This window comes from Prionailurus bengalensis, chromosome B4 (assembly GCF_016509475.1).
Source record: "Prionailurus bengalensis isolate Pbe53 chromosome B4, Fcat_Pben_1.1_paternal_pri, whole genome shotgun sequence".
Classification (NCBI taxonomy): domain Eukaryota; kingdom Metazoa; phylum Chordata; class Mammalia; order Carnivora; family Felidae; genus Prionailurus; species Prionailurus bengalensis.
Window position 1 is genome coordinate 131243898 of NC_057358.1, and position 125038 is coordinate 131368935.

General features: G+C 59.7%; 1 protein-coding gene and 1 long non-coding RNA gene across 3 annotated transcripts; both read right to left on the reverse strand.

Annotated features, from left to right (window-relative positions):
- Positions 1-40325: 40325 nt before the first annotated feature.
- On the reverse strand, positions 40326-86572 carry ELFN2 (extracellular leucine rich repeat and fibronectin type III domain containing 2). 2 transcript variants are annotated; one of them, XM_043562503.1, is made up of 3 exons: positions 85992-86572; positions 45403-48387; positions 40326-43232 (listed from the first exon to the last, which is right to left on the reverse strand). In XM_043562503.1, the coding sequence occupies exon 2, from the start codon at positions 47907-47909 to the stop codon at positions 45417-45419; it is 2493 nt and encodes an 830-aa protein (XP_043418438.1). In that variant the 5' UTR covers positions 47910-48387; positions 85992-86572; the 3' UTR covers positions 40326-43232; positions 45403-45416. The 2 variants fall into 2 exon arrangements, with proteins under 2 accessions (XP_043418438.1, XP_043418439.1); XM_043562504.1 differs by lacking the exon at positions 85992-86572 and adding an exon at positions 56107-58203.
- A 33838-nt stretch (positions 86573-120410) lies between these two features.
- Positions 120411-121524, reverse strand: LOC122472713. The gene is made up of 2 exons (XR_006294507.1): positions 121230-121524; positions 120411-120860 (listed from the first exon to the last, which is right to left on the reverse strand). It is a non-coding gene; the product is annotated as an uncharacterized LOC122472713 (long non-coding RNA).
- Positions 121525-125038: the final 3514 nt, after the last annotated feature.

Genomic DNA, 125038 nt, shown 5'->3' on the forward strand with positions numbered 1-125038 from the left:
AACCGTGTATGTGCTTTCATGGTACAAAATGGGCTGGGGCCACTGGAGGAGGAAAGATTGATTCATGAGGGCAAGAGGGTTGAAGATCTGGAAGGCTTCTTGGAAGAGGTGCCCATGAAAGATAAGCCAAGTGGAGGCCTGGCTCTTCCAGCCAATGGAGCCAGGAGGAGCCAGGACAAGGATGCGTGACCCGGCCTGGTACTTCCGGGACCCCCTTGGGCGCCAAACACAAGCCCCAGCGGGCCAAGGTGGATACGAGGTTGAGGGAGGCTGGGCCCCGACAGGGGCTGAGCTGGGGGGGGACAAGTGCTGTAATCCCTCGAGTCTCTGAGCCCACAGTGCCCCTTGTCATGAAGCTCGGACTGGGGATCCAGCGTCATGGCTGCTGAACAGAGGCCATCACAGATCGAGGGAGGGCAGGCTTAGCACAGGATGCCCTGGGATGGCATAGGAAAGAGCTGGGGAGCTCTGGGAAGCAAGGGGGGGGGGGGCTGCCCTGCGCCTGAGAAGTGGGGGCACTTCTCGCCTGGTGGCCCGGAGCTGGCACTGGGGCGCTGCCCGCCGATGCCAGGAGGCAGGAGATGGGGGGCGGGCAGCCAGGAGTCCAGCGGTAGGTGTGAGAGACCTGGAGAAATTGATTTATTAGGGACAATGAAACAAGCTAAATCTGTTTGCCGGCTCAGCGATGACTCAGGCGTTCCCCAGGGGTCCACAAAGTGTGAGCATCAAAGAATCAAAGATAGGCCTCCTCCCACCCTGGCTGCCAGCCCGGAGCCCCTCCTTCTCCCCCCCCCACCCCCGCCCAGGGCCCTGAGGGCTTGGTCTCCCCCAGGGGCAGCAGAGACCCAGCCCTTCTACCCAGCACGGCCGGCACCCCCCTCCACCCTGCCAGACCTCCCCAGAATGACTGAAGAAGTAAGACACATCTAGGCCAAAGTCCTGGCCTTGCCCCAAATTTCTGCGTGATCTTGGACAAGTGGCCGACCCTCTCTGGACCCGCATCCACCAGAGAGGACCCATCCCCAGCAACAGCCTCCCCCCCTCCTCCCCCACCCTGCCTGGCAGTGTCTTTCCCACCCCATTCAGCTTCTTCTAGGCAGCTGTGAGCACAGCCTTCCCTTCCTAAAATCCAACTTCCCTGCAGGAGAAAACCCAGATTCCAGAGGGCCTCCTTGGGGGAGAATATGCTCTTCCGGTACCCGGTTCCAGGCCAGCGCTGGGCTGAGGGAGACACATAGAGGAGTCGGAGTCTGAGGCCAGAGGCAGGGAAGAGGGAAGAGGCACAAATGAGCTCCTCGAGGGGCAAAGCGTTGGGGGCTGGCAGGAGGGGCGTGGGAAAGAGGCCTGCAGGGAGGAGCAGGGGAGAAGGGCCTGTAGGGGAAGGGAGGGACGTCTGCCAGGCAGTGGGGAGGGGACAGTCCTGAGGTGCGGGACTGCTCAGGGAAATGCATAGAGCCCCAGCTCCAGCATGGCCCCTTTGGGGAGCAGCAAAGTGCTCAGTGGGCGCAGAGGGGGGCCGCACCTGGCAGGCGCAGGGCTGGAGCCCTGGAGCCAGGAAAGTGTCGTGGCTGGGGGCTATTTGCGGGCAGTCCCTCTGGCTGCTTGCGGGGATGGATTCAGGGGGCACAGGGCAGCAGGGGGCTGGAGGAAACGGGCAAAGGGACAGGTAGAGGCTGGACAGGTATGGGATGGTGGGGAGAGCGGAGGCGTTTGACAGGTTTCTCCTGTCCCCACTGTGCCAGGCAGGGGCTAAGGCCTCTGTCACCTTTGCCCTCACGGGCAGTATTTAGGAGGGTCTCCCTTTCTATTCCCCATCGAGTTCTTAGCTGACTCTCAAACCCAGCCCACAAAGACCCCAAGGTTCCAGATTCCACCCAGACACCCGGCCCCGCCCACCCCCACCAGGCCGGGCATCAGCAGGTCACGGCCAGGGCCGCCAATCACTAAATAGCATCAGGGCCTCTGCCAACACAGTGCCTCCCAGCCTCCCCACACCGTCCAACGTGAGCGCTATCACCCCCACTTTACAGATCCCCACTTCCCAGGGGCACCGTGGCCCAGCCAGAAGGACCTGAGCCAGCGTGGAACCAAGGCCACCTGAGTTGAGACCTATATGGATTCGGAGTGGCCACAAAAGCATCGCCCAAAATGGGACCCTACGAGAATGCTGGGTTAGAGGTGATCCCGGAGCAAACCGGTTGCCCCGGGTACCCCGAGACACATGCTTTACCCAAGAGACCGGTCGTATCCACGAGGGCCCGCCTGGGGACGTCCAGATCGCCCCCTGGGGGCCAGAAGGGATGTGACCTATGGCTGCCAAATCCCAGAGAAGCAAAGGGCAGCAGTGGTTTTATCCAGAAGGGATGGCGCCCCAGGCCCCTACCGCAACCCAGTTCCAGTGAACTCTTCCCCTTTGTAAGTTTCCTCCAGTCCTGCCTCCAGGCTAGTGTGTGGGCTGATCACAAGGACCGTGAGCCAAGTCTACCATATGCCCTCCGCAGATGTCAGCTGTCACTATTCCATTCTTGACGGGGGGGATTCCTTGCAGGGCCGAGAGCAAGGATACTCCTACAGGTCCCAGGAGCTGCCCATGCCATCCTTCCAAGACCAGCTGAAGCCCTCCTCCTCCGGGAAGCCCTTCCTGACCACCCCAGCCCCTCGAAGACCCCAGAGACGTCAGAAAACAGGCGTGCTTGTCTCCAAACCTCCAAAGGACGCCCCGCACCCGCTGTCGTCCTGATCTTCAGTGTTTACTTTTGGAGAGCTGGCCTCGCGGTCAGGGGTGGGGCATGGGCTTTGCGTCTGCTCTTGGACTCCGAAGTCCCCAAGCCCCCTCCTGCTCCGCATCTCTTGGCATCCGCACAGCGACCTCCAGCCTCATCCGGGGAGGCCTGGGCCTGTAAAACCGTCTTTCTCCTTCCTCGCGAGGACACGGAGGCTCGCTGAGGTTAAGACACGCGTCCGAGGGGTGCCCCGCCACGGAGGCGCCAGATGAGGATGACCGAGGAAGAAGCCACCGACATTCATGAGCACGCCTCCTCGTAGCCCGCAAGGTAGACAGGGTTATTCCCATGCAACGGACGAGGGTGTGGGAGGCCCAGCGAGGTTGTGACTTGCCCAGGGTCACAAGGCCGGAAAGTAGCATCCGCTCACCTCGTCTCCACTGGGCTGTTGAGGCCGGGAGGACCCGGGAACCAGCAGGAAGTTTGAGGCTGCACGGGAGGATTCACCCCGTGACCCTTACAGCCCCTCTGATCCTTCGAAGCGAAACCTTAATTCCCTTCTCTTCCTCCTCCCAGGGATTTTCGTGTGATCGATAAGCGCCCAGAGAGGACCCAGCTTTGACCCAAAGGAAATATTTTTTGAATGAAATGTGCCCTGTGGGAAAAAAAAATAATAAAACATGCTCATTATAGAAAACTGGACGATGCAACGATCAGGAGGGAACACCTGAGATCAAGAAGGCCTCTACCTGTCCATGATAAAAATTTCAGACGATTATTCGGGGCCATTTTTCGGGCTCGCAATACCTGCTGTCCGTTCGGACTTCAAAAGGGTTGGGCCAGGGTAACTTCCAGAACGTGAGCAAATGCCCACTTTCGCCCACTCACCTGGAGTCTGGAGCCCAGAGCCCGGAGTTGTAATTCTGGAAGCTTAGCATCGGAGGCACCCAGAGGGCTTGTTAAAACACAGAGAGCTGGGTCCCTCTACCAGAGTTTAATTCAGCCAGGAGGTCCGAGGTGAGGCCCGCCATCAGCATCTGTAACAAGTCCCCAGGCGGTACCGATGCCCCTGCTGTGGGACCACACTGTCAGAACCACTGGGCTCGTAGTTACAACGGCCCCTGCGTTGCAACATTGCAAAGGTGATTCTGCTCACAGACTCCGCAGAGTGGAACCTCGGGCAAATTACATCCTTAACCTCCCGTAGCCTCAGTTTCCTCATCTGTGCGTTGGAGCCATTGTGGGGATCCGCGCCGCCAACAGCTGCAGAGCTCCGAAAGGCGTGTCCCGGGAGGTTCAGTCAGAGACAGTTTTTTTTCATTCAGCGGTAGATTAAATAACTTCATGTTTTAAAATATTTGTTAATTTGATTGGAACTGCGTGTATTTAAGTCTTCGCGCCTTTTACGGCTCTGAGTGGGAATGGATTCGTTTGCCACGAGATGGTTAAGCATCTGTGTTCCCTTTCTAGTGTGAATTGTCTGCGCTTGCCCTTTGCCCGCGTACCTGCCGGTTTCTCTGGCTCGTTATAGAGCAAAGACAGCAGACGCCATAGCCGGTCTTGTTTGCTACAACAATTTTTCCAGGGCTGCTGCGTGCCTTTCTACCGGGGTCATTTTTCTGGCTTCCAGAGTGGCCACATCCATCTGACGTTCCCAATTTCATTTCCTCCATCACTTTTAAGCCGAGATTGTCTCCCTTCTGCAGCATGTGAAACATATAAAGGAATTGGATTTTGAAGGATAGGATTTTGTGCGCCTAAGGTTGGCAGAGTGGGAGGAGGGAGTCCTTCTGGCTCACCCCAAACCCTCTGGTCATGGGCGTAGCCAGGAACCCGGGGGCCTCAGCACTACCGGCGGCCCCTCCCCCTCAGCTGTGCCCCAGACGTGGGCAGATTGTGTGTCTCCCCATCTGCAGGGGCCCCCTCCAGAGAGGCATGGGATGTTCGGAATTGGCCAGGGGCCCCTGGAAGTTCAAGTGGCCCCTCCTCCAACGGGAGACAGGAAGACCAGGGGTGTAAGAACCGGCCGCAGCTGTTAGCAGCCCCGGGTTCAGATCTCTCTGCCCTGCAGGCTCTGCCTCTCTGAGTCTCGCTTTGCCCATCTCTAAAATGGGAGCGGTAACGCCCACATCCATGGAAACTTCGAAACAGACCAACAGCCACAGTGGGCTTGGCAGAGTGCTGGGTGCAAAGTGCACACTCGGTAAAAGGGACTTGGGGTTATACCCCATTCTGTTCCCATGGCCAGGGTAGGCCCCACAGCCTTTTTCCTCCTTTTGGACTGAAAATAACCGGCACCAGGACCTCTAGTCCCAGCGCCTCAAAGCCCAGACCCTCCAGCTGCCCCTCAGCCCATCAGCCCTGCGGGAACAGCTGCGGGCTAGGATAGGGTAGGCTTGTGGCAGGAGCCCGGAGGGGGGCTGGACATCCCCCCCTCCCCCCGCCCCCGCCCCCCCGCCCGAGGCCGCAGGACTCGGCCACTAGCGGGCGCTTACCTCCCACCCCACCCCCACCCCCGACTCCCGCGCCTGGGGGCAAGCCGCTCGGGCCCGATTTCCATAATAATAAGCCACCGATCTTCCCAAAGGCCGGGAGCCACCACCGCCCGGGAAGCTCCCGCGGGCGGCGCACCCCTCCCGACCACCCCCGCCGCCCCGGAGGGAGCCTCATTTTTAAAAGCTATCAAGAAACCGTCGGCGCTGGCGGCAGCTGGGAGACACCCGGCGTGAAGGAGGGGGGGACTGCGGCGGGGCTGCGGGGAGGCGGGGGCCCGGAGAGGCGCGGAGCCATCCGTGGAAACGAGGCTCGGAGACCAGGAGCGGAGGAGGGAAACTGAGGCCGCCGAGGGAGGAGGCACGTTTCCACGCCTGCACCCACTGTGGCCTCACAGCGGCCCCGACAGTGTGTGGGTTCTCTGCTAAGCCCCACTTTACAGATGGGGAAACTGAGACCCGGAGAGGTTTCACGTCTTCCCAGCTGCTGAGTGGGCGGCCAGGGAGCCCCGCCCGTCCAGGATGGCCTACCCACCCCGCCTCTTCCCCAAGACTGGCCTCCTGGGAGCAGGGTGCCCCGTGAGCATCCCAGATGACCGGGCCACGGGACAAACTGCACAGAGACTGCAGGCGGGAGGACGGGGTTTGCGCCGCACTTGGGAGCTGAGCTGGCCGGAAGTCCATGGGCTCGCGGAGGAGGCGGGTTGGAAACCCAGCTCTACCGGGACAAACATAACCCGGAACTCGGCATGGTTTTCACATTTTTGAACATTAAAAAAAAAGAAATCAAAAGAAGAATGTTTCCTGACACGAGCAAATGATAGGAAATTCAAATCCCACTGCTCATGCGGTTTTATTAGCACACAGCCACACTCATTCATTTTCGGTGCTGGGTACGGCTGCCTTTCTCACACAGTGGCAGACGGGAGGCTGTTTGACAAAGAGGTATGGCCCCCAAAGCCGGAAGTATTTCCTACCTATCACTTTCCGGAAAAAGTCCCACCAGCCCCTGAACCACCACCCTAATGGGACAAGGGGGTGAAGTGTCCCGGGCTCAGTTTTCTGATCCGGACACATGGGAACAATATTAAATGGGGGCTGAATTAAGAGACCAGCAAAGCACCAGGCAGTTAGCTCCTTTCTACTCCCCCATGGGAAATACCTTTTATTTTCTCCCCTCCCTGCCCCTCGCTGTCTCCCCTATCCTGGAATCAGCTCCTTGAGCCCAAAGTGTCCATCACCTACCCCGCCTAACTGTCCTCACTCCGCTGCTCACCAGCTGAGCCCCCAGCCGCCTACCCAGTCAGTGACCAAGCCTGGCTGGTTCCTCCTCCAGCGCCCAGCACAGTCCGTGGGACAGAGTAGGTGCTCAGCAAACATCTCCTAGATGGATGGAGGGGTGGCTACTTTGCAGTCTTTTCCTTTTATCCATTCCCTCTGCTGTGACCTTCATCATCGCCTGCCGGGTCTCTCCCCCCCACCCACTCCCCCCCACCCACTCCCCCCCCCCGGAGCTGTCTCCATTTTAGCTCCTACCCTGCAGACGGGGTGCTGTGCCCCCACCCGAGCCCCTCACTGCCTCTCCATCCAGGCCGTGCTCCCCAGTGCAGCACACAAGGGGCTGAGCTCCTATACCCTCCCTCAGTCTTACCAAACACCCAAACCACTCGCAACTGCCTGAATCCAAGATCAAGCCTCCAGAGAGCTGCTCATGCTGTTGCCTCTGGCCCCGAATCTTCTTTTTTTATCTCCAGTCCAATGGGCCTGGTATTCTCTACTGGACCCACCCACCCCACCCAAGACTCAGTTCAGGCCCTGACTCCATGAAACCCTTCCAGATCTCTCTCCCACGTCCACTGCCCCAGTATACCAAAGCTATCCGGGGCACCAGTGGGACTTGAGTGCGTTATGAATATGCACAAAGATAAATGCAAGAATATGCATTCTGCTGGTGAGCCTGTGAGCCCCTTGAGGGCCAAGAGTGTGACTGGTATTTCTGTCTCACCAGTCCCAGCAAAGGCTTGGCCGGAGAAGGCACTTAGTGCATGTTTTATAAATGAACCAAGGGAGGAAGGAAGGAATCGATACAGACGGGTGTTGAGCAAGGTGTCCCTTGCTCAACAACTTCCGGTGGCTCTCCAGTTCTCCTCTGTGAGGGCCAGCCCCCCACCCCCAGCCTGGTCTCCAAGTCCTCAAGCCCTATATAAGGTGGCTCCGATCCACCGCCCAGCCTTGTCCCAAGACGCATGTCCCAGGCCTATCTTCTCCCAAGTATCTGCTCATGCAGCTCGCCTCCCCTGCCCCAGCCATGTGTCTTCCCCACTCACCCCTTTTGTGCCTATGGGAGCCCTGACCATCCTTGGAGATCTCACGGGGCTTCAGGGATCCAGGGGCACCTAAAGTAGGGGGCCAACTACTCTCGCATTCCCCAAAGCCCACACACAGCAGGGGCTCTGACCGGGAGGACTTGGGTCCAGGGTGAATCCTGTCAATGTCCACCCCGGGGGCCATCGGGTCACCTCTTGAAATGGAATGGAGAATAGTACCTGCCACATAGGGCTGCCGGGAGTCAGGGACGCTGTTGTCTGAAGTTTCTGGCACATAGTAGGTGTTCAATAAAGAGCGGCTGTTTCCAATCCTGCTTGGAGCCCCCACCCCACCCCACCCCCGCCCAGAGAGGACGCCCAGGGAGTGGACCTAGACCTCCCCACAACCAGCAGCCCCGACCTCTCTCTTTCTCGTTCTCTCCCTCACCCCGACAGCGCCTGCAGCCAGCGACTGATGCTGCTGTGGATAGAATGCCAATGAGGCGAGTACCTCAGCAAGCCCATCTGGGAAGCTGAGGCTGGGACAGGGCTGGACAGGGGCAGGGGCAGGCAGAAGCGCAGGATGGGGGCCAGCACTGGGGGGGGCAGGAATCGGAGGGCTGGGTTTAGGATGCAGGGAGGACTGTGGCGGGGATCAGGACAAAATCATCCCAAGGGGCAGGAGAAGACTGTGACAGAGTAAGGGGCCTCCCGGGCCAGGGAACAGAAGGAAGCAGCTTGAGGAGAAGGGGGAGAGGAAGCAGTACCAGAGGGAAGCGTGAGCAGGGAGCACAGAGGCAGGAGCCACCTACCCCTGAGTCCTGGGGGCAACCCCACCTGCGCCAGCCCCCTCCTCCGGCAGGTGGCACCAGTGCGGCCCCAGAGGAACAAGGGCTCACCCAGACCCCAGCAAAGGGGGTTCAGAGTTCAAGCAGCCTATCTCCAGACCTGGAGAGGAGGCAGGAGGGAGGGGAGCGGGAAGGAGGAAGAGAGGGGTGGGGCGAACGAAGCAGAGAGCCCCCTGCCATCCCTCTGAGGTTATTCAGCACCCCCCCCCAGGGACGCCTTTATTCCCCCCTGCTCCGAACACCGTCCTTCGTCCCAACTCATCGCCCATCCATTCACTGACTCTTGCAGCGGCCTCCAGCCCCGACCTCCTCCTCAGCAGTGGCCGCTCTCTCCCTCACCCTCAGGGCTTGAGGCTGCCGGTTCCATCCCGGTGGTCCAAGGGTGCGTGCTGGGGTGCACGCACCCCCCCCCCCCACCAATGAGCTTGGGCCTCGCAAACATCCAGCCTAGTCGGGAAGCCCATGAGCTTGGCACTCTGTTGGGCCAGTAGCTTCATGTTCATACAGCAGGTGCTTCGTAACTGCCAGCCGCCCCCCCCCCCGCGCGCCCCCTCCCCCATCGCATCGCAGCTCAGGACACAGAGATCCCAAACCATAGCTCCCAGGCTGAGCCGAGGTGCCCTCCGGTTCCCCGCCGACCCCCTCAAGCCCTGAGAGGAGTCAGAGGTGTCTCCCCTGCCTGGGCCTCGCAGCCTGAACCTGAGCTGTCCAGCTTGGGAGAAAGGCCCATTGCTCATTCCCCTTGAGTCTCCGCAACTCGGGCAATCAATCGGTCGCCATGGAAACCAGCTCTCCAATCAGAGGCAGGCACTTCTCGGCAATGCCAGCGTCACCCACCCACCCACCCACCCGTGCAGGCCAGGCTGTGTGGGTCTCTCACCTAGGACTGCTGCCGGGCGGGGGGGGGGGGGGTGGTGGTGAAGGGGGTGGGAAAGCGGGAGACCTGGCAGAATCTGGGGGCACCTGCCTGCATGCCCAAGATTTCTGGGGTCCCAAGGAAAGAACGTTTTCTTGGGGCTGGGGAGAGCGACCAGCTGGCCTCCTGATTTTTACAAGTTTCATCCCCGTACGTTACTGCCCTCAGTGCTCAGAACAGACCTGAGAGGTGGGGATCGTTAGCCCACTGGGCAGAAGGGAAAACTGAGGGAGGCTGAGAAGGGAGGCTGGGCACAGACCCCCCCTTCCCCGAGCCCCCACCCCTTCCTCCCTGGCTAGAGGAGTGGGAGCAGGAAAGGGGTGGGCGGAGCTCTTGGCCCCATCCCCCCCCCCCCCAGCACCCACTTTCCCACTAGGTCTGCGTTCGACACTCACAGTGCCCATTAGCTTCGGGCCCACTTGGAACCGTTAGGCAAGATCTACGGGCCTCCCCGCCCACGCCGGCTGCAGCCTCGAGCCCCAGTCCCCGTCTTCCGGCAGGGCCGGCCAGATCGGACAGAGCCCAGACTCTGAGTCAGAGAGCCCCAAGTTCAACAACCGGCTCCTCACGGGTGTGCCTGGGCAAGCCAGGGAACCTCTCTGAGCCTCAGTTTCTGTTTGGGAAGTGGGGACAATTATCCCTCTCTTGGAGGGGAGTGACAGAGTCAAAGGACATAAAAACCTTAGCACAGAGCCTGGCCAGTAAACAGACAGAGGCCCCTCTCTCCATCCCTGTTGTCCCCTCTCAGTGCCCCCAAACCGTCCCTTCGAGCTGAGCTAAGGCCTCTCTAGGGCACCCTTGCTGGGAGGGAGGGAGGGAGGGAGAGAGGAGGCAAATGTTCCTATCATTAATAACCAGCCCAGGAAAATGTTAACTTACAGGTGAGATTTCGAGGAGGCGGCAGCTTGTCCCCAGACACAGCGAGGAGAGGCAGGATTTGAACCCAGGTCTGTCTGGTTCAGACCCGAGCCCTCTCTGCTGCAGCACAGCCTCTCCTGGCCAGTGCAGCTGCAGCCAGAGCCTGTCACCCTGTGCCACCGCGGGCCAGCTCCCCGCAGTGCTCAACACTGACTGACCTACCTGGCGGACGAGGCACCCACCCCCACATGAAGCCTCAGGGGTGCTGGCAGGGCGCTGGGGCACCCCACCTGGCAGGGTGATGGGGAGACTTCTGGAAGGAAGGAAGAGGTTATTTTCACTCCTCAGGCTTGGTCCCGGGCGCCACGCAGCCACTCCATTACCGCGCCCTGTCTGCTGGGACCCACAGGATGCTCCGCAGAGAACCAGCTGGCCCAGCACCCCAAGCCCAGCTCAGCAGGGCAACGGTCTCCACTACATTCTCCTCCCTGCCGACCGGACTCCAGACCCAGTCTTCTCTCTCCTGTCACCTTTACTGAGCACCTACTATATGCCAGACGCCACATGAGACACATTTACCAATGGCCCAGCCACCCTGCTGGGCTGTGCCTCTCTTAGAGGCGAGGACAGAGAGGCACAGAGAGGCTAAGCAGGTTTCTCGAGGTCACACACACCTGATCGACGCCAGAACCAGGATTTGAACTCAGGTTTTCGAGTCTTGCAAGGCCACTATACCTGAAGGAAGACATTGGAGCCTCCTTTACTGGACCTGCCTCTTTTCCTTGCCCCCCCCACCCCCCCCCCATGACTCCGTAGCACAGAACAACTTGATTCCAGCTATTATCATATTTCTGCTTCCCTTTTCCCTCTTCCCTCCTCCAGAAAACAAATTGATTCATCAAATTATACCTTTAATCTGTCCTGGGGAAGGGGAGGGATGAACCTCAGCCCCCTCCCCCCCCCAGGAGGAAGCAAAGCTGATAATCAGCCCACCCATCCATGCACTGGGAACGTTTCCCCACGCTCTCCCCTCCCATGATTAAACACTAATTGCCTCCATGCTCTCAAACTGAGGACTTTAATTTCCCGAAACGTAAAGTACATTTCAATCAGTTCCTCTCCCAAACCATCCCTCCTAAGAGGGACCAGAACACAGGCTCTTCAAGATGGAAGACGGATGAGCCTACTTCCTGCGTGGCTGCTCCCCCTCCCCCCTCCCCCATCCTCCCTCCCCCCACCTCCTCTTCTGTCCTTCCCAGATGCCCCTGCAGGAGGGGGCCTGTTGGCACCCGAGGTGTTCAGGGAGCACCCGAGAGATTCTTACAACTGTGGACTCAGAAAAGGGAGGCAGGGCCCCTGGCGCTGGGGTCAGAATCAGATGACAAGGGCACAAAGATGGCCAGCCATAGGCAGGGTGGCAGCTACCCTCCCCCGCCCCCCTCCCGGACTCTCCCAAGTCAGTCTGCTCCCTGACGCTTCGTCTCAGCCCAAGAGAATCAGTGGAGGCTGGGCAGGAGCCCAGTGAGAGAAGACAGGGAGAGGGGCAGATGACCTCCCCTCTCTGGGTCTCAGGGTCCTTACCTGTCCCAAAGGGGGCTGCAGAGGGGTTTGGGGTCAAGAGCTAAAAGGCCGTTTGGCCTGGGCCTCCCAGGGACAGGTCTGGGACCAGGACTCAGCTGGGTGCGGATTCCCCAGTTCAGATCCCGGAGGAGCTGGCTCACCAGGTCTGCAAAGGTGTCTAGCCGGTTGTTTGTTTTTTTTTTTAAAGCTCTGTAAATGACTCTCACACGTGGCTGGGGTTTGGGAACTGCCAGGCTAGCCTAAACCCGTCAGTTGACAGGTGTGAATATGGGCCCAGAGAAGGTGAGTGTCTAGTTCAGGGACACACAGGGAGCCAGAGGGTTAGGCCGGATGATCTAACAGCCCTTTGCAGTTTAGCTATTTCAAAGAAGGGAGTCACGACAGAGAGTGAAGGGGGGCTCGGGTGCGGCAGGACGCTGTGGGGGAGAGTAAGTGTCGCATGGCAGGGGAGGGCCAAGAGTCCTCAAATTGCCACTTGGGAACCACACTCCCTCCCCGAGTGTCGGTTGTAGAGAGGAAAAAAGTTACTCCTTTATTCTCGAATGTAGAGGTGGCTGGGGTTTTGCATGGGGGCCTCTCTAAGGTCCATTCGGGCTCCAGAATCCTCCAGCCAGGCCCCCTGGAATCACTCTCATCACCATCGTCAACCTGGCAGACGCTTACCGGGCATTCACTGAGTCAGGCACTGAACTAAGCAATCGCCACGGATGGCTCTTTTCCACCCTCTCAAACACCCTGAGGTCTTACTCTCCCTCCGCACCGCACCCCCAGCCCTTCCAGAGGAGCCAAGCGAGGCTCAGGGAGGTCGCTCTCCGAGATCAAGCAGAGAGACGCGGGATTCGAACCCCATGGTGGGTCAGCGGAGGCCACGCTCCAGGACCGGGCGGTGCACCGGGGACCCGATGGGGCGGCGCGCGCCGGGGAAGGGGGGGCTCAGCGCTCATCAGCCGGCGCCGCGGGGGGCCTTCCCCAAAGCTCAGCGACGCGGAGGCTGCCGGCGGTGGCGACCCCGCCTGGGCGCTCCCGGCACCGACCCCCTGCGTCCGGCGGAGAAACGCTGGGCAGGGGGGCGGGCTGCAGGGCCCCCTACGCCCGGGGACCGCCTCTCCTCCGAGTCTGGGGAGTGGCGGGTGGGGGGGGGACACTAAATAGGGGAGGGACGGTGCCAACGAGGAGAGTAGAGCCCCAGAACCTCCCGGGGCGGAAAACCTCGTCCCCTTCCCGTCTTCCTTTCACCGCGACCCTGGCCACACACACACACACACACACACACACACACACTTCACAGGTGGCTTGTCCTAGGTCGGACGGCGGCCGGCCGGGGCGGGACTAGAACCAAGTTGCTCTCGCCGCGGAGGGCGGGGACCCGACCCCGGAATTGGGAAGGGGGCAGAGGAGGACATCCAGGACGGCGCCCCCACCCGCACCAGCCGCCGCCACCACCCGCTCCCGCCCGAGCGGAGGCGGCAGGAGACGGAGCCTCGCCCGCCCCAGCGCCTCCGCCCTCTCCCCCGCGCCCGCCCCGGCTGGCGCCTCCGCGCTCCGCTGTCCCCCCCCCCCCACGCTTCTCCCGTGGCGCCTCCTCCGGCTCCCCCCTCCTGGAGAGCTCCTCCCCTCCTCCCCCCACCCCAAACTGATCCTCTCCCCTCTCCCACTGGTCGCTGTCCGCCTCTCCAACCCTGCTGCGCGACCCTAGACGACTGTCTCAACCTCCTGCTGCGCGACCCTAGACCAACGTCTCAAGCACACCTCCTCCCCCTCCTCCACCTGCCCAGCTTCAGTACCGGCCTTCGGCATAAAATAGATTGAAGTGGGGGGGGAATCAGAAGAGCCTAGGGATGGAATGCCACCCTTCAATGGGTTAAAAAAAAGGTGGGGAGCGGGAACGTCTGTGTACATATTTGTTTTCCTACGCATGTGTTTCCATGTTTCTGCGCAGATAACCCTGGCCGAGAAAGGAAGTCGCTGGCGAAGCTGCGCATCTCCAGGGAGGGGTACCTGGTCCCTGGAGGAAGGGACCAGGAGACGCCGAGACCTGGTGTTGCACCCTTGTCTTTGTAAATATTGAAATATGTAAGTGCATTAGCAATTCCGATGAATAGATTAAATAAAACGCACACATTTACAGAAGGAAACTTTAGAAATAATAACCAGTACCTGGGGGTGTTGAGAAGATTAAATGAGATAATGTGTGTGAAGCAGTCAGACCCACACGCAAGGTTCAGTAAACCGCCCCTGTTTTGTCACCCCTGGCTTGCTAGCTGTCTCTTGCCGGCTGTCAATTTCGGTCCCCTTCCCCGCACCCCCCCCCTTCTCCCAGCCTCTTCTGAGCTCCCTGCCTCTTCAGTCGCCCTCCTCCTCCTCTTCCTCTCCCTGCAGCCCCTCCCCGTGCTGAAGCACCTTGCCACCCATCCCTAGCCTATCTCCAGGCAGGCTGGTGAGAGTGTGTGACAAAGGAGCAGGGCTACAGTGTCGCCAAGGGGAAGGAAGAGGGGTGGCTGTGCCTCCCACCAGCCCACAGGGTTTCCCTTGGCTTGGGATTCCCAGCCTGACTTCGGGGCTAACCCTCTCTTGGAGCTTGGACGCTGGTGCGGGGGTGGGGAGGGGGTGGGGGGGGTGGAGGGCGGTGGAGGGGTCCCTATTTAACCTTTGATGGGTCAAGAAAGGGTGGGAGGGGGAAAAAACAGCAGGCACAGCTGGACGGATAGAATTCCCTGTGGACTCCTTTCCAAGACAGAAGTCCCCAGTGCGCACACACAGCCTGTCTCAGCGTCAGGAAGACCCCACCGCAAGGCACGCTGCCCTCCCTCTTCTCCTCCACAGGCTCCTCCTCCCTCCCCTCCCCTTCCCTCCCCAGCCTCCTCCTGCTCTCCTCTTCCCGATCTAGGCAACAGGTGATCCAGTCTCCGTGTGGCAGCGTGGCCCCAATGCAGGGCACTTGGTGGGGCGGGCCCAGGAACTGGGGACCTTTTCAGAATCCAGGCAGTGACATTTGATGTCCAGGGCAGGGGTGAGGCATCACCCTGGCAGCCCCAGAAAGCCAGTCCAAGGGGTGGGGCTGGCTGGGAACCCAGGGGACTGTCTTGGGACCCTCTAGAAAAACCCTCCTCGCTAGTCTCCCTGTCTCCGGCCTCACTCCCTCCAGGCCACCACCCACCAATGCAGGTCTTAAAGGACCTGATTCTGGGCTGGAGCTTAACAGGTCTTTCTCGGTGCATATCTGCCTAGTCTGTCTGTCTCTGTGTCTCTGTGTCTCTCTGTCATCGTCGGTGACTCCCACAGCCTCGAGGAGCAAGTCAAACAACTCCACTGGGGGTTCAAGGCCCTTCAGACCCGGCCCCACTGGGCTCCCTTTCACCATCTCTAGTCCTATCTGGAAGGTCCCTGTTACCACACAAACAAGCTTCTTCCCGGTTCCTGGAATGTGCCCTATGCTTCATCTGCTTGAGATATGCTCCCTGGCCTTCAAGCCACAGCCTCTACCCCGAGGAGGTCTTTCCGAAGGGGCAAGTGCTCACTTGTGCCCATGAGACCAGTCTGCTCTCTGCCACCGCCACCCAGCCCTGAGCTGAGGGCGCAGAGGCTGCGGCGTGACCCATCTCTGAGTCTCCGGGACCCCTGGGAAAGAGCGACCCCTGAAGGATCAGAGGAACGACAGACAGCGGGGCCAAGCAGGGTCGTGGCCATCCTCGGGCCACTGGAGCCCGGCAGAGAAACAGTCCCCTTGCCTTTACCTCCAGCCTTTGCCGAAGACCCGCAAGGTCCGTGGGATTGGTCCCTTTAACAGATGAAGAAACTGAGGCTCAAGGCCACACCGACCACCTTTCCTGAGCTTCCGTATCACCTGTCTTTTGGCTCGAGTCAGCCGAGGGGAGGCCCTGCTGGGAGCCTGCAGGGCGACAGGAGGGAGAAGCCAGGCGACAGCTCCCGCTCCTCCAAGGCTCCAGCTCCCAGCCTGGTGCCACGGTCCTTGGACTCTGGCAAGCACCACCCCCCCCTCTGTCCCCCTGGCCTAGGGGACCTCTCCTCGTTGTCCCTCGCTAGGCACCCTGTGGTAAGTCCTCGATGTCCCGGTTCAAGCCCCATTACCCCCACTCTACTCTACAAGGCCACTGTTCTCGTGCTCCCTTGAAGTTACTCAATCTCGCCAAGCTCTTTTGCACCCCTGGGCCATTCCCTCTGCCCGGGATGCTCCTCCCGAAGCTCTTTGCCTGGCTGGCCCATCCCTTCCTCGAGCTCCCAGTCTGAATCCAGCTTGCTCACAAGGCCCCGGGTCCCGCTCAAAGCCCTGGGCGCTGTCTGTGCTTATACCTCGTCTGATGGTTTGCTTAATGTTGGGCGTCACTATTGGACCACAGGCTCAGGAACTCGAGGCCAGCAGGGTGTGTTTGTCTTCTGCCTAGCCACGGCCACGGCCACGGCCACGGGGTCTGATGCCGTGTGCCCGGGGCCTAGCCGTCCTCAGTCGATACTCGCTGAATGACTGAATGAATCTATGGAATTTGCAGACGGCCACATGGGCTGGGCCAGATCACAAAAGGCCTTACGTGTTAGACTAAGAAGGTGAGTGGGGCATGTGGGAAATCTTTCTAGCTTCTTTTCCCTCATCAGACACCTGACTTGCTTTATGTCCCGCCCCCCGCCCCCACATACACCCACACTGAGAGCATAATAAAGTGTTCCCCAATAACTCTGAGCTTCCCAGCTACTCTGGCCCTCTTCAGACACACACACACTGAGCCTAGAAGGCCTAGGAGGAAGCCATGGAGGCTGTTAGGCCACGTGAGTCACCCAGAGGCCAGAGCCCTGGATCAGGCTCTTTGCCTCTGGCGGCCCCTCAGGCCATGTTGCTAGCTGCAAGCCTGTCCCCTCCCTTACCCAGAGAGCCCTGGGGAGGGGTGATGTCAGCACAGCCAGAGGCAATCTGCAAGATCTGTCCGGTCACCAGGTCAGCATCAGAAGAGAGCCACCGGGACCCCAAGGGCACAGCAGTCTCCGGCATGTTCGCCATCAAGCCTTGGAACTGCCAGGACCTCTTCCGGGCAGAGCCGGGAGACTCCCCTGAAGGGGAATACAGGGGCTCCTCTATTCTTTCAACCCAGGGGCCCTTAGCTCCCTCTCTCTTCCTCCCTGAAATGGGGGCCTACAGGTGTGACAGGTGAACTGGGACGCTCACGGGTGTCTGGAAAACAGAAGAGACAAGACAGGAAGGATGTGGGGTGGGGCACACAGCTCGGGCAGGCCCCGTGGTCTCTCTGTGCCTCAGTTGCCTCATCTGTCGAAAGAGGCCACCCAATTTTGCTAAGTGAAATGAGCCAGATCCAAAAGGACAGGTATTATGTTATGCCACTTTTGTGAGGTGCCCAGAGTGGGCAAATTCATAGAGACGGAGCATAGAAGGAGTTCCTAGGGGCCAGAGGGAGGGAGAAGGGGACGGGAGTTCCCGTCTAATAGGCAGAGTTTCTGTCTGGGAGCTGAGAAGCCTCTGGACTTTGGTGGACCGTACTGAGGGCTGTGCAACACTGTGAATGTGTTTAGTGCCACAGAATTGTTCGCTTAAAACGGGTTAAGATAGTAAATGTTATGTTACCACAGTTTTTAAAGCGCACACACACACACACACACACACACAGCGGTCAGCCCCTACCCCACAGGGCTGGCTGGGGCTCATACTGGGAAGGGTGTGGGAGCAGGAGGAACCCAAGGCTCCAGTGATGAGCCAGGGAGACCCCGGGCGTTCTGCCCGCCACCCCCATCCCGCAGCATGTCGTCTGGCCTTCCCGTCTGTCTGTAGCTCCGCAGACCTCTTTCTCTTCCGTGGATCACCAGGCCCATTTCAAGCCCCAACAGCCCCAAGGTCCTGCCCGGACCAGGCCCCCCTCCCATCCCTAGGCGCCCCCTTAACTGCCACATGCCTCCCCTCCTTCCCTTCTCACCCTGAGAATGTCCTCATAGAGAAGAAAGAGGCAGAGGAGACTGGGGAAGAAGCCAACTATCCCGGTGAGAAGCTGCTATTAACCTCCCGGGAGGCTTCAGGGGAGAAAGCAGGGAGTGGGGAGCTTTCCCGGCCTCCCCCGCAGCGACGACGGAGAGCCGGAAGGCGGCTGTCAGGTGGCGAGTGGGTGGTGAGGCGCTTGGAGTCCAATGATTTCTACCACAAATCCCCATCACTGTCTGGCGGCTACCGCAGAGGGAGCACCTGCTGGAGGCTCGGGGGCCTCGGCCGACGCCTAAACCTCGAGCAGCTGGCGCCGTGATACTAAGCCCATTGTACAGATGAGAAAAGTGAGGCCCGGGGGAGGCAATGGATGAATGGATATGGCTCCACAAAGGTCACAACAGCCAAGAAATACCTGCCTCTGAAACTACGTCTGTCTGAAGCTGAAGTCTGAGAAACATCAGGACAGATGGGAGAGAGAGAGAGAGAGAGAGAGAGAGAGAGAGAAGGGTCAAGACAAAAGAGATCCATTGTTCTCACCAGGGTGGCAATGATATAAATGCAAATTAGGGGCTGAGTAGGTCAAAGGGGCTGCAAAGAGGCCGAGACCGAGGGCTGAGGGCTCGAGGAGACCCGGATTGCCACTGAGAGCTCTGGCTGCCGCTCAAGGGGGCCACCCGGGAGCCGAAGGAGGCTCGATCCCTCTCACTGCCCTGCCGTCCGCTCTGCAGCCTGCTACCCCATCACCGTGCCTGGTGGCCATGACCTTTGCCCTCTCTTCCCATCCATCCTGGGCTCAGCTTTGGAAGTGCCCACACTTCCGGCCCAGCTCGGGGCTACGTCCACAGTGCCCACCAGCCTGGCGTCAGCGTTGGGGGCCGAGTCTGAGCGCCTGGGTTCCGATCCTTGCTCTGCCACCGCGTGGCCTCGGACAAATCACTTTCCCTCTCTGGGCTGTGTTTCCGAGATGGTTGAACGGTTTCCAGATGGTTCTGTTTCCGGGGCTTTCATGCTCTCTGACGGTGGCACCAGCTCAGAGAAGGACCTCTGGTGCCAACTGGGGTTCTCCTGCTCCCAAACCTTCCATGGCTCCTAGTGTCCTCCAAATGAGCCCAACTTCTCCTGGGCTGTCAGGCCCTATCAGAGCAGGACCCTCTACCTTCCTCTGTATTCCCTTCCCATCTTCCTCTGCTGCCCCCCAAGTCTGTCCTGTGTCCTTCCGGGAGCTGGGGACAGGGAAGGTCTGCCTGGGCAGAGGCTCCCCGATGTGATGAGAAGGGCAGCCCCTCCCTTCGCGGTGTCAGTGTGGCCCTGGCCGCACACTGTTGAGTGTGGCTGTCCCTCCCCGTTCTGCACCCTCTCCCCTCCCAGATCCCACGGCTGCCCCTGGGTTTTTTCCACCCTGCTCCTCCGGAAATCCACTCAGATTTCTCCGGGGGGCCTGGGAGCCGCTGGGCTTCACTGTTGATTTTTCACAAGTGATTATTGGCGGCAGAATTTGTCACCTGCACAATGAAAGGAAAATGAACCTTTCATCAGAGCCAGCCTGCGGAGGCTTCCAGAGCGAGCTGAGCCGGAGCTAGGTGTGGGGAGGGGGAGGGGGACCAGGAGGCATCCCTCCAGCTAGTCTGTGCCAGGCCCCGGGCAGACAGATCCGTTTCGAGCCCCAATACCCTATCAGAGCAGGGGGAGACTGAGGCACAGAGAGCTTGAGACAGTGGCCCAAGGTCCCCAGCAGCTAAGGAACAGTCCTGGGTCGGGAGCTTAGCTGTGCCCACCGGCTCCCCATCAGTGCCAGCAAGGTGGGTCTCGCGGGGTTCGAGTCTCAAAAGCTGAAACACTGCAGATGATCTGGTCCAAGGCCTCCTGCATTTCACAGACACAGAGACTGAGGCCCCCAGTGAGGCAGTGACTGGCCAAGAACCTCACAATGAGGTCTCACAAGGTGGAGACTAGATCTAAGCGCTCCTGCCCGCAGGCCAGCCTCCTCCTCCATCCAGAAATCCCCAGGCGGAGGAAGCCCCAGCGCCCCGAACATCTGGACCACACATCCCCCCTCCCCCCTCCCCCTCCGACTCCCGCCCCCCAAGAGCCGTGGGCTCTGTAATCCATGGCATACATGACAAGCTGAGCCTCAGTTTCCTCAGGGAGACTGGGCATCACACCAGCCCATGTTTGGGTCTGCCTTGAAGACGAGCCCCTCCCCCCACCCCCCCACCAGGCTGCCTCCAGTCTGAGGTTTCTGTCTGTCTCTCAGCCCCCGCAGCTCGCTGCCTGTGTTTCCTGCCTCCTCCACCTCCGCGCTGGCCAGCTTCCCTCGCGGCTGCTATGCCATCTTGATCGCTCCTCAGTGCTCCCGCCACTCAGGCCTGGAAAAAGGTGACCAAACCCAGGCCACCAGCCCGGGAGGGAGGGGGCACGGGAGACGGGGGGGGGGGGCTCGCTGGTGCTTCTCTTGGGGGAGCAAGTTGCCCTGCCCCCCACTGACCTCCAGGCCCCACCTTCTGCTGACCCCAGGCCCCTCCAGCTGTCCCCAACCCTCCTCCTCCAGACACCCCCAGTGTCCCCCAGCTCTTTCCAGCCTCGGCCTCCCTCTCAGGCCTGTCAGCGACAGGGTGGCGGAGCAACGTGGGGAAGGGGGACGTGGGGACGGGCCAGGGTCTCTGAGAGCTCCCACATTGCGGTGGCCTGGCAGCTCGGCCACCAGGTCCCATTACCCTCTCCTCATCGCCCTCTACCCGGCTCCTGGAAGATTCCACAGGCCCTCAGCTTTCAGGGGAAGCCCCAGCTCCTTAGCACGGCCTTCAAGGCTGCTCAAGAGCAGGCCTCCGCTGCCCTCCTTCTCCTTGGGGCCACCACCCAGCGGCTCAGCGGTGCCCACCCGCCTCCCCGCTCCTCCCCCTGCTCTCTCCAGCAGAGCAACAGGGGTCAGGGGCACCTGCTCTGGGACCAGGGTCAGCCTGGGAGTCCCAGCTTCACCACTTCTCTTCTTCTTCTCCTTTTTTAATTTAAAAAAATTTTTTAGTGTTTGTTTCTTTTTGAGACCGAGCGTAAACAGGGGAGGAGCAGAGAGAGAGGGAGACACAGAATCCAAAGCAGGCTCCAGGGCTCCGAGCCGTCAGCACAGAGCCCGACGCGGGGCTCGAACTCATGAACCGTGAGATCAGGACCTGAGCCGAGGTTGGACGCTTAACCCACTGAGCCACCCAGGCGCCCTCCAGCGTGACCGCTTCTAAGCTCCGGCTTAACCTCTGTGAAGCTCAGTTGTCACATCTGTCAGGTGGGACGCTCATGGTACCTGCCTCACTGGACTGTTGGATCCGTTCATATGAGGCCCTTAGAACAGTGCCTAGCGCCTGGTAAGCGCTCAGTGTGAGCCATCATCACCGTCCCCACCCCCACCTCTGTACCCTCGGCCAGGCAGCCCTCCCCATTCACCTTCTCAGCCTGTGGAGCACTGGCAGCCCCTCCCCCTGCCCCCTCACAGGGGTTGAGTTGACCCCGTTATCCGTCCCCACCCCCCTCTCTGCCCCACCAGTCAGTGAGCCGCTTCCCAGCCATCTCCACTCTTTGCACCCTCTTTGCCTGCCTCTGTGCAGTCTCCTCTGCCAGAAATACCCTCTCTGCTCTGTTCCCACTCCATCTTCTTCACTAGCCTCGTCCTCCAGGAAGCCCTCCCCAGAGGCTCTTTGTGGTGACCCTAGCTGGTGTACGGGCTTTAGACCCAGGATGATCTGGGTGCTCTCCCCGTCTGTGTGACCTCAGGCAAGGTGCCCCACCTCTCTGAGCCTTAGTTCCTTATGTATAGAACATATTAATAAATACCAGAGTCCCTGGCACTCAACAAACCCTGAGGCACACTGACTTCTTCCCCCACGAAGGGCCACCCGGTCCTTTCTTCAATCCTGGACCTGCCTGTGACTCTTCTGTGGCACGTGGGTGTCCCTCCCATCGACACCATACTGACCCCAGGTGCATTGCTGAGCGTTTCACATCTACCCTCACCGGAGTCCTGCACAGACACGATAGCCCAGCCTTCCTGGGTTTATTGTGGAGACCCGTCTCTGTCCCAGAAGGGCTCAGGCCTGTGCGGGAGGTGGGCACTTCTCGGAGTGTCCCCTTCCAGGCCACCAGGTCCCCGGTGAAGGGTCAGAGCTGAGGGCCGGCGGACTGAGGGCCGGCGGGGGCCGGAGGCAGGGGCGGTGAGATTGTCCAGGCGGGGGCGGGGGTGCGGGGTGGGGGGTGGGGGGAGAGGGCCGCCACCGGCCCAGCCAGGGCACCCCCCTCGGGTCCTGGGAGGCCCTGGCAGGGGCTGCGTCCCCGCCCCTCTCCCCTCCCACCTTCTTCCTCTTATTTCTCTTTGGAATCGCTTCTCCAAAAGTTCATTTTGAAAGCAATCGATTTCCAAGCTGCTTGGAGATGTAATTTGATTTTTCATTTCGAAGAAATGATGGTTAAGGAAAAGTTTGGAGACTTAATCACCGTGGAAGGCCACGGAAATAAAGAATTCCCCTGCCCTTGGCCAGAGACCGCGGGGTCTGCGTGCAGCTCTCCCCGAGCCAGGAGAAAACGGGTGTGCGCGGGGGAGGCACGCGTCCCCAACACGCGTGTGCGCCCCGCGTGCACACACAATAGACACACGCACTTGACCCGCATACGTGTGTGCACGCTGCATACAGACACCCGGCCCCCACTTGGAGAACAGCCCCTACCCACCCCTCCGGGGTCCTCAGCCACCTCTCTGCAGCCCCCTCAGCTGTGCAGGAGGGGGTGCTGCGAACAGCCTTGCCCCCAGCTCTCTCTGTCTCTACTCCCAAACCCCCATGCATCCTGCTCTGGGACCAGGCTCACCTTCATGATTTCTGGAAGGGGTTGACTCCCACGCTTTTTCCAAAGGTCTATCCCTTTGACGCAAAGGTGCAGATGTTCACAATCAGACATCTCTGCTTCATTCATTAGCTTTCATGGGCGTCCCGTGGCCTGGCCGGACAGAGATCGCAAGCAAAACCACGGACATAATAGTAACCCTTACTTCCTGCCACTGAGGCACGTCCGTACTCAAGATCACATCTGCCCCCGCAGCCCCTGATGGACGACTGGGCGGGCCGTTCCCGGGAACGGGGCCTGGGCCTGCGGCGGCCTCCATGACATCAGTGAGCACACTGAGCTCAGAGAGGTTGAGGAACTCACCCAGTGTTGCCCAGCTGGTAGACATCAGCACACACACACACACACACAGAGGCTAGTCGCTGGGCCTCCGACCTACCATTATCAATCTGTTCTTTTGCATCTTTAAGATTTCCCTCTGACGATGCAGGTTCGATACCGTAAGGCAGAGAACCCCTAAACTCCTTTAGTCCGGGGCCAGAACAATCCCTCAATCCAAGCTCTCGCATTTTCAAAGCTCCTTTATGGCATCCTTGCCTAGGGTTACCGGGCCTATACTTGCACACCTCCCGGACGAGAGAGCTCACTCCCACCTGCTCTCTCCCCTCCCCTGTGGACATCACAGCAGTGTGATGGCCTAGAAAAGGCTAAGCCCTACCAGCCGGGAAGCCGGGGTACAGACCCCAGCCCTGCCACGTAGCTGTCCTGGGGTTGGAGACGGGCTACTTTACTTATGATGGAACCGGGGTCAGCAGAAGCCTCCGCACTTGTGAGGGCCAGGGACGGACCAGTGAGCGGACAGACGGCCCTGCCCTGGGCTGCCCCGGCAGCGGCGGGCAGCAGAAAGGTGCCGGCGCACGAGGCAGAGCCCTGGGGACAAACCCGGCCCTCGGCCCAGATTCCCTGCTCCTGCCCCAGTTTCACAGACCAGCCTACTTCTGCTCAAGGATGCCTGGAGGTTCCAGAGAAGCTCCCCAGGGGCCCTGCCCACCTCCACCTCCAGCCTCAACCCCATCCTGGACCCACACACCGGACTCCCAGCTTGGCTCAGGGTAAGCCGGGGCAGGGGAGACCCCCTCTACGGGCCCTCCTCCCTCCCAGGAACTTGGGATCCCTCCCCCCCCCCCCTCCCTCATTGGCGGCGGGGGTGGGGGGCACCGAGGTATGGGAGGCTCTGCGTGGAAAAACACGTCAACCCGTGCCGTGCCTACATCCCCCTCTCCACACCGCCGACTTACGCTACCGGCTCTCGCCAGCCTGGAACATTCCAGACTCACCACCTTCAGGGTGTGATTATGCCCACAGGAGTTAAGGCTCAGCTTTTGAGTTTCTAAATAAAAGTCTGAAGCTTGTGTCTGTGCGCCGCACGGAGAGGAAGCAGATTCCCGCCCAGTCGGTGGGCACAGAGGAGGCCAGCGCGTCCAGAGACACCAGATGGGGCTGGTGAGGACGGGGCCGCTGAGAGTTAAGTGGGGGCTCTGGGATCCGAGGGGGAGGGGAAGAGCCCCCAGCTCTGCCCCTGGGGACAGCGGCCAGCGGCCAAGGGCACTCTTGGTGGGGCGCCACCTGGGCCACGGGACAGGGAGGGCAGCCTTGGGAAGGACACAGCGCCCACTGGCGACACCCCTGCCGCGGGGCCACTGTCCCCCTCTCCTTCCGGGAGATCACGGGCCCAGACACACCGCCAGGAGGGCAGATCAAAGGAGACCTCGATGCACCAGGAAAGTCCCTGCGTGGGCCCCGCTTGTCTAGAAAGGGCCAGGCGGCAGAAACGAAGAAAAAGCAAGGGCGAGGCGAGGCAAAAACGTTACATTTAGTTCCTACAAACTCCGCGGTGGACTTGCCGCCTGGAGAAGTCTGCCCCCACCACACTGTGTGCAGCTCAGTGAGCAGACGGTGCGGGGGGGGGGGGGGGAGGGGACACGGTGACCTCAGCTGGGGTACGGGGAGTGTGGACACTCGGGGCCCAGCAGCCGAGGGAATGCCCACTGACCCCAGGCTGCTGGAGAGAATCCTGAGGCGGACCCAGGGCCCCTGGGCCTCCCTTCCCCTCCCTGCTTTCCTCTCCCCCCCCCCAACCTCAGGCCCCTCCATCCACCTGCCAGCCTTCCCGTGATTGCAGGCCCCGGGGGCTGAGTGTGTGTGATACCAAGTCCCTAATCCTGTCATTAGCACTAATTACTCTAGTCAGCACAGGGTGGGGGTGGGGGGAGCCAGAGGGGCCAGCTCTGGCACCCACCCCTGCCATCTATCCAATTATCCCTCCCGGGCAGGAGGCCTGTGGGAGGCGGGAGGCGGGAGGCAGGCAGCCGGTGCCCAAGCACTTCCCGGGGACCCCGGGGCGGAGGCCAGGGCCACCCCCGAGTCTCCCTTTCACCCCTTCCAACGGCCCCGAAAGCCCCTCCCTCTCCTCCCAGGACTCTCCCCGCCACCCCCCTGCCTGAAGAAACCTGCCTCTGCCTCCTGTTGGCTGTGTGACCCCAGGTAAGCTGCTTCCTCTCTCTGGGTGTCTCCTCCCCCCTTAAACCAGGGGGTGGCATTGACTGCCTTCCAGCTGCACCGGCCTGCAAACCCTCTTCCCACAGGGTCTGCGTCCACCCGCGGGCCCCACGGGTCCCATTGTCCCACGGCTCCCTCCCCTCCTCCCCTCTCTCCTCTACTAGCCCACCCTGCTTCCCACCCCCTTTCCTTTCCCACCCCTGCAGCCTCCCGTCTCCCTGTCAATTAGACCGGCTCTGGCAGGATGCTCAGAGAACAGGCTAGGGCACCCAGCTGGAAAATTGGGTGGCGGCAGCTGCCTGGAATCCTAATGCCCCCGGCCCTGCCCTCCTCCTCCTCCTCCTCCTCCTCCTCCTCCTCCTCCCTCACCTCTCAGGGCTGGTTGCTGGGGATGATCCCACTCCCTGGCTGCTCCCCCCATCCCCGCCACTTCTGAGGCCCGCAGGTACCTTTCACTTCCCCACACGGGACCCCCACCCCACCCCTCACTTCCCACCATGCTCGGTCACACGCCCCCTCCCCCCCCCGGTCCCCCCCTCCGCTATAGTTCTGGCTATCAGCGGAATTCAGAGCTTGGAGGAAAGAGCACTGGGCTGGCAGTCCAGAGAGTGGCCTTCCTGCCTGTCCCCCTCTGGGCCTCCGTTTCCCCATCTGTAAAACGAGATTCCCCCGTGGAGCCCGGCTGGGTAGCTTTCAGTTTTTCATCCGAAGCCACAGGCTGCCATCGGTTCGCTCCATGCCTGGTGGCTGGCCTCCTTTTGTATTTTTTATTTTATTTTATATTTTTTAATTTTTTTTTTTAACGTTTATTTATTTTTGAGACAGAGAGAGACAGAGCATGAACGGGGGAGGGGCAGAGAGAGAGGGAGACACGGAATCGGAAACGGGCTCCAGGCTCTGTGCTGTCGGCACGGAGCCCGACGCGGGGCTCGAACTCGCGGACCGCGAGATCATGACCTGAGCCGAAGTCGGACGCTTAACCGACTGCGCCACCCAGGCGCCCCCCCTCCTTTTTTATTTTTATTTTATTTTGTTTTGTTTTTGTTTTTACTATGAATGGTTTGGGGCCAGGCACAGGGTTTGGGCTCCTCACAGACCTCCCCTCCGCCCCTCCATCCACGGGACCCCATCATTCATCTTTGGTCCTGCCTGGCCCCTGAGCAGACAGTGTTTCTGGCCCTCCTGGGGCCCCTGGGTTCCCTGACCCTGAGCTGGCAGTCACCCAGGGCAGGGGGGGCGGCACTCAGGTGACCCCAGCCCCACCCCCAGCCTCCCCCTTGTCACGGGCCCAGCCCCATGTGTGTTCCTCAGACCTCAGGCATGTCGGACTTTGGCAAGAGCGCAGGACATTGATGGTTCACACAGCTCAGGGGTTTTCTTTCGGAATTAATATTACTTTTCGTAAGGACTGTTGAATTACCCAGGTAATAAGTAACCCCAACCAAGTAGCCTCTTCGCATCCTCCCCAGAATGCACAAGCCTTCGGCCCGTAGGGCCTACACGGGATCCCAGAGGACCTCCGTGGATCCATCCAGACTCCAGCAGCCTTCGGGGAAGAATCTAGTGCCCACTGTATGCGGGGCACCTGGTCTCCTGAACTTGTCCCATCCACGAGGGCGCGGCAAGCACTTTCCCAGGACCCTCTGCCCCCACTCCTTCTGCCCCCACCAAAGGCCTGCCTCTTATGGCCAGCCTTCAGCCTTAGCTTCGCCCAGTTCTGCAACTGCCCTGATGGGGGATGGGGGGGAGGCGGGGGGGGGGGGAACGCAGGAGCTGGGGGGAGGAGGAGCAGAGCCCCAAGCCTTCCCCCCCTCGCCCCCCAACCAGGCATCTAGTCCAATAGCCGCACGCCTAGAAGACAACCAGAACTTTCACGCTGGAAGGTTAACCTCTGGCTGTTCCTTCTCTGGTACGTGATGTCAGGGTCCAGAAAAGGCTGGAAGTGAGGAAAAAGGCAAGCCACACAATGGGAAGAGATGTTTGCAGATGGGACCCAGTTACAAATCGGTGAGAGAAAAGGAGATGACCTAATAGAAAACCGGACAAGCCGCTTGAACAAGCGGCTTGAACAAGCATTTCGCGAGAGAGGAGAGCCACGGGGGTCAACAGATAAGAGCAGGTGCTTCACTTCACCGTCAGGGAAACGCAAATGAAAATCATAATGGTTGCTGATTTACACACCCACCACGGGGACTAAAATGAAATAGCGGGGACCGTATCATGGGTCGGCAAGGAGGCGGCACAACCAGAACTTTCATACAAAGTCGGGGGACGCGTATGGGGCGTCGGCTGAGCGTCTTGATCGGCTCAGGTCATGATCTCGCAGTGCGTGGGTTCGAGCCCCGCGTCGGGCTCTGCGCTGACAGCTCGGAGCCTGGAGCCGGCTTCCGATTCTGTGTCTCCCTCTCTCTGCCCCTCCCCTGCCCACGCTCTGTCTCTCTCTCTCTCTCTCTCTCTTTCTCAAAAATAAATAACATTTTAAAAAACAGAAATGAGGGGCGCCTGGGTGGCTCAGTTGGTTAAGCATCCAACTTCAGCTCAGGTCATGATCTCGCCGTCCGTGGGTTCGAGCCCCGCGTCGGGCTCTGCGCTGACAGCTCGGAGCCTGGAGCCGGCTTCCGATTCTGTGTCTCCCTCTCTTTCTGCCCCTCCTCCACTCACACTCGGGGCTCTCTGTCAAAAATAAACTTCAAAAAAAAAAAAAGGAATGAAAAATCTCACATTTTGTTCTGTGTACTTTCTGCAAGTGTGTGTATACACATATATTAACTTCAGAAATGTTAACCTAAAAGATGATAAAACACTGCAGAAGTATTTAGAGGGAGGAGTAGTATGTGACCTTCCATATCTTTTCCTATGCAATTGTAGAGCTTAGTTGGATTTACACACACGCACACACGCACACACGCACACACACACACACAAATGGAAGTCTACCATATCCTGTCGGGTGGTTGTTTCTCATAGAACACAGAGGTTCTCAACCTTGGCACCACTGACATTTTGGGCAGGAGAATTCTTGGTTGTGGGGCTGTCTTCTGCACTGCAGGATGTTGGGTAGTGCCCCTGGCCTCTATCGGCTGGTGGCGTTCCTCCCCAAGTGTCTCCAGGCATTGCTAAGAGTCCCCGGGGAGGGGGACAGCTGCCCGATAAAATACAAGGCATCCAGTTAATATGCATCGGCTGAGACTTTAAAAAAAAAAATGGTTTCAATGTTTATTTATTTTTGAGAGACAGAGCACGAGGGGGGAGAGGCAGAGAGAGAGGGAGACACGGAATCCGAAGCAGGCTCCGGGCTCCGAGCCGTCGGCGCGGGGCTCGAACCCACGGACCGCGAGGCCATGACCTGAGCCAAAGTCAGACGAAGTCAGAAGCTTAATCGACTGAGCCACCCAGGCGCCCCAAGAGACTTTTGTACTTAAAAAAAAAAAAAAAAAAGGATTCACTGTTTACCTGAAATTCAAAGTTAACTGGGCGCCCTGCATTTTTCTTTGCTTAACCTGACAACTTACCTCGGGGGCAGAATCATTGAGAACCGACAGCATCTCCCGTGGCTGGGTGTCTCTCAGGACACGAGGTCACCTCGTGGCCATTCTTTGCCATGGCCCTGCTGTATCCCGCCGCACACACGTGTCGCGCAGCACTCCCCGCCGACGGACACACGTTGCTTGCTGTCCGTCTGGGGGTTTCTGCTGCTGAAACCTGTTCGGTCCCTCGCGGGCCACCAACACACCCCCAGTTCTGCGTGGCAAAGAGCAGGGAGCGACTGGGGTTCCCGGGTGCAGGAGCAGCCTCTTCTCTCGGTCCGCCACCTCCCCATCTCCCTGCGCGCGTCACCCCCAGGCCAGTCGTGCCCGAGGCCTCCCCAGAACCTCCGCTGATCTTTCCTGACGTTTCATTGGCGGGGACTGGTCACGTGCCGATCCCTGACCTATCACTGGCAGGGGCTGTGGTTTCCCGCGCCCCCCCCCCCCCCCCGGACCTTAGACCAATCAGGAAGACCCATGGTGGTGGCGGGCGTGGAGGAGTCGTGGCTACGGTTGGAAAAGGACCGGGTGGACGACGAACACCACCGGGCTTGTTCCGAATTCGCCCTGTTGCAGCTCACGCTCCCATCCGCTCCTCGAGCATCAAGCAGATGGCTCTTCCAAGTCAGATCGTGGGGTCCCCCTCCCCCTAAATCCTTCAGCACACCCCGCGGTCCTTAGAAACTAGAGACGCTTTAACCCGGGGCTGCTCCCCTATACCTACCAGCTCTCCTGCTCTGCGGCTTCCTTGCCCCCCAACATAAGTCAGACCCGTACTCTGCCTCAGGGCCTTTGCACCTGCTGTTCCCTGTCCCTGGATCAGTGTCCTGGGCTCCCTCTCCCGAGTCAGGTCTCTGCTCAGACATCACCCTGGTGACAGGCCTCCCCTGAACACCCCATCTCCCCCCCCTCCCCCCGGGATCTCCTTCCCCAGTGTAGCCAGAGGCCAAGCAAATAACTTCTGTACCTAAGTTTATCGACTGTCTCTTTCTGCTTGGATGTCAGCTCCTTGAGGGCAGGAGCCTCCAGGTCTTGGTAACTGTTGTGTCCTTGGGGCCTTCTGGGAGCAGTCCGTGGCAACAGGGAGTTCTCCACTCACCTGACTGAAGCAGGAGGGGACGCACCTCTGTGTACCAGGTGAGGACAGGCTAGTCCCTTACCCGCAGCTATGAAATGCAAACACTCAGAAAACCAAGCCCCTTTTCTTTACCTGTTTGGCTGCAAACGTGACCCGAATTGATAGGAGACTATTTCAAGTCTTGGGTTTATCTTACTGTGAATATGAATGCAGCTCGCTGATGAAATGCTGTGTTTCTGGGGGGCTGTCTTGGGCCTTCCCCAAAAGCAGAGGTAGGACTTGGGCGCAGGTGGTTTACTTGGAAGGCGAGGCCAGGAAGCAGGAGGCCGGGAGTGGGGAGGGTGAGGGGGATGGGGAAAAGCCAAACTAAGGGTCATTGTTGGGGTGACTGCAGCAGGCAATGGGGCGATGAGGGGAGAGATCGACCCCTCTGGGGCCTCCTAAGAACTGAAGGCAGCTGAGCACTTACCTACCTGCTCCTGGGCCCTATCAGCCGCGGGTGCCTGAGGGGCATTCACTCCCCGGAACCTCCCGGCCGCACTGGAAGGGGACCGTTGTCTCCTCTGAAATCAGAGGAGGCCGAAGACCGCAAGGAGCCTTCAGCATGAAGCACCCCAGACCCCGTGAGAGAATGACACCGAATGTGGCACAGGCACCAAATGACCTTCTAGAAATCCGCAAAACACCTGGCCCCAAAGGCTTCAGGTTGCTGGGTTCAAAAGGACACGTGAAAAAGAGTCTCGTGTGTACTTCTGAAGTTTTTTTTTTTATTTATTTAAAAAATTTAATTTTAAAATACATTTTAATTTATTTTTAGTTTATTTATTCTTAAGAGGGAGAGAGAGAGAGAGAGAGAGAGAGACAGAGCACAAGTGGGGGAGTGGCAGAGAGAGAGGGAGACCCAGAATCCAAAGCAGGCTCCGGGCTCTGAGCTGTCAGCCCAGAGCCCGACGCGGGGCTCGAACTCACAAAGTGTCAGATCATGACCTGAGCCAAAGTCCGATGCTTAACCGGCTGAGCCGCCCAGGTGCCCCGGCACCTCTGAAGTTTTGACGTGGCCCAGAGCCCTCTGAAACGGCTTTACACTTTACACTCCCTCTGACCAAGTGTGAACACGGTGCATCTACACCTGCACACAACACAGTACGGTAGCTCACTGTTAACGGTCATGGCAGACATTCTCATGCATGCCCTGTACCAGGCGCTTGAACTTGAATTATTGAACTTGAATAACTTGAATTATTGAAATAAGTTCTCAAAATTTATTTCTCACAAAGACTCTACAGATTAGTTTGCTTTTTTCCAAACCATCTCCTTTTTTTTTTTTTTTTTTTTTCAGGGGAGGAAATGCGGTAAAAAGGCACAAGGCACAGAAGTTACATATTTGATTCAGGTTTCCATAGCTGGTCCATTCAGGGCAGGAGTCCAGCCCAGGCAGGATATTAACCACAGTGCTGCACTGTCTCTAATGGTGCAGCCACCTTTTAATTCTCGCCCATCTCATGAATGAAAAATGACAGTTCATCGTCATAGTGTGCATTTCTCTATGGTCATTTTATCACTTAGAATTAGGCGTGGGTACAAATAACCGAGATGTTAAGCCGGAAACATATTGCTCAAGTCAGACCTCGAGGCTGGCGGTCCAGAGCCGGCATGACGTCTCTACTCCACGGTGTCAGTCACGCAGCCTCCTCCTTTTGTTACTCTGCTGTGTGTGACCTCTGTTCCCAAGGCCTCACAAGTCCAGCATCGCTGCTGGAGCCCCAGCCATCACATCCCGTCTTCCAGCCACCAGAAGAAACAAGAGATAAAGTAAAAGGGGACGAAGGCCACCTAGCAGCTGTCTTTTTAGGAAGGTTCCTTCTCACTGGCCAGAGGTTGGGCACATGGCCTCACCCAGATGGGAGGCTAGGGCGCGTCTTCATTCTAGATGACTGCGTGGCCAGCCCAAATTCACGTGTCCTGCTCCTATGGAAGAAGGCAAGGTGGGTGTTGCAGAACAGCTAGTGATCTCTGCCACACTGGGGGAGCATCTTTCGCGGTTTCTCGGCCACTTTCAGTTCATACCTAAGAATTCTTCTCAGTCCTCTCCTTTTTGCAATTCGGCCAGTGCATTTGCTCTCCCTTAGTTGTGGCTATGCTTCTTACGGGGGGCTCACTACTCACCAACGCAACCTATAACAGCAGTGGTTGGCCCTGAGGATGTGTGTCAGAGTCAGGCGGGTGCACCAGACGCGTCTCAGACGCCCCACAAACGTGGGCTTCCCTTGCTCTAAGTCAGGGGTCACCCGCTGCTGGAGCACATCACAAACTCCTGGAGTGCTCCGAGCTCGGAGGCCCGGCCTCGCTGACCACAGTGGGTCCACCACTCTCCTGGAGGGGTGACCGTAGGTTAGCAGCAGTCTCCCCACGCGGGGTCCGGGCAGGACAGAAGAGCCTAGAGCCTTCACCTCTCCCAGCCTGGGCCCTGTGCTTCCTCCTACTCATGTGGCCCCGGGTCGGGCCCAGAAGCAGCCCTGCCACTCTGTGACCTGACACGGAGCCCGCATGGACCACTCCAGGGCTAGGAGTTACCCCTTGATGCGGTACAGCCGCAGGCGGCTCCAAACAACACGAAGCCCCTCCTCGAGCGGGTTCCGGCAAAAGAAACAACCATCTCACGGGAAGGGCAAGGCCGGCCCAGGGTGATCCTCGGCTCCGCCGTCTCCCAAACGCAAGCTTTCTTCTCTTCCCGTTGGCCCTTCCCAGGGTGTCAGCTTAGCTCACAGACAGGGTCCTCGCGGCCACGAGGCCGCAGTGGTTCCAGGTATCGGGGTCCAGGTGGCTCCAACTGGGGGCCCAGAGGAGGACCGAGACCCTTCCCGAAGGCCCACCAACAGGTTTCCCCTCCCCGGTGGGGGGCGGCGCACATGGCCATCCCTAAACCAATCACTGGCAAGGGAGGCGGGCCACGTGACTGCCGCAGCCCAATCCGGGCCGGGGGCGGGGCCGCATGCAGCCCTGGGGGTGGAGGCGGTGGGGAGGGTTCTTCGCGGGAGAGAGCGAGGTCTCGCAGGACAACCCCGGCGGAGGGAACGGCAGTGCCGGGGTGACGAGCCGTCTCAGCCTGGCTCTGGCATCCTTTCGACACCTGAGGGGCACAATCAGGTGCATGCCCACCAAGGTCCCTCCGGCGGCTGCGAGGGGCAGTGACTGGGGCTCGCAGAGGCAGGGAGGCTGGTTTGGGGGCCGCTGCAGTCCTGCGACGACGGGGCTTGGCCCCGCGAGGGGAATGGGGTACTGGAGGGGATCGTCTTTCCAGGTGGCGTCTGTGGGACGCGCTGCAGCACCGGATGGAGGAGCGAGGGGATAGCTCAGGAAAGCCGGCCCAGGGCGTCGACGAGGGCAGCTGAGTGGTGCCACTTACACGGAAACGGGGGGTTTGGGGGTGGGGGCCGCCGGGGGTGCCTGGGCCGGACGGGTAGCTGAGAGTCATCAACATATGGATGGTATTTGAAGCCCTGGGGGCCCCGGAGGGTGCATTCAGTGGAGAATCGATGAGCGGACCCTTTTGGTGCCTGCCTGTGTTTCTCCAGCTCTTTGCAGGGATCCAAGGGAGGAGCCCGAGGCCCGGATGAAGGCCGCCCCTGGAGAGGACCGTCTCCAGGAACGTCGAAGATACAGTCTGTAGGACTTCAGATTCTGTGTCTCCCTCTCTCTCTCTGCCCCTCCCCCGCTGCTGCTCTGTCTCTCTCTGTCTCAAAAATAAATAGTAACACTAAAAAAAATGTTTTTTTCATTGTGTAATTAAAAAAGACAAAAGAACTATGTGTTATCTCGCGGGTATGCCGCAAAGATCTAATGACCTGATGCCCCCTCATGATGCTGTTGTGAGGCTTAAATAGTTAGCGTTGTGTGCAAACACAGTGCCAACACATAGTAGGTGCTTTGTCCCTAAGTGAGGTCCTCCAGGACCGGAGCCGTGGACCGCTCACCTGCTCCCCCACCAGAGCAGCCTGGCCCAGTGACAGCTCGGGGACTAACAGTGGGAGTGGCTTGGCAACTGAACGGGGCACTGATGGGGAGACTTCCGGTCCAAAGCTGGAACGGTTCTTAGGCCAGAAGGGGTTGGACAAGGGGGGGTACGCATGGACCAAAACTGGGGGCTGCCGGGAACAGAGCGGCCCCAGCAACACCAGAGAAGTGGAGGGAGGGGGCACCTGGAGCAGTTTCTGGGCATGAGCCCAATGAGCAGATTAAAGAAGGGGCTTAGGGAAAAGATGGCCATGAATCCTAAATGCAATCTAGATGTTCTCCGAGAGAGCGGGAGAAGAGTAGAGTTCCCCTTTCGTTGCTATTTGATGGTTGGCCTGTGCTTTCTGGAACGGCATTCGCTCAGCAGAGACTGAGCCCCATGAGGCCCCACTGGATACTAGGGTTATGTTTCGCCTTTGCTCCTCACCAAAAAAAGCGTGAAGGCAGCTTTCGAGACGGTTAAGGGATGGCCCCATCCAGGCGCTTCGGTTCCCCACACCTGGCCCTCACCAGGGTGCCGCCCTCAGGGCCACTGTCCTTGGCCAGGCAGCTCTTGGCTCCCAAGGGACAAAGCTGTGTCTCCTTTATGCTTCTCCGTTTGCAGATGCCAGCCAGGACCCGTGCTCCATGAGGTGCACAGAGCAAGGCTCATGGGTTGACCCTTGAAGTAAGAAACTAGGTAAACCGTGGGCTGTGGGATTCTGCCGAGCAGCAGGAGAGGGACCACACCCCAAATGCAAACTGCCTTTCTGATCTCCCCGTACCCCCACCCCTCCCTTGCTCAGAAGCCAGCTCCATCATCCCCCCTTCCCCCCAGGGGACAAAATCCAGCCCCCCCCAACCCCGGACCCAGGCTGGGCCACCTTTGCTTCCACGCCTGCCCTTCTTGGCGCCTGCTGTTCCCTCCTCTGTGACCGAACTTCCACAAGCCCACCCGGCTCCTGCCCAGACACAAAAAAGCAAAACCGTTTCTGCATCCGACACCATTTATAGAGGCTTTTCCTCCAAACGGCGGGCCCATCCCACACCATATGCTGCCCTGGGTGGGCTCCCGGAGCCCTGAGCCCAGGCCTGCCTCTGGTGCTCGCGAGGCCTGGGCAAGAGCTCAGAGGGAAACTCAAGAGACCGTAATCTAAATATGTAACCGTTATAAATCAAGCTAACAAACTGTGAGGACATCCTCTCGCCTTGACGCAAATATACCCTCCTGATGATCTACGATAGAGTTGAATTTCAAATTCCTGGGGCTTTTGTCCGTGGTAGCTCCGGGAGAGGGAACCCCCTTTCCCTGGTCCATAGCACACCTACCCCCTTCCCTTCTCACCCTCAGAACTACCCCACAACTTAAGGGATCTCGTATGATGCCCCCCCAACCCACATGCCCAAGCTCAATCCACATGCCCCAATGCGACAGCTTCCCTGCTTGGGGTGCCCACACGGGTGGCACAGTCCGCCCTTGGGAGGACAGAGCCTGGAAGCGGGTCTAGGGCCAATAGGAAGATAATCTGGAATCGCAGGTATTTCGAGCAGGGTCTAGAGGTGGGGAGGGCCTGGGCGTGTACATATCGGCCCTGCAGACTTGTCGCCCACGGGGAGAAGCTGGGGGCTAGAGGGCCAGAGCAGGCCCTCTGATGTTCGCAGCCCAAGGCGGGGCCCCTCCTGACCTTGGACCCATCTGCCTCCTCCCTTCCCATCCCTGGGGCCCAGTCAAAATATCATTAAGACCCGACCTCCATTCTCCCAGGTCACACACGCCGTGCTCCCTGTGGCCTGAGAAGGCTCTCCCCATACCCTGCTTTCTGGACTTCACCCTTCCCATCTTTAAATGAAGGATCCGTAACAGCTCGGCAGTAACCAGGATTTTACCAGCAAGAATCAGAATACAGGGTCTGATGGGGCTTGGGACGTCTTCACATTAAGGTCAAGACTCAGGACCGGCAAGGCCCTAGACGTCTTTCAAAACTGTCCTCCCTCCATCCTCCATTGGCCTACAGGTTGGGAGGTCCCACAGTGCCCTACCTTGGCCTTGGGCCGGTGAACCTTGACCTGAGGGGCCATCTGGAAGATGCTGTCTAGAGGAACAAGCAAAGCTTGGGAGCAAACTGGGCCGGGGGTGGGGGGCGGGGGCGGCGGGGGGCAGGGGGTTCCATCCCAGCCCACTCAGGGTGAGCTGTGCCAGCTCAGGGAAATTCCTATTTCAGATCCTGTTCCCCCAAACGTAAAACAGAGCTAAAGCACATACTTCGCACAGTTGCCATGGGAATTAAAGGCAACTGGGTCCGGGTGCGCGCTAGACGCCAGACGGGAGGGACTGGCCCGCCCCCCTGCAGGACACCTGCTGGCACTGTGGAGCCAGAAGCGACAAAGCACCTGCGTCAAGACCATCTTGAAGCGGACGGTCACAGGTGGTTTCGCTCTGCAGGTCACATACCCTTCAGAGAGCTGTGGGAACGGGTAATGAGGCAAAGGGCGTGGTTCTGCTTCTGCGCCCCGCCCCCCGTCCCTCCCCCCGCCCCTCCCCCCCCCCCCTTGCCGCTTCAGCAGAGGAACCCTCAGCCCGTTAGCAGCTCCTGTGGGCATCTGCCCGGTAGCCTCACAGGTGCCCTGGGGGGAGGTCCATCTGGAAAGCACAGGCTCGAGCCTGGGCCCTCTGTACACCTGCTGGGTCTCTGCTCGTAAATCCTTCTGTTGAAATTAGCTCTAGACAATTCTGTTCCGTGCGACAGAGCCCACACCAAAGTTGACGCGTCCACGGCGCTCGTGCCTAGGAGATGGGGGTATTGTTTGCCAAAGCAAGAGGGGGGAAGGGGCAGAGGGTGAGTTTTATGCCCTGGGCCGTTGCAGATTCTGGTGGGTGTCTGGAGGTTGCCGGAAGGCCCGGGAGGCAAGAGTGTTGAGGTCGAGGACTTTTCGAGGCCACAACTTCCCACGTCCCCACCGCTGTCATTGCGTAAGCCCCTTCACACGTGATCTTGCTTAGTTATCAGCTTGGCAAGAACCACGAGGACCGGAGACGGGCTGTCAAGAGATGCGGCGAAGGGCTGTTTTAGCCCAGGATGGATTGGCGACAGGGCTTCCCATTGAGAGGGGAGCTGGGCAGGACTGGGCGCGGCGAACTTGGCACCGCTGAGAGGGGAGAAGAGAGAGCAGGCTGGGGCCCCGAGCCGAGGGAAGGAGGGGGGGCAGCCTCCAGCCCTGGGCGTCACCTAGAGATTGTACCCTGCCGATCAAGCCCCAAAACTCTCCAGGCAGGAGTGAAGGGGGGGGCAGGTGGTCCTCAGTGGACCACCGCCAGGGGCTCGAGTGCCAGAGACCCTGCTGTCTGGGACCCGCGTCAGGATGTCCTGGGACCCAAGACAAACATGAAGGAGAGACGCTTCTAGAGCTCAGGGCCTAAGGAAAGACCCCACGGCTGAGTTCCAGCAGGCAAGGCTGGAGAAGGGCCAGGAACAGGGTCCAGGGGTAGACCCACAGGAGGAGGAGGAGGAGGAGGACACAATGCGGAAGCCCAGAACCTTCCCCTCCGCCTCCCGTCTGGCACCGGGTCTCCTTTCTTGCAGGTAAAAGGCCCTGTGGAGGTGGTTCCTGGGGCTGAGCATTCACCCATGTGGAAGCCAGAAAATGCAGGAGTTGCCAAGCTACAGATTGGGACCTGCAGTCCAGGACATAAGTGAGTTGGGGCCAAGAGAAAGTCCAGACCCAGAACTGGATTCTCCAACCCTATTATCTAAAACTTTGAGAACGCCTCAGCTGCTGTGAAATTGCCTTCAGTACCCTACTGCCAAGAAGCAGACTTCCCGGGCTTTTCTGGAGGAAAAGATAGCTATGTTCCATTCTTATGAATGACGCAGAAGGAGGGCTCAGGCAGGGCGAGGCGGAAGGCAGCTGTGGGGGTGAGGGGGGTAGTTGGCCCTGAGCCTGAGCTGGGCAGGAGACCCCGGGGCCACCCCAGCTGCAGGCCTGAGCCGGCAGAGCTCCTCAGACTCCAGTTCTGCCCCCCCTCCCGGAGCCCCTCCCACAGACACGCCCCTCTCTCCGTCCATCCCACAGTGCAAGTTCATAGTGAACCTTCCCCCAGGGAGCAAGACATTGGCTGCTTGAAGAGCCAGTAAACAGAGGTCTCCAGAGATTCCTTGAAACAGCAGCACTGAGGGTGCTTGAGGGCAACTGGGAGATGACAGCAGGCCAGTTGGGGCACAGATAGAGGCTTTTCCAGAAGGATCCTGCGGTCCGCACCAGGGACCACACCAGGTCACTCTCAGGGAGGTGAAAGGGATCATAAAAGACCCAGGGGCCAAGAGCCACGGGGACCCCAGGGACTGCCGACCCAGGGCCAGAGCCCAGGTCAGGGGTCTGCCAGGCCGGCTCCTGCCCTGGCTGTGGCCTACAGGAGGAGACCTCTGGGTCCCACCGATGCCTTGACCACCCAAGAGGTCAAGAGGCAGGCAGGCAGGCCTGGGAGAAGTGAGCCCGTCACCAGGGGCTGGGGTGGCCAGGGCCATGACTTCAGAGACTTGCCTCTGAGAACCAGGTGAGACCCAGCGATGTCCCCGGTGCCCTTGGGGCACAAGGGCTCATTGTGCAGGCATCCCCAGAGGGAGAGGTTCTGCTGTTGCGAAGGGAAGGCGGGAGCCTGGGGGAGAGGAATTGAGCCAAGCCAACTGAACGCTGGCCAGCAGCGATGACAGGGTCACAGAATAACCTTGGGACTGTGAACACCTTCAAACGAGGCCCGGACGGAGCCCAGGGGGACGTCCGAGGAGCACCTGGCAAAGCGGGAGCCCGCGTATGTGGGAGGAGCGTTTTCATGAGTCTCGAGGCGGCAGCAGTCCTGAGCTGACAGCTCAGGGCTGGGAGCACCGGATGGGGCTGCAGATTTCCTGGAGAAGACAGAAGAGCCAGGTCACCTTCAGGCACTGGCTTGAGAGAGCCCCGGCTTATAGAGGGGACAACCCAGAAAGCGTAAAAGTGGGGTCTCCTCTGTCTGTAGCGCCCAGGCCCCGGCCCCGGCCGAAATCCCCACTACATCGCAGCTCAGCCAGTGAGGTGCCCACAAGGCGGACCCACTGGGTGACGTTTGTTTCCTTCCTGGAGGACAACTTCCTCACCCCGGGGAGAATTCGATGTCACTATAAAACAACACGTGTCACATCTGTACAACTAACGTTTGTGTTAAGATATCTGGGCATATTAGGGGCGCCTGGGTGGCTCAGTCGGCTGGGCGTCCGACTTCGGCTCGGGTCACGATCTCATGGTTCATGAGTTCGAGCCCCACGTCGGGCCCTGGGCTGACAGCTCGGAGTCTGGAGCCTGCTTCCGATGCTGTGTCTCCCTCTCTCTCTGCCCCTCCCCACTCATGCTCTGTCTCTCTCTCTCAAGAATAAATAAAATATTAAAAAAAAAAAAGATATCTGGGCATATTTAGTGTTGTGGCTATTTGTGATATTTGCTCTTCAAGGCACCGGTGTCCTTGAAATTCAAATGGATTGTGTACAAGGAATTAACTCAGAATTGTGATTTTCCTTGAAACACCACTCATGTGATAAGAAGATCGGTACATGACAAGAAGCCAAAGTCACCCCAGGAGCAACCAGAAATTTGTCAGGATGTAAGGTTTTGTTTGTTCTTTAAATAAATGAAGTATTTAAAAAGGAAATCAGATATACTGAACTTCGGGATAAAATCTGGGGGTCGTTCAGGACATTTGGTTAACTGCCTTTGTCAACAGGACCTAAATTAACCCAAATCCCCTTAAATGTGAATGTCAAAATCTACTAGATTTATAAATAGCACAACTTCTGGGCTGAAGTGAAAAGGTAAGGGGCTGTCCTTGAGAACACCTTCCAAATTCCCAGCAACGGCAGATTACCCTCTTTATTCTCCAGGGAAGGCCCTCGGGGGTCTGGGGAGCCCGGGATAGCAGAAATGGAAGGACCTGGACTGTCCTGGAACCCCCAGGCTCAAGCCCACCTTCGGTCATGGCTTCATATCCTTGGGAATAATAGGAACCCTCCAAGAGGAAAGGCCCGTGATGATGGAGACATTAGAAGGGTGGCCCTGAGCCTGAGCTAGGCAGGGGACCCCGGGGCCACCCCAGCTGCAGGCCTGAGCTGGCAGAGCCCCCCACCCTGAGGGCACAGAGCAATTAGAAGCAGGCCTATGGGAAATCGAGGTCCTGGGCCACTGGCTAGGGGCCATAATCCCCGGGCATCAGCCAAGACTTAGTAATGCCCACGCCCTGTCCATCTCTCAGGTCTGACTGAATGCAGCCGACGATGGAGGCCAGGCCACCAGCCAGGGGAATGACAGCAGCTGGCAGAGGGCCCCCCCCCCCGGTTTTCAGGAAGAGAAGCCATCAAGGCCCCCAGCCCGCCAGGCTTGCAGGGTGTGGGGGGGACAGTGACCCTCTAGTCTCCTGCTGGCCCCTGCCCTCCGGCAGACACACTTTTGTCCTTGGCCATGGGTGGTGACTGCCCACCCAGTGGGCCCCATTTCCTCACCCCGTGTGTGAGGCTCTGGTGAGAGCCAGAGTGGGGCACGGGGGCACCAGAAAGTGGGCGTTCAGGGACTCCCAACCTGGCGGGGGGTGGGGGTGGGGAGGGGGCAGCGGGGGCGCGGGGGGGGGGGAGGGCGACATTCAACACAGACCTTGGCCCCATCGTTTTAAATAAGAAATTTATTGCAAATATAGAAATTGATTCTCTCCATACAGGAATCTCCGAGTTGAGGAAAACAATTTCGTGCCATTCAGTTTAAAACAGGAGATCGGGGAGGGGGGAGAGGCAGGTAGAGGGAAGAGAAAGTAAATGAAGGTACCCCCCTAAAAGAAGAAAAGGAGAGGTTTCGGGCCCCCCCGCCCCGAGGAAGGAAAGGTCCACACACAGCTAGGGTTCACAGGTTCGTAGCCCAGGGTAGCCCCTGCCGTACCCAAACCAGGTGCCAAGCCGCAGGGCCCACGGGGCTGGCGGCTCCTTGCGGAGGGAGGGAGGGAAGGAGGGAGGCAGGCGGCGAGGAGGGATCCCCCTGCCCCCATTCAGCCCTGTGCTTGTTTGGCGAGGGGCAAGGCAAGGAAAGGGAGGCCCAAGGCTTCCCACCCACCCTCTTTGACCCCCTCTTCCCCTCCCTACTGCTCAGCAGCAGTGAGGGACCTTTAGTGAGGCCTTTGGGGCAGGCATGAGAGGCAAAAAGTGTAAATACTAGTTCTGTCTTCAAGGGGGAAGGACACAGGGTCAGAATAGACAAGGAGCACGGTTGCTCCTGGCGGGGGGGGGGGGGGGGGGGCGCTGGGGAGAGGAAACCTGGGGGCGGGAGGGGAGGAGCACTGGGGGACAGACAAGCCCCACCCTTCACACTGGGCCAGAATCAGTCAGCCCTGCCCCTCGGGGGTCACACCCCCCCACTGCTTCCACCCAGAAAGACCCCCCCCCCAGCGCCCCCCTCCCGCTTGGCCAGGAATGGGGTGGGATGCTGAAGGGCAGGCTCCCTCCGAGGGGGTGGGACCCATAGTGGAGGCGCCCGAGGAGGTGCTTGGGGACATCCAGCCCCTCCTCCCCCTCTCCCTCTGGCCTTGTCTTTGTGGCCGGTGGACTAGTCCTCTGAGCTTGCCTCTCGGGGGTGCCCCGAACCCCCCTCTCCATTCCATCACCCTGTTTTCATTCTCCCCACAGTATCCCTTGCCCGGGGAACGTTTTGTGGCTGTCCCTTCTCTGCGTGTAAGCCCCTTACAAGCCGGGACCTGTGACTCGTCCCCCATGCCTGGGCCCCTTCTTGGACTCAGCCTGTCCCTAACTGGTTTCGAGACCCTAGAAGATTTCCTCCTTTCCCTTTCCTGAGCTTCTGTTTCCACTCTGTGAAAATTTCCAGGAGTGGGGACGGGTGACTTACTCCCAGTTGGGAACCTTAGAGACCTGCGGCCAGGCCCAGGCTCTCCCCTGCCTCTCTGGGGCTAACACAGGCCTCCTCTTCTTCGGAAGTGGGTCTTTCCACTCCCACCACCCTGCAGATAGCCCCATCACCTCCCCCAGGCCTGCACACGGGCAGCCTCCACAGTCCTCCGGCGCTGGCCCCTAGGAGGGGTGCGGAGGTGAGGGGCCTCCAGCAGGCAGGGGCAGGCCCCGGGCCCCCTGAGGAGGGGTCACGCCAGACTAAGGGTTTCTTTGCCCCTCCAGACCTCCACTTTTCGCCTCTAGAAGGTGCCAGCCCTCCAGGTGAAAACAGACCCACTGACACCACTCCCCGGGGACAGGCACCCAGGAATTTCCTCTGGAGATTCTCTGACAGGGACAGCAAGCCTAGGCACGACCCAAGTCAAGGGGGCCTCCCCCAGGCGGTCCAGGGCTAAGCACCCACATCTCCACCAGTCTCCCCAGTAGCCCGCCCCATTCCCTTCTCTCCTGGCTGCCCGCCCTGCTAGCCGGTGGCCCCGGGCTGTGGCCCAGGTGCACTGTGCTCATGGCCGTTACAAACACAGGGCGTCAGCAGGCCGGACTCTTTGACATAAATGATCATTTGTCTTCCGTGGCTATTTTGCTCCCCGCTGGGGAAGAATTATCCTGAACCGGACACAGGACACAGATGCAGGAGAGCCTCCAGGGGGGGCTACAGTGCACTGGCCCCCTTCCCAGATCAAGGGAAAGCAGCTGAAGCCCCAAGCCTGGCTGGGAGGCCAGAGGCCCGAGCCCAGTCCTATTCTGCCTCCAAGATTGGTATCATCTAGACCGTGAAGGCTGGTTTACCTCCTGGAGGGAGGGGCAAGACCCTTGCTGTTAAGATGCGGACCTATCCTTAAGGTCCCTGAAGTGAGATGGTCTGAGGTTTTTACAGGTCTCTTCAACCAGGAACGATGGGGGGAATGGCGAGGGTGGCGGTCCTGCTGGGAACCACCGCCCCGCCCCGCCCCACACCGTGGGACGCTCCCTCTCCAGGGAGGCCAGGCCAACCCTGGGCCCCAGCTGCTCCCCTGGGTCCCTCCCTCAGGGCCCCAAGCCTCCTCTGAAGTCACCCATGAAGTCCCCCCGAGCTCTTAGGCCCCTGCATTCAGCCGTGTGACTGACCCCCTCCCCCAACCTGGTGGCCAAATCACCCAGCCCCTCCCTCTCCGGGGGCCCCCAACTCTTTCACCCCCCCCAAAAATGTCAGCAAGTGGGACACAGAGGTCCTCCCACGCTCCCTTCCCTGGGGCTACCCTTCCCCGGCAGGGAGGCGGGGCAGGGGCGAGGGCACGAAACTGGGGACCCAAGGGGCGAGGCGGCACTTGTGGGGCCCCACGCGCAGAAAGACAGGAGACGGGTGTGGGACAGGGGCTGCGTTTTGGTGGCACCTGCTTTGGGTCTTTTGCAGAAGTGGCCCCACCCCAGGCTTCAAGAGCTGCTTGTCAGATCACAACAGAGGGAGTGGGGGCAAGAGGGGGGTGGCAGGGAGGGGGGCCCGGGAGTCCGGACGAACTGGCACATACACGACAGATGTTTGCTCAGAAAAATACAGTAAAATCGTCATGCAAATGGAACGGGAATCTGCTTTCTCACACCACTGGCTCCGCCGGCTCGCTCTTCTCAGTATTGCCAATCTGGTGCGAGGAGGGGTGGGGGTGGGGGGCAGGTTTGGGGGGTTGAGGGAGGTCTGCTCCGCACATCCATGCCGGCCCCTCCCCTCCACTCCCCAGAAGAACGGTCCTCTCTTTGCAAACGTCACCCCCGAAGTGAGCCCTGGGCTTGGTCTGTCCCCCACGTGGGTGTGAGAGAGGTGCTCAGGTGAGCCCTAGTCCTCCCCACAGTCCTCCCCCAGACTCTACCCCAGGCAGGAAGATCGCTAGAGCTCCCCCCCCCCACCACAGGAGATAGCACTAGCTTTCCTGATCCGAACCCCCACCCCCAACAGTACAGGTCTTGGTCCCATCCCAGTGCCCACCCTCACCCCACCGCCACACTCTGCAAATCTCAAGAAACCCAACTGGGTGACAGGCCAGAGGCCGGGGCGGGGGGGGGGGGGGGCGGCCCAGCAGGGGTGTGGGGAGAGCTGAGTGGGCCCCTCTTCATCTTGAGGCGGGCGGGGAGCCAAGGAGCACATTGGCAGGTGGGCAGAGCTATAGTTGTCCCCACCCCCAGTGGCCCACATCCTAATCAAAGGTGAAGGGCCCCTCAAGCACCCGGACAGTGTGTTTAAGCCCCCCTAGTCTCAGGACCCCAGATCTGCCCCCGCCCAGACTCAACCTTGGAAGCCCCTAGCTGTTGAGAAAAGGCCGCAGCCCCCCTGGCCCTGCCTTCCCTAACCACCCTCTGCCGCCCCCAACTGAGAGAGAACCCCCAGGAGCCCAACAGTCCCAACTGCCAGGTCCTCGGTTCCCATGGCGACAGAAGCTGGCCGGGAGAGGGAGGGGCCCCACCAACCTGCCTGCTCCCCCCGCCCCCGGGGGGTGAGGGGGGGAGTGCTTACTGTTTGTGCTTTGTTCGATGTTGGGTGGGGGTCAGCAAGGGGGGGAGGGTGGGGAGCCGCCATTTCCATGGAAACATGGGAGCCCCCTCCAGCCAGGGGGTTGGGAGGGGTGGGGCAGGGGATGCACGGGCACAGCCAAGAGCGGGTGGGTAAGCCCAGGAAAGCCCTCCTTCCTCTGGGCAGGCCCAGCTGCTGCCCTGAGATCCCGTAAGAGGAGCCGGGCAGGTGGGAGGCCAGGATGTGGGGGCACAGGCAGGAAGGCCCCCATTACACCCGGCCTCCCCCCTGCTCCCAGGCATCACAGTTCAGGGCCATCCTTCTGGGATGAGTAGGGGTCCTGGAGGCCCAGAGAGGCTGGGGGGCTGGGGCAAGGGGCCCTGCACCTGAGAGGCGGCGGCTGGCCCCCCTGCTTTCTCCTCAGACCCCCATAAGCAGCTCCCAGGCCACTTGGAAGACACTTGAAGGGGGCTGGTGAAATGGCCCCGTGCCTCTGCTCCTTTCCCGTAAGCGAGACCTCCCGCCTCTCCTGGGTGCTGGCGTGGGGGGGGGGGGGGGCAAAGGACCCCCAGCACGATGAACCACGGCTCCACGCCCAGGGGGCACGGCCATGGGGCTTTCTAGAAAGGAAGAGCACCAGCCTGATTCTCGAGTCCCTCCGCCCCAGGAAACCGCAGCTCTGGAAGGGGGTGGCGGGCTGGCGAAGGGTGGGGGGGTGGGGAACAGCACTGGGCTTGAAAGTTGGGAAACTGCCTAACCTGACACGTGGCCCTGGGGCTATCCCTTCCTTTTCCCTGGGCCTCGGTTTCCCCCACCACAAGGAAAGGCAATGATGCCCCGAATCTGCCTGGCACCAGATCTCCAAGCGACCTGTCCCCAGATGGGGAGACCCTCTTCCTGCCCCCCCAGACTCCCCTGCCCCCAAACCCGGCTCGAGTCCCAGAGCCCCCAGACCCCCACACACCCCCTTCTGGCTTCCTGGCCTGCGCCCCCTCCCAGCCCCGCACACCCCAGCAGAGTCCCTGGGCAGCACAGTAAAGATGACTGGTTTCGGTATCAGTGTGTAAACTTTTAAGGAGAACGTGTCTTTGTTTTCCTGTCCGTTATTGTCGGGTGGGGGTTGTTCACAGTCAGGTGGTGGTCAGGTGTGTGCGTGGGTGCGTGCGTGCGGGTGTGCGTGTGCGTCCGCTCCTCGGCCCCGGCCCCCCCTCCCCCGCCCCCCCTCCCCCGCCCCGGCCTCCCCCCTGCCCGGCCGCCCGGGGCCCTTCCCCTCGTGCCCCCCCGGGGCCCTCCCCCTCCGGCCTCACCGGGAAGGAGAGGGTCACAGCTTCTGCTGGGCCGAGACCCCTTTCCAGTAATCGAGGATGTCGTGCAGGTCCTCGTCCTTGGCGAACTGGACCTTCTTGCGCAGGGCGTGGCCGGCGGCCACGTACACCTCCTCCCGGTGGTGCTTCTTGTAGGGCCGGAAGCGCTCCCAGATCTTGTGCGTGCTCTCGGAGGAGTACTCAGGGCTGGAGGAGTAACCTGAGTAGTAGTGTCTGGGGGAGAGCTGGGAGTAGGCGGAGTCCCGCTTGGAGCGGGTCAGCGGCTTGAGGAAGGACACGCGCTGGCTCAGGCTGTCGGCACCCTCCTCGTAGTACAGGGCCGGGAAGCTGTGCCGGTGCTCGCTGCAGTGGTAGGCGGGCTTCACCTCCAGGTGATGGACCCCGCCGCCCCCGCCGCCGCCGCCGCCGCCGCCGCCCCCGCCGCCGCCCGCGGGCACCAGCGGGAGCCGGTCCAGCGGGCTGTTGAGGGGGCTGCCCTTCTCGATGTACTTGGAGTCGCCCTTGGCCAGCCCCGCGGCGGCCGGGTGGTCGGGCACGTCCAGGCTGAAGACCTTGGCGCTCTTGATGGAGCCGCTGGACGAGACGCTGCAGGTCTTGCGCGCCACGGCGGCGTCGGCGCTCAGCTGGCGCTGTAGCGGGTGGTGCACGCTCTCCTTGTAGGGGGGCGAGAGGAAGCTGGGCCGCTCCAGCGCCCCGGGGGCGGCGGCCGAGGAGGCGGCGGCGGCGGCGGCGGCGGCCACAGGGAGGGACTGGCACTCGAAGGCCAGCTCGGGGTCGCCGCCGCCGCCGCCGCCTCCCCCGAGGAACGAGGCCGCGTCCAGCTTGAGGGCGTCGATGCAGTTGTTAATGATCTGGTTGACCTTGTCCACCTCCTTGGCGATGGTGGAGATCTCGGCGGCCGAGCCCTGGCCGTTCTCCAGGTCCGGGAGGTCATCCTCGGGCCGGGCCAGGCCGTCCCCGCCCGCGCCGGTGCGCACCTCGATGTAGTTGCCCTTGGTGGCCACCTTGGGCGTGTCCAGCCCGGCCTCCAGCCCCTTGGGGGCGGGAAGCTTCTCCCCGATCACGGAGGGGATGGAAGGCATGCAGGGCACGGGCAGCACGGGGGGCTCGCCCAGCTTCTGGGCGGCGTGGACCACGGAGCCGGCATCCACGTCGGCCCCGTAGCGCATCTCCAGGATGGTCTTCTTGACCTTGACGGACTTCTGCTTCTCCTCCTGCATGCGCCGTTTGCGCAGGCAGTAGTAGACGGCGCCCAGCACGATGACCATGCCGAAGAGGCAGCCCAGGATGGTCATGATGTAGTGGGTGGTGGTGGAGGTGCTGGGCGCCAGGTCGCCGGGGACGGGGTCCCGCGTGGCGAAGGTCAGGCAGGTGTGGTTGAAGCGGCGGCTGTTGCGCAGCGACGTCACGCAGAACGTGTACTCGGTGTGCGCGCGCAGCTTGTCGAGCGTCACGATCTCCTTCTTGTTCTTGAGCGTCATGACGTCGGAGAAGTAGCTGTTGTTGTACTGGACCAGGACGTACATCTTGCTGTAGGGGTGCGGGATGGTGACCACCAGCGTGGCCGAGGTGAAGGCCACGTGGTGCAGCTTGATGGCCGGCCCCGCAGACGCATCCGTGGTGGACGAGGCCGGCGGCTCCACCGACAGGATCTCGTCGGGGTTGAAGCCCGAGTTCTCGTCCGGCTCCCGCTGGGCGTCGGTGGAGTAGGGCGTGGGGTGGCTCGCCGGCCGGGCGGGCAGCGAGCCGTTGCGGCACTTGGCCTGGAGCACGGTGATGGCGTTGAGGCTGTGGTAGGGCCGGGGCACCAGCAGCGGGTAGCCGGCGAACTCGCGCGGCGACTCGCACTGCAGGCGGTCGTAGTTCTTGGTGACGTTGTTGAAGACCACCAGCCAGGCGAGGAAGCCGAAGAGGTCGCACTCACAGTTGAAGGGGTTGCCGGCCAGCTCGCACACCATGAGGCTGGCCAGGCTGGCGAAGGTGGCGCCGTCCAGGCGGCTGAGGCGGTTGGAGGACAGGTCGATGCTGATGAGGCTCGGGCACTCAGAGAAGGCGGCGGGCGTCACCACCTCGATGAGGTTGTGCTGCACGAACAGGAACTGCAGGCGGCCCATGCCACGCAGCATGCCCTCGGTCAGGTTGCTGAGCTTGTTGTAGCCGAGCTGCAGCACCTGCAGGCTCGACTGGCCCAGGAAGGCGCCGTCCTCGATGTAGGAGATCTCGTTCTTGGTGAGGTTGAGGTCGGTGAGGTTCCCGAAGCGGTTCAGCGACGAGTAGAGCACGGCCTTGAGCTTGTTCTCGTTGAGCCGCAGGTCGTGCACGGTGCTGTTGATGTGCTGCGGGATGGTCTCGTAGGGCGGCTGGTTCTGGCTGCAGATGGCCAGCCACACGTACCCCTTGTCGCCCTCGATGAGCCAGCAGTCGGCGCGCACGGCGCCCGGCCGGCACACGCACAGCAGCGCGGCGGCGCACAGCCCCAGGCGCAGCATGGCGCCGGCCGCGGCCCCCCTGGAAGGCCGGGCTCGGGGGGGAGGGGCCGGGGCGCGGGGGACCTAGCAGCGGGAGGCCGGGGCTGGCGGCACAGTCCTCCCCGGGGCCGCCACCATCTTGGGGGCGACCCCCAGCACGGGGGGCCCCGGGCGAAGCAGACGCGGCCCGTGCCAACCGCGGGGGGGGGGGGGGGGTCCGCCGGGGGCACTACCAGCAGGCACCGGGCGCCGTGACCGGGCCGGGACCGCCCCTCCGCCTGTTTCCGGGAAGGTGCACAGGTTCTCAGGACTTGACTTCCTCTCCCTCCTCCTCCTCTTCCTCTTCCTCCTCCTCCTCCTCCTCCTCCTCCTCCTCGGGTTCCGGGCTCAGAACTTCAGACGATTCCCACGATTCCCATGGGAGGCTGGAGAGTGAGCCTCTGAGGAGGGAGCTCGAGAGACGGGGCAGGAAGGAAGGGACCCATCTGTCATCTGGCTCCTGAAAGGCAGCACCGAGAGGGGGGGACAGATCAGTGAAAGCTCAGAACAGCCCCACTAAGCTCCAGCACAGGCCCCTGTCCCTTTTCCACCCCATCCAGCTGGGCGTTCCGGGTGCCTGCAGCACTCTAGGGTCCCTGTTACATAGAACGGGGGTGGGCAACGAGAGGGAGGGGGGGACCGAGAGGTCTGGAAGGAAGGAGACAGAAGAAACCAGGAGTCGGGAGAGGGGGACAGAATCTGCGGACGGTGGACAGAGAAGGGAGACTGGACTGTAACAGGTTGGGTGCACACACACACACACACACACACCAGCACTCCTGTCCACGCTCGTCCACCTGCCCGCACAAAGACCCATATGCCCACACCTGAGCCAGAACACCACAGCATGCCCACAGTCTCATGTTTGACAAATGGGCGCGTATACACATGACCGTATACCCAAGCGGGCACCTTCCAATCCAGATAAGGAATTAAGAAGCCCGGCAAAATGCCTCCTCCCCTCCATGCCCAAAGATAAATAATTCATTTGTTGTGTAACCGCTCCTGTTCCAAAAATAATTCCCTTGTCTCAGCTTCCATGGGGGAGGGGGAGCAGAGGCGCCCCCCCCCTCAAGCAGGGGGACGCAGAGGCCGGGGTCTCCTGCAGGGGGAGGGCGTGGGGAGAATTCATCCTACAGGCAGGAGCAGAGCAGAGGGAGAGAGGGCAAGAGCCCGGGAAGCCAGACACACCCCCAGTATCACTTCCCCCAAAGTGCCTTCCACGAGAAGTTCCCTGATCCCCGGCGTGAGAAGGCCTCGGGCGGATGATGAACCCGAAGGCATCTGGAAGGGTGTGGCTGAAGCCCTGGGTCCCCTCTGCGGCTGGAGTCGGGGGCCCAGACAGGGGCAGCACAGGATGGAGTTTCCCTAGGCAGGAAGCCACAGGAGGCCTGGAGCCCCCTCTACCCAGCCCTATTAGCCAGATGGAGACGACCATATCTGAAGCTGGTGCCACCAGCGAGGACCAGGCCCGGCCATCCGATGCGGAACAAGTAAGGTGAGCCAAGTTGCCCATGCCCCAAATGGCACAGAGTTCCCGGGCCGCAGATCCTCACTTTACAGGTGGGGAAACTGAGCCCCAGACCAGGGGAGACTGGCCTCAGTCGCCCAGCAAAGCCAGGCAAGGCCGGCCGCTCAGCCAGATGTGGCTCCGGATGTGTGGGGTGTGTGTGTGTGTGTGTGTGTGTGTGTATATATATATATATATATATATATATATATATATATAAACAAACCTTGGCTGTTGAAGCAAAAGCAATTTACAGCTCTGAGCCCCAGAGAGCTGGAACAGAGGCAGGGGAAGCAAGGAGGGAACAGTCCCCAAACAAGTCCAGACAGACAGTATTTGTTGAGGAGCTGGCAGGTGAACGGGGTGTTCGATGACCCCTTGGATTAAAGGCGGACGTGGCGACCGAGCCTGTGACGGTCAGGACCTCCCGGTCCTCTGCAGGGCCAGTTTGGGCTGGACAGCCGGGAGAGCGGGGGAGGGGGACAAGGAGGTCAGGCAGAAAGGGGTGCCCAGGCGGCACAGAGCACGTCTGTCCTCGGCTGTGCCGCGCAGTCTCGGGGCTGGAGTCAGGAGGCCTAAGCTCCCGTCTAACATGGCTCCTGACTCCTTAGGGCCTCAGTTTCCCCCCTCCCTCCCGGTTCCGTCGCACGGGCAACAAGGTTGCGCTGGAGGAGGCTGAGGCGTCCATCCGCCCTGTCAGAGAACCCTCTGTCTGCACCACCTCCGCCTGGGGATGTCTGGGGACCGCATTTGCATGCAGGCAGGTGCGCGCGGGCTCTGAACGCCAGTGCAGGGGTGTGCGGGTAGGTGTGTACGAGGAGACGGGTGTGCAGGCAGCCGTGTGTGCGCACGCGTGCCCGTGCCAGCCATGGGAGTCCCCGTAGGTGAAGGTGAGCACGCTCGTGTGCGCAGGGGGCGGGAAGGGGTGCGTGGAGGCGCGTCTTGGGGATGCACCTGCTTACGTGTCAACCTGTTCAAGCACACGTGTGCGTTCCACATGTATATGTCTGTGAGCACAGGTGCAACTTTAGCCATACAGAGCACCCCCCACCCCTTCCCCATAACCTGTCCCCATATCTGAGTTGCACACGCCAGCACCCTCCAGCCAAGCCCAGGGCATCAGGGCAGAGCTGAGCTGGCCAGAGCCTCTGGAGACCCAAGGCCATGCTGAGGGGATGGGAAGAGGTCGAGAGGGAGGGGAAGGGGACCAGGAGAAGGCACCCAGGCTTGGGGACAGGGGCTAGTCTTATCATCTCCCCTCTTCCCATCCCAAACAGTCCAGGGTAGACAGAAGCCCCCACCCCAGCCCCTCTGAGCTCTGTGCAGCCGAGCCCTCAAGGTGACCTTGCCCATGGCCCTCTCTCCTGCTCTTTCCCGTCCCCAGAATGGCCTGGGCCAGGGCCCAGCTCCCCTCACCCTCCCACCCTTCCCATGACTCAGACCAAAGGGGAGGAGACGCCCCATCACACTGCCCCGTGTGCGTCAGCCACTCGGTCCCCGTCCCTGGGCCGCCTGCCCACCACCGCTCGAGGCCTGTCGCAGCCAGGGAAGGGGGACAGCAAGGGGAAGGAGGTGCTGACGGCACTTGGCCCCCGGCCCGGCTGCACACCCACTCAAGGTGTGGGGGAGGCTGCCGGCTCGCACCTGGAGTGGGGGGTCCCAGTGGTCACGGCGGTCCCCCGCTACGCGCATTAGCAGGAGGACCAGGGCCCTGCCCCGCACTCCTGGGGGGCGGTGGAGGGAGAGGAAGGAGTGAGGGAGCTGCGGACAGGAGGCCAGGGCTAAGAAGAACCTGGAAGCACAACACGGAGAGGCCGAGGATGGAGATGGATGGAAAGAGCATCTGAGACAGAAACCAATCGGCAGAGAAGCTCAGGGAGACGATGAGGGGCACCGAACCTGCTGCCCACCCCCCAGGCGCTGAAATGCAGCCAGTGACCAGTGCAGAGGGAGGGGCAAGCGGCCGGAAGTAGCTGTTGGAAGCAGAGGCCTGCACGGCCCGCACCAGGGGTGTTAAACCTGGGAGGGCCTGGCCCGCGGGGAAGCAGGCTGTGTGGGCTGAAGGCGCGCAGCATCCGGCCAAGAGCGGCGCTCCGGGCTGACCCAGCCTGAAGGGACCCTCCCCATACACCCAGCCCCCCACCCCCAGCCAGCACTAGGTCTGCCCCAGGGCACGCAGGTGTGGCAGGAACTAGCGACTTCTGGCCGGAGCAGGGGCAGGCCCAAAGTGTCCCAAGGCACCGCCTCAAGGGCCCCTCTGTCCCACCAGCACGGAGAAGAAACGCGGCAAAGTTGGGGAGCAGGGCACTGTAGCGGGACCTGGGGGCGGGCCCCCAGTCTAGCTGTGGCCGCAGACGTCCCCTGTCACGGTGACACGCTTAGAAGGGGAGAGAAGAGGCGGCAAGACCCGATGCGTCTGAGGGGCCAGTTCAGAGCCGCACGGCCACAGAAGGGGAGTCGCTCTCAGCAAATTCCGCCCCCCCCCCTCCCCGCCTCCGCCCAGAAGCCACCGGTTGACCCAGCTGGCTGCTGGGCCCCGTCCCTCCGGGTGCCACGAGGCTCGGGGCGCCTCCACGGACTCAGGATCCTAGAGCCTCGGAGCTGGAAGAATGAAGAGCCCTTGCTCCGCCCAACCCCAGCCCTTCCCAGAGGGGAAAGGGACGCCAGGCCCCGGGATGGGTCTCACGTGCCAGCGGCGGAGGACCCAGGGCAGATCTTGATCCGGGAGCTCACCGCCCCGCATGGGCTCTCTGCTCAGCTCACCCGGGACACCGGGCAGAGCCTGCTGGGGACGCACAGCACATTGTCCGGCACTCGCCTGGCCCGGGTGAGCGGGTGGCCGGGACGAGGAGGTCCGCCGGGAGTGTTGCCCCGGCTGAGGGATGGGGGAGCCGGGTCGGCAGGGCTGGCTAACCCTGAACCTCCTTCCTCCACCTGCATGCAAGGTGAGTGCCCCCTATCTATCTCCCAGGGCTCCCACGAAACGCCAGGACGTGGGGACAAATCCACCCACCGTACAGGGCAGGAGGCTCCCGTGGGGAGGCTGGTGGCGGGGACGGTGGTGCAATCTGGGGAACAGGTGGGGGGGGGGCCGTCCACGTTCCAGCTCCCGGGAGCAGGGACGTAAGGCTTAGCTGGGGAAATGTCATCTGTTGCTGCTGCTAAGGCCTGGCATGGGCTCTTCCCTGGGCCAGGCTGGCCAAGGCTCCCCGAAGTGCCATTGTCACTGTCCGTGTCAATGCCATTACCCAGGATGAGGAGGACCGAGGACTCCTGGGACCCAGCCGGAACTCACGGGGCAGGCGGTCGCCTCACCTCTCTCTGCTGGAGGACAGCACCAGGCCGGGCATCCCAGAGACGGGCTGCTACCACTCTGCCCTCTGAGACCAAGCCTGCCGCCTCCGGGGGCGGGACACTGAATCCTGTCACTGCCTCCGCCTCACCGGGGCTCCTCAGGCAGGCCGCCCTGGGCCTCAGTATCTCATCTGTAAAATGGGATGATTATACTTTCACGACTGAACTGCCGTTCGGTCGGTGGGTTTCAGGTGCCATGAGCCCCAGCTGCAGTGCAGACAGTAAGAAGCACGATGCTGAAGGCAAAGGGGTCCCTGGATTGAGTGCTGAGCTGTGTGACCTAGGGCACATTACTTAACCTCTCTGGGCTTCAGTCTCCTCGCCCGTAAGAGAGTCGTAACTATCCCTTTGGCTGACGTTTCACAGTCCTCGAATCGGCTGGTGCTATTAACCTCATTTCACAGATGAGAAAACTCCTTCCCCAGCTTCCGCTCCGGAGCTGGGCTCACGGCCGGGACTGGACACGCACGGCTGCCTGGTGGGCTTCCTACCCCTTGTGTAGGCACCTCCCTCCCTGTCAGGAAAGTGCCCGCAAGCCCAGAGAGACTTCCATTTCTCCGTCGTCAGGAAGCACTTGGTCCACGCCAGCCATGCTCCTCAAACCCTCCCGGTCAGGCTCCTACCTCAGGTCCTTTGCACATGCCATCCTCCCTGCTTAGAATGCTCCACCCCAACGTCTGCCCAGGCCATTACCCCACTCTCTACTCAACTGCTCCCCGCAACCCCACCTTCCCTGACACCAAATCGGAGGTTAACTCACTGTTCGCTCGATCCTGCCTCTGGTCCCTTCAGAGCACCTAACAATACCAATCGTCATTGAGTTCTTTATTACCACCTGCGCTGCCCCCCCACCCCACCCCTCCCATCGTGAAATCAAAACAGGCCTTATTTATTCACGACTGTAATTAACCTCCATGCCTGGAACAAGGTCAGACCTGTAGCAGGTGCTCAGAACATGATGTGCAGAATCAAAGCCCAGGGCTAGGAATGGCAGCAGAGGACAGGGGGAGACCCTAGACTCCCTGACTCCACTGAATTCGGATATTAAATATCACCCCTGCTGGGGTGCCCATGGGGCGCAAGACACGTTCTGAGCCTGCCTTTTAGCCTCGTGGACTCCCCTCATCCTTCTCACGTAACGACGAGGAAACTGAGGCTCAGAGAGGTGCAGCGATCTGCCCAAGACCCCAGAGCTGGGAACCCGGGCCTGCCTGGGCTCTCGGCACTACAAGACGTTCCAGAATTCCCGCAGAGGTAACTTGCCCCCAACTTGCATACCCTTGGTGACGGGGATCTCAGCACCCGTATGAAGCTGCTTCAACCCTTCTTGCACAGCTCCGGTTGTTATAAACTTCTTCCTATATTACGAAACCAAACCTGACTCCTCGTGCCTCTGTTCATGGGGCCGAGTGCCGTCTAGAGCCACTGAGGACAAGGCCGACAGTCCCCCCCCCCCCTTAAAGGCCCTTCCGATATCTGCTAATCTGATCTGCTGTCTCCCTGCCCCTGCAACCTGCTCATCCAGGCTAAACAGCCCCACATCCTCCACTGCCCTTCCTGCGCCGTGGTTTCAAGCCCCCCACTCGGTCATGCCTGCCGTCAAGGTCCCTCCTAGAATGTGTCCCCTGGAGCCCAGCATCATGCCAAACGTGGTCTGCGCGGTGACGGGCACCAGGGCCCTCTGCCTCCCTTGGTCTGGAACCACCCTTCCGTTAGAGCAGTTCGACTGTGCACCAGCCGCGTGTCCTCACCTTGTCCTAGATGTCAACCAACCCCCTCCCCCGGGCCCCTTCACACATCCTGCCAGGGAACCCCAGTGCCCCGAACGTCCCCAGGGAGCTCTGGGCAGGATCAGTTTGGGCTTTGCCCTGAGTGCTGCGCTCGGTCCACCCCCATTCAATCATGTCTTGTTAGGCTCAGCCCTCCGCGCAGCTGCCCCACCTCCCGGGGGAACTGGCTCCTGCCCCTCGGTACCTCGGCACCCGCTCCCGGCTCTGTGCCATCCCGTGCCGGGCCAGCAGACCATGGCTGCGTTCATATCTGTGTCACGGCAAAACGGCGGGGGAGGCGCTCCCCCCTCCCCGGGGCAGGCAGGGCACGCTGTCTAACCAGCTGCACGCTCGCCCACGCTCCTGACACGCTGGCACGAATTTACTGGGCACCTACTGGGTGCCCGGCACGGTCGCAGACACACGCCTTCACGGAACCGCCAGCTTGCCCGGAAGGGCCGACTAACCACACCACGACACCGACAGCAGCAAAGGCTGACGGTTATCGGGGCGGCGGGGGCGGGCGGGGGGTTGTTAATTGGGACCGCACGGCCCCAGCGTATAAGCACTCATCTCCCAGCCCGGTGACCTTGGCCAGGGAAGGGTCTCGGGCTCATCTGCGGGGTTCTAGGCTGTCACAACTCGCTGTGTGACCTTGGGCGGGTCAGCGCCTTACCCCTCCGGGCCTCAGTTTCCTTGTCTGTGCAGGGGGAGGACAGCTGTGTGCGTGTGCCTGGGGCCACCCCCAAGGCCCTCCGTCACCTGCCCACTGCGCCCTCCCCCACGAACCCAACTGCTCCCCCCGGGGGTGTTGCATCCGTCATTAGCACCTGCTAGTGTCCGGGCCTCGGTGGAAGGAGGTGAGCAGGGAGACGGAAAGGTTTTTATCAAAACGCTTTGGTCTTGAAAAACTACCCAGCAGCTGACCTGACAGGCCCAACACCGGTTCTGTGGACGGCTCTTCACAGACGGCCCAGCTCACGCGGCCCACACTCCCCGCCACCCGCTCCCCAGCCCCAAGCTGCCCAGCACCCACCCCACCCACCGCTGGGCACTTGGGGGAGCGTGTGACCCTCCTGCCCAAAGCCAAGGGCGACCTGTATTAAAAGTTCACCTCCTCGTCCCACCCCAGGGGTTACCTCTGGCTTTCCCAGAATCCTCCAGGCTATTCAGAGGACTGCCTTCCCCAGCTGACCCCTGCCATCCCCCTTTGACCCCCGCCCCCCCCCGACCCATCCCCCAACCTGACTCCCTCACTCGGTCCCTGCGTCCCCGCCTGACCTCTCCACCTGGTCCCCGCCTCCCGCACCTGACCCCGACCCCCCACCTGGCCCCTGACCCCCCACCTGACCCCCGCCCCCCCCACCTGACCCATCCCCCAACCTGACCCCCTCACTCGGTCCCTGCGTCCCCGCCTGACCTCTCCACCTGGTCCCCGCCTCCCGCACCTGACCCCCTGACCCCCCACCTGGTCCCTGCTGGCCTCTTGGCCTTGGCTCCAGCACACCCCAGGCCCCGCTCAGCTGCAACCCCGGGCACTACTCACCAGTCTCCACTGGACCCGCTTTTCACCAGTGCCTGCGCACGCGCGGCTGCCTCTGCCTGCATGGCCTCCATTCATTCATTCAAAAACATTTATGGAGCACCTACTATGTACCAGGCACTGGCTAGGCCTGCCCTCCCAGCTCTGCCTCCTCCGCCTGCTCCTCCTCCAGGGCCCCAAGGGGTGAACATTTCCCTGCCTTCCAACATCCTCAGGGCTGTCCCAAGGCGGGGCGGCACATCGGGAGCCCGCGGGGGGACACGTGGAGGCTCTGGTGGCATAGAGTGCGGGCCCCCTGGGAGGCAGCCTGGCGGGGGAGGGACGGGTGGCCTGGGGCAAGGTGAAAACAGAGTCCTGGCTCCTATGTGGGCTGGGCCTGTGCACTTCTCACGGTAACTCACTGAATCCTTGGCACAACCTTAGCAGCCAGTGTCATTATCATTCCCACTTTACAGAGGAGGAAACCGAGGTCTCACAACTGTTACACAGTGGCTTGGACCCTCCACGGCACCAGGCTCCGGGTCAGGAGAGGCTGTGGGATCTTGCTTCATCTGGACAGTGCTTTAAAGACATTTTTTAAAAATTAGTTTCCCCTAGGGAAAACTCGGGCGGCTTTATTTTTAAAACCCCCATCTCTGGAATCGGTGGATCCAGAAAAACCTGGAGAGCCTGGCCGCCTCCCCTGCAAGGACAGGGCTACTGTCCGCTGACCCCTGAGCCCTGGAGGTTGTGAGACCAGCAGCATGGGAGCAGTTAGAATCCCAGCCTTGGGGTGAGGGGATCCCAGAGTGCCACAGTCCCTGCCTCCCTCTGACCCCTGTCCTCCCTGTTCTGTGGCTCTGCGTTCTCAAGCTCGGGGACACTCTCACAGCATGAGTCGGTCATCTTGGGGTGTCTCTGAGAATGAGTCTGGGGCTCCAGAATTCTCTACATACCTACAACTCCTTGGTCCTAAAGGTCTGAGTCCTGGTCTCTGTGGGTCACCAATTCTACTAAGCGGCCCTGACCCACCAGCAGGCCCACTGGGGTGGGGACCCAAACCGGAGGGGCACCCAGACCGTCTCCCAGATCCACCTGTCACCCCATGGGAGCCCCGGCTCTCCAACGGCGGTGCCTGGGTTGCTGGGTCAGGTTTGGGGCTCCTACTGAAGGCCTGAAGTTTACTAGCCCAAACACAATTCCTACCCCATAAAACACCGCCGGCCAAGGCTGCCGCGGACACCAGGAGGACTTGAGGCCTCAGCTGCCCGAAGCCACACCCCAGGAACAGCTGTCACGTCACCCCGTCGTAGGGCCTGCAGCAAAGGGCTCTGGAGTTTCTGGAATGGCCCCTTGCACCCACGCCTCTCCCCAGACTTCGGGTTCCCCTCACTCTGCCCACCTGCAACTCCTGCCTGGCCTCCCACTGCCTGTCACAGGCCCCCCCCAGCACACCCAGGGGCGCAGCCCATCGTAACCCCGACGCAGGCGGTGGCAGGGGGTCCCTCTCCTGGCCCTGAGACTAGCTTCTCTGGAGCAGGTGGGGGAGCCCCCAGGGGCCTGCAGCTGTGGCATCGGAGAACAAGGAGGCTCTGTCCATGCTGGAAAAGCCCCGGAAATGCGGGGGGGGGGGCACCCCACGACCGCCGGCTGCACAGAAACCGTGGCCCAGGAACATGGGCCTGTCATCTTGGGGGGTCCCCGATTGTGTGGCTGGGGCTCAAGAGTCCAATACCTCTCTATAACTCCTTGGTCCTAAAACTCAAGGGCGAGAGCCACAGAGACCCGTGCCCTCTAACGTTCTGGAAGAATGAGCCACATTCAGCTCCAATCCTGACTCTGCCACTGAACCCACAGCGTGCCCCTGGCAAGCGACTTCTTTCCTCTGAGTCTCAGTGTCCTTTTCTGCAAAAACGGGACTAGAAGGGCAAGGCCTCCGAAGGGTGGTGAGCGGACAGCTACAGAGCAGAGGCCGGCACGTAGTAAGTGCTCAATAAAGTCAGCTGCCGCTAGTCTGGTTCCGGCGGCCCGGCTCACGGGGCGAGGCACGGTGCCCGGCACACAGCGGGTCCTCGTCACCAGGAACGGGTGAGGCCTGCCCCCCGCCCCCCCCCAACAGTGTCTTCCTTTCAGCCCAGAGGGCAACACACCCCCTCTGTGCCTGCCCCTGTCCCCCTCACAGGTCCGGGCCCCCCAAAGGCCTGCACCCACCCACCCCCCCGCCCTCAGCCTCTTCCCCAGCCTCGGTTTCTCTCCCATTGCCAAAGCACAATGGCTGTTATAATTAACGGATTATCTCAGTGCGACAGCTGTGGTCCTTTGAAAATTGGGTTGAATAACAAGATCCTGGCGTATGGTAATTTCTTTTCATCCCCCTGCTCTCTCTTTCCCTCTCCCTCACTTCAGCCTTGTTATGCATGCAAATGCTTTTCTCTTTTCCTCCTTCCCAAACACCTTCCTCCTCCGGAGGGCAAGGGGACAGCCTAGATTCTGCTTTCTGGTGAAAGAGTGGAGGGAACCCACCCTCCGGGGGTCCCTCCCGTGGGCCTGGCACTGGGCAAAGAGCCTGCGGCATGTGACTTCTGCGATCCCCCCCCCCGCCGGGCAGGGCAGCCCCAAGTCCCTACACCTCACTTCCCCTCCCGCTCCGCCCCCCCACAGGCTCTTCTGCAGGGACCTCCCCTGAGGTCCGGGTCCTGGCCCCCTGCACCCCCCAAACCTGCTCCCCGCCCCCACCCGGCACCCCGGTCCCTCCCAAGGCTCCTGCTATCTGCTGGGTGCTGACCTTGCCCAACCCCCCACCCCCACCCCCGCTGCCTCCTAGACCCCTCCACTGCCCACCCGCTCCCGGCCTCTGCTTCTGCCCCGAGCCAGCCAGAAGCCCGCAGCTGCCCGGCCCCTCCACACCTGGAAAGCTGTTGTGTACAGCCTCCCACTGCTCTGCGCTGTCTCGGCCTCCTTCCTCGCCCAAAATCTCGATCAGCATCCTCACTGGTCTCTCTGTCTCCAATCTTACGGCCTCCTTCAACCCTTCCTCCACCCAGCGGAGGGTGGGCCTCCTGAAGCATAAATCGGAGCGTGGCACTCCCCTCCTCAAAAGCCTTCGCTGGCTCCCTACTGATCTGGGAAGACTGCCATAGCAGGCATCTGAAGCCAGCCCCCCCCCCCCCGGCCCCGGGGACCTGCAGAGCTGGGTCCAGCTCCCCTCTCCTGCCCTCCTGCCTCTTCAGCCCAGCAAACCAGTCTGGTTGGGGTCCCTCCTGCGGGGTTCCCACAGCCCCCAGGTTTCTTCCATCACCACCAGAAGCACAACTGCTGCTTTCACTCCCCGGACTGAGTTCTCTGAGGAAGGGCCAGATTCTCCATTAAAGCCCAGCGCCAGGCACCCACTGGGTGCTCACTAAATACCTATTAATGACCGAATGAAGGAGGCCTGCTCTCTCCCTTTACGGACAAGGAAACCCAGGCTCAGAGTAATTAACGACTTGCTCAAGATCCTGACCATTCGTGCAGGACAAAACCAGGATCTGCACCGGGGCCTGTGACTCCAGTGCGCGTCCTGGAGAGAGGGCTGTAGGGGGCCGCCTTCCGCATGCGTCTCAGGGAAACTGACTCTCCCTCCAGCCTCAGCCGGGGGCATCAAGACAAGAGCTCCCGGCTCAGACTGTCACCTCCGCCGAGTTTGACCTTGGACTAGCCACGTGACGCCCGGGGCCTCAGCCTGCTCATCTGTAAAGTGGGAAGGGAAGCCCGGCTCACCCCCTTCTCAAGAGGGGGGCAGACACCCGGGTCTTGGAGGAAGCCCCTCCTAACGACATCTGGGCGTCTTCCCACCCTCACCTCCAAGCCCCGACCGCGCTGCCCGTGGCAGGCACTCCTCAGAGCTTGGGGGCCCCTAGGATGACGGGTATCATACGGAAAAGAGACCCTCTTCAGTGAGAGCCGGTGAGAGAAGCACAGGGGTTCAGGGTATGACCCTGGGGGGCGGAGCTTCCCTCTCTCAGCCTCCGTGTCCTCGTCCGTGAACGGGGTCCGCTAGCGCCCACGTTATAGGGGTGCAACGGGGCCTGACGCTGCCAAGTGCCCCGCACGGTGCAGACGCAGCCGTGGCCATAAGGTTCTACGGAAACGTGACCCTGAAGCGTACCCCAGGGGGAAGGAGAGGAGAAGGGGGTGGGGGGCAGGACAAAGCAGGACCGTCTGTCCCTGACTCCACCCTCCACAGCCCACAGAATAGAGCTCACACCCCGATGTGTAGCCCTTGGGCCCCTCCCCTCTCCCCCCCCCAGCAGAGACCCCCCCCCCACGTCCTCCCTTCGTAACCTATGCGGTTGCATGGCTGCCCAACTACGTGTCCTCTGGGCCTTGGCTCGTGCTGTTCCTGAGCCTGGGGTGCCATTCCCACCCTTCCCCACCTCCTGTGGCCCAGACCTCACGCCTCTTCCTCCGGAAAGCCTTCGGGCTGCCTCTGTGCGGGGAGAGTAGTGGTCTCCCTGCTCTGGCCCCCACCCCCTGATTCCATCCCCATGGAATCCTGGAAGGATCCTAGAGATCATCTCACCCCACCTCGCCTCCCCCCACCCCAGTTTATAGATAGGGAAACTGAGGCACAGGCGAGGGACAGCAGCTCTCCAGGGAGGCACTGGAACCCAGGTATCTTTGCTGCTTCCAGCCCCGCATGCCATTCTTCAGCCCTGGCCAGTCTTCTCCAAGCCCCCCCAGCCCAGAGCTACCTGAGGACGGGACCCCGTCTTCCTCTCTGCTCCCCCACCCCAGTGCCTAGCCTAAGGCCTGGCACATAGTAGGCACTCAGTAAATGTCTGTTGAATTGAATTGCGCTCAGGGCGGCCAGTCGTCTCTGCTCTGTAAGAGAAGCATAGAGTTAGTGGAACGGTCCCCGTGGCAACGGGGGTGGGAACCAAGCCGGTAGGGTAAGGGGTCCGGCCTGCCCCAAGGACCCTGCGGGCCCTGACAAGGAGATGGGGTCTGGGAAGCTGAGCGTCCGGACTTAGAGGAGTCTGAATTCTGCCCCAACAGGCAGCGCGGCCCTGGCAAAGTCATCCCACCCCTAGGGCCTCGACGACCTCGTGTGTCCGGGGGAGATGACGCTCCAGTCCCTACGGGCTCTGAGGACCGCTTGTGGCGAGGGCCGGAAGAGACGCGAGGAGCGTAAACACGGACTCCCAGCTCACAAGCACGGAAGGCTCAGTGCCTGACCCGCAAAGGCGGGTGAGAATTACGCCCAATTCCACAGATGAGGAGACTGAGGCTCAAGAGGAGGGGGGCGGCCTGCCCGAGGCCACAGGGCCCATGCACTCGAGCCCAGGCCGCGTACCCGGTGTCCCTGCAGAGCTGGAGGGAAGGAAGCGAGGCAGAACAACCCCCAGACAAAGATCTCGAACCCGCCAAAGGGGTGGCCGGAGCGCAGGCCCGGGCTGGCAAAGATTCTCCAGGCAAAAGGCCCAGCACGAGCCCCAGGGCTGGGAAGGGCAAGATGAGAAGCCACGTTCTCCCCCTTCCCATGGGGGTGAGCTCTGATTCCACAGCCCCCGGGGGGTTCAAAGGCATCCTCAGATCCAGAGGCTGGCAAAGGCCTCTTTTGGTGTTAATATAGATCGCCAGGAACTATAAATACACAGCCAGGCCAGGCACCGCAGGGCCACACGGGGAGCGGCCCAGCGGGGGCTCTAACCCCAACCCTGCCCCACAGCCCTCCTCCCCCCCTTCCCCGTTGAGCCTCAGTTTCCTCGTCTGTCAACCCAGGCTATACCATAACCGTGATGCCTCAGGTTTTTTACCCAACAACCTTACAGTCCTCCGGCCCAGCCAGGCTGGCAGGGGGTGTGCCTTTCAGGGCCCAGACCGGAGACCCGGGAAGGAAAAGAGGAGGACACAAGACAGCCTCCCCCTGAGCGCACGTGGGACCGTTTGGCTGTGCCTCTGTTCCCTGGCCTAGAGCCCGGGAGCGGCGGGGCAGGGGCCTAGACAGCAACCAGCCATTCACTCACTCAGCAACTCACTCCACCAGCCTTCCTGCGGGTTCCTCCTGCTGGGAGCCCAGGACCCACAGCCAAGAGACAGCCTCGGGCGGGAGGCCTCGGGAGAAGCCCGAGAGAGGGCACCTCTCCCCGGACCCTGCCCCCGCCTAGGTCAGCACCATCCCCTCGTTCCTATGCCCCATCCCAGCTTGCATCACGGGGGAAACTAGCTTCACGCCTGCCTCCTGCCTAGACCGTGACCTTGTCAAGGACAGGCTGGGGGGGGGGGGGTCTCACTCACCCTGTAAACCCAGGGTCCGGCAGGGCACCCAGGAGACCCTCCATAAAAGTTCACAGGCTCTGGGGCGCCTGGGTGGTTCAGCCGGGGAAGCATCCGACTTTTCAGGCCATGACCTCCCAGCGTGTGAGTTCGAGCCCCGCATCGGGCTCACCGCTGTCGGCACAGAGCCTGCTCTGGATCCTCGGTGCCCCCCTCTCTCTCTGCCCGCCCCCACTCTCACGGGTTCTTTCTTGCTCTCAAAAATAAACATTAGAAAAAAAAAAAAAAAAAAACGTTCGCAGGCTCGAAGGCTGAATAAGGTGCCAGGGGAGCATAAAAAGGGTGCCCGTGCACAGGGCCGTGACATGGGCCTGGGGCAGGTGGGAAGGCAGGGGGGAGCTCACTGCGCCCGGCACCAGCTGCGTGCCAGCCTTGCAGCCATGTCGTCGGAAGATGAGGAAACGGAGGCTGAGAGAGACTGAGGAGCGTGCCCAATGACCCAAAGCTACAAAGTGGCCCAGCAGCCACAGCACCCCGCCCCACCCCCGATTCGACACAGGGCCAGTGCCGGCACACTCCCAGTACAGCTGTTCCCAGCAACAAGAGATGACGTTTGCAGAGCCTGGGGCTCCTCAAAGGCCAGGCACAGACAGGCGAGGGGCCAATGTCCCATTTTCTCGTCAAAGCCTCGAAACAGCACCGGGGGACAGACACACCCTCCCATGGCAGGTAGAGAAACGAGGCCTCCGAGGGGTGATGCGGGACCCCAACCCCAGGCCCGACGAGCACTCCGCAGGCCTTCCCGGTCAGGGCAACCGTGGGACCCTCCTGCTCACTCATGGCTCCACCTCCACCTGCTCTGAGATTCACGGTCAAGGGCTGTAGACCCGGGCCGAGGCTCGACTGCCCCTGCCGGCTGGTGACTTGGGCAGTGAACCCTCAGCTTCCCCAAGACCCAGCTCCTGTGCCCCAGGCGGCTGCTGCCAGGAGCAAAGCGGGGTTGACCAACGAGAGACGCCCCCCGCCTCCCCTTACAAACTGTAAGGTGCTGTCCACGTTCCAGGGAATTAAACTGTTACTGTTACACTTTCCTTGGCCTTTCTCGGCCGCCTCTGCCCTCCTTTCTAAAAAGGCTCTGACGCTTTTTATCAGATGTTTGTAGCACAGTGTCTGCCCCTGGGCTAAGGACCTAGGAACCAGGTACCCTTTTCATGCCCCTTCTGCAGATGAGGAAACCGAGGCTCAGAGAGGTTAAGCGACTTGTTCAAGATCACGCGGTAAAAAAAATGCGCACACTTAGCCATGACACTGTATGCCTGCCCCCGAGTGGCTGTAAATTCAGCCTTCATGGCTATGAGAGTCCTCCCTGGTGCATGAATGCCCACCCGCTCCCCAGTTTATCCAGCTTCCCAGACGTGTGCAATATTCACGCACCCCTCTCCAAAGCCTTGGGAGCCCCATTAATCATTCAGACACACCTGCATATTCATTAACTTCCGAATTAATACAGGGCCCCTTATTACTTCGGGCCTGCTGCCTGCATTAAAGACACTTCGGCTTTATTCATTATTAAACTCCCCTGATAAATGATCACGTCCCTCCTTCACAGCGCGGGGGGCGGTGTCCAGGCCCCCAAGCCAGCCGGTCTGCTCCCAGCGCCAGCTGCTGTGCGACCTTGAGCCAGGCCCTCACCCTCTCTGGCTCTCTCGCACGCTCACCTGGTAAAACCAGGCAGAGGTCAGTCTCTGAGCAGCGCCCAGGCTCATCAAAGCTGGGCCCACCCCACCCCTCCGCGGACTCCGCTGTCGCCTCCCCGCACTTTCGTGGCTCTCTTGGGCTCACATAACCCTCTGTTCTCCACCAAAACAGAAGCCTGTCCTCTCCGCGGTTTTCCAGGTCCTTCCCTCCCACCCGGGCCCGGGCTCGCACTCTGCAGCCAGGGGGCCTCGGGTCCAGGCACCACCCATCTTCTCAGGGATAAGGTCTGTCCCTGAGCCAAGCTGGCTCGGCAGACCATGATGTGTCCCCAGTCGGAGGGGCCACGCCCCCCAGGCCCCGCGTGGCGCCAGCCATCTGAGAACCACGTCCACTTTCCAGATGGGAAAACTGAGGCCAGCGCGGCCAAGGCCATCTCTCCGGGAAACGCTGATGCCAGCTGCAGACATGTCTCTCTCGCGTTCCGAGTCCTGAGCGCCTCACCATGACACTCGCCACCTGGAGCGGGGACGCTCGGCCACCACTTGCCTCCAACCTTCCCTGACTGGCTCCTCTACGTGCTGAGCTCCGGCTAATGGAGCTGCGGGCCACGCAGACCGGACCCCCTCCCCGCCGTTCCCTGGAGGACGCCCTGATCTGTCTCCATCACGCCCGGAGCTGAGCGGAGCTCGAGAATAGAGCATTGAGGACGCCGCTGCCGCTCGCACCTCCCCTGCGGGCTCTGACCTGCCTCCCGCTCCCACCCTCCGCGTAGGGCCGCCTCCTACGAGCCCTGGCCTGAGGCTTCGCGCCCCGACCCGCTGGCTGGGGGTGGCTGGGGGCCCGTTAACCAAACTTCTCTGTGCTCAGTCCCATCATCTGAATCGCGCCTGACTCCACCCGCCGTCTGGTCCATCCCTCACCTCCAATCCATCCGGACACCCGTCCAGGCCACACACCCGTACCCCCGAGCCCCCCGATGGCTCTCATTTAGGTGGCGACAACCGCCTGCCAGCATCCTCCCCTCCCCTCTGCTCAGCGGCCAGAGAGCCTCTCGAAATGCCGTCTGTCGTGGCCCCACTGAGAGACCCTCTCTTCCGACACTTCCAGAAGCTTCCACGACTCCCAGGCTGAAGCCATAAGTCCTCCTGAAGATGAAGGCGGCCGTGAGGCCTGGCCTGGCCATCCGCTCCAGACCCTTCCTCTGGCTTTCCTCCGAGGCAGCTCTCCCCACTCCCACAGCGACTCCCCATTCTTGTCTGTGACAGGTGTCTGTCCCTCCCGCACCACTGGGGCCACCTGGCAAGCACAGCGTGCTCTCTGCTGCAGCTCCAGCCCCGGCGGTCAGCGCGGCGATCCTGTGGCCTGAGCGAACCCCTCTGTCAAGTCAAGACAGCAAACCCACAGGGCTGTGGTCAACGCCAACAGGGAGGCTGGTAGACCACAAAGACCTCACCACCCTTGCTGGGGCTGCGCCCTTTCCCAAATGAGGAAACCGAGGCTCAGAAAGACAACGCGGCCTCCCAGGTCAGCGCTCGCAAGCGGGGCTCCCGTCTTCCTGCCCGGGCCCGAGCACCCACCTACGCGTCAGATCCTGATAAGCCCTTCACGCGAATCAACTCATCCAACCCGCTCCCCAGCCCCGGGAGGGGGAGGGGGGGCGCTGTTAATTATACCCATTTGAGAGATGGGAAAACCGAGGCCCAGCGTGGTGAAGCCACACGTGCCCAAGGGCGCACAGCCAAGAAGCGGAAGAGCCTGAGGCAAACTGAGTCGTGGACAAGCAGGGTGCAAGGCCCTGCCTGCTCTCACCAAGCGCGTCACAAATCCGACGGGCAGCCGGAGAGGGGGTGACAGCGTGGCTGGCTGATCCCCAGGCGCCAAGGCTGATATTAACCGGGAGGGCTTGGCGCCTTTGAGGATGTGTTGCCACCCAAGGGGGCTGGGATCCCGGCAGGGGGCTGCACTCTGCCAGCCGGGCAGAGCACCTAATAAGCACCTACTGTTTGCCCGCCACATGGAGTAAGAAAAAAGTGACGAACTCGAGGACCAGAGCGGGGACTCAGGCAAACGGAAAACCCAACACACACACACACACACACACACACGCACGCACGCACACACACTGGAGATTTTTGCTGTTTAAAGAAGCCCCTCCCACACGTTTTGTAAAATAAATAACCGACCTCTAATTTCGCACATAAAACAATCTGAATTTTCACACACATATGGGGGGGCTGCTTCAAGTGGGGTACCACCCTGGCCTTCTGGGGGCCTCCCCGTCACACAGCCAGTGCGAGTGCGGAGGGTGGGGCCCTGGCCGAGTCCCCGCTCTGTCCCAGCCCCCAACCCGGGAGCCGACACACAGAAGGCACTCAGTAAATTCCGGCCAAGCGAACTCCATCAGTGCGCTCGTGGCCAGGATCAAAGCTACTGTGAGTGGCACCCCCCCCCGCCCCCGCCCGTGAACTTCGCTCCTCCCACTTTCTGACCCTCCGGGGTGCATCACACACGGTCAGAGCTGACAGTTCCACTTAGCACGGCCAGGCCCCGGTTGTGTCCCACGTGAGGAGACCGAGGTCCCAAGTGACACCCCACCTCCTTCCGGGGCGCCCCTTCCTACCCCAGCCTCTGAGACGCTCCTGCTCGTCCAGGCTCTGTCCTCGACCTACCTACACCTAGCTGCTTTCTCTTCCCAGGTGCCCTCGGATGCCCCAGACTTGCCGGGCCAGCTCACCTTCGGGAACGAGCCCACACCTGCCCGCCCTCCCCACCCCACACTGGCCCAGACACCCGCTCTCCCCGCACTGGCCACCAACACTGTGAACCCCTACCGTCTTCCTGCTCGGGCATCGCCTCCTCCAGGAAGCCCGCCCTGAACCCTCGGTCTGGCTTCACCATTCCACGGCAACCCCATGCTCACCAGCTCCGAGGGGCGTCCCCCTAGTCGCCACCTCCCTTCCAGAGGACCAAGACCAGTGTCCCCTCTGTGTCCCCACTGCCAGCAGGAGGCCTGGCACAGAGGAGGCGCCTGGGGTGTGGGGCTTGAGAAAGCAAAAGGACCGCACAGCACTACCGCCAGTCCCTGCCGGGTGGCGTTACCCACTGGTCTCTGTCTCCACCCACCCACCTCCCCACAGGCTGAGGTGTGCCCGTTATTACTACTGGGGACGAGAGGGCCTCCCAGCTCCTTACCATTATGGCTACGACCGTTAGGGCCTCCGCCAACACTACGGCTCCCACTCGAGGCAGTGTGGTCAGGCAGGTGCACAGAAGCCGGGAAAAGAGCCCTACAGGGGCCTGAGCCAACTGACCTCATGGGGCCCCATCAACGGATGAGAAAACTGAGGCTCGGAGAACAAGCGGCTGACCTGAGTGAGGTCTCACGCCTGGTGGGGGCCAACCCACGCAGGGAGCAGAAGCAGGCAGCGGACTGGCCCGCCCACGTCTGGGAGGCCGCCGGCACCGAGGACAGGGCACCGCGTCTGGGGTCCCACACACCTCGGACGCAGGCCCTTGCTCCACACCCCTGCCAGCTGTGTGGCCTCGGACAGGCTGCACGGTTCCTCAGAGCTGATTCCTCAGCCGTCCCAGGGCCGCCAGGCTGCCCGGCAGGCGTGCTGTGTTCAATGAGGCTGGAATGACCACAGCCAATTAACTACTTAACCACGGAACGTCGCCAAGGCCCCGGCTGTCTGTCGGCGGATTAGCTCACCTAATCCTCGCAAGGACTCCACAGAGGCAGGTGCTAACTGTTTCCCCATTTTACAGACAAGGAGGTCGAGGTGCTGGGTTCAGAGGAGCCGCCCCAAGCCAAGCAGCTATTTAAGTGTGGAGCTGGGGGCGGGGGGGAGAGAAAGCCTCACGGGGGAAGGCTTGGTGCTCCTCACGTCCCCCCTCCACAGAGTGGGACTCTTTCACCCTCTACAGCCCTGATCAAATGCCGCTGCCAGTTCCACTGAGCCCTCCCTATGCCAGGCGCCTCCCCACCCCCCTGCCATGGCTTGCCACACCGCCCGGGAAAGTTCCCCAGACGGGTGCAGTCTCCGGATGGGTCCGCCCAGACTCCCCTGCCCCGGCCCATCCTCTGCCCGGCTGCCAGAGGAAACATCCTGAAGCACAAGCAGGCCGGGAGGTCACCGCCCTGCCCAGGAGCCTCTGAGAGGCCTCCCGAGTCCTTCCTCATTCCAGCATTCAAAGACCCCTCGCGATCTGGCTTTGGCCCTGTCTCGGCAAATCTGCCCCGGGACGCCATCCTGCAGCGGGGACACTGTCGGAACAAACCACGGCCCGCTGCATGTCCGCACGTACACGCACAGGCCCCGCGCACGCACACACGTGCCTGTGCACCCGGCCCCCTTGGCTCCTCCCCGGGTCCCTCCTCCAGCCTTGATCCCACCACCCAGAACGGCACTGCCGAGAAGTCCCCTCCCCCGTTCCTTAGCTCTTCCCGCCCTGTGTTCTGCCCTGCAACACATCACCCACACAGCCCTGTTTCCAAGTGCCCAGCATGCTCCTTGCTGCTGGAAGACGCGGCCCAGGCTCCTTCTCCTGGCCCGGAAGGAGCTCACGAACCCTGTCTCCTCCCCAGACTCCCGGGTCCCCCTTCCCAAACCCCAGGTCCTAGTACATGAGCTTCTCACCCTCCTCTGAACTCACGGAGTCTTCCTCACACCTCTCGGCCTTTCCCCTTGAAACTCCCACGACCCCTTCTGCCTCACCCCTACCTTATGAATGCTACACTCGGGCAGGACTCAAAGCCACCTCCTACAGGAAGCCCTCCAGCCCACCGGGGCATCACTCACCCTAGTCGGCCTTCGCCCCCTTGACTTTGAGGTCATCCACCCCCAGACCCTCAGCGCCTTGCACCATGCCTGGCTCATAGCAGATGCTTGCGAACCGTCTGCTGAATCAACGCACTCCCCTCCTGTGCCTTCCCTGAGCTCCAGGAGGCAGAGGGAACAAGTTCACGGGCCAACAACGACCGGGGCCGACCTGCCCCCGTCTCCCCACCTCCAACAGCCTCCAGTCGCACACCTGAACTACTCACTCCAGGGGCCGTCTGTCGCCTCCCTCCCAACTGCCACCCTCACCTGTCTGCTGACTCCTGGCAGGTCAGAATAAAATCCACAGCCTTCCCGACCTCATTTCTTCACCTCTGTCCTCGCTGGCCAGGCTCCGGTCCCACCTTCCAAGGTGCCTGGCTCCTCCTTGGTGCACGGGAGGGTGAGGGCACCTGGAGGCACTTGACGAATCCCTCGCCTGTGGCACTCAGCTGATTGAACCCTCACTAAATCCGCGGGAGACGGGCGTGACCCAGCGCCATTGCCAAGGCGCAGACAGAGAAACCGAGGCACACAGAGGGGAGGAGACGCATGTCCGAAGCCAGGCTCCCCGCTGCCTCCTAAGGCCAAGTCCTCTGTGTCCCCAGCCCACCCAGAAGGTCTCTGGGAAAGGGAGGGGGGGCGGGGGCCGCAGGGAGAAGGTGAGAAAGGAAGACAGGGCAGCCCCCCCACCCCGGGGAGACCCCCCCCCCGAAATGGAATAACCTCATTCACCGAAGCTGACCACCCCCCCTCACAAATCTACGCCCACCCCACCAGCCCTCCGGCCCCTTAGCTCTCTTCCCGCACCCCTGCCTTTAGGTCCAGTCGGACATCACCTTCTGTCCAAAGGCAGACCCCCACAGTGTGCAGGCAACCACCCCATTGTCACAGGCCCAGGGACAACAGTGGGGATATACTTCCTCCAGCCCCGGAGGCCCAGACACACGTGCCCACAGGGCCCCTCAGCCTCCTGGATAGGCATGGGCTGCATGGACGGGGCTGGGAGACAGGCAGTCCTGAGGTCTTAAGGGCTCTTAGCAGGTGCCTGGCGACAACCCCAGTGAACTGCCACGAATCTCAGCCCCTCAGAACCGGAAGAGGCTGCAAGCCTCTTAGCTGTCACCGTTAGACGGGACGACAGTCTGGGGCCTACAGAGGTGCGGTGACACGCCCCCTCCTGCCCCCCTCCATTCCTCAGCTCCCTCCCACCCCTGCTCTACCTGCCCCTGAGTCCCTGGAGGGCAGAATCCCACCTTGTTCTTCCCAAGACCCCCAGGGCCTAGCCCAGAGCGGGAGTTCAGAAGTTTCCTTGAATGAACAAATGAATCAGTGAGGGCTGGATTCCAGTCCGCACACCTCCACCTGGGCCTTGGTTCCCCCGTCTGTAACTTGTCTTCTTTGCAGGGAGATCAAAAGGTAGAGATCAAATGAGGGCACTGGCCTGAAAGTGTTTATTTATTTTAGAGAGAGAGTGAGAGAGAGCGCTTGAGCACAAGCAGGGGAGAGGGACGGAGAGAGAGGCAGAGAATCTTAAGCAGGCTCCGCACCCAGCACGAAGCCCAACGCGGGGCTCGATCCCATGACCCTGAGATCCTGACCTGAGCCGAAACCAAGAGTCGGTCGCTTGACCGACGGAGTCACCCAGGCATCCCCCAAAGTGCTTTTAAGACCGTAAAATCACCACACACCTAGAAGGGACTTCTAATTCAGAAAGAGTGAAGACCGAGGCTGAGGTCCTAGATTTCATCCACTCATTCCTTTCATTACCATTTCTCAAGCCCTGGGGCAGGCACCCACGGTGATCAGAACACCCGAATCGCTGCCCTAAGGAATCTCACAGCTGGAAGAGAGTAGTAGTTACAGGGGACCAGTCATTGCAAGGTGGGGGGGGGGGGGGCGTGGGGGAGCCAGGGGGCTGCAGGACAAGGTGGCCAAGGCCAGGTCGGGGTGTCCAGTCAGGGCTCCCAGAGGAAGGATCGAGCCCTCAGGTCTGTGGGCAATCAAGGGTCCCCAAAGAGCCAGCAAATAGGGCAAGCCACCCCGCAAGCCGATGTCATCACTGACATCGGGCAGCAAAACTCGTGGTCTCTGGGCCTTCGGAACCTCCCGAGGCCCCGGGGGAGGCTGGGAATAGCGTCTAGAACATCCAGCCTCTGAACTAAGGGCCAAGCTGCTGTGACGGCAGCCAGGTCAGCGGCTCTCCGGCACAGCAAGGACAGCCACGGGTCTCAGGGGCCTGGTACAAAGCACACAGTGGGCCATCGGCCTATGGCCACCGCTGGATCCGGAGAAATCCCCACCAACAGCCAAAACAAACCCTCCATCATATGTGAGTGCTGCTCAGTATGAGCCAGGGGGCAGGGGGGGCCGGGCAGCTGCCCGGGGAAGCGTGAGGTTTCCCGGTAGCTACGCTGGGCCCCCAGCAGCCCTCCCTCTGATGCATGCAAATGAAGGGCATACGTTTCTGCTTACTTAACTTCACAAATGTTAACAAGCTCATAAAAAACAAGTTATTCTTCCTCAGCTCCACGACACCCTCCGTTTGTTTAATTTTGCGTCTCCTCCCTCCCCCAGCCTCTCCCTGCGAGAGAAACCAAAGCTGCAGATCCGGGTGTTTCCCAGCCAAGCGGGTCTCGCCCTTTCTTCCCTCCGCCCTCCGGGCTAGGAGAAAACCTCCACGGAAGGAATCCGAAGGCCCTGGGGATCCCGCACCCCTCTCCCCCAGCCACCCCCCCCCCAGCCCCCCCACCGCTGTGTGACCTTGGGCTCTGGTTTCACCTCTCTGGTGTAATTGCCTCATCTACCAAGTACGCAATGCAATAGCACCCTGACCGCCTTGGGGTTGGTGTAAGGATCAAACCAGATAATCCCGGTAAAGTGCTTAGTTCGCTCCCGGCACAGAACAAGCCCTCGCTAAATGTTAGCCCTTGTTATTATGTAAAGAAGAGTTAAATACCCCCCAGTTAATCCATTTGTAGAGTCTGCCTTCTGGGGCAAGCTGGCAGCTCCAAAGGCAGCCGACAGATCGGTTTTGTTGCCCCCCCCCCCTCGCCCCGTTGGTTGATTAAAAATCGGAGTCGGATACCATCAGGCAGAGCCTGAGGGCTGGCGCATTTCCCCGAAGGCCCCACCCCACCCTATTGCCTCACTCAGACCGGATTCGAAAACTTTAAGTGATCTGGCCCCTGTGGGCACCTGAGTTTGCCACCAACCCCCCCCCCCCCCCATGCCTCGCAAAAGCTTTTTCCAACTGGTGCTCTGACTGAGCTCATCATCAGGCCCAGATGACAGAAGAAACGGCTCACGGAGGGCCCGCCAGGTGCCCACAGTCCCCGAGGGAGGCGCTGTGGCGCCAAGGAGAAGCCCAGTCGTCAGTCGAGCCTGTTTTCTCTCCTGACCCCCTGCCCCACTGTGCCAGCTTGAGAGGCGCCTCCCTGGCACACGGAGGAGCAAATGGGCCCATTAGCCAGGTGGCAGGAGAGACGGGCCTGGCCTCGGTGAGCTCGGAGCAGGTAGGTGACGGAGCAGGAGCCAAGGCCGGCCCCCGAGCCTCATCCCAACCCGGCCGTGGGTATGCCAAGCCAGGGTGGCACTCCTAAGTGCCACATCCCGGCAGAGCCCAGCATCAGAGGCTCCAAGGACAGGGGATGGGGCTAGAGCTGGCCTGTTCCCCTCAGGGTCCCTCTATATCCTCCACCTTGAATGCACCTCCAGGAACGGTCTGGGCCAGAAACTGCAGCTCGTCTGTCCACGCTAGCCCCTCTTCTGCGGGCACAAGGCATAACAAGCCGTGGCCCCAACCCGCTTCAGCCAGTCGCCACCAGCTACATCCCCATGATCCCCCATCTCACAGAAATGGAAACTGAGGCCCCAGCACGAGGAGGAATGGATTTCCTACGGCGAACCCCAAGGGAGACTGGCCTTCCAAGACCTGTCTTGTGCCGCCCTCCAGCCGGCACCAGCCAGGGAGACCCAAAACACAGTGCCCAGACCAGAGAGGCCACACCCCTCTTGCACCAGCTACCGTCTCCGGGCCTTGATTTCCCCACCGGCAGCATGGCTGACTCTGACACAGTGAGCTGTTCTGAGAGAAGACGGTGGGGTGGGAGCCCTCAACACCCATCGATGCGGCCATCTCGGCCTGCGCCTCAACTTCCCCGAGAGGGCGGTGGGGGTTTCCGTCCCCTCTGTCTTCCCCTGAGCCCCTCTCACCGGGCACCCCCTGGCCTGCATCCAAGAGTGGCACGAGGAACAATCGAGTAGCTACCAAAGACTAGACACCATGCCGGGGGCCAGGTGGGTCCAGAATCTGCTAGATGGGTGCTATTATGCCCTTTTTTTTTTTTTTTTCAGACAAGGAAGCAGAAGCACAGAGAAGCTAAATAATTTGCTCAAGGCTACCCAGGAAGAAACAGCAGGTGCACTGACGGGCAGACCAATGAGCAAGGATGGAGAACCCAAACCTGGGTACAGGTGCCCGGATGAGGCTCAGAGGATGAGAGGCACAAGGTCAAGACGGACGAGGACAAAGGAGTCCGGAGCCTGTGACCTGGGAGGCAGCCCCGTAACTGTTGGGGACCAACAGGTTGGCTGCCCCTAAGAGTCCCCATCGCGGCATACCTGCCGACGCACTCCTAGTCTCGACGGGATCTCAAGTTCAGGTCCTCTCTCACCAGTCTCAAACGGCCCCCTCGGTGCCCCTCCCCAGACAGGTGCAGCCATCGTCCATTCCTACCGAACAAAGCGTGGCTCCCGGCTCGGCAGGTCTTGCCTAAGATGCCACCAAGCCGAGCGCGGCCGAGTGCAGACTCGAACCCAGCTCTTGGACATCCCCAGCCACCGCCTCCCGGTTTTGGAAAAGTCCCCAAGGCACCCCCAGCTGTAGCAGGGGGCGAAGGTGGGGCCCTGGGCGCGAGGGGCGGGGCCATGAAAGGCGGGGGCGGGGCCCGGCGGGGGTGGGGGGCGGGCCGAGAGAAGAAGGCTGGGACCTGGGTCCAGTTGCCCTGGCAACCGGACTAATTAATTCCGACTCCATCTGTGCCTTGGCTGGATGGGAGGTTTGGGCTCGCGGGTGTTTGTTTTGAAGAGAAGGGGAGATTAATGGGAGGAGCTGGGAGGCTCTGGGGGGCGGGGGCTGGTGAGGGCCTGAAGCGCCGCCCCACGTTCCCACGTAGCATTCCCCACCCTGCAAAGGAAGAGGCAGGCTCGGTCCCTGGAGACCATCCCAGACCCCTTCTCCCAAGGGGGCGGCTCATCCCAGCCCCCTGCGGCGTGCGCACGAGCGCACACACATGCGCACACCGACAACACCCGTTCCACAACGAGAGAGACTTGGGGGGGGCCAGACGCCAGCCTCGCTTTCTGAGCCTCAGCTTCCCCATCTGCAAAATGGGCAAAACCACTCCCCGTGTACCTGGAGACCTCACCATCCTGGGATCAAGGGAGGCTTTTCGGAGGGAGATCCTGGTGACTGGAACCATCTATGCAGTACTCGGGGGGGGGGGGGGGGGCGGGAAGGCAGTGTGAGGAATTGGAAAGAGGCCAGGAGGACCCGAGCGCGGCACGTGAGAAGAGAGGGTGCCCCGAGGCAGGGGTGCGGAGGCTGGGCCAAGTCCCTGCAGGTCTCAGAAACCAGGGTAAGGATTCTGAATCTTGGCCCAGGGAGAGTGGGGAGCCAGTGACATGCTAGGGAGTCCCGCCAATGGAAGGGTGCAGGATGAACAGAAAGGGCAGGAGTGGAGGCAGCAGCCTTTGAGGGGCTGCTTCAATGGTGGCCGGGTGACCAGGAGATGGGAGGATGTGAGGGCAGTGCTCCATGACCGACACGTCGCCTTTAGGACAAGGACAAGAAGCTGAACCTGGTGTTCCGGGATGACTCCCAGGGTCGGGGGCCGGGGGGGGGGGTGGGGCGCAGCTGAAGGCTGGTAGTGCCCACCCCAGAACAGAGAGCCTCGGAGAAGGAACACATGGGTCAGGACGCAAGAGGAATCCAAGATGGAAGAAGTTTCAGGGGCGAGAGGGACCCACCAAAGGCCATGTCCACTCAGCAGGTGGCCATACCTCACCAGCTGTGAGATGTTGGGCGAGTCGTTTCCTGAGCAAGCCTCAACTTCCCCATCTGGGGAATGGAAATAAAAGTCACCCTCTCCCACAGGTTGTTATGAGGAAGGCCTCCCCCCGGGGGCCCCCAGAGGTGCAGGATCTCAAGGAGCCTGCTCCTTCAGGGAGGAGGGCTGGACACTAAGCTTGGTTGAGCACCTAGCATGAATCACGCCCCTTATGTGTGTTATAGACCACACGGAGCGCTGATCAAGGAGGAAGGGCCCTGGGGTGCCTGGGTGGCTCAGTCGGTTAAGCATCCGACTTCCACTCAGGTCACGATCTCACGGTCCGTGGGTTCGAGCCCCGCACGGGGCTCTGAGCTGACAGCTCGGAGCCTGGAGCCTGCTTCGCGTTCTGTGTCTCCCTCTCTCTCCGCCCCCTCCCCTGCCCTCTTTCTCTCAAAAATAAACAAAACATTTTAACCACTTAAAAAAAAAAACAAAAGAGGGTATCTGCCCCTGGCTCATGGGATGGTTGGGGGCGTCTGTCACCTGCCTGGCGCACAGCAAGCGCTAAATAAATCATCACTGTCACTGTCACGGTTGTTGTCAACGTCTCTCCCAACAACCTGAGAAAGTGCATGCAATGACCTCCAGGCAAGAAAGGAAAAAGACAAAGGTCTCACTCACCCCAGCATCCAGGACCTGGGCTGGCCACCATTGGATCACAGGAACCCCCCTCCCCAGCCCAAACGGCTCTCGGAGCTGTATGACCTTGGACGAGTCACGCCACCTCTCTGAGCCTTAGGTCCCTGCCCTAAAACATGAGGGGTCCTACGCCGGCACCATCGTCTGAGGACCGAACAAGGAGATACCCAAAAGGTGTTCAGCCCAGGGACCGCCCGCAGCAGGTGCTCAATAAATGACAGCAGTGATGATTACTGATTGGATGTGAGGACCGGAAGGAAAGAATGATTGCCCACAAGCCCTCCACTGGGGTCCCGGAAGGGATGCCCTCCCCGAGCCAAGTAAGCAGATCCCCAGAGGGCTGCAGCCTGCGGATTGGCCCCCCGTGCAACCCCCACCCCGGTGTTCCTCGACCCGCCCCCCCCAACTGTGCCCCGATCGTGCCCCTCCCCGTGCCCACCCCCACCCATCACTCCCACCACCTCCTGCATCCGGCCCACAGCCACAGGGGCCCCCACCCAGCCCCGTGACCAACTTGGCAGCCCCTTCCCTCCCCCCCCACTCTGCATCTGCTCAATTAGGGAAACTGGGGAGCGAGGGAAACAAAGACTTAATTTCTGAGCTAATCAGCCTGCCTCGCGCTAATCACCATCCTCCCGGGCATTAGGGCAGGCTTCCTGGGGGAGGCAGGGGAGGCTGGTCGCTAGGAATGATACCCCCTTCCCCCAAGAGCCTGAGATGGCCCAGCAATGGAGGGGACCGGAACACTCGAGCAGTGATTTCAGTGTGGGACTCGGTGGACGTGGCCAGAAGGAGGGAGGGGACGCTGCAGGGAATGTGCCTGGGGCAGTGTCCCTTGGGCAGGCCCTACCCTCCCACAGCCCCATTCCGGGACTCCTGCCCCATCCTGGGGACAGCCACAGACTTGGGGGAGGTCCCGGAACAGGCATCCCATTAGGTGTCCAGCCCACGGCTTTGGCAGAGGGATGGACAGATGGATACTTTTAAGCTAGAAAATTGAGCAATGATCAGAGTGAGGCTTTTGGATCGTGGCACAGAGTGAGCGCGTGGAGTGTGTGTGTGTGTGTGTGTGTGTGTGTGTGTGTGTGCGTTACATGCGTACATGAGTGCACAAAAGCAGAGGGCCCGGGACCGGGAGCCAGGACGTCTGGGTTCAATTCCCTGCTCTACCCTGGGCAAGTCCCCGTCCCTCTGAAATTCAGACTTTGCCGTGAGAGACCAGGAGGGGCTGATTGCTAAGGTCACTTAGTCAACAAAGGTTTACTGACCACCTTGTACACCAGCACCTACTATGCACGCACCAGGCTCCGTGCTGGGCACACAGGCTCATCTATGAGCAGACAGACAAGGTTTCTGTCCGCACGGCTTCCACTGGTCCAATCAACACAGCGCGGGACGGAGAAAAGCATCCCGAACGCGCTGACCCTGGAGGGGGATGGGCCAGCGGGGCCAGGGCGGGCTGCTGAAGGCAGGGCTTGTCACTGCGCATCTTAGGGAAAGGTCCTGCCCGGTAAGGCAACTTTAGATCGGCGCGACTCCCTGTGGGCCCCAGTGCAAATCCCTTGCCCTCTCTGGGCTTCAGTTTCCCCATCTGCAACAATGAGGCAGCAGGGTGAGGGGGTCTCCAAGGTTCATCCCGGCCCTCGCAAGTGAGGGTTCTCGGTTGTGTCCCCATCGTGGGTGTGCATATGCACGTACGCATGTGACACCGGGGGTGGCGGTATGCCCCCACCCCGACACACACGCACACACACAGAGCGGACCGTCCCAGCTCTGCGTCCAGAAGGATGATGGACACACCGGATGGACAGGTGTGCACCCAGTGATGAGAGGGGCCGCCGTGCGCCCCGAGGCCCATCCTCTCCCCAGTCAAGGCTCCCAAGGGTGCACATTCCCCTCTCCCGGCACAGGCCACCCCTTAAACTGCCTCCCTCTCGCCTTGCCACGGAGCCCCCGCAGCTGGCCGCCACGTCCCGGGTGCCCACGGTGTACCCAGCGCCCCCTGTACCTCACTGCCCCGAATTCTCACGACAGCCCTGCCGGGTAAGTACCATTAGCCTGTCTGACACGCAGGGAAACGGGATCAGCTACGCCAAGTGACCTGCTCAGTAAGCGATAAGCTAGGCACTCCGATCCGGCCTGACCCCAAGCTGCCAGACCATGCCAGGACCACCTCCCTGGACCGCCCTCAAGGCTCCGACCAGGGAACCAGGCTGGCCAGAGCACTGCTCTCTGCAGGCTATCAAGGGCTCGAGGGGATGGGCTAACTGGGTAAGGGGCATTAAGGAACCTACTCCTGAAATCACTGTTGTGCTAGATGCTAACTAATGTGGATGTCAATTTAAAAAATTAAAAATACACACACACACAAAAGAGAGAGAGCTCAACACAGCAAGGTGGTTAGGCGGTGGGGCCGCGGGAGCCAGACGGCCCAGGTTCAAATTCCAGTCTCACCACTGCCTTGCTACGCGACCGTGGGCGGGATCCTAAACCTCTCTGCACCTCAGTTTCTCCATCTGTAAGATGGGGATAATGACACTTTGTTGGATTGTGGTGAGGATTTCACTTCCGTAAAGTTCTTAGAACAGCATCTCGCACTCGGTAAGCGTTACTTGGGTGTTGTTAAATGAAAGGGAGACATGATTCCCTTTGATTCTGTGGACAGCCTGAGAATCGGGTCCCCCCCCCCCCACACCGCCCAGAGGACAAGGTTTGCCCAGTACTTTCTCCCTACAGCACCGAGGTATCTCCACCTGGGCCAAGAGAACGAAGAAGTCCCGGGACTGACCCTGGCTCAGGAGGGAAGGAGAGGCTCAAGGGAGGCAGAGGTGAGAGAACAGGCTGGGAGCCGGTCCTTGTAACACCTTCCCTGCCCCACCCCCCCAGCTCCAGAAGGCCCGGGCGTGCCTATGGCCACCAAGGGGCCCTGAGCGGCCAGGTGCCGAGGGCCCGAGGCTGCTGGTCCTGGGACACAGCAGGCAGGGAATACTAAAGGACAGCATACCCGCTACAGCATTGCAATCCCCAGCATTCTGCCCCAGGGACAGCCCGGCGCCTCCTGGGCCCCCAGCTCCGCCCCTCCCCAGGTCCCAGGGAGCCCCGCAGGCAGGAGTCCCGTCCAGGATGGGGGTCCTCCCCCAAACCCTCAGCCAACAGCTGCAAGGGGAACCCAGACATCCACACTCAACCTCGGGAGCAGAGCCCCGCTAACGAGCCCACCCGCATCACAGGGCAGCCCGCCCGGGTCACGGCTGCCAATATCTGAAGTCACGCAGACTGTTGTTGAGAGTGGAAAACGTGCAACCAACCCAGCCACCCACAGCTGGGAAAGGGCCGTGCAAGGGGACCGGGTGCCAAGGCAGATCGGGACCAGGCCCCCCACCGTGCCCCCGAGGGGAGATGCCCAGGGTGAAGGGGCAGAGGCGGCGAGGCAAACCCCACACGGGTGAGACAGAAGGGGCACATGTGTTTGCGGGTGCCCAGACACACGGGCCAGGGCCCGACCCGGGACGGGGAGGGGGCCCCAGCTCGTTGTCGTTCTGTTTTATACACAGACGGCACGTGTCAGGTCCGTAGTGAGAAAGAGGGAGCATACACGCACACCTTCCCTTACGCGTACGCTCTCCAACGGGCCACAAACGCACAAAAATCAACCCAGTGCACACACGCGCACGCCCAGCTTGCGGCCGGCCATCCACCTCCCTCGTGCGGCCCGAGGAAGGGACACGAAGGCCGCCACGGAGATGGGCAGAGAGGAGAGACGGGAGACGGGCAGGAGCCGGGGAGACACCGAAGGAGTGAGCCAGACGCAGAGCCAAGAAAGCTCCATTCACGCCCTGGGGTGATCGGCTCAGAAGCAGCCACTTCAGGCTGGTCCAGGGGCCACGGAAGGTGAAAGTACCCAGGTTGACAGCCACAGGACGCGGGTTCTAGCCCCAGCCCAGCCTCTCACCGCCCAGTGACCTTGGGCCCGTGCCTCTCTGGGCATCAGCCCGCCCGTGAGTGCGGGCCGAGGAGACCCTGCCGGCTCAGACCCTCCAGCGCTCCGGGGGCCTGATCCCCTGCGGAGGCCCCACTCCCACCTCTCCCCAGGCCTGAGGACAGCCCCGTTCCTCTTCCCCGGAGCTCCCCTTGAACCCCCATACCGCCTACTCCAGAACTCAGCAGTTTCCACATCGTGTCCGTCAAGTACTGGGGAGCATGGGAGGGGCCGGACTGGCAGGCACCCCCCCATTTCCCAACCCAGCACCCCAGGAGGCCTCAGGCCACAGTGGGTCCCCAACAGCCTGAGAGGCGGTGGCTGGAATGGCCTCTGACGCCCTGTCAACCAGCACCTGCCGCCAGGAGCCTCCCCAGAAAGTAGAGTTAGTTAGCATTTCTCGAGCCCTCTGTATTTCAGGAGCAGCGCCGAGCACTTTCGAGGACCAGTCCTCGGAGGCGGGGACTATTTTTATTCCCATTTTTCAGAAATGTAGCAACTTGTTACGGTAGAATCGGGAGTTGAACCCAGGCCTCGGCCCACACGCTTGACCACTGTGTCACCCCATCTTTTTTATTAAATTTTCTTTAATGTTTATGTATATTTGAGAGAGAGAGAGAGACAGAGAGAGACAGAGCATGAGCGGGGGAGGGGCAGAGAGAGAGGGAGACACAGAATCCGAAACAGGCTCCAGGCTCTGAGCCATCAGCCCAGAGCCTGACGCGGGGCTCGAACTCGCAGACCGCGAGATCGTGACCTGGCTGAAGTCGGACGCTTAACCGACTGAGCCACCCAGGCGCCTGTGTCACCCCATCCTACGGCCCCAGGAGTTTCTCTGCTCTGACCCACTGACCCCAAGCCAACACCCCAGAATGACTGGCAGAAGCAAGAAAGGCCTCCTTGCTCAAGTCTCTGCTTAGCTCGAGAGCCCCCAAGTCGCCGTCATCTGGGGTACCCGCTCTCCACTGCCAACCCCCCCCCCCCCGCGGCCCATCTCTTCCCAGGATGCTCAGGATCCTTGGAGAGCTCCCACCTCCACCCTTTAAAGCCCAGCCCTGAGTGGGGAGGGGAAGGTCTGCGTCTCCCCACAGACTTCAGATGATATTCTCAAGAAGAGGGGCTGGGTCTCAGCCTGAGGCCCAGACAGGGTGTGGGATTGGCCAGGGTCACACAGCAAGTCAGAGGCAGAAAGGAGAGCTATGGCCCCTGGCTCTGCTCCACAGCTCAGAAGCGAGGCTGGCCGAGCCGTGTGTGACCCAGTGTAGAGGCAGGGGGTCGGGGGGTGGGGGCGGGATTTTCAGCAGCTTCCGGTCAGGCCTTACCAACCGTGCAGCCCCCCGCAGCCCTACGGGCCTAGTGGGTGCAGACACTCCTCTCTGCAACCCTGTCTCGTTCTATCCCCTGTAGGAGCCCAGCAGCGTCCACAGGCAATGTCCCCATTTCGCAGACGACTACACGGAGAGAGAGAGAGACTCGGGTACACATGACCACTCCGAATCGGGATCCAACGCACTTTGCCTCGCTTCCAACCACAGAACAGGGCCCTCCAGTCGCCCCTGCCCTAAATCTCACCCCTTACCCATCCCTAGGGACTGCCTCTTCCAAGAAGTCTTCCCAGATCTCAGGGGGCCTCCACTCAGAGGGACTGTTCTTTACTCCAACACTCATAAAGCAGATTGAACCTCTACCCTCAGACTAGGGCTCCCGGGAGTTAAGGCTCTATCCCCTCCAGCCGGGGGACTGATGGCATAGTCTCTCTTCTCCTCTAAGACTAGGGACTCCCTGAGGACAGGGCCACGACACTCTCCTTCCTACAGACGAGGAAGTAATGAGGGTAAGACTCCCACCTCCCTCTTCCCGCACCTCCACCCACGCAGACCCTCACCCAGAGTAGAAGACTCTGCCCCAATGGTACAGGCGGGACCCCTCCTCCTCTCTCTCCCTCCTGGCCCCCCTCCAGGCCTGGCCCGTACCAGGCAGCCCACTCCCCTCCCCCGGGCCCTGTCTATGAATCCCACCTCTGTTGGGTACCACAGACCCCCCTTTCTCCTCCCCAAACAAATGGGGTCTTGAGCGAGTCACTGGGACAGCACACAAGGCCAGATCTATTCCCTGGGCTTCTGTCATTGCCAGCAGGGGGCTGGGGGGGGCGGGGGCAGCCTGGCTGGGGAGAGCAGGCTGTTCATGCCACAGCCCCTTGAGGTCCTGCCTCCAAAATCGGGGGCCAGGGCTCTCAAAGCTCCATCCTGGTGGGGCTGGGGTCAACAGCCCACACCCCCGGGTAACCCTAGAGCAGATCAACTCCAAGCACCTCCATCATCCCTCCCCTGAGCGGATATAGCGCAGGCAGGAGCCCCTGCGCCGAGGTCCAAACCCCTGCTCCGCACCCTATGGAGAATTTCCCCAAACCTGAGTTAGGTCATCTGTGAAATGGGCATAATCATCTCCGCCTGGGCTGTGGCTGTGAGTAGGGATACAGACAGAACATCCCTGGCTAATAGTAAGTGCTTGAAGAAAACCAGTTTCCTTCTTTCTTTGGTTTTCTCTTTTTTTGGGGGGGAGGAGGGGCGGGGGGGGGGAATCCCAGGCCATCAGGGCAGAAAAATGGCCTTTTCCAAGCACCTTAAATGTCTCCTATTCAGAAGTCAAAAGCTCAGATCCCTCACGCATGAGCAGTGAGGCCTCCCAGGACTCTACCCTGGGGAGAGGCCCTTGGAGTCAAGCCTGCAAATCGCAGCTCAAAGCCCCCAGCCTCCCAGAAGCCTGCCTAGCTCAGCCAACGTATCATCCCCACTTTACAGGCAGGTAAACTGAGACACAGAGCGGTTAAGTAATTCGCCTAAGGTCACGCAGCTGGTGAGCAGCTGACCCGACCTGATTGCTGTGGACAATCCGGGCTGCTACCAAAACTCTTCCTTACGGCAGGAGCCTTCCCTACATAACAGCCTTTCTGTGATTTTTTTTTTTTTTTTTTTTTTTTTTGCCTCTGCATTCAGAGCGAAGCCCACACTCTCTAGCTTGAAAGGTCAGGCCCCCAGCAAGGTCGCAGAAAAAGCACTTGACCTGGAGTCAGCCCGATCCGGGGTCAGATCTACACCTACTCTGTATCCACAGCCGGTTTACCAGGCGTCCCCAGCCTCCCTTTCCTTGGGGGGGAAATGGGAGTGACGAGACAGGCATCCGAGGGCGGCTGCAGGGTTACCCGTCCGGGCATTCACCACGTATTTATTGAACATATACTTTGTGCCAGGCCCCATTCGAGGCCCTTGGGATAACGCAGGGAACAAGACAGAAAAAGCCCCTGCCCTCGTGAGCGGACACCACGGGGGAGAGGAAGGGTAGATAATAAATAGACAAATAAGCAAATTAGCATCTGGTTGTATTAGGGGCTAAAGGAAACCAAAAGAGGGAAGAAGCCCAGAGCCACAAACAGAGTGGCCGGGGGGGGGGGGGGGGGGGGACGACACTGAACCGGAAGAGACAGCCCTGTACCCAGCCTGGAGGGCAGCAGTGAGCCCAGAAGGAATGGCAACTCCTGCAAAAAGAACAGCCAAGCGCAAAGGCCGAGGAACTCAGTAAGACCGGGAGCCCCAGGGGAAGCAGGGAGCAGGAAGCAGGAAGCTCAGGAAAGAGCAGCCGTTGGTGTGGCCGCTATAAACCCGGCGAGCCCCTTGGGCCTCATTTCTCTCTTCTGGAAAACGGCCTGCTGTGCAGATTCAAGGGAAGCCCGTCTCTCCCACACACCTGAATTCCTTTTTATTCCTCCCACCGTGCAGGTGGGGAAATCGAGGCTCCCGAGACCCCACAGCCCATAAATGGCAATGTGGGGATGTGCACCGAGGTCCGGTGATCCCAGACCCTCTGTCCTGCCAGCCTCCTGCGGCCTCACTGGTGCCTCTCCCCCTGGAGACGAGACCGCTCTGACCGTTAGAAAGTCTCTTGGGAGGAACTGGGGTCGTCGGTGCCTCCACGCCCTCTCCCCGCTCCCCGCGGGTCACCTGAACTGCAAAGAAGGGCTGACGGGTTCCGAAGGAGAGAGCTGAGGCCCCACAGGGCAAGAAACGTGCCCAGGGCCACCCACCTCGAAAGTGGCAGAGGACCTGAACTCGGGTCTTTGCCACTCAGACAGTCATCCCGTCCGTCGCCCTCCAGATCCCCCAAATGTCCCTCTCTGGACATCCTTCTCCATCCGCTGCCTGGCCTGTCCCCTGGTGGCGGGAAACACTGTCCCTGAATCTGCTCTTCCCGGGACGCGACCACACCGGCCACCGCTCGCCTGAGACGCTGTGCCCCAGGCCAGGGCTGGCTGAGCAGGCTCAGGACACCCGCGCCCTGTGAAGGAAGCCAGGAGGCAGGGGACTCAGACCAGCGCGCACACAGGCCCCTGGGGCAAACGCGCAGGTAGCACAGGACAGGGAGCCGCACCTGGTCCCGGGCTGGCTCAGCAACCAAGGTGCTGCGCGAGTGTCAGGGGGCCCTTCTCCTCTCCAGCCCCCACCACGTCCGTTCATCGCCTCCGCCGCTCGAGGGTCATGGCGAAGGGCACAGGGAGGCAGGTCTCCGGTGAGAAGTCACCTCTGTCCTTGCCGGGCACGTCAGAAAATCGTTTTTAGATCATTTTTAAAAGACGTTATGACGACGGTCATAACTTCCTGAGGGTCTACTGTGTGCCGCGAACCACACCAGGGCGTCACCTACGTTACCCCAAGCAGCACCAATCCCAAGATGCGTGCGCACCGCCTCCGGTTTACAGAGAGGGAAACCGAGGCACGGGACCACTCGGCTGCGGGTGCCAGAGTCGGGAGGCAGACCCAGGACTCTGCTGTTCCATGCCGCTTCCGACTCCCAACTATTTAAGTGAAAGGTTTGCTTCGGAGGAATCCCCGGGGTCTGAGGGAAGAGAGACAACCGTGGGTGAGGTATTCACGGAGGGACAGGTTCCCAGGGGAGGAGTCAGGTCTAGTGAGCTGGACGTCTGGGGACACAGGTGCCCCGGAGGGGCGGGGGGTCAAATCCCAGCCCCAGTGCACACCTGCTGTGTGACCTTGGGCAAGTTACTTGCCCTATCTGATACCTCAAAGGCGGGTAGCAATGCCAGGTATCCCAGAGCACGGCAAACGTGACCGGTGGGGACAAAGTCACAGGGGGACAAGGAGGGAACACGCATCCGGATGAGGGACGTGTATGCTCAAAGGCCCAGGGGAGGAAGAAGGCTCGAGGAAGACAGAGGCGGGAGAACGTGGCCACAGAAGTGGGGGGGAAGAACAGGCAAGAGAGGGCGTCTCCAGGCGGGCCACATGGACAGGCAGGGTGAGCCACAGAAGGGAAGGGCACCCCTCAGACCCCCCCCACTGTGCTTGGCTCCCCCGCGAAGAACCCCGCTTCGGCCCAAGTCCACGGCAGCAGCCCCTCCCTCGCCGCACCCCCACTGTCCCCCAGGGAGCCCCCACCACCCCGCTCTCTCCCCGCCGGGCCCCTCCAGAGCACCCAGCGCGGGGCCCGTCCCCGGGGCCCGCAACACCTCGGCGGCCACGGCCCCTCCACGTGGGGACCACCCCGTCCTAGAGACGGCATCTCCCTCTCCTTAGCAACCACCAACACCGTGCCCAGACAGCCAGCCTCCTCCCTCTGTCTCCTCCTCTCTCCATGGAGACCACAATGCCACAGAGGCGGCTCCCTCGCCAAGGCAACCACCATCACTCAGCACCGCCCGGACCACAGCTCTCTCCACGTGGCCACCACCAACACAGCCGCGGTGACAGTGACAGCCTCTCCTCTCCAGGGCGGCCACCAGCCCCAGCCTAGACGGAGCAGCTCCTGCCTGCTGGCCTGCCTGCCTGCCTGCCTGCGGCCTCCTACTGTCTGACTGCTCTCCCTGCCGCCTCCAAAATCCCAGACGCTGGATCAGGCCCGGGATTGATTCTGCCCCGCGTTTCTCTGCTCCCGGCTCACTCCAGGCCCCTCGGTCTGCCCCTCTCGACAGTGGGAAGGCCCCCCCACCGGAGGGAGGAGAAGAGACCACGTTCTCTTACCCCTGGAAGCTGGTCCCCAGCCCAGCCCTTGCACAGATTCCCCTGCCCTGCCAGGGTGCAGGCGGGCCCGGCCTGGCCTCTCAGTTGGGCGAAGGGGCAGGGGTGGGGTTTCCTCCCACCCTCCACGGTGGACCTGTCCCAACCCCCCCAAAGGCCTGCGGCTCCGCCAGCTGCCTCCCAGGCCCCGTGGAAGGGAAGCTGGGGAGGGGCGGGGGGGGGTGCCCACGGTCGGGGGCGGGAGCCGGGCAGGGCAGGAGGGGACAAACAGGAGACAGGCCGGACCACATCACGGTTCGCGATGCCGGGTCACCCGCGCCCTGCTCACACACAGCCACGCGCTGGCACACAGTCAGAAGGACCCTGTCCTTACCGATGTCTGCGGGCAAAGGGGGCCCCTCCGGCCAGCGAGGCTCTATCCCTGGCCTGGTCTCAGGGAAGTCCCCACGGCAGCGGTGGCCACAGCAGCAGTAGCAACGGAGTCTCGGGTCCCGGGTCCCGGTCCAGGCGACAGCAGCTTCTCACCCGGGTCCTCTCCTTCTGCGAGAGGAAGCGAGGGGGAGAGAGGGGAGGGAGGGAGAGGAGAGGAGGAGAGAAGGAGGGGGAGGGGGGCAGCAGGAGGGAGGGAGGAGGAAAAATGCTGAAGTCTTGAAGGGTACACTCACTTCTTTCTTAGGTTTCCCATGGCAACCGAATATACCACAAATGAATATCAGTGTGAGAGAGAGGGAGGAGGCAGAGAGAAGGGAGGGATGGAGGGAGAGGGAGGCTGGGAGACGGGGACAGAAAGATGACGGAGCGAGAGAAATGGAAGGCTGGGTCCCCATCCTATCCCCTCGGGTTGGGAGGGAAGGGGAGGGAAGGGGCCAGGGGCCACAGGACATCTTTCCATCCCTCCGTGGCTCCTGGACAGGAAGGGCAAGCAACAGATGGGAAGATTCTTCTGGGAGCCTAAGGGACCCCCCCCCACCACCCCACCCAACCCCAGCCCGTGTCCCCGCCTCCCTGCAGGGCCCCAGAGCCTGGAGGCTCTTCCCAAGCCACAGTCCCAGCCAGACGCCCCACTCGTCATGGACACACACACAGCACAGCCAGGTGGGGCTGGCCCCCACCCCCTCCCACTGCCTGCTGCCCGGTGCCCACACACACACACACACACACACACACACACCCTCCCTCCTCACGTGTGCAACCACACCACCCTCCCGCCGGTCACCGCAACATCAACACAGCCTACTCCTTCTGCAGCCTGAGCCCCATCCCCTCCGCTGCAGGGAGCGAGCGCCCCCCCCCAACCCCCTGCCCCGGCCTCACAGTTTTCATTCACAACTCCCAGCCCAGACTGGAACACGCCCTTCCCCCCAGGGCGCCCCCAGCCTGTGCCCTGCCAATAGGCACTCACACGCCCCAAGAGTAACAGACCTGCCTGACCGCCACCTGCGCAGACGCACAGGCTTCCAGACAGACGAGCCTCGACCCAACCTTCCTCCCTCTGTGGGCGCACGTGCACACGCGTGTGCTCACTCTCTTCCTCCGGGGCCCCCCCTCCCTGTCTGGCCCCCCACCCCCCACCCCCAGCAGCCCAGATGGCACTTCCAGTCCTCCGGCACAGGCAGGGGCTCACACCTTGCCCCCCCTCGAGACTGCCATTCATAAACATATGCAGACCCACCCAGCGCTGGCAGCTGGCGGCTACAGCCCAGAAACACACGCGGGCCCCGCGCTGCCTCAACTCGGTCGCCCCCACTCAAAGGCAGAGAACAAGGACGCACCAGCTGGCTTCTGGAAAGGGCTCCCAGGCCCAGGTCCCCGGGGGTGGGGGTAGGGGTGGGGGTGGGGGGGAGATACTTCCCTCTCACTCGACCCTGAGCCCAGTGGCCAGCAGAAGGGGATGGGACCCCGGCCCCTCGCACACGCACCAGCACCCACAGGACAGCCAGACAGCAACTAACGCACCAGAGTCGCACATTCCCTCAGACCCGCGGGTGCGCACAGACCCGGATATAGGGGTGCCCACCCCGACACGCAGACCCACACGGGTGCCCCCACGCCTGGGGCCGCTGCCGCGACACCCACCCCCGACACACCTCTGGGAATGCACGGCCCTCCCCCTTCACCGGGGACAGCCCCGCACACACACGCAGGCTTCACCATACACACCCGGACAAACATGCCCACGGGCACAGGGGCCCCTACCCGGACTCACCGGCCAACGCAACGCACCAGGACCCAGGCGCGCCCAGAAACGCCTCCCCCGATGCCAGCGCGCACCGGCCCCGCCTGCACACCCGCGCTGCACGCCCAGGGCACTTCTCGGCGACGCCCCCATTCCATCCACGCCCACCTGACACCCCCCCCCCCCCGGCCCACACATCGCTGGGTCCTGGCTCCCGCGGGCCTCCGCCCCCTTCCCTACGCGCCCCCCCCCCCCCCCAACGCCCGCACGAGACCTGCCGCCAGCCCCTGCCCGGAGCCCGCGGGTTTACGATCCGCACGCCGTGCCGAGCCCAGAGGCCGTGAAATTGGCTGCGAGCGTCAAGGGATGCGGCTGCAAATTCTAAGCACAGGGAAGTAAGGCAGAAACCGGGCGGGCTGCGGGCAGCGGGAGGCGGCGCGGGCGGGAGAGCTGGCGGCCCCGGGGGGAGGGGGGGCGGGGGCTCCGTGCGCGCGCTCCCGGCCACCCCGCCCGCCCCGCCACGGAACAGGTGCCCCGCGGGGGGCTGCGCCCCGGACGCGCCCCCCGGGGATGGGCACACCCCGCCGCCAGCCAGATCCGGACCTGCCTCGGCCAGGGCGCCCACCGGATGACCGGCCTGGGGCCCGCAGCTACGCAGCCAGGCTTTCGCCCTCCTCTGGCTTCTCTGCTCTCACCCGCACGCCCGCCCGCCTGCCTCTGACCTCTGCAGGACCAAAGGCTGAGCTCCACCCGCGCCCCCACCCCCACCCCGCCTCCGAAACCAAAGGAAGGGAGAGGGAGGGCATCGCCCGTCCAGGACGCCGGGCAGGCCCTCTCCAGTCTCACTACATCCCCAGCCGCACTGTCACGCCTTTACCAGCGAGGCGGCCTCGAACCCGGGACCGCGGACTCTGCCTCCGTTTCCTCATGTGTGCAACAGGAGCGCTGCCTAGGGTCGTTCTGAGGATTGAACGAGGGCCACTGGACAAGCTCAGAGCAGCAGTCAGGGCTCATGGCAACCGTTAGTCAGTACTGGCCTGGCCTCGCTGCAGAGAAGGGGCCACCCTTCTCTGAGCTCAGGCTCCTTGAAAAATGCAGATGGCTTTGTTGCCTCCCCAGGGTGAGTGGGAAGAGTCTGGAAGACGCAGCCCCCTCAGCCGCCTTCCAACCGGCAAACGTGGGTGAATTAATATCCTGGAAGCACACTCACGAGGCAGGTCCCCCCCCCCCCCCCTTGGACCCTACTGAATCAAAATCTCCCCCGAAGCGGCCCAAGATTCTGCATTTTCACAAAGGCACTCCGGGACCAACCGGGTAAGGCTCCCTTTCTTAGCCCAAAGTTTACGGTCCTGTGTAATTTGATCCTCAAACTACATTCCAGACTCATCTTCCCAAACTCCACTCCAGGCTTTCCGACCTCCAGACCTCGGCTCACGTGGTCTCTCCACCTGGCCTGCCCCCACCCAGAGGCCGGCTGGACCTCTTTCACAATCCTCCAGGCAAAATTAAACAAGATAATAGACCGTGTTTTGCCCTGTGCCTGGCACATAGCAGGTGCGCTATCCCGGGGATCCTGCACTGCCCTGAGCAGAAGAGGCTCCAGCCTCTTCCCCTCCCCCCTCCCAGGCTGCGGGAGCACCTGACCTTCAAGCCTGTAGTGCCAGCCCCCTCGGGGGAGGGTCACAGACACCCAAGAAACGCCTGGCACACAAGCCCTACTGTGTGCAGGCCCCACACTGGGCCCTTGGCTGATGCCCCACGCGTCCCCTCTCTCATCCAGGACGGAAACTCATCTCTGTAGGTTCCTGCCTGAGCCCCAGACCCAGCAGCTATCCCTGAGTCAGATATGCTTGTGCGTGCGTGTGTGTGTGCGTGCGTGCGTGCGTGTGCGCTGAATGCAAAATGCACAGTCCAACCTCAATAGCATGTCGATAAGAGGAACTGTTCCACAAATAATTTTTGAGGGCCTACAAGTCTCCCCCTGTGTGGAGCTGACAACATAGTAGGAGACAGACAAGAACTAGCTAAACACGCAGAACCACGAACGCCCCGCATGTGCGCGCGCGCGCGCGCGCGCGCGCGCACACACACACACACACACACACCAGGTAATGAGAAGCCCAGGAAGCAGGGAAGATGGGCCATGCTGACCCCACTGCCTGTGTCTCTCCCCCATCCAAAGAGAACTGCGGAGAGGACAAAGACAAGGCCAAGGAAGGAAAATGAATCAGGCCTGAGTCGTGGGGCTGCGCCCAGAGCAACCTGGTCAGGAGGCCCTCAGAACTGTTCCCCACTTTCCCCTGGGAGAGGTGGGGACCCGTGTGCACATGCACATGCCGCGTCACACTCAGAGGCACACCCGTGCACAGGGATATGCACACGCCAAGATACGCCCTGCCCCCGCCCAGCCCCTCTGCACATCCCAGCCGGGGGGGGGGGGGGGGGGCGCAGGCAGCTCTCAGGCCCTTCTAATATTTCTGCGGGCACCGCCCCCCCCCATCCCCGGCCCAGCTCCAGAAACAGTTTCTATGTATTTCAGGGGGTGAACGTGGAAGCTGAAAGAGAGAAGGATACACATACACACACACGCACACACACACATACACAGCCCAGGACCCACTCCAGAGAACCAGGAATGAATAAGGAAGACAGATGGGAAGGGGGAGGGAACTCATCTAATCGACACCTACTATGTGCCAGACACAATGCTCCACACTTGACATTCGCTTATGTAACCACGCTGGAAAAGTTAGGAAACCGGTGTCATTATCCCCACTTTATATCGAGGAAGCAGGGCCTTCTGGAAGGGAACCTACTCGCCCAAGACACACACTGTCAGAAAGAGGCAGAATTTGGCCCCCGGGCCCCTACTGGTTCCACAAGTGAGACGGAGGGAGACACAGGGGTCGAGGGGGACCGCGGCCGAGGCCATGGCGGGGACAGCAAGAGTGCACGCTGCTGGCTTCGGGATGTCACAGGTCACCCACCCTGAGGAGGAGCACGGGAGGCTTGTGGACCGGGCCTGAGACCCCCAGACCCTTTCTGCCCCCTCAGGGCCTCTCTGGGGCCTTCCTGGGGGACTGTCTGCAGAGCAGAGGGGGAGGGGCTCTATTATTCCAACCCCCGGACACCTCGGACTAATAAGGGCCACCCGGAAATAATGGCAGTGACTCTGCCCCCGGTGCTAATTGAGCCACGGGAAGGTTACTTTAATAGGGGATTGGACCAGGACAGCGGGAGGCAGAGGATTGCGTTAACCTTCTGGACTATTAATGCTGTCCCTGACGAGGCCTGACTCGCTAAGGAAGGAGGCTCCAGCTTCCAGGCCATCCTGTTCCCTGGCTTTCTGCTCTGCCCGGCAGACTGCGGGGTGTGGGCAGAGGATGGGCCTGGGCCCGGGAGGTGGGGGGGCACCGTAGCTGGCACGGGCGAGGGTAACGGCGATGGGCACCTCCTGGCCCTGCGCGCGGACGCCACACTCTCACGCTCGCTCACTGAGCCTGCGAGACGGCAGCCACCGCCTGGCAGGCGCAGGGAGAGAGCGGCTGACCCCCCGTGTCACACACAGCCACTCAGCGCTCAGCGGAGGTGTCACTGGAACCAGTTCTGCTTCCAGAGCAGACACGCTGCAGACTTCAGGGGACAGGGAAGTCACACTGGGGAGCGGGCATGGCGCGTACTGGAGCAGGCTCACAACGGCTCGGCCGGAAGCACCCATTTCTGTCACCCCGCCTATCTCTGAACAATCAAGACCGGACTAGGAATCCAGAAGCAGCCTCTACAGGGGACCCCTCGGCCCCGGGCATTCGCCACCCCCACTGCGCAGAGCCCCCTGTCCCTCCATAAAAGATGAGAGCGCCCCGCGGGAAGGGACCTGCCACCCCAGCCTGTCTCCCTGCACCTGCACCGGTGGAGCTGGAGTAGCGAGATGGGGGCAAACTCTCGCCAAGGACTCAATCACCAGCCAGCTTACTCTCTCCTTCAGGCCTCCGGGTGCTCATCGGTCATCTGTCAAGTGTCCCCACGAGAGCAGCCGGCCTGCCAGCCCCACAGGACTGCCGTAAGGATCCAAGGAGAGAAAAAGAAGTTCTCTACGAAGTTAGACTTGAACGAAGACAGGAGCACCGGCCCCGAGCTGGCGGAGCGGGAGGCCAGGGGACTTGGTGTGCCGAGCCCCCACCCTGTGCCAGGCCCCCCACCCCCCAGAGGCCCACCGGTGTCCTGTGGCACCCCTTACCTTTCTAGCCACCCCCGCCCCAGGTGACAGATGAGAAACCGAGGCCCAGAGGGGCGACAGGAATGCCTAAATCAGAAAACACAGAGCAGCCCCATGGGCCTGGAAGTAGCAGGCGCTGTCCCTCTGGCTGTGTTGTCACATGCATTTGCACACACGCCCTGGCTCTGTGACCTGGCCGGGGCTGACGGAGAACAGGGCCGGTGGGGACAGGGGAAGAGGCGCCCCATAGGAAATGGTGGGGGGGGGGGGCAGAGGCGATGCCTCTGTGAGGGGAGGGCACCTTAAGGAAAGGGGGCCCCACACCCACTTGGGGCACCTGGGAAGGGACCGCTCACTCAGAGACTCTACCCCCTCCCCTTGTCACCCCCCCTACAACACAAGGGACATAACCACATTCAGCCACACACCCTCCCGCTGACATCACACAGTCCGGCTGCCGGGGGTGACCCCTCATGCTGCTGTCCCAGTGACGTCACTGGCAGTCTGGAACTGACGTCACACCCACAGGCCCGTGCTGACGTCACACACACTTCTATCTGACACACCCCCCCCTTCGATCACTCCTCTTTGTTCCTGCCCAGGGGCAGATGGCCCAGGGGACCTCGCCCACGTACCCAGCTCCAGGGTCACAGCTCGCTCCGGACAGATGCCTACAGACAGTGCGTGTGTGTGTGTGTGTGTGTGTGCGTGCACATTCCTCGTAGGAATCCCACGTATTTGCACACATGTGCAGGCCCACATGCCCTACGGATGGCCTAGACGCAGCATGTCCCACAGGTGCCCACAGGCCACGGGAACAGGTGCGTGAGCCATGCACACACACGTACACAAGCAAATCCTCCCAGCACCCCCCCCCCCAAGATGCGGCTCCCCACATGAAAATGTCCTTCAGTAACTAAACCAGGCAGCCCAGGGGCTGGCAGCTTCCACCACATTCCTCCAGGTGTTGCTAGCAGCCCCCTCCTCACCCCCCCCCCCCAGCTTTCCTCCTCCAACAACCTGGCCTGCTGACAGTGACAGCCGCAGCCCGGACACACACACACACACACACACACACACACACACACACTCAGTCCAACACCTGTGTCCCGGCAGGGGGAAGAGGCAGTGCCCTCCAGAGGTAGCCACTGAGGCAGGAGGAGTTGGGGGGGGAGGGGGGGATGGAAGGGGCACAGGACGGACAGAGCGCAAAGCTACAGAAAGTGCCCTCAAGTACCACGATCCTCCTGAGCTATCCTGAGCTAAGCCGAGGGCCAGATCCCCCATCCGTTTTTCGTCTGTCTCCTTGGGCACGCCTGACACACCGTGGCCGCTCCTGTCCTGGACACACGCTTCCCGAGTGCGCGCGCACACACACACACACACACACACACACACACACCAGCCTGCGCCCTCCAGACATTCCAAGAAAATCCTGCTGGGGCTATGGACAGTGTGTGTGTGTGTGTGTGTGTGTGTGTGTGCAGACAGAGCAGGGTCCATCCCCGCACACAGCCCTGTGGGCACGCAGCACCCTCCCCACGTGCACACACCGCCCCACCAGCCAACACGCCCACCCCCCTGCCCCCATCTTCTGCCAGTTGCTGGAGTCCACACACACACACACACACACACACACACACACACACACACACACCACACACACACTCACAAACACACGCAGCCCGGCAGTGGCCCCAGCCCTGCCAGAGCGCAGTCTACGCCGATTTCTGCTGCTTCCCCGGGGCAGCTCCCTGCTCTGCCTGCTTGACCCACGCCAGCACCGCGGAGACAGGGGGCAAAGCTTTTGCAAGGGTCCCCGCCCACCCAGGGGACCCCCACTCCCCGAACCTGGTCCTCTTACCAAATCCACCGCCCTCCTGCGGGTAAAGGGGGTAAAGCCCCACCCTGTCCCCCTCCCCCTGGAGCAGCGCCAATCCAACCCCCCTTACCGGCTGCGAACACGAATCCCTCGACCCCGGCGGCACTCCGTAAGAGAGGGGGGCTAGGGTCCCCGATTCGCGACGATGGAGGCAGAGAGGTGCCGTGTGGCACGGACTGGTACAGCCGTCCACCATCAAGCCTCTGCACCACCCCCCAAAGATGCTCACCTCACCGACCGTCCTCCGCGTCCTCCCACCCCGTCTCCGTCCACCGCCACCAGTTCGCCCGCACAGGGTGGTCCCCCGGGGGCCGGGGGGGATGTCTCGCGGCGATCCCCAGACCCGGGAGCCCCTGGGGGTGGCTTTCCCGGTCTCATCCTCCCCCTGCTGTGGTCCCCCCCACCCCCCAGCAAGCCCCACCCCCACCGGCGGAGGAAGGGTGCCCTCCGGTCCCAGCCCTCACTCCCACCGCCTCCGGCGGCCGCGGGCGCTCGGATCCGGAGGGATTCACTCACCTCCAGCCCAGCCGGGATCCGGGCCGAGCGCCGCTTCCGGCGGCGGCGGCGGCGGCTGCGGGGCCTGCGCGCGGGTGCGAGTGTGCGCGGCGCCCGGCCGGGGCTCGGTGCGTGTCGTGTGTCTGTGGCGTGGCCCGCGTGTGCGTGTGCGTGTGTGTGTGTGTGTCTGTGTGTGTGTCTGCGAGCCGGCGTGTGCGCGCAGACACCGCCACCCCCGCCTCCCCGTCGCCGCGCCTCTGCCTCGGCGGGGCCCGCCGCCCGGGAGGGGGCCGGGGCGCAGCGTGCGTCAGGGGCCGCGGCCGGCTGTCTGTCCGTCCGCCCTGGCCCGCCCCGGCGCCCGGCGCCCTCCGCAGGCCTTTCCGCAGCGAGACCCCGCCCGCCCCCTCTCCCGGCTGGATCCTTCCACGGACACACGCACACGCACAGACACACGGCCGCGGGGCGGGGGCCGCGCCCGGCTCCAACGCCGCAGCTGCAGCGCCCCGGGAGGCGGCGGCGGCCGCGCGGACCACGGAGCCCCCCCCCTCCCCCCTGCTCCCGGCCCCTGCCCGGCGCGCCCCCGGCCCCGCCCCGGGCCCCCGGGCCCCGCTCACCCCGCCGGCGCGGGGTCCCGCCGCCGCCTTCGCCAGCGCATGCAACAGCTGGAGGCAAACTTGCCGCGGGGCGGGCCGCCCGAGGTGCGCAGCGCCCCCCAGCGCCAGCCCGAGGGCGCCCGCGGCCCCGACTCCCCCCTCCGCCGGCGGACCCCCCTCCTCACCTCGTCCTGGCCGCCGCGTCCCCGTGCTCCACGGCTGGCAACCCGAGACGCTGCCGCGTTCCCATTTTACGGGCGGGCCAACTGAGGCTCGGGGAGAGGAGCGACTCGCCCAAGGTCACACGGCGAGCTTGACCCCAGAGACGGTGTTAGGTTAGACTCCAGATCTCTACCCTTGTGCAAGGGTTTTGGCGGCCGCTCACTACCCTTCACCCCCCCCACCCCCACCCCCCAGACGCTTCTTAGGCCCCGGCCCCTTCCTGGCCAACGTCCCCGCACACCTGTGCCACCCGCCAGGGGGTAGAAGCTAGAGGGAGGAGGTGGCGGAGGCAGAAAGCAAGCTCTGGCATCGGGGCCTGTACCCCTGCACTTGGGCACGCAGGCATCTGGTGGGGCGACTCGGCTCGTGGCCCGCGTACACGAAAACCCAGGAGCCACAAACCCAACGCGGGAGCCCTGCCTGGAGCAGGTGCTCTGCGTCGCCCTCACTTTTATGGGGCCGCATGCGCCAGTGCCTGTCCTCAGGTGGTGCACAGCAGAACGTCAAGTTCAGGCCGCAGGAAGGCGCAGCGGGAGCATCTCATCCAGGCCAGGAATGGCAGCACCTCCCTGGAAGGAGCCACTGCCTCCGCTGCATCTTGACGGATGAGTAGTAGCTGGTCAGCTGAAGAAGGTAGAGAGGCCGTGGGAACAGCATGTGCAAAGGCACAGAGGCATGAAACAGTGGTGTGTGTGTGTGTGTGTGTGTGTGTGTGTGTGTGTGCGCGCGCGCAGGGAACTCCACGGAGTTGGGTATTACTGGAGCAGAAAGAACGTCTGTTCAGAAATTCCTCCCTCCTGTCAACTGAGAACACAAGAGCAGGTCCAGGAGGGGACCAGAGCTGGGACGCAGGCCACTGTAATCTCCCAGACAACACCGTGTTCCGCCACCACTGCCCTCTGCGACTGCACTCCAGGCCGCCTAGCACACTCCTATCCACCCTTCAAGGCCCCTCACTGCAGATTCAAACAAGTCATTGTGCCGTCTGTGCCCTCTAAACTGAGCCCTCCTGGAGGGCAAGGGCTGTATGGACCGCGTCGTAGGTTCCCGGCACAGGGCTGGGCACCAAGCAGGGTCCCAGCCCAAAGTCCTCCGGGGAAGAATCTTTCCCCACCGCCCCGCCCACTTCGGGAGCAGACACAATGGCCCTTGCGCCCTCTGGCGGATAGAGCGCGAAACTGCAGAGAGCTCCCTCTTTTGTGACCGCGGCTCTCACGCGCAGAAACTTCCCAAGAGGTGGGCACTGGCGAGGGCCCCCTAATCCGCTCGGGCTCAAGGGACTGAGCCATGATCTCAAGGAATACCAGGCAGCGGGCGGCCACACGGCCTCTTCCGGCTCTGCTTTTGTGACTTTCCCAGCCATTTGCCCAGGGGCAGGTCACAGCCCCCTCTGGGCCTCAGCTTCCCTTCGATGAAATGAGAACGACAAAAGCCCCCCCCTGTCCCCAGCACGATGCTGCGCTCACCACGTGAGAACCCCCTTTCCCCTGGGGACCTCCAGGTCTGCCTGGTTTAGCTCTGGTGCTTTTGAGCTCCAAAATGTTCTAAGACTCTCCCCCCTGGGGATTGCCCTCACTAGGCAGACATAAACCGGAAAGCCTTTCAAACTCTTAACTGAGTCACTGCCACTAAATAGAAGACGGAGTTGGCCTGGGCTAAGCGAGGGTCGGGGCGGATCATGCTATCTGGACACCCGATTGGGCCTTCTCCGGACCAGCGCTGTCTGGTAGAATTTTCTGTGATGGTGGGAGTGTTATATCTGCACTGTCCAAAAGAGTGGTCACTAACCACACGTGGCTATTGAGTGCTCGCGGTTGTGGCTGCTGTGGCTGAAGAACCGCATTTTTAATTTTTGTTTTATTAAGTTAGATTTGAATGGCCGTATGTGGTTAGTGGCTACCCATGTTGGATAGTGCAGGTCCAGAAAGACAGCAACCTCCTCGCTAAAATAGAGCCCATAGAGAGCTCTCTCCCTCTCCCTCTCTCTCTCTCTTTCTCTCTCTCTCTCTCTCTCTCACACACACACACACACACACCACCCTGAGCCCCCTGGCCAGCGTTATGATAAGGAGACTGCCTAGAATCTAAGTGGGCAGGTAAGGTTGAGACAAATGTGGGCAGCAACATGCCCACCTGTGCCCATGGTCACTGGACACCTGCAACAACCCTCCTCCTCACCCTCCAATAGCTCTCATGCAATGATGCCATGCCTGTCTCGTCTCAGGACAGTGCCAATGATTGGCAGCAGCTGCCTGGGTCCTCCCTCTGCAGGACGTGTCATGATCAACTGGTGATGTCTGCCTCGGGGGCAGACACAGGACGAGCCGTGCGCCCTCCCTGCTAGGGATGGAAACCCAAACTCCTTAACTTGCCCAAAGAAAGCCCTCTGCAGTCAGGCCTTTCCCGACCCCCTCCAGCATCTTCCCGTATCACCCCACGCGCGCTCCGGGTCCCGGCAACACCAATACCCGCCCTTTCCAGAACATTCCATGAAACTCTCACCCCATGCTTTCCACGCCATTTGTGCTTTTGATGCTGTTCCTCCCTCAGCCTGGAAGCCTTTCCTCCTCTCCTACGGCCTCCCCACCTGTCTGCTTCCAGTCTTTAACCAGGTGCTGCTCACAGACCACCACCTCTATGAAGCCCCCCCTGACCACCGCTGAGCGGAGCTGGCCAAGCTACTTCTTCCTCCACTGGTTCCCGGAACGCTGTGTGTCAGGTCTGAATGACAGCACGCGCCACGTCGTACTACTAAGCCTTCTCACTCTCCCCTCCCACCCACACCGAATTTTCCTCCCTCCCCCTACCGCCACGGACAGCCTCCCAAGGGCTAGTTGAGTCATCGGCGGAGTGATACGTCTCCGATGTATCGAGCATCGCAGAACCATCCCGGAAGCCTCAGTGCCAGATGAGAGGCAGGTACTTCCGGCTGCCTGGACCCCTGTCCTGAATCCCTGAATCCCTGTTCTGGAATCTTCCAGAGGTGGTCGGAAGCGCCCTCTAACCGCACCCCAACGACTGCCCCTTTTCCCCCCGAGTTGACCAGATGTGGCTCACGTCCAAATGACCCCAACGCCCGGGCCGCGTCACCGCGAGGACGTGTCTTCCGGACGCTCTTCCCTTATTGCAGGGCTTAGAGAAGAGACCAGTATGAGGAGCACACGAGGGCTGGAAGCTTTCTGCGCTGTTTCAGGCTGAACGGCAAGATCTACCCCTTTGGACTTAGATGAATTGCTTTCCGCTCCGTCCACATGGCATTTTGAGTTGATTAAGAAAGTTAGGTTAAGCAATTCTTCTAGAGAAACACGCAGACACCAGAGTGTGTATGGGGTGTCACATTCCTGGTTTGGATCCAGACCGAAATTCAGATTTTCTGCTGTGCCTCCGATGCGAGAACGGAGGCCACCATCACCGGAGACAAGAACCAGTGATGAGAGACAGAACCCGGGAGGGAAAAACTGAAGCTTCCCCCCTGCTAAAACCTCTGCCCCTTGCCCACCATGGAGCCATCCCAATGGCTATGAAGACAAGAAGACCGAGCTTCTCAGGAAGGAGAGTCTTTTTTTTTTTTTTTTAATTTTTTTCAATGTTTCTTTATGTTTGAGAAAGAGAGAGAGATCAGGGGAAGGGCAGAGAGAGAGGGAGACACAGAATCAGAAGCAGGCTCCAGGCTCTGAGCTGTCAGCACAGGGCCCGATGTGGGACTCAAACGCACGAAACGTGAGATCATGACCTGAGCCGAAGACGGATGCTTAACCGAGGGAGCCACCCAGGCACCCCGGGGGAGTCCTTTACATAAGGATGTTTTGTTTTGCTGTGACAGGTCAGGAGCTGGGGGGGGGGGGGGCGAGAGTTGGGAATCGCAGGTCAGGAGGCGAGATACAGGGGAGCCCCCAGAGAAGCCTTGGTTGTGAAGGAATTTGGGAGAACACACACACTTCCCAAAGGGATTTTTAAGTCATTTCGCTGTGGAGTGTGCAATATAATCCCCCTTTTTCCGCTTCAACCTCCCTAACCACCTTCCATACTTGCTTTAGAAAAGTCTACATGCTTGGGGCACCTGGGTGGCTCAGTCAGTTGAGCGACTGACTCTTGGTCTCAGCTCAGGTCATGATCTCACGGTTTGTGGGTTTGAGCCCCTCGTCCAGCTCTGCGGGATTCCCTCTCCCTCTCTCTCTCCCCCTTCCTCGCTCACACTCTGTCTCTCTCTCTCAAATAAATAAATAAAAACTTTTTTAAAAAGTCTACATGCTTATCATATTAGTCATCTGTTACTGTGCAACTCAGTGGCTCAAAACTCAGTGGCTTACATCAGCAAAAAAAAAAAAGAAAAAAAGAAACAGCTATTATCACACGGCGGCCGTGGTCAGGAACTTGGGACCGGGCGATTCTTGCTTGAGAAATCTCGGAAGACTGAATCATCGCTGGGGCTGCACTCATCTGAAGGCTGGACTGGGGCTGGGGGATCTGCGGCTAAGGTGGGTCATCCCCGTGGCTGATGAGTTGGTGCTGGCGGTTGGCGGGAGGTCTCAGTTTGCGTCCCATGGACCTCTCGCCAGGACTGCTCAAGCATCCCCCCAGCACGGCGGCTGCTTCCCCCCAGAGCGAGAACAAAGAGGAAGCCACAACGTCTTGTATGACCTAACTCAGAAGTTACGCGTTCTCAATGTTTGCAATTTCCTGTCGGTTACACAGGTCTGCCCTGGTCGTTGTGGGAGGGAACCACACAGGGCATGAATGTCAGGAGGAAGGTACCAGTGGCAGCCATCTTGGCGGCCAGTGGGGTTGAGATCAATCAGCCATATTTGGGGAAAGGGAGAGAGTTCTGCATCCAGACTAGCAAAGGTGAAAACAGAATTTGGCAGGTGGATATCAGAGCTGGGGGACCGCATTCCATGGGATTCTATGATTCTGAGAGTCTGGAGTCCTCATATCCATGAATCAAGGGCAGCTCAAAGCTAATGGGGCATGAAGAATGTACACACAGTTCCCGATGAGTCTAGACTAGAGGCCGGCTGGATGTGTGGGCCCCTTGAGCGGGGGCCTGTGAGGGCCAAGGCCACACTCCACGGGATATTTTGAAGCATTCACGGGGAGACCCTTTGACCCAGCGATCCAATTATGGGAGGTCTCTCAGGGAAGTTCACTAAGGATGCTGGTGGCACTCTGCCTGCCTGCCTTGGAGCTGAGGTTCCTGGGTAGTGAGGTTGGCTCAGCCGTGTCCCATCTGGTCTGTGCCCTGGGTGCCCAGCCACTCACCAGGCATAGGGAGAGTGCTATGGGAGGGCCCTCCTGAGCTGGCCCACTCAGTGGTGCAAGGGTCAGACAGGCAGCCTGCTCCACCCCAGGTAGGGTCTGCTTGCATGTGACAGATCACCTCCCCCCAGCCTTCTGTGCCAGGAGTCATTTCTGAGACACCGCCACCCCCCCCCCCCAGGAAGAGCCGGAAGGGGATGAGGGGAGGTTCAGGCTCTGTGCCTCTGATTTCTGCTGCCCATTAGCCAGAGGCTGCTGAGCCCCACACTGTCAAGGTGTGGACTATTTGGGTCCCAGCACCCTTATATGGGGCTTCAGAATTCTGCCGTCCAGGGACTCTGCTAGAGCCTCAGGCCGGGGCCCTGCGGCCAGAGCAGGGGGGTGGGGGGCAGGGATGTGAGTCTCAGCTGGCTCAGCGGCCACCAGGTCAGCCAGGCAGCCTGCATTATTAAGCCATCTATCTGGCTCTGCCCAGAGGGATGCTGGGGGTGGGGGTAGACTCACTGGCAATGCCTGGGTCCGGAACTGGGGCAGCCGGAGGCCCCTGGGACCTGGAGGCCACCAGCCTCGTGGCCAGGCTTCTCACTACTGACCTGCCGCCGGGCTCCGAGGCACGGGAGGCTGCAGGGACCGGAGAGGCGCTGACTGGCCGCTTTCTTCGCGTTCTTTCCCTGCTCGACAACTTCCCGGCTCTGATTCCGCGGGGTAGAGTGCCAACTCCTTACACTAGCATCTGGAGTTTTCCGCAACCTGGCCACATTCTACCTAGAATCAGAATCGTGGCTCAAAATGGGAGGGGAGCGGGGGGAGGAGGAAATTTACTCTGTCTTTCAGGCTCGATGCCAAGTGTTCCCCATGAATTCAAGTCTCCGTGGGGGCAGCTGGGGGGCTCAATCAGTTAAGCGGCTGACTTGGGCTCAGGTCATGATCTCACGGTTCGTGAGTTCAAGCCCCGCATCAGGCCGGCAGCAACAGTGTGGCCCCTGCTTGGGATTCTCTCTCTCTCTCTCTCTCTCTCTCTCTCTGCCCCTCCCCAACTTGTGCACACACTCTCTCTCTCTCTCCCCCTCTCTCAAAATAAATAAACTTTTTTTTTTTAAGTTTGGAGTCTCAGTGAGCAGCGACAACAGTCCTACGAGGTGCTTACTGTTATTATGCCCATTTCACTGATGAGGCTCAGAGATGCTGAGCGGTTTGACCAAGATTTCACGGAGAAGGAAAAGCAACACCACAATTCACCCAGGTTTTCCTGCTGATGGAACCGTGTTGCAGCCACAGGATTTGGGGAGGGGGGGCGGATTTTAGGCTGGTAGTCCCATTCTTAGCCTTTATATTTGATTGTTCTCTCAGCCTAAAATCTGGGTGTCTCGAGGTCCCTGTGGGCGAGAGAGTAGCTGTGTGGCCCCAAGGCTCTGTGGGAAACGGAACGTACCAAGTTACTCAGACCCAAACCCAGATGCCAACCGGGTTGATGGTGCCTGGGCTCCCCGCCAACCGGATCCTTCAACAACTCCTGTCAGCTCTGCCTCCCAAGTGTATCCTGCACCCAGCCCCTTCCCTCCCCACCACTGCCACACGGCAAGGGGAGGGTCCCTCCTCTCTGTTCACCCAGAAGCTCTCATGCGGGAGGCACGTCACAAAATGTTTGGGAAAGAAAATGATCAAGTCCGTGGCTGAGGGCAACAAATGAGGGTGGGAAGGAAGCGTCATCAGAGGAGGAAAGCGGCTGTCTGGGAGGGCAGGAAGGTGAGTGAATTCACTTCTGCCCTGGGGCCCAGGGGCGGGGCACTGGGCTAGGGGAAACTGGCACACAGGAAGAGCTGTCCCCGCCCCCTGCCAGCCTGACGGGGGCACAGGGGCACGCAGGCAGGGCACCTGGAAGGGACAAGATACAGAGGCGTGACATGGCCAGGACGGCAGGGGACAACTGGGACGCGGGAAGGCCACCCAGGACCCTGTCTCGTCCCGCCTGGGACTCTGCAAGGTCCTTCCCAGCCCAGGTCCGGGCGCCCGGGCAGCATAAGCTCTGCGCGCGCCCCGGATTTCCCTGGTGGTGTCTCTCCCTTCCTGGACCACAGCCCAGACCTCAGATAAAAGAGCGTCGTCTTCTGCCCTTGCTCACCCACGAAAATCCTTCGGATTGCTCTGCCGGTGCTTTCTCTCCAGCTTCCCCCAAATCTCCTGCTTCCCCCCGACCCTCTACCACTTCCTCACTTGGGACCCGTGGAACCAGGTCCCCCAGAGCCCTCATTGTAACCCCAGCACAACCACCAGACAAGCCTCGGCCTCCCCGACACGTAATACACCGGGTTTCCCTGGGTCTGACCAGGCCGGCGTGGGGAATTTCAGCGGAGGGAATTTTCTACCAGAGGCCCCGTTCCGTTTCCTCCTCCCGGGTGCCTTGGGGGTGATGGGGGCAGAGCCCTAACAGCGGCACGCTTCGGTCCCCAGCACCACACTTCGGCCCCCAGCACCGAGAGAAAGAGGCCCCCCTGCGCAGGGCCTGGGGGTGGGACGGTATGTGTGAAGTCAGGGGGCCGTGTGGCAGCTGGGAGGGGAACAAGGCACGTGTCAAGGCCACAGCCAAGCAGGCTGCGTTCCGGGCAGGCCCCGGATCCCTGGGGAGGGTACCAACACCCCCCCCCCCACCACCACCACCATTTATAGCACGGCTGCTATAAAGCGACTATGAAGCGAAGGGATTAGTCAGGACTCATTGGTTGCCAGTGACAGAAACCCAACCCCGGGCCCAGGCTGCACTGGCTTAAACTGGAAAGGAGAGATACATGGGCTCCCATTAACAGGGCAGGCTGGGGAGGCTCGGCCTGGGGAGGACTGGGAGAGGCCATCTTGAATGCCATCAGCATTCTCTCCACCTCTCTCTCTCTCTCTCTCTCTCTCTCTCTCTCTCTCTGTCTCGTTTAGTTCTTTCGGGACGGAGTCCCCCCAGCCCCGGGCTGACAGCCTCCCAGATTCACGGGGAGCCAGGGAGAGCCTCGCTTCCCCTTCCAAACTGAGCAATCCTAGGGGAGGACTCTGATTGGCCCAGCGTGGGTCACCTGCTTACCCCCTGGACCAATCGCTGTGGCCAGGACGAGGAGGGCAAGTTAATGGCCCAGCCTGGGTCAGGCATCCGCACCCTTGTCACCAGGGGAGGGCCCGTCAGCAGAAGAACTGGAGGAGGGAGGGACACTGGGCGGACACGAGCGAGAGCAGCAGGGCCGGTTTTGTGTGTGTTTAATAAACATCTTATTGGGGAATAATTTTAGAGTTGGAGGGGGGAAAAAATGCAAAGGGAGTACAGAGGGCTTTGCTGTATACATTCCCCCCCCCAACCCCCCCCCCCCCCCCGGCTTCTCCTGACGTTAACGTCTTACGTAACCACAGCACGTTTGTCAAAATTAAGAAATTAGCCCTGGTAGGTTGCTGCGGCCCCAACTCCGGACTTCACGTAGATTCGCCCGTCTGTCCGCTGATGTCCATCTTCTGTTCCAGCATCCCGACCCCAAGACCACATTGCATTCAGTCCTCACGTCCCCGGAGTCTTCTCTGCTCTCCCGGAGGGTTCCCGTTCTTCCCTTGCTTTTCATGACCTTGGCAGTTTTGAAGGGTGCCGATCAGGTGTTCTGTCGCAGGTCCCTCAACTGGGGCTTAGCTGATGTTTTCTCGCACCGTGGGTCATGGGGCGGGGAGAAGAGCACAGAGCTGTGACGCCCTTGTCACCCGCTGTCTATTGGGGGGTCCGTGACATCCACATGACTGGCGATGCCAACCTTGATCACCTGGGTCAGGTGGGGCCTTACCTCCATTTTACGGAGGGGGAAACTGAGGCTTGCAAGGGCTAAGCGGCTCGCTTGCTTTAGAACGAGTGGTGAGACAGACTGTCAACCAGTCCTGTCTGGCTCCCACTATCCCACAGTTCCCAGGAGGTTTAGACAGGGAAACTGAGGCAGGAGCCCAGCTCTAGGCGTGGGAGGGTGAGAAGGGCTCACCATGGAATCTTCTTGAGGCTTGCAGCAAGAACACAGAGACCAAGAATTCTCCTTGGGGGGCACCTGGGTAGCTCAGTCGGTTGAGCATCTGACCCCTGATTTCGCCTCAGGTTGCGATCTCAGGGTCGTGGGATCGAGCCCTGCTCAGCATGGAGCCTGCTTGAGATTCTCTCTCTCTCTCTCTCTCTCTCTCTCTCTCTCCCTCTCTCTCTCTCTCTCTCCGTCCTTTGCCCCTCTCCCCCGCTTGCACTCTCTCTCTCACTCAAAACAAAAACAAAAAATTCTTCTTGCGGGTGTGAGGCCCTGTGGGGACGGGCCTAGGAGGCCCCCGGAGACTCTAGCCAGCAGGGGCAGAGAAAGGAGACAGGCTGGCACAAAGACAGGGGCTCAGCCAGGTAGGAAAAATGAAGGGGGGAGGGAATGGTGAGTATGACCAGGCCACAGCAATCCGGGAAGGCTCCCGGGAAGAGAAGGCTGAGGACAGTGAAGGCAGCTTAAGTGCGAGGGCTGTCGTGGGAGACGGGGAGAGCAAAGTGTTTATAAAACCGTGGGCGGTAGCCTCCAACAAGACTGGGTTCGGTCTCTTGCATACGGCCGCCTGAAGAAGGGTCTTGGGCAAGTGGCCGCCTCCCAAGCTGCTTTGGGGCTTTCTGTCTCCCGGGCTCTGCCTGCCCTGCTCCCCGCAAAATGCTCACTCCCGCACCTGCCGTCGGACCACTCCATGCCGGACCAGCCACATTCTTCGCAGGGCCCAGCGACAAGCGAAAACCTGGAACCCCTTCCCGTGTTCAAAAACGATCAAGACTTTCAGGACGGTGAGGCAGGACCCGACACCACGCGCGGGGTCCTTCAAGGTGGGGGGGTGACGGCACAGGTCACATGCCCAGGAAGCTGAGCCGGTTCCCAGCCCTCCGTGACCACCCTGACCCGGCGATCTGATGGCCGTATTTTCTCTACGGTCTTTTGGCCATTAATCCCTGGCACCGCTGGGGCCGTCGTGGCTGTTCTGCCCTCACGTGATTTGTCCTTGTCTCGCCCTGGGCGGAAGGCTGGGTGAGGTGAACTCCAAGGTGCTCCCGACCGTTCGATCTGATGTCCTTTAATTTTACGGCTTTAATATCTTCTGTCGGGAAGCTTCCGAGCTCCCGTGTCTAAGATGCCAAGAGTCGTGGGGTCAGGGCTTCCCAATCATGCGGTGTCGAAATCCCTGCCGTCCCCAGGCAGGGCGCAGGCGTTAGAGGAGAAAGTAACTGTGGCAAGGATCTCAGTCACTTGTGGTTTTGCAAATTTGAAACGTGAAATTAACTGTGGATCTTTGTGGAAATCGCTGGGTTCTTCAAAAGTGCCACGTGTCTCCCAAAGCCCGTCGGTCTGTGACGGTGGGTCCGAAGGGTCCCAACCTTCCCTCAACCGGGTGCTCGTCAGCCTGGCTAGCCCAGTTTTCCATTTCGCGCCTTACTCCTCCTTTGGTGTCATTTTATTTATTTTATTATTATTATTTTTTTAATGTTTATTATTTTTTTTAATTTTTTTTTCAACGTTTATTTATTTTTGGGACAGAGAGAGACAGAGCATGAACGGGGGAGGGGCAGAGAGCGAGGGAGACACAGAATCGGAAACAGGCTCCAGGCTCCGAGCCGTCAGCCCAGAGCCTGACGCGGGGCTCGAACTCACGGACCGCGAGATCGTGACCTGGCTGAAGTCGGACGCTTAACCGACTGCGCCACCCAGGCGCCCCTTTTAATGTTTATTTTTGAGAGCGAGAGAGACAGCGTGAGCGGGGCAGGGGCAGAGAGAGAGAGGGAGGGAGACCCAAAATCCGAAGCAGGCTCCAGGCTCCTGATCGCTCAGGACAGAACCCGACGCGGGGCTCGAACTCACGGACCGCGAGATCCTGACCCGAGCCGAAGTCGGACGCCCAACCGACTCAGCCCCCCCGGGCGCCCCCATTCCTGCTCACTTGTTAACTTTGCTTCCCCAACCCCTTTGTGGTGAAGAGGCAGGACATTAGAGTCGTCAGCCGGCCTGCACACATCTCTTACCTCTGCCAGGAAAACACGTGGAGTTCACGGCATCTCTCTGGGGCTCAGTTTCCTCATCCGAACATTCGAGACTGAATTAGCCCCGTGTCTTTGGTTACTACTCTGGCTTAAAACTTCTAGCGGTGGGGAAAAAAACCCACCACTGCCTGACTCTGCTCCCAGTTTTGTGGGGCAGGAAGCCCGGAAGGGCTCAGCCGGGCAACTCTCGCTTGGGGTTTTGATGTGGGTGCAGTCACATGCCATCTGGGGCGGCCGTCGCCGTCACAGCGGGGCTGTGTGGCGTGTCCGGGGCGGCTGGCTCACACGGCTGGCCTCTGGTGCCTGCCGTAGTTTGGCGGCCGTGCTAGAGCCGGTGACCGGAGCGCTTTACCGCCATCACGGCAGCTGGACTTTTTCCAGAACGAGTGTCCCAGGAGCCAGCAGCTCCGCGGCCTTTTCGTACCTGGCCTTAGAAATCACAGCCCATCGCTTCCACGGCTTTCCATTGGTGATGAGCGCGTCACTTCACTCTGGCCCAGATTGAAGGGGAAAACACACAGATGCTGCTCCTTAAATAAAAGTGTCCAGAAACTTGGGAGCGGGTTTCAAAACCGTCACGATACGGGGCACCTGGGTGGCTCGCTCCGTGAAGCGTCCCGCTTCGGCTCAGGTCACGATCTCGCGGTGCGTGAGTTCGAGCCCCCACGTCGGGCTCGGTGCTGACGGCTCGGAGCCTGGAGCCCGCTTCCGATTCCGTGTCTCCCTCTCTCTCTGCCCCGCCCCGACGCATGCTCTCTCTCTCGAAAATAAATAAACATTTTTTAAAAACCCTGTCACAATACACACAAAGCACTTGGAACAGCGCTGGGCACCCAGGAAGAACTTAAACGCGTTTGCTGTTGGATCATAGCCCCACATGACGAAAATGGGCCGGTCATACAAAATGGTCTGTTGAAACACTGAAGTAGGGGTGAAGGTATTAACAAAAATTCTCCACTTCAGAATAAGGCGTAACCATCGATCGTGGACAGAAATTTGATTACGCCTGTGGAATGTGCTGGTGTGGAGGCGTAGGATTTCGCACAAGGAAAGAGGAAAAGTAAAAACGGGAAATACAGCCCTTAAATGCCTGCACGTGGGATTGCGTCATACCCCGGGCCAGTGTGGGGTCTCTTATGTCACGTTGTCCGGCCAGGTGCCCGGGGGCGAGCCTCTGAAGTTTGCACATCTTTTTCCCCACAAAGCAATCAAGGCGTCGCTCTGGGAACCCACGGGAGCGTTTCCGGAGCAAGCACAAAATAAAGCTTTCCGGCACGAAATTGATGACTTCCGTCACTAAAGGCAGAGAAGGGACCAAGAGCACAGAGGCGTTATTCAAAGACGCTCGCCTCGTGGAAAAGCCAGGTAGAAGCTGTTCTTTTGTCGGGAAATTTACAGACCCAGCCACACGGTGAATGACAAGTCAGAGAGAGCAGGTTCAATGACGTTATCTTTCATCCAGTGACACTCTAGGGAGTGCGGGCGTGGTCGGGACAGTTAGTGGCCAACGATGGAGAAGATGGGTAGTTCTTGCACATACGTGCTGGTAGTTATTCCCCCTTCTCTCTTTTTCTTCTGCAGAGATAGGAACTTTCCTGGATACATGCCTAGATAAAGGCTACATTTTATTTCCCAGTTGACCCCCAGTTGACCGTGCAGACAGGCGTGGCCACGTGACGGGATTCTAGCCAAGGAAATGAGAGCAGAGACAAGCGGTGCCATTTCCTATTCCTGCGTGCCTCTCCTTTTGTTTTCCTGCCCTTTTCCCCGGGGCTGGAATGCGGTTGCAATGGCAGGAGCTGGAGCAGCCATCTTAAACCAGGTAGGCGAGCCACCTGCAGGTTGAGGAAGGCAGGTAATACAATAAAAAGCGGCAACCTATCAGCGTGGGTCCCATCGTGCTCAGACTGTTGTCTCGGAGAAAAGTACCTTTCTATCTTATCTCAGTCACGGTTATTCAGACTTTTGTTATAGCACACCTGTGTCCTCAGGAACGCATCTTTAATTTACAAAAGCATCTGTGGCTCGAGTTTTTCCAACACCCGCAGCCTGATCTGCCCCTATGTGAGGGAAATGTCCTCCATAATGTCTTTGGGCCGCAAATAAATTACTCAACACGGGTGCTGCAGAGGAGGGCGTTTTTTTGGTTACGTCGACGATAACTTCGCGAGCCACGGCGCAGACTGGAAGGGGCCGCTGAGATCAGGACTGACTCTCGGCCACCACGTAGGCTGCAAGGAAGGGTGCCAGCTACGTGGATGGAGGCACCTGCTGGGGAATGCCAGCGCTCACAGCGTATTCGCACCGAGCGGCTGGCAGGCGACAATGTGCTTCCTGCTCTTCATTTGGTGCCGAGAGAAATCGAGAAAATTACAAGTGCGATCAAGCCAAGGCCACCGAGTGGACGTCTTTTGAGCCAGCTGTCAGCAGAGATGGGCCGAACAAAAGTCTGCCTTTCCAACCTGAGCAACTCTCACTGTCGAATGAAGGTGCACGTCAAGTTTTTTTTTTTAATGAGGGACAAGAGGGGGGACCTGGGGGGCTCAGTCGGTTAAGCGTCCGACTTTGGCTCAGGTCATGATCTCGCAGTTCGTGGGTTCGAGCCCCGCGTCGGGCTCCGTGCTGTCAATGCAGAGCCTGCTTTGGATCCTCCGTCTCCCTCTCTCTCTGCTCCCCACCCCCCGGCTCATGCGCATGTTCTCTCTCTCAAAAATAAATAAACCTTAAAAAATAATAAAAATATGGGGCGCCTGGGTGGCTCAGTCGGTTAATCGTCCGACTTCGGCTCAGGTCGTGATCTCACGGTCCGTGGGTTCGAGCCCCACGTCGGGCTCTGTGCTGACAGCTCAGAGCCTGGAGCCTGTTTCGAATTCTGTCTCCTTTTCTCTCTGCCCCTCCCCCGCTCGTGCTCTGTCCCTGTCTCTAAAAAATAAATAAACGTGAAAAAAATTTTATAATTCTGTACCGTACAGTATTTTTATAGTCTTATAACTAGTAATTTTAATAATGATAATAAACTAAAATGGGGGACAAGATTCAAAGTCTTCCTCCGTGGACACGACAAAACCAATGTAACCCATCCCTTTGATTTTAAGAAACATGAGTTGGCCATACAAGTCAGCGCCTGGGATAATCGGATTCTGTCGCCTTGGGGCTAAATTCCCATTTTCACATCTGATAAAAAGATACCAGGGTTTCGAAAGACCGACCGTGGGACAAATTTCTTGATTCCCCCACGGCCTGAGTCTGTCCCAGCACTGGGCGATTTTCTCCACTGCTCAGGGGGAGAAATCGATGACACGGCAACGAGCATATTAAAAGCCCCATCCGAGAGCTGTCACCGCACAAGGAATGCTTTCCGGTGTGAAATGTAACCAAAGCGGGGCCCGGGCGGCTGGCCCGACAACATCCCGGCCCTCGAGTGCGCTGAACGCGGCGCCTTCTCTTCTGACGGCGCTGGGAAGAGGCTGCCCTGTGACATCGCTTCTTCATCCGCTCAGGGGCTGTGTCCAATCCTCACAGGTCCGGGACCACCTGACCGCCACCAGGCGCTTGTGCCCGCCCGCCCCGCAACCCGTGGCCGAGCGATGGTGAAGTCGAGACGACAGCTGCCTGGATGGGAACAGCTCAGGTCATGATCTCACGCTTTGTGGGTTCGAGCTTTGCATCGTATGGGATTCTCTCCCTCCCTCTCTCTCTCTCTTTAAAAATTAAAAAATAAAAACAATAAAAGACGGAGAATTACAAACATACTTATCCCTTCCAGTGACACGAAGGCCCTTTTCTAAGGGCCTCACATAAGGGGAATCCTCCAGAATTTGTCATTTGGGGCCTGGCTTCTTTTTCACTTAGCATCATGTCTTCCGGGTTCATCCCTGTGATAACACGGGTCCGAACTTCATTCCTTTTTTAAGGCTGAATAATATTCCGTTGTATGTGTTCGTCTTATACTTAAAAAAAATTTTTTTTTTAATGTTTAGTTCTGAGAGAGAGAGAGACAGAGGCAGGGAGCAAGCAGGGGAGAAACAGAGAGAGGGGGAGGACACAGAATCCGAAGCAGGCTCCGGGCTCCGAGCCAGCGGCACAGACCCCGAAGCGGGGGCTCGAACCCACGGACCGCGAGATCACGACCTGAGCCGAAGTCGGACGCTTAACGGACTGAGCCACCCAGGTACCCTGTTTATCTCATACTCTTGATAACGTTTACACATGTGAGTCTCGGCCTTCAGAGTTCTTTCGAATTCCTTTGGGTCTACACCCGGGACCGGAACCACCAGATCCCGTGGTAATTCTACGTTTACCTTTCGGAGGCATCGCCAAACTGTTTTCCACAGCCGCTGCCCGATCTTACGTTCTACCGTTAACTATACACATATTTTATTTAGCTTTGTTTATTTACGACAGGTCTTTTCCTAATTACCGAAGATTGGTGGTTCACCTGTGCCATTATGGAGTCTGGGGAGCGAGACTGCCCTGCGGGTGTTCAGTTTTGTGGGTCTGGATCAGAAAACCCAGCCGCTGGTGGCACCTGGGTGGCTCAGTCGGGTCAGCATCTGACTCTTGATTTCGGCTCAGGTCGTGATCTCACAGTTCACGGGTTCGAGCCCCGCGTCCGGCTCTGTGCCAACAGCTCGGAGCCTGGAATCGGCTTTGGATTCCGTGTCTCCCTCTCTCTCTCTGCCCCTCCCCAGCTCACGCCCTGTCTGTCTCTCTCTCTCTCTCTCTCTGTCTCAAAAATAAATAAACATTAAAAAAATGTGAAGAAAGAAAAGAGAGAAAAAGAAACCTGAGCTTCTAAGGTCCTGTCGTGCTCAGACTAAGATGTGTGGTGCTGTGTGAGAGGGTCTGTGGGCGCACGTCCAGGCCACGGTGCTGGGCGTGGGGTCAGTCTGCTGTGTCTCCCCCAAACTGCTCCGGAGGAAGGGCAGCTGGAGGCGAAGTGGCTGGGGCCGGGCCGTGGGTGTGGAGAAGAGGCGGAGATAGGTGGAACAGCGTGGGGGCAGGTGGAACAGCATGAGGACAGGTGGAACAGGAGAGAGCAAGGCCCGGGGACCCACCTGTGAGAAGCCACGCATCCCGCGTACCCTGCCTAAACTGACAGACGGCCGGCACCGTGCCTGGGACGGGCCGAGAGAAGGGAAAATCAGGCATTCATTCAACAAACGTCCTCTGAACACCCGCCTCACCGCAAGCCGGCCTGCAGACACAGGCAGACCCAGCCCTCCTGTGTTGAGTCCCCAGCCCTGCCACGAGTCTCTGCTCTCGCCCAGTGCGACCAGCCTGCTGAAGGTCTCCCCCAAAACACGCACCTCCACGCAGTAACGGCCACCGTCCATGAAGAGTTCAGCACGCGCCTACTAAGCACGTCACCCGGATTCACACCCAATCCTGACGACAACCCCCGTTTTGCAGGTGAGAAGGTAACCGTAGTTCAGAGAGGCTGTGTCACTGCCCAACGTCACACAGCTGAGAGCTGGAGGAGCCCACGCCAGTCGCCCCAAACGGCCTCTCTAAATCCGAGAGCCTTCCCCGAAGACACCGAAAGCAACACCGGCAAGGAGGTTGACGTCACACACGGCACAGAATCCGGTATTTTCTGGAGCCCCTCTCAGAGGGCCGGAGTCTACCGGGGATAGCTTCCCGACCCTTCCCCAGGTGTCCCTGGGTCCTCCGTCCTTCTGCCCAGACTCCTCGACACCCACCCCTGCCCGGAGTGATGAACCGCTCCTTCTGGAAAGCAGTGGCTGACACACCCCACCCCCCACGGCGGCCTCCCCGGAAAGCCTGGCGGCTCTCCCCAGAGCGGCCCCACCTCCTCGAGGGCAGGCAGGACTGCCGAGAGCAAACATTTTTTTCCCCTTTGTCACATAGAGTAATAGACTCTTGAAAAATCACATACTTGGAGGATCACAGCTGAATCTTATAATCTGAGACTCTCCATCAAAGCGCCTGACGACCATCGACTAAGAGAACCTCGGAGTCAGTGACTCGAGAATCCCGGCACGCCACCATCCCTCCATCACGGACCGGGCAGCGGCTGCTGTCGCGGAGCGGCCCAGGCTGGCGGGCTGACACAGGGCAGGCCAGGAGAGCGGGGCGAGGTGGGGGGGGGGGGGTCAGGGAGGCGAGGAAGCCTGGGGATGCAGAGGACGGGGTGGGGGTGGGAGGAGGGAGGCTCAGCCTGTTGTCACACTAGAGGAAGCAGTTGGCGGGTGAGGCCTGGCTCCGTTACTGATGGTTTTTAATTATGTAAATCAGCCCAGGGCCTGCGCCCGGCACAGGCTTGGCATCCATCAGCTGGCAGCAGAATTAATCAATAAATAACCAGCTGGATGGGGCCTGGGCAGAAGCACCCGGCCACACCCCCACCACTACCCCCGAGGGGTCCTCCCAAGCTGGCAGGAGCAAAGGGATTATGGGCAGCTCAGGCCATCAGTGTAGCACACGCACACACACACACACACACACGCACAGGCACCACGCATATAGCTATAGCTTTGGAAGCCTCATACATGCGCACAGGTGGATGCGCCTGTACACACAGACTCTGGGCTGTCGCGGCCCCTGTGTGCGCGTGCCCCGCACGTATCCCCCCCCCCCCCCCCCCCGCAGAGCCCAGCGCGCGCCCCGGAGCACAGCGGTTAGGAGGCAAGGTCCTCATTCCAACCTCACACTCGTCTCGGGTGGGACGGAGCTTTGCAGCTCACGGCCCACACCGCTTGACCCCCACAGCAGGCCCTGCGAGGCTGGCCCGGCTGGGCCGAGGCCCCCGTTTTGCAGGCAAGCTGAGTCTCAGAGAAGGGACTTGTCCGAGGTTACAGCCGGCCGTCTTTCCTCCTCCTCGCAGCCACCCTTGCCCCCACCCACCCAAAGGTTTGAAGGGCTCTAGACCCAAGAAAGTTGGAGGGGGGGGGAGTGGGAGAGAGAGCAGGAGGGCCCCCAAGCCTCCCCCTGAGAGCAGGGGCCTTGATGACCCGGCAGAGAGCAGGGCGGGCCTGCAGCACCCCTCACCCCACGCCCCGATAAGGGCCAGGCCGGTGGGGGGCCTTTCCGCTCTCCTAGGGAGCAGTGATAGATTGCTCTCTCCATCCGGCGTGCTCACCGCCCCCCAGTGCTGCCCCCATAAATCAGCCTCCCCATCTGGGCCTTGGCTGTTCCTTGATCCCTCGCCAGCTCTGGCATTGTTATTTTCAACCATCCCCCCGTGCAGGAGGAGACTCACAGGAAGACTCGTAAAATTAATGGACGGGCTTCCTCCTCCCGTCTTCCCCTTTCTCTCTGCGCCTGGCTTTCCGCTGGCCTCTGCTTCTCTCCGGTTGGGATCACTAAATACCAAATGAGGAAATGACCCGAGACGTGAATGAGTTTCACCGAGCGCGCCGTGGGCCCTCTGTCTCTGGGTCCGGCGGACAGTGCACCTGGGGTCAGCTCACAGCACCCGCTTCCCTCGGTCTCAGCCCAGGGGGTTCCCAGCTGCCACCACCTCCCCAGGACGCAGGAAGAGGAAGTGGGAAGGTGCCCCTGCGTGGTCGAAGCAGACTCAGCGGGCCCTGGGGGCAGCCCGGGAAAGAACCTTGAGAGCCAGGGGCCCCCCAGGGTGGTCAGGCCTTTGGAGCTATCACTCCTCGGAACAGCTGATAAAGACACTGGACTTCGGAAAAGGTCCAGGGCGCACAGCGCTGGGAATTCAAAACCACGCGAACAGTGGTTAGCCGCTCAGCCTCTGGAGCCAGCCTCTCCGAGTAGCTGTGTGATCCTGGGCAAGCTGCTTCACCTCTCTGTGCCTCAGTTTCCTTCTGGGTAAAGTGGAGTGAGGAATAGTACCTCCATCATAGGTGAGTGGGCACGTACCCTTTAGAAGAGTCACTGGTGAGGGTGCCTGGGTGGCTTAGTCAGTCAGACTCTGGGTTTCAGCTCGAGTCACGATCTCACGGTTCGTGAGTTCGAGCCCCACACCGGGCTCCGCGCCGACAGTGCAGAGCCTGCTTGGGATTCCCTCTCTCTCTCCCCATCTCTCTCTGCCCCTCCCCACCTCTCTCTCTCTCAAAATAAATAAATTAAAAAAAATTTTTTTAAAAAAGAAGAGTCACCGAGGACCACAGTCAAATGCTCTAAACCTTAGCAACTGTTACCGTAATTAAAGATGCTGGTACACAGACCCAAGAGTGCATCAGAATGCCCTGGAGGGCTTTTAACGTTTATCTATTTTTGGGACAGAGAGAGACAGAGCATGAACGGGGGAGGGGCAGAGAGAGAGGGAGACACAGAATCGGCAACAGGCTCCAGGCTCTGAGCCATCAGCCCAGAGCCTGACGCGGGGCTCGAACTCCCAGACCGCGAGATCGTGACCTGAGCTGAAGTCGGACGCTTAACCGACTGCGCCACCCAGGCGCCCCTGGAGGGCTTTTAAAACCCACACTGCTGCCCTCTCATCCCCACTCCCTAGGGTTTCTGGTTTCTTCCTCGGTAGGTCTGGGAGGGGCCAGGAGTTTGCATGTCTAACACATCACCGGCCAAGGCTGGGACTGCTAGTCTGGTGAGAACAACTGAAGCCCACGTCAGTGCTCACTACCCAGCTCAGCTGCCCCACCCCCTTTACCGCTTGGGAGCTAAGGCCCGGGGAGGGGAGTGTGTGCGACCTCCTCCCCAACCTTCCCCACTGACTCCAGGAGCAAAGAGGCAGAATTTGCCTTCCCTGCCAGAGGTAATCTTTTAATCTCTTTGGCTTTAATCTTGCAGCCCAGCATAAACCCAAATCCGCACGGGGGGGGGAGGGGGGGGGGAGGAAGGGGGAGGGAGGGACACAAATCTCCTGTCCTGGCGAGGAGAGTAATCCAGGCTTTTAACCCTGCATTTCATCACGGATCTTTTATCCCATCTCTGCGTTCCTCACCCCTGGCTCCTGAGAGGCACTCCTCATAGGAGATGAGGAGGCAGAGAGAGCAAACGGATGGGGTAAGGCTAGGTTGGAATCACGTATTAAAAAGACTCCACTTGGAGAAGCCAAGCTTTCATTGCAAAACAACATAAAAGAGAAATGATACGTTGTGGTTCATTGCCATTAAGAGTAACAGTCATCAAAAGACACCACTAAAAGAAAGAAAAGCCAACTCACAGATGCAGAAAGCTATTTCAATACATATATCTGACAAAGGACTAGTACGCAGCATATATAAAGAACTCCTACAAATTAATAAGAAAAAAACTTTTTTTAATAGGCAAAAGATATGAAGTGGGATTTCACAAACGAAAATCTCAGAATCACCCATACCCACATGAAAAGACACTCAATGTTATCAACCATGAGAGATATGCAGACTAAAACCACCACAAGCTATCATTCACACCCACAGGAACAACCACAATTGAAAACTGAAAATATCAAATATAGGAGAGACGAGGATCAACTCTCATATGCGACTAGTGGGAGTAGCAATGGTTCAACCTGACAGTTTCTTACAAAGTTGTGCATATATCTATTCTATGACCCAGCCATTCCACAACTGGGTATCTGCCCAAAAGAAGTGAATGTATACGTCTACACAAAGACTTGAACACGAATACTTTCTGCAGCTTTACTCATAGCTCCAGACAGGAAACCACCCAACTGTCCATCAACAGAATAAATGAATAGACAAATGATGGCATAGCCCACAGTGGAATATTACTTAGCACTAAAAAAAAAAAACAACTCAGGGCTCCTGGGTGGCTCAGTTGGTTAAGCATCCGACTTCAGCTCAGGTCATGATCTCATGGTCCGTGAGTTCAAGCCCCGCTTCGGGCTCTGTGCTGACAGCTCAGGACCTGGAGCCTGCTTCGGATTCTGTGTCTCCCTCTCTTTCAGCCCCTCCCCCACTCATGCTCTTCCTGTCTCTCTCTCTCAAAAATAAATAAACGTCAAAAATTTTTTAAAAAATCAACTATAGATATGCATACCACAATCCGGACGAATCTCACAAGTATCACACTAAGTCCAAGAAGTCAAAAGCAAGAGAACATCTGCATGACTCTGTTTAGATGAAATATAAGTACAGGCAAAGCCAGTCTCTGGGGATAGAGGTCAGGATCGTGGTTGCCCTTTGAGAGAGGAAAGGTTAGTGACTAGGAAGGGCATAAGAAGCCTTCTGGGGGTGCTGGGAATGTTCCACAAACATAGGTAAAAATTCACTGAACTGTACAAGTAAACTCCGCACTTTCCTTTCCTAGATGCAAATTATACCTCAATATTTTTTCAACAACAGTAAAAAAGAAATGAAAAGACACTATATTTGAAACATGTACTCAGACCATCCCCCTCCCCTTTGGCGCTCAAAGGACCCAGGACCCAGCCCAGCTCTGCCACAGCGTGGCTTTGACTCAGCCTCAGTTTCCCCATCCGTAAAAAGGAAAGAGTCTCCAATAACCTCCCCAGTCTGTGGGGAGGATCCGTGTGAAAACAGAGGCGAAATGTTCTCTTGGATTGTCACAACCCTTGTGACCCCCTCTCAGGGCCTGGCAGAAATTGGTGGGGTAGGGTGCATGAAGTTGGTCCCTGGACCTGGGCTGCCTGGGGATGGGCCTGGAGGAGTGTGAAGAGGTCTTCCCAGACAGGCTACCATTTGCTGGCCACCCACATCCTCAAGACTCCAGGCTACTCCACGGGGCGCCTGGGTGGCGCAGTCGGTTAAGCGTCCGACTTCAGCCAGGTCACGATCTCGCGGTCCGTGAGTTCGAGCCCCGCGTCAGGCTCTGGGCTGATGGCTCAGAGCCTGGAGCCTGTTTCCGATTCTGTGTCTCCCTCTCTCTCTGCCCCTCCCCCGTTCATGCTCTGTCTCTCTCTGTCCCAAAAATAAATAAACGTTGGGGAAAAAAAATTAAAAAAAAAAAAAAAAAGACTCCAGGCTACTCCTATCCTGCCCTCCCAGGTAGACCATCCAGACCTCCAGCCCAGTGCTAAACGATACCATCACTGCTGTCATCATGGTTCCTTCCAGAACATACCTGCAAGGCACAGAGCCCCTGCTTGACGGCCTTCTCCTCTCTCCCCCCTGCCCTGCCATCGTTGCCTGGCAGAACCCCTCCCCCAAAGCTGGAACTACCATAGGACACTGAGGGGGAGATAAAACCCCCAAAGTAGCAAGGCCCCAAAGGGCCTGGGTCCCGGCATTCGCAGGCAGGGCTCCTTCCCCTCACCCTGTCCAGCTGTCTTGCCTGAAACAGTCACAGCACCTGAAAAAAGCCACAGGCTCCACTTTGGGGTGTATAGGACACTACTGTGCTCTGGGGCCGAGGTGGCAAAGTGCCCGTCTCGTGTCCTGTCTCCCATTTACGTTAGTAATGAACTCACGTGGCAATGTGCCCGGCCGAAAGGTTCCACTTCCCAGCCTCCCCTGCGGTGAGGCGAGGCCAGTGAGGGAAACATGTGTTGTCAGGCGGGACCGAGGGAAACGCTCAGCCGGTCTATACCCACCACCCCAGAGAGCAGATGTGACGGTGGAGGTCCAGCAGCCACTTTGTAGCATGAGGCGACTTTGAGGGCGGAAGCCGCGTGCCAAAGTTGGTGAAACTAAGAGAAAGAAGGAGCCTGGGTCCCTGACGACACTGCTGGGTCCCCCACCACCTCTGGACTCTCCTACCTCCCGACGTCCTTTGCGTGAAACAGAAGTAAGCCTCAGTCTGGTTCAAGCCACCATGACTTCCACTCTCTGTTATCCGCAACAGGAAGCAACCCTGAACTGATACACAAAAGCCCTGCAAGGTTGCGATTCCTGGCCTGGAGCGCAGGAACGTTTGCACGTCACAAAGAGCAAACAAACCAACAAATGAAACGCTCGCCGGATGGGGTAAGATCCTCCTTTAAAATGGTCTTCCTCTGGCTTTGCCACGTGAAACGGAGTAGTTGGCAAGAAGCTCCCCGGTGAAACCGAGGCTTGCGGTTCTCCCGCAAGAAGGGGCACTGTTCAGCCACGCTGTGACCTCCCTACATGACCGTCCTACGATGCAGGGCCCGGGGGCTGGGAACTCAGCAAGGGCAGCAGACAGCCTGAGTTCAGATCCCTGCTCCATGAACTGCGGCCCTCTTTGTGCCTCGGTTTCTTCGCCTGTAAGATGGGCGCCGTAGGGTGAGGAATACAGAGCCCGACCTGGGAAGAGCTTGGAGCGGTGCCTGGTGCATAGGAAGGGCTCGAGACTGTCAACCACGGTTGTCACGTTCGTGCTGAGAACTTTCTTTCTTTCTTTTTTTTTTTAATTGTTTTTTTTTACATGTATTTGTTTTTGAGAGACAGAAACAGAACACAAGTCGGGGAGGGGCAGAGAGAGAGGGAGACCCAGAATCCGAAGCAGGCTCCAGGCTCCGAGCTGTCAGCAGCACAGAGCCCGACGCGGGGCTCGAACCCACGGACCGCGAGATCGCGACCTGAGCCGAAGTCGGACGCCCACCCAGGCGCCCCTAGAACTCTCTTTCTCTGCGTCTGCTTGTAACACGAAACTGAACTGACTCTCCAGTTTTGGAACATTTCATTCCCCCCCCCCCCACCCGCTTCATACTCACTGCCCTTATTGGAATCAACCCCGGGAAGAGCCTCCTGGCCCAGGAGGTGGACCCCAGACCTTTTCCTCTTGCTTGGGTTTACGCGAGCAAAACCCAAGCGTGATTGTAGGCGATTCGCTTGCCAAGCGCCAGGGCAGAAACTTCAACGCGTCCGTGCCACCGAGGCAGCGTCAGGAAGCTCCCTCCGTCCCAAACGATCTCCCCTCCGACACTGACTGAAATTCCACACTAGAGCCAGAGGACCCCTAGGAGGAGAAGCCATTTAGAAGCACAGCATCTTGGAGTAAATGCACGTACTCAGGTCAGCGGCGGGGAGGCAGTCTCGGCAGGGAAAGGGAGGGCAACGCTGCAGGCAAATTTTTGGATCTTCTCGGGGCAGTGCGAGAAGCCTGCAGCCTCTAGAGGCTGTGAGCTCAGTCTCACCCACCTACACATGGCGCGCGCGCGCACACACACACACACACACTGATAATCGCTTTACCCCAGCAGTAGGGGCTTAAGCGGCTATGTAGGCTAGCAACACCCCCCACCCAGCTGCACCAGTCACCTCTGTCCCGAGGCGCTCGGTTCCCAGAGGCTCAGCAAGGGACGTCTTCAGGGCTGGCGGCTGATGGGGTTTCAACAGAGCCAGTCAGCTGCCAGTAACACACAGCCTCTCTCTGTCTCCGTCTCTCACGCACACGCAGTCATGCCCAGACGCACAGTCGGAGGCAACACGCGAGACACGGGCGCACCGAACTGGCCTCCCAAAGGTGTGACAAAGGGGGACAGGCCACACACAACCGTCCCGTCCGGGAGGAGGCTCTGGTCTGTGTGCTCCCAGAAACAAGGCAGCTGCACAGACAGGACCGCTCCCACCCAGATCTTTCCCCGCCCCCCACCTCTGGTGCCCCCCCATCCCTGCTCCTAGTCAGGCATTGCACCCCCAGAAGTTCTCAGCTCCCCTCCTCCACAGGAGCCCCATATCCTCTCCCCAGGAACCAAGCCCAATCAGGGTCCTCCTTCCCACTCATCCCCTTTCCCAGCACTCAAAGCCCCCCAGGAATCTTTTCACCCCCCCCCCACTTCCCCCATTAACGCCCCCTCCTAGCCCTGGGACTGTAAGAACCCAGGCATAAGAACCACGTCTGCCCTCGTCTCCCCTGCCTGCGCCACAGGGCTACGCACGGAGGTGCAGGGCCCCAACCTTCCCCTCCCCCTGCCTAGGGCTCCCCCCCTCATCTCCCCCCACTTGGGGAGCCGCTGGCGGCTCCTCTCGTTTTCCAGCGAGCGTGTGACAACAGAGATTAGAGCAATTAGAGAAAAGTCATCAGAGGGCAAGGCAGGAGCCACCACGACACCCAATTACCAGGGCCGGCAAGACACGGGTGAAGCACAAAACTCACTCACACAGATGACAGATTTGCACAAATTCCAAAGCAAGGGAGGGGCAGGAGGGGGGGAGCCAAGTTCCATTTGAGACTCTCTTGTTTCCGTTTCAACCTGCTCTCTGCTGTTTGCGGCAGCTTTCACATCAGTGCGCCCAAGAGAGGCAGACGGGGCGGAGGTGATTTCAGTCCCATTTTATAGAAGAAGCGACTGCGGCCCAGGGGATGGGGAAGAATAGTTGCAGAGCGCGTCCAGGCCACAGGCCGGATGGTCCCGGCTGAAGGCAGGGATCAGGGTGGCCCCAGTCCCCGGGAGAGGTCCCCGTTGGCTTTCCGTCCCGTTCTCTGCTCTTCGCCTGTCCCTGAAAATAATCGGCAAAGGGTTGAGGTACACGGGCATGCTGTCTGGGGCTCGCGGTGGGCTTGGCATCTGCACGGGGGTGACCTTGCCCTGCAGCAAACGACAGAATTATTTCATCGATGGCTGCTGTCCCCAGCTGGTCACGGTTTGCCGAGCCCGTTCAATGTGCCGTGTGCTCTTCCTCCCTGGCAGGGAGCGGTGCGGGTTTTCTCAGCATCTGAGCGCGGGTGGTCCATTTTCATGCCCCCTTATTAGGCCTTTCCCAAGCCTGGCCTGGTCCCCCCATGGCAGCTCCCCCCACCCAAGCGTCTTAACCTTCCTGCCTGGCCCACCTTGCCCTGAGCCTGGCCTGGGCAAGAAGCCAGCAAGTGATGCAGGAGTGCCCCCTGGTGGTGATAGCCTGTTCCGCCCACTGGGACTCCAGCCAGGGGTCTAGCGAGCCTCACGCCCCACACACACCTCCCCGACTGCCCGCCTGTCGGGGCGGAGGGAAGACCGGGGAATCTGTGGAAGAAGCACAAAGACCCGAGGCCTGAGGAAGTTGTGGATGGCTCCATCCCTGTTCCAGCAGCTGGCAGCACGAAGGCCCCTGGGGGGCAGGTGGACACCAGGCACAGTCAAGGAAGAGGGCAGGAAAGATGTTCGGCACCAGCGTGGCCCATCAGAGGCGCTCGGGAGATGTGGGATGGATGAAAAAAAGAATAAGCGGAAAAGTGAATAAATGAATTCGTCGTTTCCTAAAAGGTGGTGTGAATATCACTATCAGTAAGCAAGCTGATGTTTAGATAATATTGATTAACTCATTTAAAAGCAATGTACTTCTTTTTACGTGTGTTACTTATAACATATCTGGCCCGTCCGATTAATCGTATCAAGTGTATTTTTAAGCCAGACGCGTCGGAGCGCCTGGGTGGTCAGTTGGTTGAGCGTCCAGCCTCTGATTTCAGTTCAGGTCACGATCCTAGGGTCGCGAGATCTAACCCCGCACTGGGCTCCATGCAGCACGGAGCCTGCTTAAGATTCTCTCCCTCTCTCTCTCTCTCTCTCTCTCTGTCTCTCTCCCTCTACCTCTCTCCCTAGCCGTGCTCTCTCTCTAAAAAACCATAAACAAACAAACAAATATAAAACAGATGTCTTTAGGTACAAAAGGGGCCAATGCAAAAAAAAAAAAAAAGAACTTTAGGTAAAAAACATGTGGGTATCCTCAGGACCCAGCAAAGAGGTGTTTGATTAATGCTTGTGTAATAAATTAATGAATGGAGACACGGCCAGGCAGACCGTGGATGGTCTTACAGAGCAGTATATGGGTCCCAAACTCGGCTGTATGTTGGAATCACCTGCTTTAAAAAGCATCTCTGGGCAGGTATGTGTCTCTGACGATCAGGTGGCTGAGGAGGGATCCCGTGTGCTTGGGCACTCAGTTTGGGCACCGTATTAAGGAGCGGCCTGACTTCACTGCCATTGGAGAGGGTGAAACTGCCACCATCAGAGGAAGCAAGCCACATTTGGCGACCTGGGAGCCACTCGCTGGGTGAACGGTCGGCCCCAACGAACTTGACGCTGTCACTCAAGGGAAGAGAAGTGAGCTTATATTTATGCAAAGTACTTCAAATGAACACAATGTGTAAAGTTGATGTGCATTTACTATGACTGTAACATAATGGGTAATTATTTCTCATTTATTCACCCTGCATATCATATTTTATTTAGCATGTGTCTTTACTATCTGTCAGTATTACATTAATTGCTGTTCAGAACACAGAGAATTTTCTGTCCTAAGTTTATTGACACGTTAGCTCTTCACTTCTTGAAATTTTCATCTATTGGAAGTTTCTCCCCTTAAACAGAAAACCCCCCTTATTGAAAACTGTGACTAGTTAATTATCAACGTAAGGTAGTTAATGTAGTTATAATCTGTTTATCTGTTTTAACTGGATCCTGGTTTCCTCATAACAATTTTCAGTTACTTTGTTGAGTAGAAATTGAAGGAGCGAGTGGTTTGGGGTGGGCTTTGTAAAGAGGTGCTGTTTGCTTCCGAAGCTACACATAGTCTAGAAAGCGCAGGTTGAGTTCATATTTGATGTGTGAGTTGTTATCTTGTTAGGTACTATTAATAAGAAAAAAGAGTTTCCAGTCGTGAATTTTCATGGCTATTCCTCTGGGAAAGAATTGATAGAAATAAATTCTGTATTATTTGCAAAGATTGACATACACATTGAGATTGGAGTCTAATTTTTTATATCAGTTTAATGGTATTCAGATACCCCCTATCCTTTTTTTTTGAACTTTGAACGGATTTGTAAGACATAAAATGTGAATAGATTTGTCATAGCACGGGGTCAAAAATTAGTCCTGTTGATGGCAAGTTATTCGATATTAATTCCGTTTTATGAACAAATGCAATTAAGTTGCAAATCCCTTAACAGAGTGCGGTGTTGGGCCAATGTTTTAATCGGTATTAGGAAATGTCAGATTAGCATCCCCAAGGAAGAAGAACTCCTTGGCACAAGGCTGAAAACATACGTGTTAGTTTTAAAGCTGTGCCTTGCTCTCTTGCATGGCTACAGGGAATATAAATCGGTACATCCTCTCTCAAGGACAATTGGAGAGTATCTATCTAAATGATAAATGCACCTTCTCTCTAATTCACCAGTCCTGCTGCTAGGAAATTATCCTCCAAAATCCTCAACACCTGAACATAATAACATGTGTACAAGATAATTCACTGTAGCAGTCATTGGCAGAGCACGTGACTGGGGGCAACCTGAATATCCACCAACAGAGGGCCGGTTAATAAAAACCTGGATAGCCGTGCTTCGAAACACTACGTGGCTGTAAAAAAGAATGAAGACGCGTCAGCAACAAAAAATAACCCAATTAAAAATGGGGCAAAGGACTTGAGAAGACATTTCTCCAAAGAAGATGTACAAATGGCCAATAAACACATGAAAAGATGCTCAGCATCACTAACCGTTACGGAAATGTAGATCAAAACCACAATGAGCTACCGCCTCCCACCCATTTGGAGGACTATTAGTGAAAGAAAGAAAGAAAGAAAGAAAGAAAGAAAGAAAGAAAGAAAGAAAAAAGAAGAGAAAGGAAGAAAGAAAGAAAAGAGAAAGAAAGAAGAGAAAGAAAGGAGAGAAAGAAAGAAAAGACAAAGAAAGAAAGAGAGAGAGAAAGAAAGAAAGAAAGAAAGAGACAAAGAAAGAAAAGACAAAGAAAGAGAGAGAGAAAGAAAGAAGAGAGAAAGAAAGAAAGAAGAGAGAAAGAAAAAAGAGAAAGAAAGAAAGAAAGAAAGAAAGAGAAAGAAGAGAGAGAAAGAAAGAAAGAAAGAAAGAAGAGAGAAAGGAGAGAAAGAAAGAAAGAAAGAAAGAAGAGAGAAAGAAAGAAGAGAAAGACAGAAAAGACAAAGAAAGAAAGAAAAAAGAGACAGAAAGAAGAGAGAAAGAAAGAAAGAGAAGAGAGAGAAAGAAGAAAGAAAGAAAGAAAGAAAGAAGAGAAAGAAAGAAAAGAGAAAGAAAAGAGAGAAAGAAAGAAAGAAGAGAGAAAGAAAGAAGAGAGAAAGAAGAGAGAGAAAGAAAGAAAAGACAAAGAAAGAAAGAAAAGAGAGAAAGAAAGAAAGAAAGAAAGAAGAGAGAAAGAAAGAAGAGAGAAAAGAGAGAAAGAAAGAAAGAAAGAAGAGAGAAAGAAAGAAGAGAAAGACAGAAAAGACAAAGAAAGAAAAAAGAGACAGAAAGAAGAGAGAGAAAGAAAGAAAAAGAAAGAGAAGAGAGAGAAAGAAGAAAGAAAGAGAGAAAGAAAGAAAGAAAAGAGAGAGAAAAGAGAGAAAGAAAGAAAGAAAGAAGAGAGAGAAAGAAAAGAGAGAGACAAAGAAAAGACAAAGAAAGAAAAGAGAAAGAAAGAAAGAAAGAAGAGAGAAAGAAGAGAGAGAAAGAAGAGAGAAAGAAGAGAGAGAAAGAAAGAAAAGACAAAGAAAGAAAGAAAAGAGAGAAAGAAAGAAGAGAAAGAAAAGAGAGAGACAAAAAAAGACGAAGAAAGAAAAGAGAAAGAAAGAAAGAAGAGAGAAAGAAGAGAGAGAGAAAGAAAGAAAGAAAGAAAGAGGAAGGAAGGAAGGAAGAAAATAAGTGTTGACGAGGGTGTGGAGAGAATGAAACACTTGTGGATTGCGAGTGGGAATGGAAAATTCCAGAGCTACCGTGGAAACATTATGGCAGTTCCTCCAGAAGGTTAAATGTAGAATTACCATACGATCCAGCCATTCCACC

Coding starts and splice junctions, on each gene's coding strand:
- ELFN2 (XM_043562503.1), bottom strand. CDS start 47,909: ATGCTGCGCCTGGGGCTGTGCGCCGCCGCGCTGCTGTGCGTGTGCCGG.